This window comes from Martes martes (genome assembly GCF_963455335.1).
Source record: "Martes martes genome assembly, chromosome: 3".
NCBI classification, from domain to species: domain Eukaryota; kingdom Metazoa; phylum Chordata; class Mammalia; order Carnivora; family Mustelidae; genus Martes; species Martes martes.
The window spans coordinates 183790110-183902896 of record NC_137890.1 but is presented as its reverse complement, the minus strand read 5'-3'; the positions used below and the strand labels follow the sequence as shown (position 1 = coordinate 183902896).

The window sequence follows — 112787 nt, the reverse complement described above, 5'->3', positions numbered from 1 at the left end:
TGGAGGAAGAGTTCCAGGACTCTAGGGAAGGTATGCACGGGTTAGTGCTGTTTCCCTGACGGGCGGTGACAAGACTGGTCTGAGTGTGGAAATGCTGCAGACTGGAACCATCCGTTGCTCTGAAGTCCATTATTCCTGCCAGGGCGGTGAGCAATTTCCGTGATGATGCCGAACAAGAAGCAAACAGGAAGGAGCAAATTTCTTTTTCCTCCCCCATACTTGCAGTTTGCATCTATCTCCTCCTATTGCCAGAGACCGAAAGGGAGCCTGGCAAAGGAAAACATGGGCTTTTGCAAAGGCCTGGCCTTAACATAGTGCAGTGAGACGTGTGGATCTGAAGCTGAAACATAATAGCTTAATAGTCCGCACAAAGGGATATGATGATTCTCCTTAGAAGTATTAATATAACAAACTGTATTCCCTGATTTGTTGATATTGAAACATTCTTACTTTCACGGAATAAATTCCACCTTCTAGCACGTGCGGGCCATTCTCTCTCACCTCCAAGCCACAATTTGCTGTGTGATGCTGGAACCCTTCAAATCACGTGTTTTGTTTGTTTGTTTGTTTTTTGTTTTTCTTCTCTTTGCTAGCTGACTTTTAAAACTCCTGTCAACGGTGGGGGGGGGGGGGTGATAGAAAGAGACCAAATCAGGAAGAGGGACAAAGGACGTGCTCCTTCTTGTTCACGTGCTTTTTCTATCAGCGTCCCCTCAACGATGGTCATTTTCTGGGGCTCAGGAGCCGGTTTGTCACCAGCTGGGTTAGCATTCCTAGAACCGGCCTCATTACGCCCCCGTAGAGATACCAGCACTACTTGGGCTGGGCCCCTCGCAGGCCTCAGGCCTACCGCCTCTGGGAGCCTCCTTCAGGCTCCCGGGGAGGCCCAGCCACCTGTGCCACGAGCCATCTTTGAGATCTGAGTCCTGACTCCCAGAAGCCCTTCCCTGGCTGCTGAGGTATTAGGCAGTGGCTGAGCAGGACCCTCTCCTCAGTCACCGAGGTCCTAAGTTCTAATATCCCAGCCTCTTCCTTTTATTACCCAGCTGGTTCCTTGGGTACATTGGTGGAGGGAATGCAAAATGATGCAAACTTTATAGAAAAAAGATTTTGACAATATCCAGCAAAGTTACATAAGAATATACGGTCATACAACCCAGTAGTCTCACTTTTAGAAAACTATAGTGAAAGTTCTCTTGCAAAAAAACCCCAAAATTTTGGGGACGTGCCTGGATGGCTCAGTCGGGTGAGCGTCTGACTGTTGATTTTGGGTCAGGTCATGATCTCAGGGTCCTGGGATGAAGGCCCTTGTGAGGTTCCGTGTGTAGTGGGAAGTCTGCTTGGGAGTCTCTCTGCCACTACCTGTGCCCTCCTCCCATACTTTCTCTCTCTCTAAAATAAATCTTTTTTAAAAAATTTCACTGTGGTATGGTCTGTAACAGCAAAAATGGAAAAAGAACAACTTACGTAACATCAGTAGAGGACAGCTAACTTGAAAACCAACTGAAATGAATGAAAATAACTATCAAGTTGGTGACAGATACCAATCTTACAAAAGGTATTTTGAATTTGTATCTTTATTAGGGTATACTCTAAGGGTACAAAGAACTATGACAAAATCTTAAATTTTCATTTACTAGTCTTCTTATATATATATAATTGTATATATAATATCAATGCAGCTATTATGAAATAGATCTAATGACAGATTAAAGCAATTAGATTTCAGAAACTTCAGAATCTTTGGTTGCAGAATCAAACTCTGCAATCTTAAATTTTAATTTAGAAATATTAGTGTGGGGTCCCTGGGTGGCTCAGTTGTTTAAGCGACGGCCTTCAGCTCAGGTCATGATCCCGGAGTCCTGGGATCGAGTCCCACATCAGGCTCCCAGCAACATGGGAAGTCTGTTTCTCCCTCTGACCTCCCCTCTCATGCTCTCTCACTCTGTCTCTCTCTCTCTCTCTCAAATAATAAAATCTTAAAAAAATATTAGTGTGAACTCCTGCTTTTTGCACTTTTTAAAAAGTTATGTATTTTCTAGCTCTCTCCACTAAAAATGTCTAGAAACAATGATGACTGACTAGCAACGAGTACTTCTATCATCTAGACTGTGGTTTCTAAATACTATTTCCCATCACAGAAACCAGGGATCTTTGGAGAAATGGCTGATTCCAAGTTTGGGACAGGATATAAACTAGGTGAGGCTGGGTTGTCTTGTTCCAGAAAACAAGGACATTATTAAACATGAATGTGATTTTATCATTTTTTAAGCTCACTTTTTTAGTGCTGAATAATATTCCATTGTTTGGATGTACCACAGTTTATTTATCCATTCAACCACTGAGGGAAATCTTGGTTGTTTCCAAGTTTTGGCAATTATGAATAAAGCTACTATAAACATCCACATACAGGATTTTGTGTGGACATAAGTTTCCAACTCTTTTGGGTAAATACCAACAAGCATGATAGCTGGATCATATAGTAAGAGTATGTTTGGTTTTACAAGAAACTGCAAACTCTTCCAAAGCATTCTTCCAAACCATTTTGCGTTATCACCAACCATTCCCACCAGCTTCTGTGCATCTTCGTCAGCATTTGGTTTTGTCAAGATTCCAGATTTTGACCATTCTGATAGGTGTGTAGTGGTATCTCATTGTTTTAATTTTCATTTCCTTGATGACAAGCGTGGAGCATATTTTCATATGCTTATTTGCCATCTATGTCTTTGGTGAAGTGTGTGGTCTTTTGCCCATTTTTAAAAAAGATTTTGTTTGTTTGTTTGACAGAGAGGGAGTCAGAGAGAGAGGGAAAGAAAGCCCATGATCAGGGGGAGCTGCAGAGGGAGAGGGAGAAGCGGGCTCCCCACCGGTCAGGGGGCTGGATGTGAGCCTCGATCCCGGGACCTGGGATCATGACCTGAGACGAAGACAGACGCTTCACCAACTGAGCCACCCAGGTGCCCCTGCCCATTTTTTAAGTCAGTTGTTCATTTACTTATTGTTGAGTTTTAAGAGTTCTTTGTATATTTTGGATGATAGTCCTTTGCCAGGTACCTTTTTTGCAAATATTTTCTCCCAGTCTGTGGCTTGTCTTCCTTGGTCTATTTGTAATAACTCACTTTGAATTGAAAATATACTTCAGCATTGTATCTAAGCAATAAATGTTCTCACATCTAAAAAAATAATAATAAAATAAAAAAATAATAAAAATGAATGTGACCATATCTAAAGGACATGAGTTCTGATTTGAAGGTGTTTCCATTGGCCTAAGATGGGACAAACTCAACATTGGTATGAAAGATTGTAACATTAAAACATGTTCTACCAAAAAAAAAAAAATCACAAATTTATAATGATACTCCAAAAACAAAGAGAAACATTGGATGCTCTGAAAATTTCTTGAGAAACAAAATATTTGAGAAAAATTTTTGAGAACAACATTGGATGCTCTCAAATTTCTAAGAGGAAATAATAAAGATGTATTTTGCCTTTCTGATATGAATCCTATTTGCATGGTCAATAGCTCTAGTGAGTGGGGACAGTTCTGTTCAAAAGAATCCCAGTTGAAGTATGCAGAAGGAGTGTTTGAATTAGGAAAATTACCATTTTGCAACCTCCTAATAGAATAACTGCTTCAGATAGTGGTCAGCAACATATGGTGAAGCCATGAGGTGAGATGTTGATGGAGAAATTCATTATGAAGAGATAACCTGTTAAAGCCACTGATCAATCTTGGCAGCATTAAGAAGGAGATGACCAGACCTCATGAGCCTCCTGATGTGCTGCAATGTCAAGTGTATGGCATCACCCATGAAGCCTTCTCATGACCTCTCCCAACCCCAACACAACTGGAATTTAATCAAGGCTTTAGATCGATAGACATGATGTGATTTGAAGTTTGGGTCCAGTAGCAAATGACCAGGAAAGAATTCTGATGTACAAAAAGGTGATTTTATTATATCACAAGGACAGAGACCCGTGGGCAGAAAGAGCTGCATCTGCGTGTGAGGAGTGACTATGTTATTTCTAAGTTTGTGGAGGGAAGTGAGGTAACATTAAGTCTTTAAGGAATTTCTGTAGGTTGAAAGCAAGGTCCTACGAAATCTTGAAGATTCAGTTGCTTGCATTCTTTAATAAAACAGAAACATTGAGCCATTAAGGCCGCCATGATTCCTTGAGGAATGTTGGGCTCTGAGTGTCTTCCGGTATCCGTGTACTGCAAGTTGGAAGGAGATTTAACTTAAGCTCCATTTCTCTTGCCTTTGTTTTCCTCACCATTTCCCCCCTGAACAGTTTTGACCCTTCAGTCTTTAAGGTTGTTGAGGGTAGAAGGTCATACCTTCCGTAACTTCTTCCTGCTGAAGACGGGCATAGAGATGTCCCTACCTGTGGGTCAACATTGGTCGGTTGAGGAAGTAGGTGTTGTGAGCGGCAGAGGCAGTCAAATCCAAGGTAGACAGCGTATATACGACTCTCCCTGAGTAAAAAGGATTATCTGTCGACGTGCAGTTACCATAGTGATGGAGTCTCAGCACCAAGCAAAAAAACAAAAAACAAAAAACACTGAAGAACGAAATGTGTTAGAATTAAAATGGCTTTAACAAAGAGACAGCCTTAATAGTTGACCATAATCCCCCTCTAAACCAGGAACTTAACCAATCGTTGGAAGAGAGGGAAGGATTTTTGTAGAGCCTCAATTGAAATACTCGCATCTTCTAGTAGTCCTGTGACATTTTAATGATAATCTGGGGTGTATAAGCAGCATTCTGTTTTAGTAATGGCACATTACCTTCTTGTGCTGCTGTTAGGACATCTAAAGCCATTCTATTTTGTAGAACCGCTTTGAGCATTTGTGGGACCTCAGTATTAAGTAAGGAGATGCTGCTTTGTGAATCATTGAGAGCTTTTTGGTGTATTTATTAAGAGCTTCCATGTGCCAAATTACGCTTTCCAGCCCTACAGATGGAACAAAAGTGGATGCCAGATGGTCATACCAATGTAAAACAGATCATGTCCATCTCTGTTTTAAATTGGGAAGATAAGCTGGGGGTAGTGATGGTTTTGGTAACAAACCCATTAGTCCAGGCAAAACCCAAGGTGCAACGACCTGTCCACACTACAGGAAGCCAGGGGCATAGGTTAGTTCCACATAACCAGTGGGTTCTGTCTGGGACTCGCCATCTGATTCCAGGTCGCCTTATCCAATCAGCAAACCAGTTGGTAACCTGCAGTACAATGGCTTGAGGACAGGTTTCTAATGATAGCCATCCTGAATGGCATGTGCTATGTGCCCAGGTAGAATCTGTATGACTTTTTTGCCCCTAGAATAAAATTGTTTTTTGACTGAGCTGTCCAATGGTGGGTGTGAGCCATAAGCATGTATCCCAGATTTGGTATATACCATCCTCAGTATTGCGTAAGTAGGGTTTTGTAACTCAGGCACTCATTGGTGGGCATCAGTTTGTTGGCTTGTAAAGTCAGTTAATATTTTAGTAGTTTGAGGGTATGACATAGTCTGGGTACATCCTGGTACATTCCATGTCACATTGATCATGGGCCAAGAAGAAACCTTCTGATTAGTGATAGATTTATCACAAAATGGTATCATTATATATTATTTCTGAAGCGTAAATATATAGAGATTGCCAGTTGCCATGTCTTGTAAAGGAAAAAACCCACTAGGGAAACCCAAATGTACTTGACATGGACAAAACCCCACATATCCAATAAGCTGTTTGATTCTGTAGTTCAGCATAATGCTGTACTCATTGTAGAAAGGAATTATCCTTTAAGATAGGTGAACAGAGGGTCACCTGGTTGGCTCAAGTCAGTTAAGCATCTGCCTTCTGCTCAGATCATGATCCCGGGGTCCTGGGATCGAGTCCCGGATCAGGTTCCCTGCTTAGGGGGGAGCCTGCTTTTCCTTCTCCCTCTGCTGCTCCTCCTGCCTATACTCGCTCTCTCTGACAAATAATAAAATCTTTTTTTTTTTTTTTAAAGATAGGTGAACAGAAAACAGACAAAAAGCATAACAACCTTCATTGTTCCTTGAAGAAGAGTCTAAGATCTTTTACAGGTTTGCAGGAGTAAGAAAGCATGTGAGTTTGCTCATGGGTTTCCTGTGAAGGAGGTACAGGTTTTATTCTAGCTATGTGAGCCCAAGAAGAGTGTCCTACTAATTTTACTGCAGTGGCAATATATAATATGACCTGATGTGGACCTTTCTCTTTGGGATTTAAGTCCCCTGCCATATGTGACTTCCAGTCTTTTAAATAAACCATATCTCCAAGACTTACATGGGGTAGACTTCCAGTTCTAGTCAAATCAGGTTTGGGGAATATGCGATCAGGATATTCATTAAGTAACTCACAAATTAAACCAGCCTTGAGTGAATAATTTAATAGAGCATATAATCTTCATCTAATAACAGGTCCACTGTAAGAAATGGCTTTTCATATAATAAAAGAGCTAATTCTTACAGGTGGTTTAGGAGCTTCTCATTCTGAGAAGTCCTACTGGTAAGAGAGTAACCCAATGTTCCTGGGTCTCTGCACCAAGTTTAGTTAGGGGCCGTTTTAAAGGATGATTAGCTTTTCCTACCTCTCAGGATTGTGGATGCCAGGCTGAAGGTAAAAAATATTTAATTTTCAAAGCTTGTGCTAGTTGTTGGGTTATTTGTACAGGGAAAGAAGAGCCATTATCACTCTGAATGGACTGTGGAAAGCCAAATCTAGGAATAATTTCTCAGAACAAAACTTTGGTTACTTCCGTGGCCCTTCAGTTTTACAGAAAAAGGCCTTGACCTGTCCATTGAAAGTATTGACAAACACTAGTAGGATGTATAGCCTTTGCAAGGGAGCATTTGTGTGCAGTCAAGCTGCCCGTCCTCACTGGATGTTCCATGCCTCTGGACCGGTTTTAAAAGTAGTGGGGTGGGGAGGGGGGGAACCGCACCTTCCAGATTTACTTGTGCACAAACAATACAGAATGGGCAAACCTGTTTTGTTGTAGCTGTTAAGTTCATTCCAGCAAATGTTTTTTTAAATTAAATGTCCTAAAGCACTTTTACCCAGGGAGTTGCCTGGTATAAATTCTGTATCACCTTCCATTGGCTATTTTGGGGAATAAAGATGTTTCCCTCATCATGAATAAGCCAGTCCTGTGTATTTTTTGAATATCCTCATTCTTGGGCTATGTCAATTTCTTGGTCTGAATAGCCAGGAGTTATAGACTTTATTGAAGTTGAACCTGGTGTAGGACTGCATATTTGTTTAGTTTGTGCTGCCTGCTTGGCTACATGGTCGGCCAAATTATTTCCTTTAGATTCTAAAGTCATATCCTTTCAGTGTCCTCGGAGGAGAATGACAGCAGCCTCCTTAGGTAGGAGTACAGCTTCATTCTAGGCCCATATCTGGGGACTTGGGACTTGATAGTAACCCCCTTTCCTCCCAAATTGGGCAGGAGCACCAGGAAAGCGTATTTGGAGTCAGTATAAATATTAGTTCTTAGGCCTTTTGCCAGTTGAAGAGCACAGATAAGTGCTATTAATTCAGCCTTTTGAGCAGAAGTATTTGTTGGAAGGGCTTTTGCCTCAGTGGTCTTAATTAAGCTACCTTTCTCCCTTATCCAGGAAACTACCACCATCGGCAAACCAACTGTCGTCTGCATTTTCAATAGACGAATGTTTTTAAATCTGGTCTGCTAGAATGAACAAGATCGATAATCTCTGAGAAGTCGTGTTCTAACATAGAAGTGTGACCTATAACTCAGGTCCAGGCATACGAGTGGCTGGGGTTCAAGTTTCGCAGGTTTTAGCTATTATTTCGGGTCTAAAATACAGCCTGGTGTCTGGTAAGTTGGCCTCCCACCATCCATTCGTGGCCCTTGGGCTCTTTGGGCTGTGGACGACACTGTGGAGTCATCAGTGCCAAGGCCTGTCCCGGAGTAAGTTGGGAAACTACTTCCACCAGGAAGAAGGGCTGTTGCAGCCACCACCTGAGGACACGCCAGCCTTGTGTCATATCACCTAGTGACTTTGAACAATAGCCCACTGTTCTTGTTTTATTTTCTAATTTCCGGGTAAGAACTCCCAAAGCTTCTCCCTGTTTTATGGCAACAGATACAGTGAAAGGTTTTTCTAAATTTGGTAAAGCCAGTGCTGACGCCGACAAAAGTTTAGTTTTTAACGCACGAAGGGCTGTCTGGTGGGTCTTAGTCCCGAATAAAGTTTCCTCATCAGGGCCTTCGGCTGAATCATACAATGGTTTGGCTAAGAGCCCACATCCAGGAGAGGCAAACGCCTGCCATACCTAGGAAAGCATAGAGTTGTTGTTGTTGTTTTCAAAGATTTTATTTATTTATTTGACAGACAGAGGTCACAAGTAGTCAAAGAGGCAGGCGGGGGGCGGGGAAGCAGGCTCCCTGCTGAGCAGAGAGCCCGATGCAGGGCTCAATCCCAGGACCCTGAGACCATGACCTAAAGCCGAAGGCAGAGGCTTTAACCCACTGAGCCACCCAGGTGCCCCAGGAGTTGTTTTTTTTATAGCTGGGGGTCCAAAGCTTTTTTTTTTTTTTCCTGTCAATAGACAGGGTACGATGACCTGGTGTTAGCGCATATCCCAAATATTGTACTTTCTGTTTAGATATTTGCCCCTTTTTAGGGGAGACATGATACCCTCTGTCTGCCAAGAAATTGAGTAAAGTTATACAATTACTCTCAGACATTTCTTTTGCGGAACTACAGATAAAAATGTCGTCCACATGTTGGATTTTAGTCTCTTGAGGCGAGGAGAGCTCACAGAGGTCTTTACTAAGGGCAGCCCCAAGCAAGTGAGGACTGTCTCTAAATTCCTGCAGCAAGACTGTCCAAGTTCATTAGCAAGACTGTCCAAGTTCATTAGCAAGACTGTCCAAGTTCATTAAGCAGCAGGTGGGCTCAAAGGTGAGGCTCATTCAAAGGCAAATAGTGGTTGTGTTTCCTCACATAGAGGGAGGCAAAAGAAGGTGTCTTTTAAGTCAAGTACCGAAAACCAGTTGGCATCACCAGGGACCTGGGTGAGAACAGTGTACAGATTTGGCGCTGCGGGATGAATAGGCTTTACTGCCTCATTTACAGCTCTTCAGTCTTGTACCCTCTGATACTCCCCATTTGGTTTGTTTACTGGTAAAATTGGAGTGTTATAAGGAGATTGACAAGACTTTAAATAAAATGCCATGTTTGAGAAGCTTCTCAAGAAGTGGTTGTAACCCAGCTTTTGCCACAGGTTTTAAAGGATAATGGTTATTCTGAGAATAATGGCTCGGCCCTTCAAGGTCACTTTCACTGGCTGGGCTTTATGAGCCCGTCCTGGGACATCGCCATCCCACACTTGTGTGTTTACTTTCTTCCAGATATTAGGAGGGATATCAGGGATATCAGGAGGGATATCAGGGATATTAAGAGAGATATCAGGGATATTAGGAGGGATATCGTGGATACTAGGAGAGATACCAGGATGTCAGGGATATTAGGAGAGGTATCAGGGTAAAGTGTTAGTTCTCCAGGTGTTAAAAAAAAACAAGCCATCCCCTTCTTTGGTAAGAGCAAACCTGTTTCCCAGTTTATACATTACATCTCATCCAAGTAATGGAGTGGGACAAGACAGAAGGACCAGGAAAACACAAGTAACCAACTGACTTTTGTATTCGCAGGTTAAAACATGGCCTAGAGGCATGTTTTAGGTTCCCCTTCTATGCCAACAGTTTTATGGTTGGAACGACAAGTTGGGCCAGAGTGCTGAATGAGAACAGGCAGAGTCAGCGGCCCCTGTGGGGATAAGAAAGTGGACAGACTTACCTTCCACATCCAGGATAACCCGGGGCTCGGTCATCTTGATGTCACAGGGAGCTGGACCAGCCTCAAGGCCCCATCACGGTTCCTGCTCTCTGGTGGGGAAGTGAGTTCCTGTCTTCCTCTCTCTCTCTGGAGATGAGGTCAGTCTCTCTTCCAATCCCCCCACCTTTCTTTAACAGACAGGACATGGACCTGGGGGGAGAGCCTTTGTTCGGACATTCTTTGCTTCAGTGTCTGGTCTGGTCACATCCATAGCACAGGGTCCTACCTGGTCCTTTGCCTGATACCGGGTTCCCTTTGGCCCCTGGTTCCTCTGGTGTCGTGGGGGGTCTGCAAAGGCGCCGGCCGATATGTGGGCCTGCGTCTTACCCTGCAGTACAACTCTCTGGTCCTTTCCTTGCTTTAAGGCCCCATCTCTATTTTTTTTTTTTTTGAAGATTTTATTTATTTGACAGAGATCACAAGTAGGCGGAGAGGCAGGCAGAGAGAGAGAGGAAGGGGAGCAGGCGCCCTGCTGAGCAGAGAGCCCGATGCGGGGCTCAATCCCAGGACACTGAGATCATGACCTGAGCCGAAGGCAGAGGCTTTAACCCACTGAGCCACCCAGGTGCCCCACCCCCATCTCTCCCCCTAGTAGGCTCTGGGCGCGAGTTTGAGGGCCTAAAGCCATTCTAGTCAGTTTTCGGCAGGTGCCAGGTACTGACTGACTTATAAACTGCACGTTTAATATAGTTGTTCCCTCAGGGTCCAGATTCGTGTAGTTATGGATGGCTTCTATTAAATGACCCTGAAATAGAGCTGGGTTCTCACCAGCTCCTTGAGTCACTTCCTGAATTTGATCAAAGTTTACAGGCTTAGAGAACCCTTTTTTAAATTCCTTCTATTAATCAAGTTGATCATATGGTCTCTTCTCCCCTACCCAGTCTATCCTCTTGCTTGGAATCCAGATGAGAAGATGTGAGCCTCACACCGGGTGCCAGAATGCTGTGATTTGAAGCTTGGGTCCAATAGCAAATGACCAGGAAATAATTCTTGAGATGCTTTTAATACAAAAAAGGTGATTTTATTATAGCATGGGGACAGGACCCATGGACAGAGAGAGCTGGACCTGTGAGCGTGAGGAGTGACTGGCTATATACATTTTATGTTTGTGGAGGGAGGTGAGGTGACATTAAGTTTTTAAGGAATTTCTGTAGGCTGGAAGCAAGGTCCTACAGAACATTGAAGATTGAGCTAGCTTCAAGGTAAAGTTGCTTTTAGTCTTTAATAAAACAAACATTGAGGCATTGAGGCTGCCATGATTTCTTGAGGAAAGTCAGGCTCTGAGAGTTTTTAGGTACCTATCAGTGTGCTGCCAACTATAAGGAGAGATAATTGAGGCTACATTTCTCTTGCCTTTGTTTTCCTCATCGGGCACAGTGTAGGTAGTAAGTAGGATGGAAGAACAAAGAACACCAAAAGAAGCAATCAGCCATGATAAAATGTAGTGTGCTCTGGAGAACAACTGACCGGACATGTTAATAGCATTAAAAGGAGGATTGGGTGAGGGGACTGTTCTAGATTAAAACAGACTGAGGAGAAAAGTAACAAATATATTGAATAGCCTTTGTTTTATTCAAAGAAATCAAGTGTAAAGAACTATTTTGGATTCTGGGAAATTTGAGGATATTAAGAAAATATTTTGTGAGGTGTAAAAGCGACACTTTACATAAGGAAATGTCTTTTTGAAAAATGTATACTAAAGTACCTAAGGGTAAATTAATGTTTATGAGATTGGCTTCAAAATACTCTAGAAAAAGTTAAGTGAATATGGAAAAATATTGACCATTCTCAGAGCTCAATGAGGTATATGGCAATGCTAGTTTTACCCTCACTTTTATGTACACACTTTGGAAATTTTCACAAAATTTTGTGTTCACATAAACAAAACGACATGGGGAAGTGTTTTCGAAATATTATTTTTTATTTTTCTTTACTTATTTATTTATTTATTTTTTAAAGATTTTATTTATTTTCTTGACAGACAGAGATCACAAGTAGGCAGAGAGGCAGAGAGAGAGAGAGAGAGGGAAGCAGGGAGCAGAGAGCCTGATGTGGGGCTCGATCCCAAGACCCTGAGATCATGACCTGAGCCGAGGGCAGAGGCTTTAACCCACTGAGCCATCCAGGCGCCCCTAGAAATACATTTTTTAAAGATTTTTAAAATTATTTTTGAGAGAGAGAGCACGAGCAAGTGGGGGAGGGGCAGACAGAGAGGGACAAGCCGACTGTGATGAAGGCCAGAGATGAGGAGAGCTGAAATTAAGGTCTTGAGGCTTAACCAAATGAGCCGCCCAGGCGCCCCTGTGTTCTAGATTTGTTAAGTGAAAACAAATGTGGAAAATAACTAGTTCGGCTCTGAGTTTTTAAAAGGAGTTACAGGGACGCCTGGGTGGCTCAGTTGGTTAAGCAGCTGCCTTCGGCTCAGGTCATGATCCCAGCGTCCTGGGAGCGAGTCCCGCATCGGGCTCCTTGCTCCGCAGGGAGCCTGCTTCTCCCTCTGCCACTCTGTCTGCCTGTGCACGCTCTCTCTCTCTCTCTCTCTGACAAATAAATAAATAAAATCCTTTAAAAAAAAATAAAAAATAAAAGGAGTTACAGGCAGATTTCAAAAATATAAAGATAAATCCAAAAATTAATACTGGTAAATTCTAAGTCGTAGGCTTACAGATAATTTTTATATTAATGCTTTTCAGTGTTTTCCAAGTTGCTTTAAAAAAAAATTTCCAGGATGTTTGTATCTCTGTTCATATTTACCGGATAAACTGTTGTTATTTACCGGATAAACTGTGAATAATGATAAAGCTTTTTTAAAAAGTTTACATCAAGATAGCTCTTGATTTTAAAAATAAACTTGGATAGTTATTTCTAAAACTGTTAAGATTGAGTTGTAAAACCGCTGGTTGTTCTTAAGTTCCTCTCCTGCCAAGTTGGAACAAATGGGAATGTTTTGTTAGTTCTGCACCGGGTGTGGTGGGAACGTGGTGGGAGCAGCGGCGCCCAAACCGACTTGGTCCCGAGCTGCGCATCTGGCTGGAAACCCACTTAAAATATGCACCAAAGAGGGGCGCCTGGGTGACTCAGTGGGTTAAAGCCTCTGCCTCCGGCTCAGGTCATGATCCCAGGGTCCTGGGATCGAGCCCCGCATCGAGCTCTCTGCTCAGCAGGGAGCCTGCTTCCCCCTCTCTCTCTGCCTGCCTCTCTGCCTACTTGTGATCTGTCTGTCAAATAAATAAATAAAATCTTTAAAAAAATATATGCACCAAGGAAAGGCGACCAAAGAGACGCCCCGGGACCTGCGGCACCTGCCGGGGGCGGAGAGCCGGCGCGGACGCGGGGAGTGGGCGCGAGGAGGCGGAGGAGGGGGGGGGCGGTCCGGCCAATGATCTCGGAGCGGCCGGAGCGCTCGCGTGACGTCCTGGGATCCCGGCAAGTTCCCCCGCCAGGCGCGCGGCGTTTTGGGTCTGCCCCGGGACTCTCTGTCTTGGCGCTTGGCTGCCGGGGAGGATCGGCGGGCAGCGCAGTCGGCGACCCGGGGCGCGGTGCGGGGCTGTGCCGCCCCCCTCACCCCCCCCCCCCAGCATGGAGCGGGCGGCGGAGCTGCTCTTCTACGTAAACGGCCGCAAGGTGAGCGCTCCCGGGGCCGCTTCTGGGCTGGGGGCGCCTTTGCCCCCCGCGCGCACCTCCGCCCTCACCCGGCACGTGCGGCCGTGCTTTCCCGACCGCCCCGGAGCTCGGGGGCCCACTCGCCGGGGTTCCTTTTGCTTCTGCTTCCGAGACGCCCCGACTGACCCCCGACCACCCCGCCTCGCCCCGCAAACAGGAAAAGAAATGGCTATTCTTCCTCCTCGCATCTTCCCCTCAAACCCGCGGATAGCGGAACGTCCGCGTGGACGCGGAGCGAGCTATAGCCGGGGCTCGGGAGCGACTGGAGCGGAGGGCGGGTCACAGCGGAACGGCGGACGCGCTCGAACGGCCCCTATCGCTTCTCGGATGAGGCCGTTGTGACCCCCTCAAGTCACAGCAAGTTCCTGGCAGAGCTGAAGCCAGAAGCGGGTTCTGGGGTCTTGAAGGTCCTCCCGCCGTCCGCGGTGACGCGGCGTCTGTGCTCTCGGAAACCCGGCTGGGTCTGCAGAGCCTCGGCGAGAGGTCCCGGCGGTGCTCAACCCTGCGGGGCAGCAAAGCCCCTGGGCATCCCTGAAAACACCCCTCTCCCCCGACGGGGCCGTGAACCCCGTTCACTCAACGCTGTCCCAGCATATTGGCACTATTTTGCAAGGGGTAAACTGAGGCAGGAAAGTAAAAGGGCTTCCTTAAGAGATGACCAAGCGAGGGCCGTGCTACCCGCCTTTCCGCAGTGCCAGCCCCTTCAAAGCCAAGGGGGGTCCCTGCTCCTGGGTCCAGTTTCCCAAATGGCCTGAGGGACACACCAAGAGGCTGAGGTCAGGCATCACGGCCTCTCACTGGAGGCCTCTTCTAAGGGCCTGATCCTATTTTTATATTTGTCGTTTTGTAGTGTTTTTCTTAAAAGAAGACCCCTCCCCAAATTGTACAAGTTCTAGGTTCCATAAAACCTTCCTCTGACCCTGTTGCCTGAGTTCCGCACTAGATAACATGAGCTTGTTATTTCTGATCTGTAGTGGGGCTCTTGGGATCCCCTCAGAGGACTACTCTGAGGGTAAAAATTGGCAGTGGGGTGAAGGGTTCGCATTACATCTTTCTTTGCATGACTGAAGGGCAGAGCAAACGAATCTCTGCCCTTTTTACAAGCAAGGATTCAGTTCCAGCTCTCTTACTGGGATGCCCTAAACTTTGAGAGCCCCAGGTCCTCGTTTAAAAGGGGATACATGTGTGTTTAATCTGTTTGTTAAGGGTCTGCTCTAGAAGGCAGGGTTCCGGTGTTCTCAGGGGAGGCAACAGAGCACAGAAATGACAAAGTCCCTGCTTGCACGGAGTTTACAGTGTGCTAGGGAGGCAGGCGACAAGCCCATAGCAAAGTGGAAAGGTGGTTAAGTGTCAGGACAGAACCTAGAGCAAAGTGAAGGGACAGAGAGTGAACAGGGCTGATATTTTAAGTGGGATGGATGTTTAGGTCTCTCTGAAAGAGCGACATTTGGGCAGTGACAGGTGTGAAGTGAGGAGGGAACATCTGGGAGACGCATCCCAGAGGGAGGGAATGGGGCTGCAGAGATCCTCGGGCATGGGGATTTCTGCATGCTAAGGGATAGCAAGGAGGGTGGTGGGGCCGGGGATGTGGCCAGGGGCCAGGTTGCTGCGGCTTTGTGGGTGATGGTGAGGGTTCTGGGTGAATGAGGAAACTGGTTTTTGAGTCTAGCTTCTTCCTCATCCTCCCTTCCCTGCCCCTAAATGAACTCCAGTGGGATTTTTAACATAATGGCTAACAACAGTTTGTGCTCTATTGATTTTTTAAAAATAAATAAGCTGGTTCTTATCTAGGGGCTCATTTTTATCTGTGGGTCAAATGTCCTGTGATCATTTGGAAAGTACACTCTGAAGATACGGAGTACATTTTTCTTTGAAAAGTAATCATGCTGTCTCTCCCTTTCCTTCTCCTCCCTTCCAGATTGTTAGGTGTGTGTGTCATTCCTGGCAAGCAATCCTGATCACCCCATAGATAGAATAAAGTTTCTGGTTCAGAGGATGAGGAACTGTTGAGAAAAGTGAGAGAGAGAAATCACCAGGAAAGAGGGGTCTAAGGTCAAACACGACCTCTGGGATTAAAAACTTGCCTCCGAGGCCCTCTTAGTTGAATCTGAGTTCTTTTGGTGTTGAGTTGTATTAAGTTCTTCATATATTTTGGATATCGATCCCTTATCAGATATACCATTTACAAATATTTTCTCTCATTCACTCGGAGGCCTTTCTGTTTTGTTGATGGTTTCCTTTGCTGTAAAAAAGCTATTTTTTTTTTAAATTTTGGTATAGTCTCAGCAGTTTATTTTTGCTTTTATTTTCCTACTTGAGGAGACACACCTAGAAAAATGCTGCTGAGACAGATGTCCAAGAGATTACTGCCTATGTTTTCTTCTAGGAGTTTTATGGTTTCAGGTTTTGCATTTAGGTCTTTTATCCATTTTGAATTTATGTTTGTGTGTGGTGTAACAAGTGGCCCAGTTTCCCCAACCCCATTTACCGAAAAGACTGTCTTTTCCCCATTGCGTATTCTGGCCCACTTTCTCCTGGCTCCACTGATCATCTAAGCATGAGCTTATTTCTGGGCTCTCTATTCTGTTCTGCTGATCTGTGTGTATGTTTAGTGCCAGTTACCTGGTATTTTTATTGCTATACCTTTGTGGAATCTCTTGAAACCTCGGATTGTGATATCTCCAGCTTTGTTTTTTTCTTCTCAAGATTGCTTTGGCTATTTTGAAATAAGTCATATAGAGAAAGACAAATACCATGTGGAATCATAAAAAAAAAAAAAAGCAAACAGCAACAGAAACAGAATCATAAAGTAGAGAACAAACTGGGGGTTGCCAGACGGGAGGGGGTTGGAGGGACTGGCAAAATAGGTGAAGAAAATTAAGTATAAACTTACAGTTAATAAGTAAGTTACGGAGATGAAAAGTACGGCGTAGGCAATATGGTCAGTAATATTGTAATAACATTATATGGGGACAGATGGTGACCACACTTATTTGGTGAGCCCTGAGCAATGTATAGAATTGTATAGAAGCCGGTTAGGAGACTCTAGGTTATATGATTAGCCTCCAGTCTGTGCTTTTTTGCAAAATCCCCTCAGATCACCAAAAGTTGTCACCACACAGGGTCTGAGGCTATCGAGAGGGAAGGCCACTGCATATTGGTCAGACATACAGTTGCAGAGAGATGTCTGAATTTTTACGTGCTCCACAAGGAACCCCCAGAACGTGTGACCATCTTAGCCTAGAGTTTGAGGGGAGAAGCAGCCATAAATAAGTCATACCCGAGATGCAACTCTCTAACACAACTCAGGAACTAAAGCATGTTATTCTACAGGGCAGCGAGGCATAGTGAGTGAAGGTGTGAGCCTTTGGAACTAGTGAGTCATGGGTTTGAACCCTGTGCTCTCTGCTCTGCCACGTGGCCGCTCTGTGGCCTCAGGCAAGTTGCTTCATATCTCTGAGCCTCAGCTTTCGCCTCTGCAAAATGGGGCTAATAACAGTAACATCTCTCATGGAACTGAGGTAAAGACTAAATTCCACAGAGAGTGGTTAGCAAGGTACTTGGCACACAGCAAGTAGTCAGTATGTAGAAGTAATTATGAATACTTGCACCAGAAAATAATCTGCTTCATGTGCAGAGCCGGACCTGCCTGGAAGTGCCGGCGGGGGCTGAAAAGTAGTCATTGAGCTGCATTTGCTCCACAAAACGTAAGGTCTTGAGATCAGTATAGGAATCTGGAAAGAGCTGTCCGTTAGTGAGTCTTTCTTTGGGTCCCTGGTCTGCAGAGGTGAGAGAGGACATTTCTGGAATGGTTATAATGATTCAGAGAAAAGTGGAGGGGAGTAGATGTGGCTCGGGCAGGGAGAACCAACAATTAAAATGAATTTTAAAGCCACCAGAAGCTCAGGCAGAAGTGTCCTCACTGCCCGTCCCCTTGGCCTCCTCCTCTGTTGTAAGGACGCTGGCGGATTATTACTCTTCTCTACTGGGTCCCACAAACACATCTCTTCTTCCTTCTCCTTGTACTTCTCAGCCTTGTCCTTTCACACATATCCCTTCCCCTTTCTTAGTTTCCAGGCTTTCGCCACTTTCTCAGCCCCCCTCGTCTCCCTTTTCTTTCTGCCTTTGTCTTGGAGGTGGTGAAGATGCCTCAGGAATTAGTCACCGGCCGGACACAGAGGAAAGTGATTTCTCAATCTTGTGCAGTATGAACTTGAAATCTCACAGAGAGCTGGTGGAGATACAGAAGGACAGACTCTGTCCTTACAACACTCAAGGCTGTACTGAGCCAGGAACATGTCATGACCCTGATCCAAGAACTGGCATCATCTCCCAAAACCAGAGTCAGTGATAGTAACTCTGTTCCTCATTCCCTTCCCATCCCCCAGCCGCCAGCTTTGGCCCTGATCTCACTGTTTCACTCCAAGACCTACCAGGACAGGGTACATGCCATATCCCTTCTCCCTCTCTCCCCATTCCAAATAGGCCATCCACCAAATCAAGAAAAATAAACACATTTCAAGCCAGTGGCACTTTGAACCAGACTCCAGTCTCTTGAGACATCTCTTAGAACAAGTACCCAAACAAACAAGGCCTGCTTCTTCCATTAATTCCTTCCAAAAATACACAAATATCCCTCAAACTTAAATGCTCTTCTTTTGTTATCTAAGCTACTCAGGTCCTGTTTTGTCTTTAAAAACGGGCTTCTGTAAAATTTGCCATCGTATGTATTAACTAGGATTACTTTCAGCTGTGAATTGCACAGACTCAAAACTAACAGTGGTTCAAACGAGATACAAATCATTTTTACTTTACATAAAAAGATATTTTGGGCCTGGTCCAGACGCTTCATGATGTCATCTGAGACCCAGATTTCTTCTCTCGTTTTCCTTTCCTGTTGTTATATATAGTGCCTTATGGTCTAAGATAGCTGCTGGAGTTCTAGCCATTTCGTCCCTTTTCCAGGCAGCAGGAACAAAGAAAGGGAGAATGTGTGCTGAGAAACACAATAAGAGTTTCTGCCATCATTCCTGGCACTTCTCTGTTTTTCTTTCTTTTCTTCTGTTCAGATGCCCCAAGACTGAGAAATCCTTCTTCTCTCCTCAGTGTTCCCATAGCAAATTGTATACACCACGATCACTTATTAAAATCAGTTAACATTTATTATGTCCCTATGGTATATCCCCAGCACCTCGCTCAGTGTTTGACACAAAGAAGAATAACAGAAGGTGGTGTCTTCCAGGGTCAAGAGAGGCTTAGACACACACAGATAATTGTGATGCAGGGTACAGTGCTGTCACTCAGTTCCAACATGTGGGTGGTTTTTCCCCACACCACCAAGCAATCCCCTGACCCCTGAATGTTTTACAATTCAACTCAATTCTTACACTATCTCCCCAGAGATACCATCAGGTTCCATTAAGGGCTCAGTCCCACAAGAATGCCCCTCCCTGCCCTCAAATGCCAATCACAAGTCCGGGTTGTTACCTGTACTTCTCACGGACTGACTACAAATCAGATCCCACAACCCCCTCCTTAGGTTTGATTAATTTGCTAGAGGGGCTCACAGAACTCAGGTAACCAGTTACTCACTTGATTACTGGTTTATTACAAAGGGTATTAAAGGATATGAATCAACAGCCAGGTGAAGGTATAGGTTGAGTCCAAACAAAGGAGCTTCTGACCCCGTGGAATTGGGGTCTGGCACAGGTAGCATGTGGATGTGTTCTGGTTCACCAACCGGGAAGCTCTAAGCCTATCCTTTTGGGCTTTTACGGGCTTTTATTTTACACAGGCATGACTGATTGAATCACTGGCCATTGGCAACTGATTGAACTTGCAGTCTGTCCCTCTTCCCTGTCTGGAGATCAGGGGACAGGACTGAAAGTTCCATGGTTATTTTTTTCTGGCAACAAGCTCCCATTAGGTTAATTCCAAAAGGTACACCATTAACGTAACACAGGCCCCTTGATCACACTCAATACAGGAAATTCCAGGGATTTTAGGAGCTATGTGCCAGGAACAGTGACTGAAAACAAAATATGTAATCCTAATTATAAGTCACAATGTCACATGGAGTCCAAAGTTCTATGACAGATATGTGGACATTGGCCATGGGAGCGCGGGGAAGCCGGTTACCTGGAGCAGAGGAAAGGTATATTTAATGGCAGCACCCCCGCAGAGGAGAACACTTGAGCAGGGCTTTGAATGATGTCCAAAATTCTGCCAAGTAAAGAAGATAGGGGGGACTTTCTGAAGGAATCCTATATCCAAATGTAGTGAATGGTGAAAGTCCTGCTGGCCTAGCCCGTGCTCCCACGTGACCAGTGTTTAAGACGCATGGGTTGATGGCGGGAGATGGGCAGCCTTTCGAAAGGGCCTTGTAGGTTCTGCCGTGGAGTTTGAATTCCTTCTTGTATTCCAGGAACCTAGAATATAAATTTCCCAAAGACCCATTCAGTGTGCTCTTCCATGATGCACCTTTCCGTGTTCCTTCTCCCAGAAATTCGGATTCCAGAAGGATGTCACTTAACAGGCGCCCTGAATGTTTTAGGAATTCCCAGCACGGTGACTCGGCGGCCAGGAGGCAGTGTTGAATTAAAGCAGATGCAGATGATGATCAGACTTGGATTTTAGAGAGGTCATTCCAGCAGTGGTATGAAGAGTGGTGGTGTGGGTGCCAAGAATGGAGGCAGGAGACAACGTTAGGCAGCTCTGATCATTATTCCGGCAAGAGGGAGTAAGTGTTGATCCTGACGAGTGACAGGAGAAGTGAAGGTTGTTTAGAGAATCGTTTCGGAAGTGTGAGTGACAGGTCTTGGTGACACTGATTGCGGTGGATTGAAAGAAATAAAAAGTTGAAAGTAGCTCAAGTTTTTAAGCTAGGATGACTTAGCAGATGGTGAGGCTATTAAACAAGTTAGTGAAAAGAAGGGAAAGAGTAAGTTTGGGAAATAGAGAGTTTCATTTGAGGGCCTCTTAAATTGGGGATGCCTGGAGGGGCACTTCAATTTTTTTTTTTTTGGCATTACAATATGGGTACGCGTACCCCCCTGACACACACAGACAATCACACCTCTCACTATATTGCAGATTCCTCTAGGACACAGATCTGACCTTGGTAATTGGCATATGGTTCACCTTGCCTGGCATATGGTCACTTAGAACTGAGGGTGAGGAGACATCCATAGAGTAAGCATATGTCTCCTCCTCACCTACTTCCCAAAAGGGTAGCAGTATAACACGGTGAAAGATGAACTCTACTTCTGAGACTGTGAAGCGAAGCATAGTTCTCTTTGTTCTGTGACTCTAAAAGAAATCCAAAGTTTTATTCAAAAAAGAGAAAACATGGGGCACCTGGATGGCTCAGTGGGTTAAGCCTCTGCCTTCGGCTCGGGTCATGATCTCAGGGCCCTGGGATTGAGCCCCGTGTCGGGCTGTCTGCTCAGTGGGGAGCCTGCTTCCCTTCCTCTCTCTCTGCCTACTTGTGATCTCTGTCTGTCAAATAAATAAATAAAATCTTTTTTAAAAAAGAGAAAACATGATTACTTTGGAAAACACAACCATTCATGACATTTCAGTCCTGCCTTCTGTTGGTTGCTATTTCTGTGCTGCCAGGCTGCCCACACAAACTTGCTTCTTGAGTGTATCCTTTCTTGCATGTCTTTGTATTATTTGGCATATAACTTTTCTCTTTTATTTCTTTGATCTGGCAGTCACCCACGACTCTTTCTTCCGTATGCTGTTCTGCTAATATCTTTCCAGTGACCTGTATCAGACTTTCTAGGAGAAGCTGGACGGGAGTCCCTAGTGTTGCTACTGGTAGGAACAACCACGGCGGTAGAAAACAGTGGTGATTCAGGACCAAGGACAGCAGCAAACAGGTGTTGGGGTTCAAGATTTTGACTTTACACTTAGGAGAGATGATTTGTATATAACAGGTGTTCCATAAACATTAATCAAATTGAAGATATGAGTAGAAGATTTAATTAACGTGCATTGCCATCAAATTAGCATGAGCTTGCCAATGTAAATATCACACCAGCTCTCTCAATTTTATGTCTAATACTCTCCTTTTCCTTTTGGTACAGGTAATAGAAGAAAATGTTGATCCTGAAACAATGCTGTTACCGTATCTGAGGAAGAAGCGTATCCTTTGCTTTGCTTTGAGTGTGTGCGTGTGTGTGTGTGTGTGTTTGTATAGTGCTGATATCCTCATCAGGTGAGATTTCAAATATCTTTTTAGAGCCACAGTGAGTCATATTCCCTACCATTATGGTTTTATGTTCTTTTTAAAGAAAGTCCCACATTTCAGTTTTGTAGGCAGTGCACAGTTGTGGCTGTCAGAAGAACCAAATTCTTTCTAATCTCTGTTTTGGCACTAAATACGTAGTATAAAATGGAGAAACTAGCAGTGGGAATTAAAGCAAATCTTAAAAGGGCTTAATTAAGCATCCTTTAGAATTAAGAGTCACAATATTGACATTCTATCTTCAAGAACTAATCATCATGCCCATTAGGAAAAAAGAGCACAGAAATCTCCTGAAATGAAAATAAAAGAACCATGGAGAAATTAAACCTAAAAGTGTTACCTTAGAAAAACTTCCTAAATGAAATCATGTGAGGAATGGATTCTTATCCTGCAATGCATGAATTCCAGTGGGCTTCCTGATGTCTATAGACCCCCACTAAATTTTATGCAGAATTATGTGACAATGGGAATTTGTACATTTTTATTCCTTCTAGAGGGAGAGAGACACCCCAAAGAGTACACAACTCAAAAAACATCAATAACAATGTTCTGAAAGTCATTCAAGATCTTTGGACAGAAAAACAATGAACACTTACTTCCGGTTATCTGTGGTACTAATGTGTAATATTTAAGTTTTGGTTCACTTGTGAGTTACAGAAAATCCCAAATTGCAGTAAATAAGATAGAAGTTAAAAGTTTATTCCTTTTTCATTGTGTTAGTTTCAGTTCTCTTGGAAGAAGACATCAAAACTGGGATTAAATGTGCTAGGGTTGTATTAGGAAAATACCTGAGTATAAGGAAATAGGGAGCTAAAGAAGGCTCAGGGAGGCATTAGACCACAATGCAAGTGCTACCGTAAAGAGGAGTGGGTGAGGAGGCTGAGTGGGAGGGTCTAAGGTTGCTGGGCAGTCTAAGGCACGTACATCAAAGCCATTGAGGGGTGGCTGACAAGGACTCCCATGTCTCTCCATAGCACTGAGCCATTGGTGGGAAGCAACCCATAGGGGTCATGGTTGTCATGGGAGTCAGTGAAACCCATGGGAGTCATGGGAGTCAATGAAAACTGGGGTGAGAGAAAACAAAATGCAGCTGCTGGGTCATTTGGTCATTTACCCTCCATGTTGAAGGAGGTCTGTGAAACACGTCCGCATGGCTGTTGCGCTCAACGTAAAGGAATCCCAGAGGTAGGTGGATCAGGGCTAGTGAAGCAATGTCCCAACCACATTAGAGGGCCAAGCTCCTTGTGTCTTGCTGCCCCACCCTCCTCAGCAGGCAGCTTTCTCCTCATGGTCAGAGACGGCTAACTGAAGTGTAGCCATCATATCTGAACTCCAGAAAATAAGAAGCAGTAAGGGATGAAGAAGGCGGCACCCCTCTCCTTTTGAGGACATTTTGTTCCGGAAGTCATACACAGCATTATGCTTACGTCCCATTGGCCAGCATTGTCATTAACCCCACCCAGCTGCAGAAGAGGCTGAGAAAATGTATTTTTTTTGGGGGGGCAACCATGTGTGTGGCTAAAAATTGGAGTTTGTTTTACCAAAAAAGAATGAGAGAACAGATATGAATACACAAGTAGCAGTTTTTGCCACTGGGAAGCAGAGAAATATGGTCAACATGGATAATAACACACAAATATTCCAAGAATGATATACAGTTCAACATTTTACTTTGTATGTCATCAAAGATACAGATAAGGATATAGATAAATGTACAACATACTCATACTTTCAAATATTCAGGCCTTTATATGTACAGACTTTTTTTTTTTCAGTTTGGCCCTGTTTTGGTAAAATGATGTCCAATTGTTTTGAAAGGGAAGAGACTACATATAGTACACAAATGGAAATCAGGACTCTACAAGATTCTGAATAATAGCAGCTAAGACATCATTCGAACTTAACTGTATGTTCAAGAGATTTTTGATGATGTTGTCCTCTAAGGTCAGAGCTATCCTAGGAAGAGAATTTTGGAAGACACATTATCTTTAACCACGCTTTTTCCAGTTCGACTCACAGGAACGAAGTACGGCTGTGGAACAGGTGGCTGTGGTGCCTGCACAGTGATGATATCACGATACACCCCCACTACCAAGAGGATAAGGTACCTTACAGCAAAGTCCAGACATGGTTGTATTTTTGAAGTCTTGAACTTTGTTTTATTCCTTCACCTGATGAATATGTAGGAGCATTTACTATGCAACAAGAACTGTGGTCGGCACTGGGAGTACAGTGATGCACAAGAGAGACATGGTCCCCACAATGTGAATGGGTTAGGGGGAAAATGTACCATCAACGAGGATAACATATGGTCAGAGAATCCCTTGTTGAAAATGGAGAGGCTCTCTGACTCCCTGTGCTGTCTGGGAAGGAAGGAAGGACTGAAATTGCAGAGAAGAATGACGGCATCATCACACTTTTATATTACTATTACAGCCTACTGACCAATGTCCCTGCTCCCACCCTTGCCCCCACCATGATGATTCCATACATCAGTCAGAGAGATCACTTTCAGCATAAATCAGATCATCACACTCTCCTACTTTAAAAATCACCAGTGGTTTCCCATTACATTTAACATCTTCTCTTTGTGTTTGAATTTTATCCTTCTTTAAGTCTGCCAAGATTCTTGGATTTGTGGGTTGATGTCTTCTATCAGCTTTGGAAACTTCTCAAGCCATCATCTCTTCAAATATTTACTATCTTTCTTTCTCTCCCTTCCTCCCTTCCCCCTTCCTCCTCCCTCCCTCACTCTCCCTCCTTCTCCTCTTCTTTTTCCTCTCCCTTCCTTTCACTTTCCTCCTCTCTCTCCCCACTTCTCTCTTTTGGACTCCAGCCATGCATATCTTAAACCATTTTACATCATTCTGCAGATCTCAGATGAGGGCTAAGGATCTGAGCAGTGGTAAGATTTCGGAGATCTACCTGTATTCCACAGCCAGGTCACTTGCTTCCTGAACTCTGGGTGATCCCTCCCTGCTTTAGAGCCTGGCTGCCCATTTTCTGACTCACCAAGAAGTTCTCTTGCTCTACCATCTCACTTCCCTGCTTTGGGAGATCTCTTATAGCCATGCCTCGCTGTCTTCAGCCTCTGGAGGGTGGCAACTGCCCTACACTCTGCAAAGCCTGAGTGCTTACAGTTTCCTGTCGGTTCTCCTGTTTTCCCCCCCAACTTCCTCAAATAAGTCCGTGTGCATGGAGTGGTTTTATTGTTTTTGTTTTTGTTTTGGAGCACTCCTTCCCTACCCCTAGTTTTAGAGTATTACCCTCAGCACTCAGTGAAGTTTGGTGGGGAAGAGATTGGGGACAGTGTAGTCCATCTTTATATTTTAATTTGTTGCATCAGCCCACATTAAAAATATGTTGAAAATTGGCATGCTTTCTCCTTACTCCTGTCTAAGGCAGATTCTGTTCCCTCCATCCATGTCAGAGATGGGGACAGCTACATCTCATTTGTCTTACAAAGGGATTGTACTTAATGGAGTTTAGGTCCTTTAAGTTTCTTTACATACCCAGCATCTGATGAGTTTTTAAAAAACTATAATTATATAGTTTATACAGCTTGTTTTGTTTTTATAATGAGAGTGAAGGTCTCTTACAAGTTTCTAAATGAAGCCTTACAATTACCTAATTTGTGTGTCTCTCAATCAGGAATCCCACCATTTCTCCTGTATACACTGTGCTCCAACCTCACTGGCCTTCTTTCTGTTCCTAAACATCCCAAGCCCATTCCTGCCTCAGGGCCTTTGCATGTGTTGTCCCTCTACCTGGAATGTTTGCTCCCAAACCTTCATGTCTGCCTCCTTCAAATCACTCAGGTTCCAGCAAAAATGTTACACAGTCAGCCCTCTTTGATCAACTTATAAATAGCAGTGCCCACCTCACCTCTGCAACTCCTTATTCCCTTTACCTGTATCACTTTATTCATAGGACTTCTTCCTCTCTCAGTTTATGTGTGTACGTGTGGTCTACATATATATGTATTGTCTATCTTCCTTAATTAGAATATATACTCTACAAGGACAGGAGCTTTATATGTCTTATTGACCAATGAATCCTAGTGCCTCGAACTTTGCCTGGCACATAGTAGACACTCAATAAATATTTACATTTAATCATAAATGAATAATATTCTTCCAATCTTTCTTTTGTGTGTGTATATGTATGGATGCAGTACCGTTTAGGAACCTGTATATTTTGGTTCTAAAACCTGGGCATGAGCTGAGGATAGAAAGTATTTGCAATGCCTGAGACGTTGTACAAAACCTGCCATATTGGAGGTGCTGGGTGAATGCTCAGGCCTGTTTCCCACTGGGTACAATTTACTTTGCGTTTCCCTTTTGCATTCTGAAGCCATCATGCCGCCAATGCCTGTCTGATCCCCATCTGCTCCCTGTACGGGGCTGCTGTCACCACAATAGAAGGCATAGGAAGCACCAGGGCCAGGATTCATCCTGTTCAGGTAAGGCTGGGCTTCTTCCCCAGAAGAAAGTGCTTCAGAAAGTGCAGCAAGGCCCAGAGGTTAACGCGGTAGGACAGTCTGAGCCCCGCTGTTTGGTCACTGCCTCTACATGGAACCGAGCTCGAGGCCAGGAGTGACACCTGCTCTGTGTGTGTGTGTTTTACAACTGATTTCTTAGAAAGATGCTTCTGGAAGAATAGAGGCATTTTTCTTTTGGAAGAAAACCCCAACATTGCTGTGTTTGGTTTTCATGTTCTAACTGGATGGGACCTATCCATTTTACATCTTCCAAATTCAAAGAAATGAGGGCCGTATGTATTGAGGGTTATAATTTCATCCTTTCCCCCCTCCACAAAATGGAAAATAACCTGATTTTAAAGCTGGATGAAAATCTCATCTCCAAAAAAGATTTTTTAAATGTAGGTCTCGTTCAAAAGACAGATGTTGGGGTTTTAATAAATTTGGAGACTTTTCTCCTAAGGCAGCACCTTGTTGGAACTCCACCTCAAAGGAAGAGACACCTCAGACCTCTGGCCCTTTCAATTATTTATATGTTGCCCGTAAAAAGTAGCTGTTGCTACTTGTTTTTGTCTAGGTTACTGAAGGTCACTTACGAGGAGAGGACCGAAGAGGGGAAAGATAGGGGCAACATAGAGAATAACCACACCTCATGTTCCCTGGGCTTGAGGAATGTCGGGTCCTGTCTATGTCCTGTGAAACCTCATTACTTAGAGGGAGCAAGTCCTGCCTGGACGCTCCTGTGAGAGGAGACAGTTCACGGCTGTGAGACAACATTTCATCTAGTGCTGCTGAGCTCCTGGGGTTGCAATGGAGCCAGAAGACAGCTTCTACCATGGGGCAGCACCTTTGAACTTAGACTCCAAAGAGAAAATGCTGGGAGGGAAAAGGTTTGGTAGAGAAAGAGGCAGTGTTTCCTTCTTGACTGATTTGTGGATTAATGGCTGCACTTTGCCAACTCCTGTGTGCTGAAGCGATAGGGTAATCGTGGGCAGCTACAAGGCACTCGGGCATTTGGCTTGGTTCGGTTTTCTCAACGTGCGCGCAATCTGCTTCACTTCTCTGAGGGACTTAAAGGGGGTGAGCCTTATGTCCGTGATTCCCATTCTGGATTATGTATTAAAACCACGGGAGCATCTAAAAAATACAGGTCTGTGCTCTTGGTCTGGGCTGCTTCCTGGCCCTTGGAAATTTTAAATTCCCCTGGTGATTCCAAAGGCTGAGAGCCCTTAATGAAAGTCGAGGACCAGTAATCACGGCCACCCAGTCTGAGAAAAGGAGACACCTGGGATGAGGAGGATTTTCCAGGACCTCTTCTCCAGTTTTTTGTGCAGACAGGTTGCCCGGGGATCTTGTCAGCGTACAGGTTCTGATTTGGTAGGTCTGGGGTAGGGCCCACGATTCTGCATTTCTAATCTTGCTGTGCTTCCAGGAGAGGATAGCCAAGTGTCACGGCACGCAGTGTGGGTTCTGCACCCCTGGAATGGTGATGTCCATCTACACATTGCTGAGGAACCATCCAGAGCCTTCTCTGGAGCAGATAACGGAAGCCCTTGGTGGTAGGTTATATATACATGTGCTTTTGTTTTAATAATGACGATGGTCAGAGGTGACGGTAGACACTCACCGTGTGCCACGTGCTGTATTCATGCTGTACAAAGATTGTCTCATTTACTCTTCATGATACCAGTGCAAGGTAGGCATTGTTACTATCCCCACGTCTTATATGGAGAAACTGAGGTTTAGAGAGAAGAATTTATTTAAAGTTGTACCACCAATAACTGGAAGAATTGCTTTGTCTGAATCAGGTTTCAGACAAGATCCACGCATTTCCTTTGGCTGATATATTTCTTGTCTCTCTTGATTTATAAAAGTCTCCTCCCTGCCTGGGTGGCTCAGTCCGTCTTTCCTGTCCCCCTGCTCATACTCTCTCTGTCTCTCTCTCTTTCTTTCAAATAAATAAATAAAATCTTTTTTTTTAAAGTCTCCTCCCTCCCTTTTTTACTGTTCTCTTATTTTTTTAAGATTTTATTTATTTATTTGAGAGAGAGAGAAAGCACAAGCAGGGGGAGTGGCAGAAGGAGAGGGAGAAGCAGACAGAGGGAGAAGGGAGACACCCCGCTGAGCAGAGAGCCTGACGTGGGGCTCAATCCCAGGACCCTGAGGTCATGACCTGAGCTGAAGGCAGATGCTCAACCCACTGAGCCACCCAGGTGCCCCTATTTGCTTATTTTTACAAACATGACAAAGCCCGTTTATTCATTTACTCTTGGAAAGGGTCCAGCTTTCTCCACATGCCACTCTCCCATCACTCTCTCCCAGGGAGGGGGTGCTCTCAGGATCCCGTTAGCTATCAGAGGACTCTGATGAATACACCATGAGATCAAAGAGATTGAGATCTTTTGGTGATACATATTTCAAATAACTGTGTCCAGTCTAGAGTGATTTTACCAAGTCAGCAGCTCAGTGTGTGTAGATGCAGGAAGTCTTCATTTACAAGATTCTAAACAAATTTTTAAAATAATAGCCTCCCAGATCCCGGTGAAACTGTCCATGGATCTATCTGTCCATCTCCTGCCTCCCAAGGACCTTGTTTCCATTCCCTGCCAGAGAACACGAGGGTAGAGCTCGTGAGTGTAGCTCTTCCGCGCACACGGAGGACCAGAGCAAATGCAAGTAGGAAGGAGAGACGCAGCACGTGAACTGTCTCTTGCCTGATTTCCTTTAGATCCTGTTATGCATTTGATCTCGCGGCTATTTATAATGTGAACAAGGGGGTTTCAGGTTTTAGAGTGCTTAAGACTTCCATGGTGGAATTTGTAAAGAGTGAAGGTTCATGGGATTAAACCCCAGATAGCTTGCTTCACATTGGCTTTATTTTTTTAATAAGACTTCAGATTTGTGGGTGTGGGGGTGAATGTGGGCTATGGACCACTGTAAGAGAAATGCTGCCCTAATGATTTGTTATAAATGTGTGCCTGGTTGTTTCCGAAGTTTAATAATTGCCTTTGCTACTACAAAAAGTCTTTGACCTATCAGCTGAAGCTTAGCTCTTGAATGTGCTAATGGTCTTGTGTAGACCAAGTTTTTAGCTTGAAATCACTGTGTTCCTTGATCACCTATCGTAAGCAGAAGATATGAAACTGTTTACAGAGAGAAAACACAAATTACTGGGTTGTTCAGCTCTACTTCAGAACCCTCAACCTAATATCCCAAGTTGCTGATGAGAAAAATCAGACTTTGTACATTACATAGACTGAAATGTCCAGCGGGGCCTTCTTAGATGGGGGTTCTTACTTTCGTGATGCACTTGGCAGACTGTGCCGCTCTCTAGGTTAGTTGAGTAATACAGTTGAGTTTTTCTCCTTCAGGTAACCTATGCCGTTGCACTGGATATAGGCCCATAATTGATGCATGCAAGACTTTCTGTAAAGTAAGTAGAAAGAATTTTTTTTTTGAAGATTTTATTTATTTATTTATTTGAGAGAGAGAGAGATTGAGTGTGGCAGGAGGGAAGGACAAAGGGAAAGGCAGAGAGACTCTTTTTATTTATTTATTTATTTATTTATGTATTTATTATTAACATATAATGTATTATTTCCCCCAGGGGTACAGGTCTGTGAATCATCAAGCTTACACATTTCACAGCACTCACCATAGCACATATCCTCCCCAATGTCCATACCCAGGCACCTTATTCCTCCCACCCCCACCCCCCACCAACCCTCAGTTTGTTTCCTGAGATTAAGAGTCTCTTATGGTTTGCTCCCTCCCCAGTCCTATCTTGTTTCATTTTTTTTCCCTCTCTACCTCCCACAACACCTCGCCTTGCCTCTTAACTTCCTCATACCAGAGAGAGAATATGATAATTGCCTTTCTCTGATTGACTTATTTTGCTTAGCATAATACCATCTAGTTCTTTCCGTGTCATTGCAAATGGCAAGATTTCGATTTTTGATGGCTGCATAGTATTCCATGTATATATATACCACATCTTCTTTATCCATTCATCTGTCAATGGACATATAGGCTCTTTCCATAGTTTGGCTATTGTGGACATTGCTGCTGTAAACATTCGGGTGCACGTGCTCTTTCAGATCACTACAGTTGTATCTTTAGGGTAAATATCCGGTAGTGTGATTGCTGGGTCATAGGGTAGCTCTATTTTTAGCTTTTTGAGGAACCTCCATACTGTTTTCCAGAGTAGCTGTACCAGATTGCATTCCCACCAACAGTGCAAGAGGGTTCTCCTTTCTCCACATCCTCTCCAACATCTGTCATTTCCTGATTTGTTAATTTTAGCCATTCTGACTAGTGTGAGGTGTATCTCATTGAAGTTTTGGTTTGTATTTCCCTGATGCCGAGTGATAAGGAGCACTTTCTCATGAGTCTCTTGGCCATTTGGATATCTTCTTTGCAGAAATGTCTGTTCATGTCTTCTGTCCATTTCTTGATTGGATTATTTGTTCTTTGGGTGTTGAGTTTGCTAAGCTCTTTATAGATTTTGGATATGAGCCCTTTATCTGATATGTCGTTTGCAAATATCTTCTCCCATTCTGTCAGTTGTCTTTTGGTTTTGTTAACTGTTTCCTTTGCTGTGCAAAAGCTTTTGATCTTGATGAAGTCCCAAAAGTTCATTTTTGCCCTTGCTTCCCTTGCCTTTGGTGATGTTTCTAGGAAGAAGTTGCTATGGCTGAGGTCAAAGAGGTTGCTTGCCTGTGTTCTCCTCAAGGATTTTGATGGATTCCTGTCTCACCTTGAGGTCTTTCATCCATTTAGAATCAGTTTTTGTGTGTGGTGTAAGGATATGGTCCAGTTTCATTCTTCTGCATGTGGCTGTCCAATTTTCCGAACACCATTTGTTGAAGAGACTGTCTTTTTTCCATTGGACATTCTTTCCTGCTTTGTCGAAAATTAGTTGACCATAGAGTTGAGGGTCCATTTATGGCCTCTCTATTCTATTCCATTGATCTATGTGTCTGTTTTTGTGCCAGTGCCATACTGTCATGATGATTACAGCTTTGTAATAGAGCTTGAAGTCTGGAATTGTGATGCCACCAACTTTGGTTTTCTTTTTCAGTGTTCCTGTGGCTCTTCAGGGTCTTTTCTGGTTCCATATAAATTTTAGGATTATTTGTTCCATTTCTTTGAAAAAAATTGATGGTATTTTGATAGGGTTGCATTAAATGTATAGATTGCTTTAGGTAGTATAGACATTTTTACAATATTTGTTCTTCCAATTCATGAGCATGGAACATTTTTCCATTTCTTTATGTCTTCCTCAATTTCTTTCATGAGTACTTTACAGTTTTCTGAGTACAGATTCTTTGCCTCTTTGGTTAGGTTTATTCTAGGTATCTTACTGTTTTGGGTGCAATTATAAATGGGATCGACTCTTTAAGTTCTCTTTCTTCTGTCTTGCTGTTGGTGTATAGAAATGCAACTGAGGGCACCTGGGTGGCTCAGTGGGTTTAGCCTCTGCCTTTGGCTCAGGTCATGATCTCAAGGTCCTGAGATCAAGCCCCATATCGGGCTTTCTCCTCAGCGGGGAGTCTGCTCCCCCCTCCCCCACACCTGGCTCTCTACCTACTTGTGATCTCTCTCTCTGTCAAATAAATAAAATACTTAAAAAAAAAAAAAAGAAAAGGAAAGAAATGCAACTGATTTCCATGCACTGATTTTATGTCCTGGCACTTTACTGAATTCCTGTATGAGTTCTAGCAATTTTGGAGTGGAGTCTTTTGGGTTTTCCACACAAAGTATCATATCATCTGCAAAGAGTGAGATTTTGACTTCTTCTTTACTGATTCAGATGCCTTTTATTTCTTTTTGTTGTCTGATTGCTGAGGCTAGGACTTCTAGTACTATGTTGAATAACAGTGGTGATAGTGAATAGCCTTGCCATTTTCCTGATGTTAGGGGAAAAGTTCTCAGTTTCTCCCCACTGAGAATGATATTCGCTGTGGGTTTTTCATAGATGACTTTTATGATATTGAGGTATGTATCCTGTATCCCTACACTGTGAAGAGTTTTGATCAAGAAAGGATGTTGTACTTTGTCAAATGCCTTTTCAGCATCTATTGAGAGTATCATATGGTTCTTGTTCCTTCTTTTATTAATGAATTGTATCACATTGATTGATTTGCAGATGTTGAACTAACCTTGCAGCCTAGGAATAAATCCCACTTGGTCATGGTGAATAATCCTTTTGATGCACTGTTGAATCCTATTGGCTAGTGTTTTTTTTTTTTTTTTTAGTTTTTTAAAAAAAATTCTTATTTATTTATTTATTTTTAAATATTTTATTTATTTATTTGACAGACAGAGATCACAAGTAGGCAGAGAGGCAGGCAGAGAGAGAGGAAGGGAAGCAAGTTCCCCGCTGAGCAGAGAGCCTGATGCAGGACTCGATCCCAGGACCCTGGGATCATGACCTGAGCTGAAGGCAGAGGCTTTAACCCCCTGAGCCACCCAGGCACCTCTATTTTTTAAATTTATTTTCAGTGTTCCAGAATTCATTATTTATGCACCACACCCAGTGCTCCATGCAGTACATGCCCTCCATAATACCCACCACCAGGCTTACCCAACCTCCCGCCCCCTCGCCCCTCCAAAACCTCAGATTGTTTTTCAGAGTCCATAATCTCTCATGGTTTGTCTCCCCCTCCAATTTCCCCCAAAGTATTTTGATGAGAATTTTTGCATCCTTGTTCATCAAGGATATTGGTCTGTAATTCTCCTTTCTGATGGGGCCTTTGTCTGGTTTGGGGATCAAGGTAATGCTGGCTTCATAAAATGAGTTTGGAAGTTTTCCTTCCATTTCTATTTTTTCAAACAGTTTCAGGAGAATAGGTATTAATTCTTCTTTAAATGTTTGGTAGAATTCCCCTGTGAAGCTGTCAGGCCCTGGGCTCTTGTTTGTTGGGAGATTTTTGATGACTGCTTCAATCTCCCCTTACTGGTTATGGGTCTGTTCAGGTTTTCTGTTTCTTCCTGGTTCAGTTTTGGTAGTTTATATGTCTCTAGGAATGCAGCTATTTCTTCCAGAATGTCAAATTTGCTGGTGTATAGTTGCTCATAATATGTTCTTATAATTGTTTGTATTTCTTTGGTGTTGGTTGTGATCTCTCCTCTTTCATTCATGATTTTATTTATTTGGGTCCTTTCCCTTTTCTTTTTGATAATTCTGGCCAGGGGTTTATCATTCTTATTAATTCTTTCAATGAAACAGCTCCTAGTTTCATTGATTTGTTCTGCTATTCTTTTGGATTCTGTTTCATTGATTTCTGCTTTGATCTTTACAGTTTCTCTTCTCCTGCTGAGTTTCGGCTTTCTTTGTTTTTCTTTCTCCAGCTCCTTTAGGTATAGGGTTAGGATATGTACTTGAGACCTTTCTTGTTTCTTGAGAAAGGCTTGTATTGTTATGTACTTTCGTCTCAGGACCACATTTGCTGCATCATAAAGATTTTGAACAGTTGTGTTTTCATTTTCATTTGTTTCCATGAATTTTTAAAATTCTTTAACTTCCTGGTTGACCCATTCATTCTTTAGTAGGATGCCCTTTAGCCTCCATGCATTTGAGTTCTTTCCAACTTTCCTCTTGTGGTTGAGTTCTAGTTTCAGAGCACTGTGGTCTGAAAATATGCAGGGAATGATCCCAATATTTTGGTACCAGTTGAGACCTGATTTGTGACCTAGGAAGTGATCTATTCCAGAGAATGTTCCATGTGCACAAGAGAAGAATGTGTATTCTGTTGCTTTGGGTTGGAATGTTCTGAATATATCTGTGACGTCCTTCTGGTCCAGTGTGTCATTTAAAGTCTTTATTTCCTTGCTGATCTTTTGCTTAGGTGATCTGTCCATCTCAGTTGGGGGGGGCTGTTAAAGTCCCCTACTATTATTGTATTATTGTCAATGTGTTTCTTTGATTTTGTTATTAACTGGTTTATATAATAGGCTTCTCCCATGTTAGGGGCATAGATATTTAAAATTGTTAGATCTTCTTGTTGGACAGACTCTTTAAGTATGATATAATGTCCTTTCTCATCTCTTATTATAGTCTCCGGCTTAAAATCTAATTTATCTGATATAAGGATTGCCATTCCAGCTTTCTTTTGATGTCTATTAGCATGGTAAATTGTTTTCACCCTGTCACTTTAAATCTAGAGGTGTCTTTGGGTCTAAAATTAGTTTCTTGTAAACAGCATATCAATGGGTCTTGTTTTTTTACCCATTCTGATACCCCTGTGTCTTTTGATTGGGGCACTTAGCCCATTTACATTCAGGGTAACTATTGAAAGATATGGATTTAGTGCCATTGTATTGTCTGTAAGGTGACTGTTACTGTATATTGTCTCTGTTCCTTTCTGGTCTGTTACTTTTAGGCTCTCTCTTTGCTTAGAGGACCCCTTTCAAATACTTCCTATAGGACTGATTTGGTTTGCAAATTCCTTTCATTTTTGTTTGTTCTGGAATCTTTTTATTTCTCCTATTTTCAATGACAGCCTAGCTGGATATAGTATTCTTGGCTACATATTTTTCTCGTTTAGTGCTCTGAATATATCATGCCAGTCCTTTCTGTCCTGCCAGGTCTCTGTGGATAGATCTGCTGCCAGTCTAATATTTCTACTGTTGTAGGTTACAGACCTCTTGTCCCGAGCTGCTTTCAGGATTTTCTCTTTGTCACTTAGACTTGTAAGTTTTACTATTAGATGATGGGGTGTTGACCTATTTTTATTGATTTTGAGGGGGGTTCTCTGTGCCTCCTGAATTTTGATGCTTGTTCCCTTTGCCAAATTAGGGAAATTCTCTGCTATAATTTGCTCCAGCATACCTTCTTCCCATCTCTCCCTTTCTTCTTCTTAGACAGAGAGAATCTTAAGCAGACTTCCTACTGAGTGTGGAGCCCTTCGCAGGGGTTACCAGAAGTGACTAGGGGAACAGCCATTGTTACTAATACAAGGCCCCTTCTTATCTCAGGCTCTGTAATTGCTCTTTGTTATTTGATCTTGGGCAGGTGTTTGCTCTCATCCATTGAGCTTGCCTGGAGAGTCCCATAATGAGCACCTAAGCACTTTGATACTGGCTGTGGGTCATTGTTTTGAGGGGTTTTCCCTTATCTGTTTGTGTCAGGTGCCTGCCCACCCCCACACGCCTGTTGCTCCTGCAGCCCTCTGTACATACTCCTGGAACAGCAGTGGTCACACCCTGGTTTCACTCCTGTTTGCTTTCCCATATCTCCCATCAGACAATGGGCTGCTTGAGAGCAGGGTCTGTGTGTCTGCAGGGCTAGGCCCCATGCACCTATTGAATAGCCCACTTGTTCACTATCTGTTGCACGAATAAGTGAACAAACAACCTGGAAACGAGGGACAGAAGATTGCCCTTTGGACTCAACTATAAAATCAATATGTCATAAATAAGAACCGAGTGATAGCCATAATAATTGTTAATATCTATCATTAATAAAATATTAAATATTAATATTGTTAATATTTATTGTTGAGTGCCAGACCTTGTTATAAGATTTTTACATATTTTAGCTTGTTGAATAATCACTACTATTCAAATTTTCTCAAAACCTTAGACTTTTTTTTTATTAGAAGTTGGTATGGATATGTTTACATACACATGGTTCTTTTTTCATAGCATTTAGCAGTATTGATTCTGTATTATGTTTCAGCTGGTAGTCACCTGTTTTATTTAATTGTTAGTAGAGGGGACTTTGCTTCCTGCCTAGTGTTTGCATTTCATCTCCAGCTTCAGCAACTCACCCCAGAAGACCAGCTCCACCTGAGGCTGGACCAGCTGCTTTTCCATCTAGGTGAGGACCAGGTACCAAGCTTGAATCAAGATTTAGGCAATAGAGGAGTAACATCAGCAACACGGTGAAACAGGAGTTTTCTACTCTCTTGTTCCCAAAGAATACCAATTTTGACACTCACTCCTGGATAAGAGTGATTTAAGGATAAGTCCAGGAGTCCAGTGGAGAAATCCCATCACACCATTGGAACAACAACAATAAATCCAAGACTATATACATTGAAGAGAGTGAAAGAAACTGTTTCACTCTATCTACATCATCCTTCCTACAAGGTGGCATAGTTCAGTGCCAAGTCAGACCTTCTTGGCTCCTGATTTACCCTATAGGGGAACGTTCTTATGTTCTCATGTGAGTGGCTATCTGGCTTCCCCAGCTGTGTGGACACTGCCAGAGAGGCCCACTTCTTTCTCAGACCATCCAGAATACTGAGGAATGATGCACAATCTGGGGGCAGGAAAGGGTGGGAGGAGAGGAGCCAGGGCTCTGAGAGGGCATCAGTAGAACATAGATCCAACTAACCATGAGCAACAAGAAAACACAGAAAGATAATTCAGCAAGGTCAGGAAAACAACACATGAACTAAATGAGAAGTTTGACAGAGAGATAGAAATAATTACAGGCAAGCAGAAATTCTGGAGCTGAAGAATACAATGAACGGAATCAAGAACAAGACAAGGATACCCACTCTTGCCACTTCTGTTTAACATAGTACCAGAAGTCCTAGCCAAACAATTAGGCAAGAAAAAGAAATAAAAGGCATCCAAATTGGGAAGAAAGGAGTAAAATTTTCTGTGCACATGACATGACTTTGTATATAGAAAACCCTGAAGACTCCGCCAAAAAAATTGTTAGACATAATCAATGAATTCAGTAAAGTTGCAGGATATAAAATCAACATACAAAACTCAGTTGTGTTGCTATATACTAACAAGCTATCAGAAAGATTAAGAAAACAATCCTATTTATAATAGCACTGATAACAATAAAATACTTAAGAATAAATTTAACCAAGGGAGTGAAAGCTCTATACACTGAAAACTATAAGACATTGTTGAAAGAAATTAAGGAAGACAGAAATAAATGGAAAGATATCCCATGTTCATGGATTGGAAGAATGAATACTGTTAAAATGTCCATACTACCAAAGCAATCTACAGAGTCAATGCAATCCCTAAGAAAATTCCATTAGCATTTTTCACAGAAATAGAAAAAAAAAATCCTAATATTTGCATGTAACCAAAAAAGACCCTAAATTGGCAAGGTAATTTTGAGAAAAAACAAAACTGGATGCATCACAGATCCTGTTTTCAAACTATTTCACAAAGCTATAACGATTGAAACAATATGGCACTGACATAAAACAGACCCACAGGCCAGTGGAACAGATTTGAAAGCTCAGGTATAAACTCATGCCTACATGGTCAACTAATCTTTGACAGTGAAGCCAGAAACACAATGATGAAAGGATAGTTTCTTCAATAAATGGCTTGGGGAAACCTGAATGAATTGCACCTCTACTTTATACCACTCATAGATGAACTCAAAATGTATTAAAGACTTAACTGTAAGACCTGAAACCATAAAACTCCTAGAATAAAACAGGGGAAAAAACTCCTTGACATTGGTCTTGGCAATGATTTTTTGGATATGAAACCAAAAGCACAGGCAACAAAAGGAAAAATAAACAAGTGTTATTCTCTCAAACTGAAAATCTTCTGCACAGTGAAGGAAGCAATCAATTAAATGCAAAAGCAGCCTACACAATGGGAGAAGATATTTGCAAACCATTAACCATAGGGAGTTAATATCCAATTATATAAGGAACTAATGCATTCAGTAGCAAAAAAAGTAATTTGATTAAAAAATGGGCAAAAGATCTGAATAGACATCTTTTTTAAAAAGACATACAGATGGTCAACAGGTACCTGAAAAGTACCCAACATTACTAGTCAGCAGGAAAATGCAAATCAAAACCACAGTGAGATACATCATACATGTTAGGATGGCTGTTATCAAAACGTCAAAAGTTAAATGTTGGCAAGGATATGAAGAAAAGGGTATCCTTGTTCACTGTTCATGGGAAAGTAAATTGGTATAGGCACTATGGAAAACAATATGGAATTTCCTCAAAAAATTAAATATAGAACCACCATAGGATCCAACAATCCCACTTCTGGGTATATATCCAAAGGAAATGAAATTAGTACCTCAAAGAGATATCTGAACTTCCATATTCATTGCAGCATTATTCCCTAAATGGAAATAACCCAAGTGCCCATCAACAGATTAATGTACACACACACAAATATTATTCAGCCATGAGAAAGTGGGAAATCCTGCCATTTGCAAGAACATGGGTGAATCTAGAGGACATTACACTAAGTGAAATTAGCCAGATAGAGGAAGACAAATACTGTATGATCTCACATATATGCAGAAAGTAAAAAAGAAAAAAGTTGAACTCAGAGCAACAGAGCACAATTGTGGTTGCCAGGGGCAGGGACTGGGAGAATGAGAAATGCTAGTTAAAGGGCAAAAGCCTTCAGTTATAAGACGAGTAAGCTCTGGGAATCTAATTTACAGCACAGTGACTATAGTTAATAAAATTGTGTTGTGTACCTGAAATTTGCTAAGAAAGTTGACCTTAAGTATTCTTACAACACATGCACGCAAGACGGTAACTATGTGAGATGATGGTGTGTTTATCAAACTGATCGTGGTAATCATTTAACAAAGTATGCATATGTAAAGCAATCACATTATGTGCTTTATTTTTTTAGAGATTTTATTTATTTATTTATCAGAGAGAGAGAGAGAGAGTGCACAAGCAGGGGGAGTGGCAGGAGAGGGAGAAGCAGGCTCTCCATCGAGCAGGGATCCTGACATGGAAGTCGTTTCCAGGACCTGGGGGTCATGACCTGAGCCAAAGGCAGATGCTTAACCAACTGAGCCACCCAGGCATCCCCATATTGTGCACTTTAAATATACAATTTTATTTGTCAGTTTTATCTCAAGAAAGCTGAAAAAATACTTAGTAGGATCAGCAATAAATTCTTGATTTTTTTTTTTTTTTTTTTTTTTTTTTTTTTTTTTTTTTACCCTCTAGACTTCTGGCTGCTGTCAAAGTAAAGAAAATGGGGTTTGCTGTCTGGATCAAGGAATAAATGAATTAACAGAATTTGAAGAAGGAAATAAGGTCAGTGAATTGTAAATTTTTTATTAAAGTTTCCTCAGGACATGAACAGAAACCAACTTACAGAAAATAACAGAAACCAACCAAGAATAAATGGCTGCCTAAGTTGACTCATTTGAGGGATTTCAACATGGCCCCCCCTCCATTCTCCATCTTCATCCAAAAAAAAAAAAAAAAACCCAAAAAGCTGTCCTAAACTTCATTCTTCATTCCAGATATTATTCTGGTCCAAATACAACTATCCATAGGAGAAAAAAATGTATTGATCCCTTAATGTCTCTTAGTTTTTTAAAAACCTTTTTCAAGGACTAGCCAAGCAAAGTGAAGACATTAGGGAAATGGAAGAACTGGCAGAGGGAGAAGTGATGGGTGGGAATTTGGAGAAACACTCTTGTTCTCAGCTGCTGGTGCCTCCTCTGCTTTCCCAGACCACAAAGAGAACATGCAGGAAGTTGAGCTTCGGAGGACCATTGGCATCTGCACGGAGTTGCTAATAACTAGGTCTTTGTTAGAGCCCTTGACTTAGAACCCAGAGACTGTGGCTGGCCATTTGGCTTTGTTTCTGTCTGCTGTATGTCTTCTTCTCAGCTCATTCCACAAAGGATTTAAAGAGGTTAGAGTTGCCTGATGACAATAACTCCTGTTACTTTTTTTTCTTTTTTTAAGACAAGTACAAAACTCTTCTCAGAAGAGGAGTTTCTGCCATTGGATCCAACTCAAGAATTGATATTTCCTCCAGAGCTAATGGTAAGGCAAAGTTGAACTCATTCTAGAGGAATTCATGGTGAGATATTTAGGAAGGGTGTTTGCTTATGGATCCTCTTGGAAGCTGATTGGCAAATAGGTAACATCCATCTGCCGTTCTTAACCCAAGCTCTAAAGATAGTTGATGGCTAAAAGTAGCAGATTGTATCTATAAGAAAATGTCATCACAACTTCTATAAATGTAGACATGTTTTCTACTTCTAGCTTTGTTGAAGTTTATTCTTCCATAGAATGAAGGTTTGACATAATTAAGCATATTAAAATAGTTTTAAACATTGAAATGAATTCCTTGAAGATACACAAGCAGCAAAGTTAGATATAGGAGAACAGTCTCCAGAAGGAATAAAATACTTTTATATTTAATCTGAACTCTGAATGCTTAGTAGAGCTTTACTTTTAGGTCACTTTTATTTTCTTTTTTAAAAAATATCTCTATTTCCTTTCTCTGTTCCCTACCAAAATGGGGCAGAAACAGGTGGAAATGTTGTCATGTGATGATCTCGAATCCCTCTTGCTGTTTTAACAGATAATGGCTGAGAAACAACCACAAAGGACCAGGATTTTTGTTGGTGATAGAATGACATGGATTTCTCCAACGACCCTGACGGAACTTCTAGAAGCAAAATTCAACTACCCTCAGGCCCCTGTTGTCATGGGGAACACCTCTGTAGGTATGTAGAACCCCAGGGACCTCTTCTGAGGGAAGTGAGGAAAAGGACTTTGGAGGAAAGAACCTCATGTTCATGTTCTCAGGAAAAACAGTCTGAAAAAGCACTTTTAATAGTTTAGGCTTGACTCTTGGGATTGCTCAAGAGACTTTCCCAACTTCAATTACGCAAGTAAATTCCTATTGCCCGGAATCACAGCAGTGCATAGAGTTACACCCAGGAGATCGGCTTCATAACAGCACAGAAGTAGCAGTTCCGGTGACAGCTGTCCTTTCTTTCCATGTGGCGACTGATCTTGGGCTCATATTTGAAGTCACTCTTTGTTTCCTCTTTCGGTGGTATCCTGATAGATATGAAATGGTTTTCTTACACTGCAGTTACAGGGTCTTTCTATTGGGTCTGTCGTGAACTCAGTTTGACTGCATTCTTCTTTGAGGAGACTCCCAGAGTCCTCCCAAAGAGAATTTTGAGTGCGCCACAAGTCTTCTCCCACTAGTCAGCTGACACTTCAAGCTGACGAGTTCAAAGAGGCCTTTGAGTCCAGTGGAAGTCCATCTGGCCTGTCTCTGGGTGATTTGGCAATGAACAGACCAATGGAAAGATAATGTAATTTTTACATATTTAAAGATAATCACTTTTTTTTTTCTTTTGAGAGAGAGAGAGAGTGATAGTGTGTGAGCAGGGGAGGAGGGGCAGAGGGAGAGAGAGAATCTTAAGCAGGCTCCACGCCCAACGCAGAGTCCCACATGGGGCTCGATCTCACGACCCTGAGATCGTGACCTGAGCCAAAGCCAAGAGTCAGGCACTTAACTGACTGAGGCACCCAGGTACCCAAAGATAATCACTTTTAATCCCAATTTCAAAATTTGTTTTTTTCTAATCCTTTAGGGCCTGAAATGAAATTTAAGGGTGTCTTTCACCCAGTTATAATTTCTCCCGACAGAATTGAAGAACTGAATTTTGCAAACTGTTCACATAACGGTGAGTTCTTATGGTCCCTCTTTTCTTAGTTTGCATTCGGTAATTGATTTTTGTCCTTTGTCCAGTGGACAAGCAGAAAAAGAATTATTCCTAATTATAATATACAGAGATTCTCTCCTTATAAAAATGATAACATTCTGGAGGAGACCCAGGGAAGAATTCTCTATAGTTACAAGAAATACTAATTGTCTGCAGAGTCTACTGAAAAACTTTCTTCTGCCACATCAGAGACATGTAACAACTATTCAATGAAGAGTATTGTGCTTAGTGCTGGATAGAAGATAAATATGAGTAGAACCCAGTCTCTGCTCTCCAGAAGCACAGTAGGAAAGAGAGTAAGTTTATGTATTGAGCAGCTTACAGCCTGGCTCTTCTGATCCCACAAAGGAAATTGACTTAATGACAATGATGAGAGGTAATGTAAATGTGGGTTTGGAGTCTAGCCCTGGAGTCTAATTCTTGACTATTTCGCATATTAGTTCTGAGAACATAGTCAAGTTCTGAGTCTCAGTTTCTTCATCAGTGAAATGGGGCTATTCTCTTAAAGATTTCTTAGGAGTCAAGGAGACTCTATGAAGCATTCAGTGTAGTAGAAACATTTAGCCTACATCACCTTCATCACTACTACCACCTCTACCTTTGCCACCACCATCACCACCATTAGCACTCCCACTGCCACCATCACCAGTACACCTTCCTCACCACCTCCATCACCACCCCCACCATCACCTCCATTAACACACAAGCTCCATCACAACCATCGCCTCCACCACCACCACCACTTCCACCTCTATCACCACCACCACCCCCATCGGCTCCATCACCATCTCCATCACCTCCACCACCACCACCATCACCTCCCTGATCTCCACCACCACCTCCTTCACCACCACCACCACTACCATCAATATGCAGGGCAGCAAGTATTGGGAAAGAGAACCCCTGTCTGCAACTTTGGCCTAATGACATTTCCAGGTCAGCAGTGATCACAGTGCATTATTTATAAATGATTTCATTTCAGAGCTGACCTTAGGTGCTGGCCTCAGCCTGACTCAGGTCAAGTACATCTTGGGTGAAGTAATCCAGAACCTCCCAGAGGAGAAGACACGGATGTACCAAGCTCTCTTGAAGCATTTGCGAACTCTGGCTGGATCTCAGATCAGGAACATGGCTGTATGTATTTGATGATGGTAAACTCTGGCATACATGTCTCGGGTGACTGTCTCTGACAAATCATGACATTTTTTGTTCATTTAGAACAGACAAAAAATAGTACTTCTCCAAAACCTTGCTTACTCCTTACTTTATCACCTGTGTTTTTATAATTCTGTAACAGGTATTGAAAATAATTCCATTATTTTAAAAAGTCTTTAGGGGGCCATATCGTGAGCAGGCACCTAGATTCAGATCTGAATCCCCTCCTGGCCGTGGGCAACTGTACCCTCAGCTTGCTATCAAAAAGTAAGTGACAGCTCCTTCTTGGAAATTATTCATCCTGCTCCTCTTACCCGCTTTTCTGTCTGGGGAGACGGGAGGTCCAGTTTTGAAAATGACTATTCTTTGTAATATTAATAATTCTCCCCACCTTTCTGAATGCGGGAAATTTGGCCAGTCTGTTCCTAATTCCCTACACGTCCACTGTCTTCATCACTTTCTTTTTGAGGCTGTGTACTAGGTCTTTTCCTGTACTGGTCACCCGACATTAACCATGCTTGTGTTGGTTAGTGTCCCACTGTGGCCTGAGTAGTAGAGAGAACTATAGGTGGCTGAGAATTACTGAGCCCCTTTGTCGAAGACTTTCTCCAGGTGGTACAGGGGGGTTATGGAACCCCCTGTCATCTTGTGTGCTCATACTTCGTTGTTCATTGATGGAAGCCTACGGACCTTTTTTTGTTGAAAATGGCGGGGCTCCATTCTGTTTTATATGAGTTTTGTTTTTTGAAACAACTCCAGGGCTTTTAGTAGATTTCTCTTACTTCAACTTGGTTAATAGTTATTGCTAATTGGTCCCTTATAAGTCTGTTTTTATTTTCATTTAAAAATGTGGATTAGCCTTCTATTACCTGCATTATTAAATACCTACAAAATTATCTTAAGGAGGAAGGTTAGTATTCAGAGTTGTATGTTTAAGTAACATCCCTTTAAAACAATCAGATGATGAGAAACATATCTTGTGATGTGAATGTAAATATCAAAAGCTTCTTAGCTTCCATCCTAAAGTCCTATTACATTATAGCTTTAAGTGGTTCCTCCCCCAGTGTGTTGATTGAAGAATAGAAATTCCTTGGGTGCTGGAAAAAGAGATAAAAAAAAATAAGGCAGCACCTCACTAGCACACATTCATTAAAGGCAATTTATTTATTCGCTCCTGAACCTAGTAGTTTCCTGGTTATAAACAATACATGTTTGTTGAGTGACTTGATCAGAATACCAAGAGGGATATTAATATCTACAGCCTGCTTACAGAACTCAAAATGAATTTTGCTGTCTGGGAAGAAGACTGTTCATGTCCTGTTCTGTGTGGCCTCTGGGCTACTCTGCTAGATATTTTTATTTATAAGCAAGCAAACAAGCAAATGAAAATAACAACAACAAAACAGGTGGGACCTAGTCTGGAAGAAATACCACAAGATGCCATTGTAGGGGGAAAGATTTGCTAAGCGTAGAAAGAACACTTCCTTTCCCAAACAACCAGTTTCATCAGATTATTTGGTAGAATTATTTCCAAAGTTTAATTGTTTAACAGAACAGATTCCAGGGAAAGTGTCATTTCTTTCCACAGAAGGAAAACGACAGGTTCCTTTAAACGAAGAGTTTCTCAGAAGGTGCCCCGGTGCAGATCTGAAGCCTGAAGAGATCCTGATCTCCGTGAACATACCCCACTCAAGGAAGGTGAGAACCTTCTTTCAGTCTCCTGCTTTTACCATGAGTCTGCAGCTTGTTAATTCCAACATAGGTGAGCTAAAAAAAGGTGTTGACTATTTACAGGGGAGATTACAGTACTCGTGAGTCGTCACCTTTTACTTGTGTTATGTAGTCCCCGATCATTCCCAGAATCAGGAGACCTTTGTCTCTACCATTCTCTCTCTGTCTCTCTCTGTCTCTTTCTCCACCTAACCTAAACTCTAAAGTTACTCCCTGTAGATCTTTATCAATTCTTTGACCCATAAAGCTTTTCCCTAAAGACTTGAAAATACGCTCTACCTGTATCTTGGGGTTAAAAAGAGGCTAAAAAAAAAAAAAAATACATTGCCAACAGAACTTAGGAGAAAGAGGGACTTTGGACTCTAAGTGAATTCAGACTCATGGCTGAATCCTGGTTTCAGGACCTGTGACCTGAACTTATCACCGAATCAGGCTGAGGCTTAGATCTGTCATCTGTAAAATGGGAATAATCACGCCTGCCTTGAAGGGCGTACTAGTTTGCTAGGGCTGCCATCGTAAGGAAGCACAGGCTGAGTGGCTTAACCAATAGAACTTTATTTTCTCACAATTCTGAAGGCTAGAAGCCTGATATCAAGATGTCAGCAAGATTGGTTTCTTCAAAGGCTTCTCTGCCTGGCTCACAGATGACCGTCTTCTCCCTGTGGCTTCACATGGTTTTCCCTCTGTTTATGTCCAAATTAACTCTTACGAGGACACTGCCATGTTAGCTGAGAGCCCACGCTAATTAACCCATTTTAATCTGAATACCTCTTTAAAGACCGTATCTTCAAATACTGTCATATATGGAAGTCCTGGGGGTTAGGACTTTAATATATCAGTTTTGGGGGACACAGTGCAGCCCACAACAGAGTTTGACAAGGGCCTGCGAGGCGGCGCACGTAAACCATTTAGTGCGTTGTTATCACTCACGGTAGTTCTACATGTGCTGCTTACCTTTTGCCTTCAGTGGGAATTTGTGTCAGGCTTCCGACAAGCCCAGCGGCAACAGAATGCACTCGCCATAGTCAATTCCGGAATGAGAGTCTTTTTTGCAGAAGGAGATGGCATCATCAGAGAGTTACGCATCTCGTATGGAGGTGTTGGTCCAACCACTGTCTGTGCAAAGAATTCCTGCCAGAAACTCATCGGAAGGTATGGCATCCTGTCCTTATATCCCAGTAATGGAGCAGCTCTTTGCGTGGTGACACATGGTTATGAGAAGAAAAAGGCTTACTACCTTCCTATTTAGTGGCATGGAATTCCAGTAAGATTTCATGATTATTTCCGGTGTCTTGATTATAGTGCATTCTGAAGTGGGTATCATGTAGCCTGTGTGCGTGTGTGCATGTGTGCACGCACGGGTGTATGTGTGTGTGAGAGAGAGACAGGGGGCAGGGAGAGGGAGAAGGAAAGAAAGACCCATCTCCCAGTACTAAGACCAGTAAGCAAAATAAGAAAATACTCATTTTCTACCATGAGAGAATAATATACCATGATAAAAAAAAATAGACTCTTTGGAGTTTGTTTTAAAATAAATGGCTAAAGTCATTTGCTTACGTGACTTTTGTTTCTCTAGATAATACTGATAGCTGATATTTCTGGAGCATTTACTAGGTTATCAGTTTCCATTTCACAAAAGTAAAATGATTACCAACAAAGAAGAATGGTTAAAAGTATGAACTCAGTCAACCCCAATTAACTCTGTGATCTCAGTCAGCTTACTAAGCCTCAGGGTCTTTCCTTATCTGTCAAAGGGCGGTAATGATCCCCACCTCATAAGATTGAATGAGTGACTACAAACAAGGTGCTTACAACAGGACTAGGCATGCAGTGAACATTCTAGTGATATAGGGGTCGGTTACTGCGGGGCTAAGGACTTAACACAAGTTGTCATTTCTTTCTCATGACCCTTCCAGGAGGTGAGTTCTACTCTCATTCTCCTTTTACTGATGCAGAAAGGGTGGGCCTGGGCCAGACACCTTGAGAGTGAAGGACTGTGATTTGAATGTGGGTTGGCCAGCTGTGGAGCTTGTCCTCTTATTCCCGGCATTCCACCGTCCTTATTTGTCTCACACGCGAGCTGAGCCTGTGAGGTAGTGAGTGTTGTCAGCTAAGTGTCTTCTCTTTGGTTCCCATAGGCCCTGGAATGAAGAGATGTTGGATGCGGCTTGCAGGCTGGTTCTGGACGAAGTTACCCTTCCAGGGTCAGCTCCGGGCGGGAGGGTGGAGTTCAAGAGGACCCTCATCATCAGCTTCCTCTTCAAGTTCTACCTGGAAGTGTCGCAGTTTCTGAAGAGGATGGTAAATGGAACTGACCACGTTAGCTTTCCCAGCACTGAGGGCTGCTGTGATACCCACAGTAGAGGCAACAGCCCCATGGGGAACAGCTATGGAATAGGGGGACACAACCCAAATTAAAACACTTGGCCTTGCTGGGCATCCTCCAGGCTGGCCGTTGATGGCTGGTGCACTTGATTTGCAAGTAGAGCAGAGTTGTGCAGGATTGTGTTTAACACTACTCCGCCGTCATGTTTCTGACTTTTGTTGGTCTAGGAGGTGTGCAGAAAGCTCGTTCATGAGTCGAATGTATTTTCCCCTTAGCAGAGCATCTCTCCCACTTATTAAGGGTCACCTTCATGCATTCGACTCTCTTTTCTGGATTCAGCTTCATTTCTCTCACCTATAAGATGATGATAGCGGCCACTCCACAAGGTTATGGTGAAATGGGTCCTCACAGGAAAAGGGCTCAGTAGGACCCTAGTGCTTCTGAGGAACATGGGAAGACTGACTTGTAGTCGTCTTGGTGATAGCAGTGATCACCCAGGGCATTCTTTTGCTTGGTCTCCCTCGTGCCAAACAGTTACAAGGTTGTTGATTCGGGAGGACGCAACTAAAAGGATTTCCCCGAATAAATTTTCTAGACCCTAAAGGAACTTGAAGCATACTGGCCTCATTAATCCCATGCTATATCCAGCTGATCAAACTAGGCTAGAAGCCAAGAGCATTCTTCATGTGGTGTAGAACTTAGGATGATCACTTTAATAAGAGTCACAAAATTTTCTCTTAATACTGCTTCTGAGAGTATTTTTTCATTTTGGAAGGAGTCAACTAAGAACCAGAAGGTTATATTCAGTTTCTGAGAATGGAAGACTGACAATGTCTAAGTGACACACTCACCAGGCAAACAAAAGAAGAAAAATAAAGCCAACTGTAGACTCTTTCAGTTAATAGCGAGCTAATACAATTTCTTGGGTGAATCAAGTGATATCACTTAAAGCTTCTACCTTGTAGTCTCATGCTTTCCATTCAAACTCCTCGATCAATATTGCTCTATTATTAAAAATAGTGGCCTTTGTTGGCTTTGATTTTACATTAAAATTTTTTTAATTGTAAAAACTAACCATTAGGTGTCCTGTTTAAAGTCTCGTATAAGGACGCAGTGATCCGTTCCTCTCAGTTCTCAGAGGTGTCCCTCCTAGGGCTCTGGGCCCTTTGCTCCTGTGGGGCTGTGGCGGGCAGAGAGCCGGCTGTAGTTTCCTTCCTCCCCCGTTGGCGAGGTGGTGCAACACAGAGCTGACATTCCTTCGCTTTGGCTCTCACCTTTTCCCTGCTTGAGTATTCTCTTCCTTTCCATTTTATTTCCTTAGCTCCTGTCTTCCTGTTTTATTAGTTTGTAAGTCCTCAGATCATTTAGGCAAGCGTGTGAGAGGATCCTAAGAAACCTAAAGACGTTGGAGGTCAGTCGTCTGTATTCGGTTGGCGCTTCATGATGTGCAGTAGTATGTATGGGCCTTCCAGAACATGTGTCCTGGCGGTCAGGGAGCTGCAGCTACCCCCAGGGTTCTGCACAGAGCAAGCACTTGCGGAATGGTAGGCTTCCCAGTAGAGCTGCTTGTCAAGAACCATGGTAACCTCCCTTCCAAGACCGTTCCGGCCTATTTTAAATCTCTGCTATGGCTCTGCCCTTCAGGACCCTGTTCACTATCCTAGCCTTGCGGACAAGGACGTGAGTGCCTTAGAAGACCTTCATTCCAGACATCACTCCAGTACCTTAAAGTACCAGGTGGGTGACTTTTTTTTTTTTTTTTTTAAATTCAAAGGCCCTGGCCTGTAATTCCTTCACCTGGACATCCCACTTCCCTCACAGTGATTCTCAAGCTTTCTAAACTGTAGCTCCCCTTCTGGTGAACTCAGGCTTCTCCAGTGTTAATTGTAATTTCAAATTCAGTGACAAACTTTGACAAAAGATAGAACTAGCCATGGCAGTTTTCTAAAACATGTCTGTTTCGGTCTTGAAGTTTGTGTGTTTTGCTCTGTGGCCTTGAACCACTGACAGGCATGAGCTGTGGCTGGCTCGCCACACACTTTCTGCCCTTGGCGTTGTGGAAGCCGGAGCGCAGCCAAGGTCATATTCTGTGTCAAGGCCGCGGGCTGCTTTGATTTCATTTAGAGAGGAGCAGAAAACACAGCCCTTGGAGGTTGGTGAAAATGCATTCATGGTTTTTTTTTTACAAAGTTGCTGATTTACTTTGTTTTTGAATAAGCAATTCTATACACCACGGATACATTGTTGAACACGACATCTGAGACTAATGATGTACTACATGTTGGCTGATTGAATTTAAATTAAAAAAAAAGTTTGCTTCCCCAGTCTCTGTTCTTCAGGTATCTTTTCTATCTTTTCTATCTCTAAATGTATTTAGAGTTGAATCAAACTAAATTCTAAGAGCTATTCAAGCTCTCCTAATGAAAGCCGACTATTAGAACAGAATTCCTCACGACTTTCAAATGGAGTTTTCCACCACAACATCGTAAAAATACCGCCCCAAGTCACCCTGTTGGTAAACTGGATACGATTGGATGTGGTTTTCCTTGAAATTATTATCAAGAAACTTTACCTTGAGAGTTTCATTAAGTCAAGAACATGACGAGGCTTTTGAAAGCATCAGTTCATTGACTCTATTGTTGGATTTAGTCGTGAAAGCAGACAGTACATCATCAGGAGGGTTGCAGTTGCTCCCTGTCTCTTAAGGTTTTAGGTTCAGGATGTTCAAAAATTCAAGGACACCAAAACCCATGGAAAGTGATGATATTGGAAGTTTTAAAAAGCTGTCATCTTTCCTAATGTTCTGCAAAATATGGAAGCTGCAACCTTCAGCTTATAAATACCGTAATGTCACCTTGACAGTGGAATAAACCTCAGAAAGGAGCACCAGCACAGTAACGGGCATTCAGACCGTCCCAAGAGAGGTGACAGGCCTCACGCAGCGGACGGTCGTAAAAGGGAGCTCGTTATTCCAGATTGCAAGGCCAAGTTGTGGAAGTCGTTCATCTCCCACACAGATGAGTTTTCTTTTTGTTTTCCTGTGGTTTTTGATACACACACAGGTATTTGTCTTGCTCGAGCATCTCTGGCACTCGTGACAAACATCTTTCCCCAAATCAGTTCGTTTGCGCTTCAGGAGGTCACCAGTTTGAAGAGACAAATTCGTTCCCCGGTGGTCCCTTCAGCCACATAACAAGCAGAAGTAACGAGTCGGGTACAGTCTTTTTAACTGGTAGATTCGCCCAACTAACTACCAAAAAAAAAAAAAAGAGTGTTGTATCTTCAGCTAAAACTATCGACTGCATTTTTTATTATAGACTAGGAAAAAGATGTATTTGGGGATTTTTCTTCAGTCTTTTTTGCCGGCCTCACACAGCAGGGTTTCAAAAGGTTTTGTTGTTGTGGTTTTTTTCCCCCAGTACTTTCATGTGTTTCATTATTGACGAGAAAAAGTATTATGTCATAGAAAATAGAAAACTCTCAGAACCTCCACAGGTACTTGAGGATGTGTTTCCTTAATATTTAAGCTTATGAATTACCTGGAATTTTGCTCTTCATAATGGAAAAAAATCTGTTAAGATTTTTTAAAAGTGGGTGATTTTTCACTCAAATGTTCAAGTTGCAAGCCCCCCCCCCCAAGAATCCTAGTACAGCAAGTTGGGATATTTACAGAGTGAGTTGACCCTTATGATCTAGGACACAAAAAACCATACTTGAGGGAGAGTCCTCAGAACGTTTTTTTTTTTTTTCTCTTGATCATCTTCTCAGCTTCTCAAAGGAGAGAGACCAAAGGCCTGACGAGAGCACTTGGTCCTGAGGACAGAGCGATGAGCCGTGTCTCTGGGGCTGGTGTGTGGGAGCTGCCTCAGATCCCCTTCCATGCCTGAACCCCCACATGTAAAATTTCCTCTCAGTTTCCCTCTTTGCCTACATTCATGGCCTAATGACTATCTTTATTTAATGGTGCCTGGGTCAAGTCCTAAATTGTCTTTCTTCATAATCTTCTGCTTTCTAGTTGTGCATTATGTTCTAGTAACTACAAAATTGAAGTTTACATTTAAGTGAAACAAATATGGACACTAAAACAAAAAAATGCCTATCAGTAAGTGTACATTTTACTGTAAAACAGTAAATTTTGTGTGAGCCAGGAGTAAGTTCATAGCATCCTACACATGTGTCGTGTGCCAAGTCAATTTTAGAAATCACTCTACTTTCTGCATATAATTGTCAGTCAACATTTGCCTGACATTTTACTGTCTTTCATATTATGAAGAGAGTAAGTTTTTATTTTTTCCCTATAACCAATAGAAATGTTGAACATGTTTTCAAATTACACATGCCACTCTCCTTTACCCTCTCGTTATTCTAGGCCTGCCCCCTGCCTGGACAGCCTCCGATCTATCTCAGGCCAAAGGTTTAGTTTTTGGGTCCCTCAAGTAGGTTGACAGTGAACCAGGACCACTCTTCGTGAGTCCCATGAGCAGCAGAGAGCATCGGACGAGTGTACATTTCAGTATCCTCGTCCTGGAATTTCCACCACCCACACTCCCATCACCAGCCCCCTTAGCAGCCGTAGCCTTCCTGTGGGGCTCTAAGCTTAGTCTCTGTCCTGTCCCTTAACCCCTCTTTCTTCATATACCCAGTTCTTCTTCTCCCAATAACCAACCAATCAGGAAAGCTAACAACTCCCTCCTACTTGAAATACTGGGAAGACATCGTGTTTCTTAATGTCTGTTTGGTTAATGAAACATATTTAAGGTACTTAGAGAACCGGTAACAAGACGTTTTATTCCATGGGTCTCTAAGAAAGAGTAACATTAGTAAATCATTCTTCAAAATGCAGGTCCCTTTGTCTTCATTCTTTATCAGGATTGTCTAAGTTACAAATTTTAACAGTTATTTCTTAACTTCCTCATTTGGAATAGGACAAGAAGGGCTCTTCTTGTGGACAGCATGCCCTCAGTATGTTATGAAACATAGTCATGATACCATCATGCTCTTCTGAAAAACATATATGCTGTTGCTTAGATACAACAGTAAAATAATTTTTATAATAAAATTGAAAGAAATATGGGAGCATTAACAGGATGATATAATTTTACATTTTTAGAAAGAAATATTTACATTCATTTACTCACATAAATGGAATTTGCATTAGAAATAGTTGTGTTCTATATTCAGAAAAAGTAGGGAAAAAAATTAGAACAATTTCATGACGATGCATCCCAGTTTGCCTACTGTATTACTGAAACAGGCTTATTGTCTTTGTGTTATTATTATTTCAGTGTCAAAAGTGTTCTGGTTTGGATGTAAATTATATAGCTACCCTCTTACAGGAGATGTGCATAATATTATAAAAATTGTTATAAAAATGATATGTTGGGTTTTGATTAAACAGAGTGTAGACTCCAAGCAGCTTCCTCAAGACCCAATTGGCCATCCCATCATGCACCTGTCTGGTATTAAGCATGCCACGGGTGAAGCCATCTACTGTGACGACATGCCTACAGTGGACCAGGAACTTTTCTTGTCTTTTGTAACAAGTTCAAGAGCTCATGCTAAGATTGTGTAAGTGATAAAGTCCTAATTAGACATTATGATTGCCTTTTCGTCTAAGTCACGTAAGTGGTAAGTAATGGTGCAAAGAGGATAGGCTGTTTATTGTCAATATTCAGTGCAGTTTGGGAGGGAAATTAGATCAAAATGTAGGACTTACTACAATTTGTCCCTCCATATACAGTTGCCCCTTGAACAACACGAGTTTGAACTGCGCAGGTCCACTTACATGTGGGTTTTTTTTTTTTAATGCTAGTACTATGGAAACATTTTCTTTTCTCTAGCTTATCTTATTGTAAAAATACGGTATATAATATATATAACGTGCAAATATGTGTTCTTTCACTGTTGATGTTATTAACGAGGCTTCTGGTCAACAGTAGGCTATTAGTAGTTAAGTTTTGGAGGAATAAAGTTTATATGCAGATTTTCAACTGTGTAGGGGATCAGTACCCCCAACCCCTGCGTTGCTCAAGGCCAGCTTCATTCAAGTTCAAGTAATGGCTTCGTTGTCCGGGGAATTTGTTCCCGGTCATCTGAGAACTATTAGAGCTGGATGTACCTTACCACTCAGACGTCTTATTCTCCAATTAAGCTTGTTTGCCATGGTCTTCGGGCTGGGGCTTCTCTGAGGACCTGCTCTGTGTGCTCTCATCTAGGTCTATCGATCTGTCAGAAGCTCTCAGCCTGCCTGGTGTGGTGGACATTGTGACTGAGGAACATCTTTGTGGTGTAAACTCCTTCTCCATTTTAACCGAACCAGAGGAACTTCTGAGGACAAAGGAGGTATGGCATTTTTGCTTTCTGTTTCAAAAATAATTTCCTCAGTTAATGTTCTTAAAGATGGCATAAAATTTGGCACATCATAAAGGATTCTTTGATTCTTTAATTCCTTAAAACACCATATTCTAATGGTGAATGAATTCAAATAAATTCATTTTCCACATGAGAAGCTGACTAGTTCTATAAAAGATAACTTGGTGTTTTCCCATTTTCTTAGCAATCTTACTACTAGAAGGGGAGGGGCAGAGGGAGAGAGAAAAGAGAGGAATCCTAGGCAGACTCCACACCCAGCATGGAGCTGGATGTGGGACTAGATCTCATGACCCTGAGCTCATGACCTGAGCCAAAATCAAGAGTCGGACGCTTAACTGACCGGGCCACCCAGGTGCCCCTTTTCTTAGCTTTTAATACGAGAATTCTGTCCCCCTCTCTGAACTCAGTCCAATTCAGTCATGTATACAGCCCTGTGTTCTACCAGGGTCTTTTAAGTGAGCACCTAATGTGGCTGGCCGCATTGCCGAGTAAGACCCAAGTGGTCCTTACCCTCACAGAGCGTGAAGTCCAGAGGAGAAGGTGAAGTGGACCTTTAATGCACTTCCTACTTCGTATTAAGCTTACTTACCTGCTCCTTTGTCTTATGTGTCCCCCCTGCCTCGTAAAAGCCCCTGAGTGGGACCCTGAGTCTGAGTCATTGGCACGTTCCGCACGCGGCTTCCCACGCGGCAGGGCGGAGGAACCGGACGGCGGCTGTTGCCACTTAACGGTTTCAGATGATTCAGACTGATTGGGCTGTCGCATCTTAAGTTTCCAGAAAATGCAACGTGGGCGGCATTCAGCAAGTTTTCTGTCTAAGACGGACTTCTCAGTTCAGTGTCGACCCCAAAGCGCTTCCTCCTTCTAGAGTCCCGACTTCCAGCTCTCGCTGGCTGGTTTAGTGGCTACAAACGAAAGCTCGATGGCCGAGTGTTAAGTGGAGGTTGAAACTCTCCCAAGGCAGGGCTGTGTGGGGCTGGCAGAAGACAGTGAGGATTGTGGCCTTTGCCAGTGATTAAGTAAACAAGCAAAACCCTTCGGAGCTGCAGGACAGTGCTTCCTCCGGGAGGGGTGCACATGTTGATGACCAGCATCTCAGGGGCACTTGGGGGCGGCAAACCCAGGCACCCATGCAGAGCAGAGCGGGGAGCCATCGTGAGTGCCTTTGTTACTTTAATCCCTTTTTTAAGTTACCCCTTTAAAACAGTCTTTTCACTGTAGAACTTCTAAGCGTATATAAAAACAGAGAATAGTGCAATGAATCCCCATCGACCATGGCGCCAACAGTTGCCAGCATTTCACCATCGACCATATAACCGCCCGCTGTCCCCGCCCGCCCACACCCGACAGACATACTTCTGGGTGTGGCTGTGGGGGTGTGTGCACGCATGCATGCTAGATCTTTTTTATTACCTTTTTTTTTCTGATGACAACACAACTATGTGCTCATTGTAGAAAAGACTTAATAGTTTAAAGTCAATTTTTAAATGAGTGATTACCTTTGAATTGTGATCGTGGTATAAGGTGAGAGACAACGGAGCAGTCACGGTGACTTCTTCCAGTCTTATTTTACCTTTCTGGAGCCTTAGTTTTATTCCCATCAACTTTCTGCTCTGCTCCCTGTGTGTTTCCCTTGGACCACCTGCCCCACTTGCAGGCAGAACGATGGCGGGGACGCTCTGTGCTTGCCTGTGTCTTGGCCAGCACAGGCTCAGTCTCTGAGTGAAAAGTCTGTGCTCCACCAGGGTTTGGGATGCACAATTGCTCACTAGCAGGCTGTTTTCATTTCCTCCCTCTGTCTTCTCTGATCAGATGGGCTATGACCTTCTGGTCCTCCCTTTCTAGAAGCTTCCTCTCAGAATGGCCCTGATCATGGTGGCAGGCACAGGTCGAGCTATGTGACTGGCTCTCCTTGACCCCTCCACAGCCCCAGTGTGCTGACCTGGAGTTTTTATGTGACAGTCACTCTCGCCCCACCTCAGCCACTTCTGCCAGTGATGCCGCACAAAGACCCGAACTCCCCTAGTCCCTGGGTGTTGGTTCCTCTACACACAAGGCAAAAAGAAACCACTGAAAGAGGCAGAGCCCTCCAGATTGGTAGGTAGTGGTTTTAATAAGAAAGGGGACTTCTAGGGCGCCTGGGTGGCTCAGTCGTTAGGCGTCTGTCTTTGGCTCAGGTCATGATCCCAGGGTCCTGGGGTCGAGCCCTGCATCAGGCTCCCTACTTAGCAGGAAGCCTGCTTCTCCCTCTCCCGCTCCCCCTGCTTGTGTTCCCTCTCTCGCTGTGTGTCTCTCTCGGTAAAATAAATAAATAAAATCTTTAAAAAAAAAAGAAAGAAAGAAAGAAAGGGAACTTTCGAGTCTTATCTTGGGCAGCCACGAGACTGAGAGACATCTGCACCCACCTGCCAGAATCTTAAAAGTGCACACGTGTAGGGGCCTTAACTGGGTTCCGTCCTGTGTGCCATCCAGATGGTCTACACCACACCTTACTCTCTCAGGCCCCAGTTCCTAGTGGGGAGACTGTACATTCTAAAGACAGGGAAGGAGTGAGGAGCCTCCATGTGCCTCGGTCAAGCTCGAGGGTCCACCGGGATCCCGTCCTGTCAGTGACCTCCTCCAACAGTGGGGTCGCCAGGCCGGCTCTGACAACGGCGCTTTCTCACCAGAGCCCTTGTTACCAGCCGTGCTGCACACGTGAAGGGGTTAGTTACTGTGTGTCTAGCTCTGTGCTGGGGGCAGGACGAAAAGGAGTGAAAGGAGAGGGCCTGGGACCTGCGCTCCCTGCGGACAGAAGTCTCTCTGTGTCACAGGTGTCCTGTGTGGGCCAGCTTGTCTGTGCCGTGATCGCGGAGTCCGAGGTCCAGGCAAAGCGAGCAGCCAAGCGAGTGAAGGTTGTCTACGAAGATTTGCAGCCGCTGATCCTGACAATCGAGGTAACGAGTCCAAGGGTGGTGTCAGAAGAGCACATCTCACCGATGGATCCATTAAAATGCTTTTGGCTACAGTGACAGGAAAGAAAATCGGACCCCAAGTGGTGTCCCACACAGAGGGGCTTTGTTGGCCCTAGGCTGTCAGTGTCAGCAAAGAACCTGGTTCCATGTCTTGCCTCTCTGCTGCCCACAGCCCAGGCCTTAGCCCCTCCCCTGGAGTCGCAGGATGGCAGCAGGGGTTTCCGGTCCGTGTCCGGGGAGGGAGAGAGCAGCGTTGTCCCAGGATTCCCAGCAGGAGTCCTGAGGTCCAGCCGTATCAGGCCACTAAGGTCCCACACCCATCTCTGAACAAATGATTAGCCAGAGGCTTGGCGGACCTGTTGGTTACTGCTGAGGGGTTAGATTTCTTTGAAGTGTGTGGGCTACAGAGGGGTGGGAGGGGGGATGGAGATGTGAGCCGAAATCTGGTCCCTGAAGGGGGCAGGTGAGAGGAGGGCTGCGTGGGCAGCCAGTGGTGTCCCGGACCCTGACTTCACCAGCACCCTAACTCTCTCAGGGGTGTGCAGGGACCAGCAAGACGTTCTGTGAAGCAAATAGTGGAGACACTATTTTTAGATTCGTTAGAGCATATCTGATGAGTATGAGGAATGGAATCCTATGAAGCCTGTCGGTATTTTGGCCACTTAAACAAATTGGAGTATTGCATTCTCTATCCTGTTTTTTAGAAAGGAGTTAGAGATTTACAAAGATACAAGACTCATCTCCATGAAATGATAGGGTGTTCTGTATCCATTTCATTGGTTCCTGTAATTTACTGAATAATGAAAGCATGCAAGTTGGGAAAGCAGCATGAATAGATTAGATGCGGCACAGACAGGCTCCGTGGACTCCGGGAATACATTATCTTCAAATCGAAATGAATGACTTGTTCTCTAGGTGACTAGCGTGCCCTGTGGCGGAGAACGAGAAACTGACTTGGCTCAGATTAGTGTCTCCAGAAGAACTTGGCCTTGGTGTGTTTCTTATCATGCTGCTTTATTCCTTAGGGGCATAGCGTTTGTTTATGGACAGTGTCATCAGTGTTTTAAAAATGAAAATAAAATCACGTCAAGAAGACAAACATACAGAAGTTAAGCTGGAGTCAGGGAGTGACAAAGCTTCCCTAAATTTCCTGGCCAGTTTCAGATTCAAACATTCTCTTCCCTTCCTAGTCAGATGTTGCCTCTGCACTTGTCTACTTTATATGCTCATTCCCCAGCATTTTGTTTTCGAGGTACTTCTAAATAAGAAAGTATTCCTTAATGACTTCTTCATAAGAAATTATTTACATGCTACTTCATCAAAATTTTGTTGACAGTCCTTTGCCCAGTACTGGTGGCTGAATGTCTTCCCTTCCCCACCCCCCCCTTCCAGTCAAATAAATTTCTAAACAAGCAAATAGAGGCCACACTCTCCGCGCCCTCCCTCACTCCATCTGGCAGATCCCCCGTTGTTTGCGAGAGAATACCAGCATCAAACACCAAACTTTGACGTGTGGAGGAGAACTGACTCACATTTTTATCAGAGTTCAAGCTCTCCAAGGTCAACCAACTGGATCAGAGTGGATTTAATCAAAATTTTTAGCAGGAAAATATGCCCAGCTCCACACACATAACAATTTTTTTTAAATCACTTTTTTGGACCAAGAATTATTTGGGAAATTGTCTCAAAGTTACTCAAAAAGCAAGCAGCAAGTAAAGTGCAAAAAGATTACACTTTAAAAAAATAGGGTTTATAAAACTTCTGTTTTCAACCTGGAATATCTGAATTGTAGATTAATAAGAAAGACAGAAAAATTCATTCTAGAAGGAACTGTATTATCAATCTAAATAGCATAAAAAAATAAATGTATCTCTGCTACTAGCACTGAGGTTTAACCAAGCTAATGCTTTCTAGAGTGTTTAATAGTGTGAATGGCGAAACTCTTTCAAAACTCTTAGCTCAGGGGATCAGGCTGATGACCAACAGTGAGAAAAACGTGCCCCCCACTAGAATCTATCAGTCGTCATGGTCAACAACATGGTCAACAACACTTAGGTCAAAGCAGGTTTTATGCATTAACTCCCTAAAAGCTCACAACAGTCCTGTGCGGAAAAACCATTATTATCTTTATTCTGCTGAAGAAACAGGAAGACAGGCCACACAGTCACACAGCTTGTCAGAAACAGAAACAATGAACAAACCGTCTGTCAAGGAACCCGGCTCCCATGGTGGTAAAAACAAAGGAACCACTTTTTGAATGGAGGCAATGGCAGGTCACACTACAACAGCTCTGTAAGGTACCCTGATAGGTCTAAACATCTACTAGTGGCTGGAGGAAACCAGAGTTGGGATCATCCTAACTGCCTGGGGCTGGGATTTCATGGGTGACCAATAATCCCCAGGAGGTAATGCTGGCAGGAGCTGGCACATCACATTTTCCATGGGACACAGGGATTACAGCAAGAGAAATTCCTAGAAACGCTAAGAAAACCAGCCTAGATGATTGTAGCTGCATCCCTGATGATGTGTGCCCAGCGTTGTCTCCCTTCACTGGGCACCCAGGAGAAGCTAGTGGGACCCAGCACGTAAGTGGGTTTGTGGTACCCAGACTGGGCTTGTACTGGAATTTCACTTCCGGGGCCAGAGTCCCAGGTGCTCTGCTGCCTTGTGCAAATGCCGTGCTCGTCCTCCCTAAAAGAGGAGCATGAGCCCTCCAGGCCCACCATGATCCTTGTCACTGGAATGCCTTTAGCTAGCATTTATTGAGCATTTACTGTATGCCATGTAAGCTCTTTGTCGGTCTCATCTCATTTTATCTGCACAACTCCATCAGAGCTATGTGCCCAACTGTGTCTCCATCGTACAGATGAGGCTCAGAGAGAAGAGATAATAGACCCACAGCCCAACAGGTAGTCAGTGGAGAGAACGGACATGATTCTGACTGGGTCCAGAGTCCTGAGCTCTAAACCCATGTGCTATGTGGCCTTGGCTTTGTGCAGTGGGTTGTGGAACGAACAGTACAGTCTTCCTGGAAAATATTAGTTCCATTCCGGGACCACCTTCCGTGCTGGGGTTCTCACTGAGCATCCTCCGTTTTGACTCGATGGGCACATTTGTCCTGGCTCTGTGAGGGGTCTCTCTGAAGGCTGGTTCTTAGCTCGTCGCTGGGACTGTGCTGAGTGAAGGAGCAGGGGGTTCCAGAGCAGGAGACATGCTGCCCTGACTCCGATGATGCCGCGGTGAGGGTGGCTGGCCCAGAGCCTCACTTCTCTCTCCTTTCCAGGAAGCCATACAACACAGCTCCTTCTTCGAACCAGAGAGGAAACTGGAATATGGAAATGTCGATGAAGCATTTAAAGTGGTTGATCAAATTCTAGAAGGTAAAGCTCTTTGAAAAACGTGAGGAGAGGGGAAGCAGCCCAGAAGGCTTGTGAGCACGTCTAGTTTAATGCCATCTTTGCCTTTCAGAAGTCATCTAGGAATCAGCTGAGAGCCGTCACTTCATTCACACATGCATTTCCCTTTGTCTCTGGGCTGTGTGTGTGTGTGTGTGTAGAGTACGGCAGGGAAGCGAAGTGGGAGGCCCAGCCCCTATATGGTGCGCTGACCACCTGCCCCATCATGGCCCCAGTTTTTATCCGATGTCGTCTCGTCTCTTTTCCTGCTCATAACCACCCTGCAGATCAGGTAACTGAGGCTCGGAGTGTATGAACACAGTCGTAAAACAGCTACTAAGTGACAAAGCTGGTAATTGAATTGACAGCTTTTCTTAGGATTTCCAAAACCATGTTTCCTTTCCATCCTTTCTCTGACATCTCTCTCCCTTCCTTCCAGACTTCCTTCCATTGTGTATATGTCATTAAAATGAAATTTCTCTCTTAGAAAAGTTGATTACAATTTTCCAATAAAATTTTTATTAACTTTTTATTTTGAAATAATTTTAAATTTACAGAAAAGTTGCAATAATGTTAAAGAAACTCCCAGTTACTCTTTATTCAGATTCCCCAATTATTAACACTTTATTACACCGGCTTAATCATTCTCTCTTCCTGTACACACACACACATACACACACACACACACATTTTTTTCTTAGCCATTTGAGAGTAAGTTACATGCTCGTTTACCCCTAAATACTAGTGTGTGTTTCCTTACAGCCAGAACATCATCTTCCTTAAACAGTTATGAAAATCAGAATGAACACATTGACACAGTACTGTTCGTTAACAACAGACCTTATTCAGATTTTACCACTTGTCTCAGAAAAAAAAGAAAAATGTACCATGGGTCTTAAAGAACACAGACTTTCCCCGCTGTGCCCTGCCGTGGCCCCTGCTAGAGAGCCGTCCCTAACCCCTGCTGTGCAAGAGCTGATTGCCCCAGGTGTGTTGCTGGGCGGGCATGGGTTTTCTGAACCACATCTCAGGGCGGAGAGTATCTCATTTGGCATTGTCTGTCTTAAGTGAATTTCCGGGGTATTGGCGTCTAGTGCGTATTTGAAACCACCATCACCCTAATTTTTCTCTCCAGCCCCGAGCCCAAGCTCAGAAGGGGCCTAAGGCCTACCGTCCTCGAGTGCACAGCCAGAGGTCTGGCAGGTGTGTCAACCCAGCCACTTGAGGTCAAAGCCCATCGTGTTTCTTAACTCCACTGCTGTGTTAGACCAGAACGTGGTCACGCGCTGCCTGGATGACGTCATCTGGAAGCCGTAGCAAAGACACCTTGCGCCATCACCCTTCCAGTATTCCCTGGCATGCCGTCTTATCAGCTGTGGGACTTGGCAGGACCCATCCCCCTGCTTTAAAATTATATCAGTAAAATAATCCTGATCTCAGAGATCCATTGTGAGGGTTCTAAGAGATAACAGAAGTGTGCTTGGCATAGAGCTTGGCACATCCGTAATGATGAGCGATAATTACTCCTAGGCTTAGATGTTTCTGTTGTCCTCTGGACACTATTTCACTGTCTCCTGAGCTAACACACTGGTGGGCACTCATTTAGCACACCCAGTGTTTCCCGGTGCCTCCCAGTGGGAGCCACTTATGAGACCTGCCTGGAGACTCCCGTGCCCCCTTTCTGGAATTCTGGAATTCTGGAATTGGAGGATCCAGGATAGTGCACGAATGTGCTTTTGACAAATGTTCGCAGTGTCCCAGGCGATTCTTAGGACTAGTGAAATGTGGCAAACACTTGAAGGATGTGTCTGTTTTCTGGGAGAGAAGGAGGGAGCATTTTCAGCATGAAGAGATGATGGTGTGAGCATCTCGGAAATGCCCATTTTTAAGGGGGTCCTTCCATTTGGACCATCATATGTTCTTGCCGTCTGTGTTTTTGTGTGAATTCAGTTGTTATTCTTTCCTTTGACATCTTATTTTATCATCTAATTAAGGAATTGATTCAGACTGTCTCTGACTTGAATTTTAGTTTGTATCCTGCCCCTTACCCTCCTGATAAATGCAAAAGTGGTACAAGATGCTTTAAAAGGGACACTTATATTGATTTTAAATTTCCACCTTCTTGACTCACTAGTGTGAGGTATTTTTTTTTTCTTACAATGCAATTATCATTTGAATGAAGAATTTTTGGCCACTATTTCAGGGAGAGGTAACTGGAAGTGATGATAGTCATAACAGCACTTTGTCCCTTAGGAACATAGCTGCCGTAAGAAAATCAAATATTTAAAAGATAAACTATGTAGAACACTAACGACATCAAGTCTTAGACTGTGTTCTTGAAGGGACTGAGATCATGGTTTGTTTTTAATCCTCTGGAAATACATTCAGCCCCTTCCTAGCCCTGATGTCATAGCACTGAGAGGGCCTTAGAAACCCCCCAGCCGAGGCCCTGAGGTGAAGATCTTTCTCTACATGAAACCACTTCTCATTTCTCTCCTTAAAAATGGCTGGAGAGCACAGAAGGCAGTCTGTACAGCAGGATTTGCAAGGGATCTAGGAGCCCTGAAACGGAGATTATCTTGCCCTCATCCCATCCTACTGGGCACAATACAGGTAGCCTCCTGTGTAGCCTGATGGCTTTTCAGTCTTTAAGGGCTTCTTATTAAAATGGAAATGTGCCCGGAGGAATCACTCCTAAACCCACCGTGGAATAAGATTTTATCTCAGGGATTAGGTGATCAAATTAGTTGATCAAATTAGTTGAGAGCAACACCCGGAGAGGAAGAGAGGGAGGGCGCCGCCGTGGGCGAAGGGCGGCAGGGTGGACCGCACGATGTAACAGGGTTGGCTCGCTTTCCAGGTGTGAGCAAAACAGCTCTAATAGTTGGTAGCTTTTCATGTTTGAAGTGAAGTAGGTGTTGAACAAAATAAGTTCTGATTGGATCATGGGGACACTAATATGGTAAACCGTGAATTTGAGCCGACTGTCAGGTGGATTTTTAATGTGCAGTCTTTGATAAAACCTTACATTAAAATTGAGATTTGAGGGGTGCCTGGGTGGCTCAGTTTGTTAAGCATCTGCCTTCAGCCCAGGTGATGATCCCAGAGTCCCGGGACTGAGTCCCACGTCCGGCTTCCTGCTCTGCTCTCTTTCTGCCCCTCACCCACTCGTGCTCTCTCTCAACCTCGCTCTCTCCCTCTCTCAAATAAATAAAATCTTGGAAAAAAAATTGAGATTTGAGTTTTGACATTTTAATTTTTGTATTTTATAAATGAAACAATCTCATTTTTCTGTATTTTTTTCTTTATTCAGAGTTTGGATAAGAGAGGAAATCCAGACATCAATGCAAAAGATTTCCTTGGGAATCTCCCTTAAACCATCTGCGAATCCCTGTTATTGGATCCATTTTTAATTTTTTAAAGTTCTCCCTTTCACCTAACATGATGGTTGGTCATAATTGTATTCTGTTTTTTTTCTGTTTACTCTTTTTCCCCCATCTTTCAATGGCTTAGTTGAAGATTTTTCAGAACTCCGTGTTGATGAATATGTAGTGTTTCTCAGTGTATCTCTGGTTTTGTTTTTTTGGTGGTAGTTCTAGGTGTAAATCTTACACCTAGAACATACAATATGTGTAATATATGTGTAACATACATATTATAATATATCTTGTAGCAACATTTTCTCAGTTTGTACATAGAAATCTTACCTTTCTTCACATCCTTTTACTCTCTCTCATTTATTATAGTCCTAAAAAATTCCCTCTTTATACTCTGAGTACTTCATGAATCAATGTTATAATTTTGCTTTCAATGCAATTTGTAAAATTGAAGAGGAGGAGGAAAGCCTATTGTGTTTACCTGTATTTGGAGTCTTTCTGTTTTTCTATCTCCTTCCAAATGTTCTGAGAGTACATTTAAAAAAATCATTTTCTTGTCTGCTTCAAAACCGTCTTTAGCCATTATTTTAGAATAAGTCTGTTTAAGACAAATTCTTAGTTTCCTTCATCGAAGACTGTCTTGATTTCTTTTTCATTCTTGGAGAATATTTTTGCTGGATATAGATTTTTGAGTTTCCAGGTCCTTTAGAAGTTGAAGAAAGACTTGGACCTTTCCTCTGGTCTCCACGGTTTCTGATGAGAACCTGCCTTGTGAGGTATCCTCCCCCTATAGCAAGGTAGTGCTTCCAAGATATTTTCTTTTTTTACTTTTCAGAAGTTTGCTTCTGATGGGTCTTGGCATGGATTTCTATGGATTTATCATATTTTCAAGTATTCACTCAGCTTCTCGAATCTGTAGGTTCATGTCTTTTGCCAAGTTTAGGAAATTTTCAGCCGTTATCCCTTCAAGTATTTGATGTCAGTGACCCAGATGGTCAATCTTTTTATAGCCACACAGGGTCCCGAAGCTCTGGTCTTTTCAGTCTCTTCTTTCCGATGTTCAGGTTAGGCAGCTCTGTTGTTCTGTGTTCTTGATGACTGGTTATTTCCTCTGTTCTCTCCATTCTCTTGTTGAGCTTTTCCAATGAGCCTCTTAAATTTTGGTTGTTGTATTTCTTAGTTCTAAAATTTCCATTTGGCTCTTTTTGTATCTTCTGTTTCTTTGCCGCAATTTCCCACTTTTCCATGTGTTATAAGTGTTTATGTAAATGCTCGCTGAAGCATTTTTGTGATGGTTGCTTTAAAATCCTTGTTAGATAACTCTAACATCTGTGTCATCGCAGTGTTGGCATGTTGATTGTCTTTTCTCATTCAAGTTGAGTTCTTGGTATAATGAGTGATTTTCAATTGTATCCTGGTCATTTGACTATTATGTTTTAAGACTCTGGATCTTATTCACATTATCTATTTTACCAGAACTCCTCTGACCCCATGCTGGTGGGGAAATGGGGGCTGCTGCCTGGTTATTGCTGGGCGAAGGGTGGAAGCCCAGATTCCTCCTCATGTGGTTTCCAGTGATACCACCACAACACAGGGTTTGGGGCATCTCGTTATAGCCCGACAAGGGTGGAAGTCTAGATTTTTCTACTCACCTTTTGAAGATATGAATGGGGCCACAGTGTTTTCACTGGAGTAGAGTGGTCATTGTATAAAAGTTTTCTGGCTAGGCTTCCCATCTCTTGGTCCCTTAGATGGAGAAAATAGGTTTTTCTTGGGGATTTTCTTTCTGTGTTTTCCTGTTGGTATTTTGGGATTGCTGTCTTCTCTGGTACCAAGTCTGGGATATATGAAGCAAACAGCAACAACAAAGAACTTAACTCACTGAACTCACCATGTGTCTTTCGTTGGATCCCAAACTGCCTAGTTGGTCTGCCTTCTCTCTACCTTTCAGAGTCTTCTTATATTTCTTTTGCATATAAATAAATAAAGTTGTTTGCTGTACTTAGTAGAAGGAACCAAGAGAAGTGCACGTACTCCATCTCACCTTGGACCAGAAATCTCCTTGCCACAGTGTTTTGACTGGCTCTAGAACATCACACACCTTTTCCTAGACTCTGTGACCTACCATATCGGGAGACCTGACAGACACCCATACAGGACTGTTCTTCAAGTCTGCAGATATAATGAAATCTACGTGTTCATGGCCCTTAACTGTGTAGCCTGCTGTCCTAGCAATATCACAGTTGGTGGAATTTCTCCATAATGGGAGAACAGCTAGGGAATGCTACCTGTTCTTTCTAAAAGCCTCCTTGACTCTGATACTTTCCTATAACAGGTGAAATACGTATGGGAGGTCAAGAACATTTTTATATGGAAACCCAGAGCATGCTTGTTGTTCCCAAAGGAGAGGACCAAGAAATCGATGTCTATGTTTCTACACAGTATCCCAAATACGTACAGGTAACTGTGGGGCTGTTGCAGAGGGGAGGTGGCTAAGTTAAGTGGTTTCTGCTGGCAAAACATACCAAGAGCAATTAAAGACAAAAATTCACCGCAGGAACTGAAGGAATTTGGAGTACTAACAGCCCTATCCGTTTGGTTATTAATAGCTCAAAACTTTTAAGAGAATGTTATGAAAGTCGGCACCTTTTGTTTGTGGATTTATAACTTCAGAACCAGTTATGGAGTCAGCAGGCCTCTTTTACTATACTCTTGGCATTATTAAGAATGCGAAAGAAAAAAGAGGAAAGTCTGCCCTCCAAAGCTTTTAAGTACCTGACTCACATGAAGCAGTTAGGAAATGGTATTGGACAGAATGGAACCAAATACTTAATCAGCTAAGTCAGAATTTACACAGTTGGAAGAATTAATTTTGAGGTTTGTCTTGATGGTGAGAAGAGACACTACTTCTAAGCAATTCCACACCAAGATCAAATGCCATTCATTCATTCATTCATTCATCCACTCACTCCTTCTGTAAACACATATTGCCTCTGTCCTGTATACCAGGCAGCATGCATGTAAGAAAGGAGAAATGACACAGAGACTGCCCAGGTGGGCATCAGGGACACGTTTAGGAGAGGCTAGCTGAAGCATCAGGGTGAAAGCAAGAGGGGCAAAGCTAAGGGGTTGACTCAGTAGGTCATACAAGCCAGTGTTATTACCAGAGCAGGTGGGAATGTGGGAATGTGCAGGCTGAAGCCTTTTAGAAGCGGGAACGTTGAGAAGGGCCAGGCGAGTGCTGTTTCCGTCCGGTCTGCTCCTCATTCCCTGTGTGATGCTGGGCCCATCGCTTCATCCCTCTTGGGCTCCACATCTACAAACATGAGTGGGTAAGACTAAATGACCTCCCAACACTAGGACGGCAAGGAAGAGCAGGACCTGCATCCAGGGAGGGACCCACAGACCAACTCAGTAATAATCCACATGGTAGGCAAGAAACGTCTCTGGTAGAGACAGCAGAATGTGGGGAAAAGGTCAGGCTGAGAGAGGTTTGCAAGGCCTCAAAATCTCACTGCTTCAGGAAACCTATCCCAAGGGATTAGTATGGAAAGGACACTTTGGATATAGTTCATGGGGAAATTTTTCAAAAATTTATTAGCACAGGGGCACCTGGGTGGCTCAGTCAGCTAAGCATCCAACTCTCGGTTTCAGGTCAGGTCATGATCTCAGGGTCATGGGATTGAGCCTTGCACTGGGCTCCATGCTGGGCTTGGAGCCTGCTTAAGATTCTCTCTCTCCCTCTGCTCCTCCCACCCCCAGTCCCCACCCACCCCCTGCCATGCTTTCTCTCTCTCAAAAGAAATTATTAGCACAAAAATATTCCATTGATACTGAAAGGACTACTTAATATTAATGATAGTTCTTGCAATGTCATAATAGCTAAATGCCACTGACATCAGTTGTGGGTGTGCTTAGGTTATTGGAAGCTGTCCTGTTGTTTAGTGTAGCTGCACAGTTTTTGTATTGTGTGTAACATTTTGGAATCAAAAACGAGTAAGTCCTGCCCCACTCCCTTGCTGCAGATGGATCGGATTAATGGGAACTATTATCATTCACAGGACATCGTTGCTTCGACCCTGAAGCTCCCAGCCAACAAGGTCATGTGTCATGTCAAGCGTGTTGGTGGGGCTTTTGGGGGGAAGACTTTCAAAACCGGCATCATGGCAGCCATTACCGCATTTGCGGCCAACAAGTAAGTGGAGAAAATCTGCTCCATTAGATTAAAAATAAAATGAAGTCATGCTGTGTGTTCTCAATACTGAGGTCCAGAAGGAAGAATTTGGGTTAAGATTATTTAAAATCATATATGGTATACAAATACACAAAGCTGCCGTTTTATTACAACTTTTTAATCTTATATTGTCATACCAGATACTAAGAACCAAAATGAGACTCAAGTACCCAAAAGAATGAAAGCCACAGTAAAAATACCTGAAGAGCAGACAGAAACAAGTCCCAGATGGATGCTGGTTACTTGTCTTAGCACCTGTATGTGTATATAGGTCACTTCAACAATTTGAAAAAAGCTCAATCATATATATAATATATATAGATGACCATATATATTATATATAATATATATATGACCATATGTATATATTATATATATAATATATGTGATAAATATATATGTAAAATCCTTTATGTGTATTTATATATAGCATATTATATATGCTATATAATATATATTAAATGTATATAAATAAATATATGGGTTCCTACATATATTTTCTTGATTTAAATGGAAATTTTTGCTTTTGGGATGCTTACCTTTATTTACATTTATTTATTTATTTACATTATATATATTTACATTTTATATATAATATATAAATATATATGTAAATATTATATGTTATATATATTTACAGTTATTTACATTATATATATTTACATTATATATATATAATACTTGTATTATATATATAATATTTATATATTTACATTTATTTACATTACCATTTTCCTTTAAGGATCCCAAAACATTACCATAGGAAATGGTCTTTGGAGCAGACACATGCAGAAGGCTTAATTTCTTTGCTGAATGATATGAGTCTGTTCCTGTACCCCATGAAGCAAAATGACCTTGATTCTAGGTCTGTCCTTTCTGAGAGCACTTGGAAATCGGACACCACCTGAGTTCCTCCATTCGGAACCAGTCTATGATGTGGCCCTGGGACCATTTCCCTGTAGCAGAGGTTGTTATCACAGTGGGAAATACGCCCAAAGCAATACCCTAGGGCCCCTGACACCCGAGACCCTCCCTTGCAGAGGTAGCACCTGCCAGGCACTGTGCCCTGACCCAAGGCAAGGGGAGGCCACGGTGCACGCCTGAGATCAGAACAGCCCAGGAGCAGTAGTTCCGTCGTCCTGTGACGTGCACGGACGCCCCTCCAGCTCTCACCAAGAGTTAGTACCATCCCTGAGTGGCAGCTCCTCGGTCTACAGTTTACCGCTCTGCTCTAGACACGGCCGAGCCGTCCGCTGCGTTCTGGAGCGGGGAGAAGACATGTTAATCACTGGAGGCCGCCACCCTTACCTTGGAAAGTACAAAGTGAGTAGAAGAAGAGCGGGGATGGAAAGGCTTTATGTCACCGAGATGACATTGCCTGCTGGCAGCGGGCGGCGGCGCTGGGCTGCTCTTTCCTGGGAACTAACAATAGCAAATCAGCAAACCCGGCTTCTACTTATCTTTCTGTTCCTTGTGCTCACTGGCTACCGGCTGGTTCACACCTGCTTTACTTGAAGATGTCAGTTTGTGGAAAAGTACTAACTGGATTTGGCTGATAGAGTGAATGATTGGAAAGCCTGTGAGTATATATATATATATATACATCTGTGAAAGGAGATCTGATACCAGACGACTTCCACGTTTTCTAAAAATAGAATAATTCCCAATAGTGTTCTGTGAAATTACAATTATTTGCCAACAGCTTCCTCATCTTTCAGTATAGCAAAGGTATTTCTATAAACTCTGTCCCAGAAATTCCTAGAAAAATTTCTGTAGCAGAAAATAATTATTTTTTGGTTTTATAAGAAATAAAGTAACTTGTCAGAATAGATTAACTGCCATGATAAACAACTAAAAACTCTCAGGGCCTTTAAACCCGTATTGTGTTACTTCTTGCTCAAGTAACAGCTCAGTAGAATCAGCAGGGGTTAGGGGAAAGGACAGAGGAGAGGACGCTGCTCTGAAAAATTATTCAGGGATTTAAACTTTTTCCACCCAGTAGTGCCACCATCATCCCCTCAAATTGCATCATGTGCTATGGAAGTCACAAGGCTCAGATGGCTATTCACGGGTACATTTAAATTAACTAAATGAAATAAGAAAATTTAGGGGCGCCTGGGTGGCTCAGTCGGTTAAGCATCTGCCTTCGGTTCAGGTTGTAATCAAAGGGTCCTGGGATCAAGTCCCATGTAGGGCTCCTTGCTCAGCGGGAAGCCTGTTTCTTCCTCTGCCTGCTGCGCCCTCTGCTTGCACATGCTCTCTCTCTCTCTCTCTCTCTCTGACGAATAAATCTTTTTTAAAAATTTAAAAATAAATAAAACGGAAAATTCAGTTCCACAGTTGCGTTAGCTGTACTTTAAGTGCTCAGTACCTACGTGTAGCCAGTGGCTGCCATATTGGACATGTAGATACGGAACATTGCCATCACCTTGGAAAGTTCTATTGCAGAGCACCACCTTAGGGACTCTGAGTCCTCTGCTGGGTCTTCTGCGGAGGACAGAACCCAAGGAAGAGTGTTATGTGGAAGTGTTTTAGGACCAGGCGTGTTAAGTGCGGGCCTTCTATTCACGTGTCATGAGCCAGGACTTTGCCATCTGACTATGAAGGTAGCTGGGCAGCATAGCCTTCCACGTGCCCAGGATGGAAGACAGCAGCATTTGTTGAACACGGCGTCATCTCCATCACAACTGGTGTACTTGCCTCCATATTTTTAGGAGATAAGGGATGAGTTTATTTCATCTCACGTTCCATCGGATCCGTATTTAGAATTTGGTTTAGTTTAACAAAGATTTATTAGAGTGAACTTTGTTCTGAAAGAGAGTACATTTTAGGGGCTAAGGGGGAAATAAAACATACACATATGAAGTCATCATGAAAACATCATAATGTCGGGTTAAAAATGAGATGCGCGTGGTAAAGTATGAGTTGCAGTACGTACATGAGACATCTTCGAGAAGTTAAACGGCCTTCAAGGACAGATGAGCAGAAAGAAGGCGTGTGGGTGGTGGGAATGCAGAGGAGGGATAAACATGGCGTGTTTGATGGGGTGGTGGTAAGGGGAGGGGGGATTAGAACACATACTAATTACTGAGGGGGGGTGGGAAATAAGGTTGGTTAGGTTACATGATGCCAGATTGAGTGAGGTCTCGAGTTTCAGGATTGGGCTTGAAACTTGATCTTGTAAGAAAGAGTAGGACTGAGTAGATCCTTGATCAGTCAAGTGTCATAACCGAACACAGGTGCATTGGAGAAGGCCATATGATGGCACAGGGCAGAATGGCCTGGGGAGGAGAGAGGGAGCATTCAGACATGAAGTATTGGGGTCTGAGCTGTGATAGTAAGATGTTGAAGAAATGAGTCCAAGAGCCGTGGTAGTATAAAATAAAATAGGAGTCGGTGGCAAACTTGGCAAAGTCCAGGGGAGAATAAAACCACAAACATGACTTGGAGGTTTCTAGTAGAAAGCATGAAGTTGGAAGGAGGAACCAATCTGGAAGAACAGTGATGAGCTTGTTCCTTCACCGACAGGGTTCCTTGACCTTCACCGGTATGGAACCTTATTAAAAAAGGACTTGTTATAGTTACAGAAGCCTTAAGCACAGGGGTGATTATAATTATGGAAAAAAATTACGTCTTCCGATGTAGAGTGAAGACAAGAGATATTGATAACACTTGGAATACTAGTATTAATAATTTATATTTAGAACACTTACTGTGTTTCAGTCACCCACCTACAATTTCCTACACATTACCTTATTTATTGCCATTTCACAGATAGAGAGGTTATAGATTGCCTGAGATCACAGAACCAGTTAAGTGGGAGAGCCAGGACTCAAACTTCTGGAATTCACAGGCTGTGCCCTTGACACCGACTTTGGTTTGAATCTGGTTCCGTTCAGCAAAAATCACGAAGTGAACTCTAGTAAGTTCAGAGATACTGAAGCAGAGTGCAGATGGAAGCAGGGATATTGGATACATACGAAATACAAGGAAGATATTTCTGTAAAAGACCTCTAGCAGCACCCAATGGTGCTGAGAGTTTTCATCAAACTGGGCCCACTGAGAAAAACGTGCTGAGCCCATTGCGAGCCAGCCACCAGACTGGGAGATTAGAAGATGAGGTGGCCTCAGGGGAGAGAGTTCAGGTAGAAAGGTGGAGCCAGAATGCAAGGACTTGTTGCAAGAAAAGGAGGTGGAGAACGATGAGGTTGGTTTGCTTGAGGAGGCAAGAGCGGGGTTGGTTGAACAGTAGTAATGAATATTCCAGGAGGGGTTTTTGTTTGTTTTGCTGTTATATCTTTCTCTACCCTTTTTCCTTACCTTTTTACCCTTTTTTACACACAACAGAACATTTGCTGTCTCAGCCACATTCAAGTGTACAGTTTGCTGGCATTAAGTACATTCATATTGTTGTGCAACCATCATCACCATCCATCTCTGGGATTCTTTTCATCCTGGAAAACTGAAACTCGGCAACCACTAAGCAATATGTCCCCATTTCTTTCATCCCCAAAACCCCCTAGAAACCACCATTCTACTTGCTAGGAATCTGAGTACACCAGGTACCTGATATAAATGGGATCAAACAGTATTTATCCTTTTGTGACTGGCTTATTTCACTTAATATAATGTCCTCAGAGTCCATCCATGTTATAGTACGTGTCAGAATTTCCTGCCTTTTTAAGGCTGAATAATAATCTGTTGTATGTACCACATTTTGTTGATCCATTCACCCATTAATGGACACTTGGGTTTCTTCTAGCCCTTGGCTATTGTGAATAATGCTCCTGTGAACATGGATGTACAAATAGCTCTTCAGGACCCTGCTTTTAGTGCTTTCGGATAAATACCCCAAAATGGGCTTACTAGATTATATTATATTGCTATTTTTAATTTTTTTGAGGAACCGCCATACTGTTTTCCTCAGCATCTCCACCATTTCACATTTCCACCAACGGTGCACGGGGGCCCAGTTTTTCCACATGCTCACCTACACTGACTCTTTTCTGTTATTGGTTGGTTGGTTGGTTGTTTCTTTATAGTAGCCATTCTGATGGATGTGAGGTGGTCTCTTGTGATTTTGATTTGCATCTCCCTAATGACTAGACATGTTGAGCATCTTTCCCTGTGGTGACTGGACATTTGAATCTCGTCTTTGGAGAAATGTCTATTCAAATCCTTCATCCATGTTTTTAGTCACGTTGGGTTTTATTGTTGTTGTTGTTGAGTTATAAGAGTTCATAACACACTGGATATGAATCCCTTATGAGATTTATGATTTGAAAAATTTTCTCTGTCTTCTGGTTTGTCTTTTCACTCTGTTGATTGTGTCCTTTGGTATATGGAAGTTTTAAATTTTGCTGTAGTAGAGTTGGTCTATTTTTTTTTTCTTTTGTTCCTATGCTTTCGGTGTCCTATCCAAGAGATCATTGCCAAACCAATGTCGTGAAGCTTTTTTTCTGTGTGAGGAAGACTTCCAAGTGACAAAGTAAAATGTAGACAGACATGGTCCCCAGCCCCAGCATTCAAGGTCAGTTCTCTCTTCCTAGGCTGGGTTCATGAACGACGGCAGAATCGTGGCCCTGGACATGGAGCATTATACCAATGGGGGTGCCTCCCTGGACGAGTCGTTACTTGTAAGTGCTTTAAGAAGCAAGTTCACATTCTAGGAAATATGACATAAAATGATAAAATTCAGAGGAAGTTCAATAGCTAAATAACTTTTTAATAAATAAATAAATGAAGACCCACACTGCAGGGACAACCATGTGTCACTGGCGCCCCCAGAGTGAGCCCAGACATACTGGCTAAGTCTGTGTCTATATATTATGTCCATGTTTCCCGTACTGAGACTTCTTTTCCCAAGGGCAAGCATTTGACCTCAGCCACAGCTCTGCTGCTATTCTGGCCTGGATCATTCTTGGTTATGGTCATACTTTCTAGGCCTCTACTGACTAGATGTCAGTGGCCCAGCTATCCTCTGGTCTCAACAACCAAAAGTGTCTCCAGACATTCAGGGAAGACAGAGGACAAAATCACCCTTGGTTGAGAACCAGTGCATTAGACCAAACACCAAAATTTTTTTTTTCATGCTTTGCAGGATATTTTATTCTGTAGACCCATTACATTCTGTAGACCCCGTGTTTAGAGCCTCTGAATGTTTCGAAGTCTTTGCAGTTGTCTGAAACCTGGGGGGGTGGGGAATGCATTCATCCTGAAATATGAACATAAAAAATGATGATTTCAAAAGAAAAATTATTCAAATCCTTAAAAATTATAGCAGAAATTCTTTTAATTTAGGACACGGGTCTGTCTTAGCATGTTTGATGTGACGTTAGAGAGGGTTGGTCATTTCCAGCTTGGTTTTGGTCTTCAGTCTCAGGAGGACAAAATCTGATGAGAATCTGATCACACCAACTCTGGATCTCCCCAGGTGGTAGAAATGGGACTTCTGAAAATGGAAAATGCTTACAAGTTTCCAAACCTGCGCTGCCGGGCATGGGCGTGCAGAACCAACCTTCCATCCAACACAGCTCTGCGTGGCTTTGGCTTCCCTCAGGCGGGGCTCATCACCGAGTCCTGTATCACTGAAGTTGCAGCCAGGTGTGGTCTGGCCCCCGAGAAGGTAAGGCTAAACTAGTCTCTTGCACACAAGACATCAGGTTCCAGAGCAGGGAGGACCCCTGGGGGGGGGTCATTCAGGTTGAGGAATTTGGATCCAGAGGGGCTAAATGGAGTGCCCAGGGTAACCCAGCTCACTAGTTAAGACAGAGCCAGGACTCCAAAGTTCAGTGAGCCTTGTCTCACTCGGGCTCTTTGCCCAGAATCCTGGAGACAGAGGATCTTGAAGAGGGAGCTTCGGACTCTGGCTCATTCCGTGAGAAGTCTCCATCAGTTGGGGATATAAGTGCTCCCAACCAACGAGTTCTGTCAAGCCCTTTTTTCTCCTCCTTGAACATCTCAGGCAGCTGTCAGAAAGTTTCAGTCATTTCAGTTACTAAAATAGTTTCCTTTCTGTTCTTGTAGTCATTTCATTCATGATAAGCTCTGTCCCCCTCCCTGTGCCTCTTGCCCTCAGAATCCTGGAGCAGAGTTAGGTGGGGAGACACGGTGTCCATTCCTTTTCCCCCTTTTCCACTCTGGGCATCCTGCTGTGCTGTTGGGGCAGAGAGGGAAGGGGGGACCAGAGGAAGCAGCCTCTGCCCCGCGAGCTCTTGTCCCCTCCGTGCTTAGATGTAGCCACTTTTCAAGTATGTTTCTGTGGGCTCCATTTCTGCTAATTCTCTCTCAGAAATGGACAGTCCCCTGTGAGGGTGGGCTAGATTTCCAGCTGCCCTCAGTGGGCACCTCAGGTGGTGTTTCCCATTATTTCTTTGTCCCATGCTGCAGCAAACCTTAGAAAGCCCCAGGCCCCCGCTTCATCTGCCTGCTTTCTTGCTGTTCAATACTAGAATAGGTGGCCCTAGGCAGAAGTCATTTTCTTTATGTCTCTTGAACTTCTGGGGGCCTCTGCCCCTCCCTTCTCATCATAGCCTCCTTCCCAGATGTTCGGTGGCATTTGGTAGCATAGGGGAAATCAGATAATGACCTCCCTCCCCACCAGGGCAGTCGGAGGAGGGAACAGCCACCCTTAAAAACACTGCCTTCCCCAGGGCACCTGGATGGCTCAGTTGGTTAAGCATCCCACTCTTGATTTCAGCTCAGGCCATGACCTCAGGGTCGAGAGACCGAGCCCCAAGTCAGGCTCTGCACTCAGCATGGAGTCTGCTTGAGATTCTCTCTCCCTCTATCCCTCCTGTTCATGCTCACTTGCTCTCTCTCTCTCTCTCATAAATAAGCAAATCTTAAAAAAAAAAAAAAAAGAAGAAGAATCTTAATTTGTTCTTCATCCTAGTTACGAGTTATATTTTAACAAATATAAAAGTTTGTTGAAGGAAAAAATGAAACAAGATGGGACCAGGAGGGAGACAAACCATAAGAGACTCTTAAACTCACAAAACAAACTGAGGGTTGCCTGGGGGAGGGGGATAGGGTTAGGGGGGCTGGATTATGGATGTTGAGGAGGGCGTGTGCTATGGTGAATGCTGTGAAGTGTGTAAGCCTGATGATTCACAGACCTGTACCCATGGAGCAAATAATACATTATATGTTAATAAAAATAATTTTAAATATATATATATATATATATGCTTGTTTAAATATAACCAACAACTAGAGTGTGTCGTCTTCTCTTGCCATGACTTCTGAACAATCCAAATTGTGTAGATCATGTAGCTTGGAAGTTAAATTCAGGAATACCTCTCAACAGATGTTCACAAATGCAGCTAGAATTAGAGGAATCTACAATGTCCCAGGACTGTACTGAGTCATGTAAGAAATATAAGGAGAGGACACCTCCATTTGAACTACACCAGAGAAGCACAGAAAGTATATAAGTGCGAACTTATCTGATGGAGGCTCCAGGTAGAGAAGGCTTCAGGAAGGGCTTCAACAAGGAGTAAGTGGAACTCAGTTTGGGCCTGATGGGAAGAGCAGAACTTAACTAGGAGGACAGTGGATGGAAGAGACTACATCAGTTGCCTCTCCTCCATTTTGATGTCCTTTTCTTTTATAGGTCCGAATGATAAACATGTACAAGGAAATCGATCAAACACCCTACAAACAAGAGATTAACGCCGAGAACCTGATTCAGTGTTGGAAAGAATGTATGGCTAAGTCTTCCTATAACCTGAGGAAAGCGGCCGTGGAAAAATTCAATTCAAAGAGTTATTGGAAGAAAAAAGGGCTGGCTGTGGTCCCCCTGAAGTTTCCTGTTGGCCTTGGCTCAGTCGTTATTGGTCAGGTCAGTTCTCCAAACAAACCAATCAGAGGGGTTTGGGGAAACTTTCTGTGAAGGCGGATTAGCCATAGGGTTGCAATGCCTGTTTGTAAACCTTCCCCAAAGTTGTCCTCAGTCGAGCTAGCTTTTCTCCAGAGGAGATAAGAGCTCCTTTGCAGGAATCCCCACTGTTAGCTACAAGCATTCTTGCTGGGAAATCAGGAGACCTGGTATCTGCTTTTGGCCCTCGCATTAGTACCTTAGCACTGAGTCCACTTGCTCTGGGCCCAGATCACTCAAGTACGAGGCCAGATGGTGGGATGGTTGACGGCCAAGACTCCTCTTCCAGCTCCTCTGTGCTGCTGTGTCGCTGGACCGTGAAATAGAAACGGAAGCTGCATGGCATTTGGGGTTTTTTTTTGGGGGGGTGGGATAAACTAAACCCAGAAGAGTAAAATCATTTAAATAATTTTTTAAAAGCATTTTAGAAGTTTACTCCCTTCTTAGCTATTAAAAATGTGAAGGGAGGGATGAGAAATCTATTCTTATAGTTTCTTCAATTGATGAAGTAAATTCCCTGCTTGTTTCTGTTTGCTGCTTCTGGCCCCTCATTCCTGAATGAAACATACCTGAGCAGCTGGTGGTCTGCACTGCTCTAGCTCACTCCTGCCGCTGATGTGGGACTTGTTATCTATGTTCTTACACATGCGTTTGTGTATACATACATATATGTAGAGAAGGGGGCAGAGCCCTCAACACTGTTGTCACTCCCTTTGCAGAATTCACAGTTTCGGCTGAGCCATGAAGAAAGAACGGCAGGTGCTTTGAGTAAAGACAGGGTAGGGGTACGTGGGAGTGGCACTGTGAAGAGCACTAGTAAGTCAGCTGCGTGTGGAGGGAGCGGAGGAATCCAAAAAAAAAAAAAAAAAAGCAAGAAGGTTCTTCCTTCATTGCCATGCCGGTCCATTCACCTAACCCTCCTGGCTCAGCGTGGGTGTGATCTTGAGAGTGTCCCATGCTTGGTTAGCCCGGTGGTAGCTCGGAGGAGCAGTGTGACAATACAGGCGGTGATGGCGGTGATGTCTTCGGCAGCCGGCCCGTTCTGCGCCTGTTTGTGGTGGTAGAAACAACCCAGAAACATGGAGTCATCTGGACACAGTGTCCCCCGATGAGGGGGACAGTCAGGAGGCGGTGGTCGAGAAATAAAGGCAAAACCAAGATGATTCAGAAGGAGGGGAGAGGGGGAACCACCATCAGGAAAGGGTTAGGGAGCGGTGAATCTCAGTCCGCGGTTTGGGGGTTACACCGATGAGCGTGCGGCTAAGGAAGCCATCGGTCTGGTCCATCCGTTTCTGAGCAGACCAGCCAGCATCCCTGGGGAGAGCGGCCCGTGTTGTTTGCAGATCTGCCCGCAGCCCTGGGGCAGAACGGTGCTCCACGTGGTGGGCTGTCTCTACCCAACCGTTGCCCTTGCCTAACATCCGGTCTCCACTGCAGGCCAGACCTGGCCCATTTCCCAGATCAGAAATTTCTCAAAAATGTTTTATCTAAGAAATAGTGATAATTACTCAGTACCCCTTTTAGATTTTATTTCATTCAACCCTCAGGACAACCTGTAAGATTTGTAGGCCTCATTGAGTGGTGAGGCAACGGAGGCTTCAGGAGCTAAAACAACTTGTCTGAAGCCCCCCATCTGGGGAGAGGAGCTGGAGACTCGGGTCTGAGAGGCCGCGGGAGCCGTGTTTTCTCAGCCCCGTCGGCTGCCTCTCCCTGGCACCATCTGGTGGGAACCGAGGTGGCGTTCAGCTCAGCCGGGAGCAAACAGAGCACAGCCAGCAGTACGACTTCATTGTCAGACCCCCAGCCCTACCCATCTCCCCCTGGAGACCCGCTGCCATGCTGGAAACGTCGGCGTGGGACCCAGTCGAGGAGTCCGAGATCGGGCGAGCTGCTTCCTGGACGCCGCGTGCCGAGGGGTGATCCCGAAACAAATCAGATGGAGGAGGGAAGGAACGAGGAAGGACATGATAAGGCCCAAGGCTGGGGGATTCGTCACGGCCCACTTCACCGTCGCCGGGTAGGTGGGATTCTGTGTCGTAGAAGGAGAAACCACAGCCCGCAGGCCTTCGCTCTCTGGCCCAAGGACATCCAGCTGTCGCGTGACAGAAGGAGGAGTGGGCCTGGAGACGGTCGGGTCGGGTCGTGTGTCCCCATCACCCCGGGCATCCGCCTGAGCAGAGGCAACCCTGTGCCGCGACAGCCGAGGGGCTCACACCTACCTCCCGGCCGGTGTACTTGAGGACCAGCCTGTGGACACGCAGGAGCAGCCAGGACCCGGTGAGCGTCCGCGTCCCCAGTACCTTAGCACGGCGCCCGCCACTGCGCAGAAACTCCAGTGCTGCCCTGGCAGAGACATGTTGGGAATCCGCGGAACCACAAGAAGACCCTGCCTTCACAAATCCTAGATTTTTGCGCCACACTGCCCAGAAGCTTAGATACTAAGGAACTAGCTGACACAGTGTGAAGTCACCCGTCGCTGGCCCGGACCGCACCGGTGAGGTTGGCATCTCCCAGCGGAACGGCTACAGAGGTGTGTCTTGCAGGGCTTCCCAACCACAGTGGAACCACGGGAACCATTTTCCCTGGGACCACATGCTGCTACTAATGCTCTCACGCTAGAGACGCACGGTGAAAAGGCCATCCTTGTTTTCTGCAGCCTTCTGGGATAGCGCCATCCCCCTTAGTCGAGTGTGGACAAAATTGCAAGAAGGCACATTCATGTTGATTATAAAACATGTTTAGCTGAAGTCCTGGTGTTTCTGATTATAGCAGCCTTTAATTCTATGTTAGCAGTTTGGTTCTTTCTGGGTCCCCAAGGGGAGCTGTACGGTTAGCTAAGATTACTTGCAAGTTCCCTTCTAACAAAAGCCCTGTAATTCCGTGCCAGGATAATTTGGGGTAGGCTTGGCTCCTTTTGTAGCAAACAGTGTCTGTCTGTCCCATCTTATCTGGGTTTTTGTTTTTGCTTCTCTCTATCACACCTACAACTACGGGAATACATGTTCATGGAAACAATTCTCTCTGCCCCAACCTATCTGCACTCTACTTGGCATTTTACAACTGACCCCCCGCAAAAAACAAACCCCAAACCTAGACTGTTGTTCTCCTGTGGATTAGGGAGATCCTCAAATGTTCTCATGAAGAAACAGCAGCTTAAGGAGCATTGTCCTGCCCCAGCCTCAAAGCCGTCCCTGCCAGCCTGGCTTCTCGTGGAGCGATCCTGAGGCAGCTCCGGCCCCAGCCCTGGCCGTGCTCTGCTCATTGGTCTCCGGGCAGTGGGGAAAGTGTGCGTATTTCAGCAGGAAATGGAAAGGAGGCGATCATTTCCAGGGAAAATATTTTATTCTGTTTATTTATTTTCATGTGGTACTTTTTAATACCTTCTAAAATAGACTGATGTGAAGCACATATTTGGTTTTTGAGGACAATTTTTACGCTGACATCTGGTTATCATTTAACGTTAAACTACTAAATCTGGCAAGCGACAGAGTGGGTCGGGTTCTGCCCTGGAATGTTCTGTATGTCTTTGAACTGAGAACAGTTGAGCACATGTTTTTCATTTTAACTCCGGTATAGTTAACGCACAGTGTTGTGTTAGCTTCAGGTGTCCATATAGTGTCCAACACGTCTGTATGTTACTCTCCAGGGAGAGTGTCGTGATTGACGAGACATGTGATAATATCAGTCCAAAAGCTCATGGGAACTCTTGTCATCTTTTCTGGTTAGGCTGCTGCCTTGGTTCACATTTACCTGGACGGGTCTGTGCTGGTGACTCACGGTGGGATCGAAATGGGTCAGGGGGTCCACACTAAAATGATTCAGGTGAGTTTGCAGCTAGTTGGATTAAGCTAGCTGAGTGTATGAGAGAGAAACCATGCTTGTGTGTTTTCTGTTCCAAAATGAAGAAGATACGAGATTTTAGCTTTGACAGCTTAAACTGTTAAGCTGTTAACAGCAACTGGGTAAACCAGCCGGTTTTGTAACTGAGCGTCCTAAAAGAATGCACAGAAGCGTCTCAGATTGTCTTACTGCTGCAGGAGACTGTGTCTTTGTTGTTTTCCTTCAGGTGTATGGGTCTCTCCCACCACCTGAAAGCAGAGCATTCCTTGGAAACATTTTGTAAACCAAAATGCCACAAAGCAGAGATGTAATTACCGTTAATTTAGATGAAAATATTTTTGAGTCATTTCCAGACCCCCCCAAAATAACCTCCCTCAGTATTTTCTGACTTGCTGTTGGACACACAACACAAAGGGAGATAAAGCACATTGGCTGACAGATACAATCCAGAGCTGGGCAGCTCGCGAGACGCAGAGTGTGGCCCCAGGGAAGGACTTGGGGTTCTGCTCTCCCTGCTTGCGGTGAGCCCCGCCCCCACCGACACTCGCTGCCAAGCAAACACTGAATGCTCTTTTGGCTTTTCACCCTTTTTTCATAACAGTGAAAATCCTCTTCAGCAAAAGCAGGTAAAAGGTAGGTGCTCTGTGAAAGCCGAGAGGGGGACACCAGTGTTAGCAAGTGAGCTGTCTTTTTTGAACCTTTGCTGGCCAATCCAAAGATGGGTAGATTCTGATGTGTTGCATGATTTCTTGCCCTTTTTAAGACTTTGAACTATTGATAATATAAATCACATTTGATATTTCCGATCAAATTCTACCTGCTTTTTGACTCATTCACTTTAGCTGAATTTTTAGGTTCTGTTTCTATGTTGTGAATAAGAGTAATGTTAAGGATTATAAAACCTTTGGAAGGTGCAAAAACGTGTTTTAAAAAGCCTCTGAACAATTTCGCCAGTTAGCAATAAGCCCCGTTTGGAGGTCTTTCCACCGTTTCTTTTTTCTTTTTGATAAATTGCTAACATGCTGTTTATATAATTTCTCATATCCTAGCTTTTTGTATGTGTGTTTTAAATTTTTATTTAAATTCCAGTTACTTAACATACAGTTACATCAGTTTAACATACAGTGTTATGTTAGCCTCAGGGGTACAATACAGTGATTCATCAATTCCACACATCACCCGGTGCCCATCAGGACAAGTGCCCTCCTTAATCCCCATCACCCATTTCACCCATCCCCCTCCCTCTCCCCTCTGATAACCACCAGTGCTCTATAGTTAAGAGTTGCATGGAGCACTGGGTGTGGTGCATAAACAATGAATTTTGGAACACTGAAAATAAAATAAAATAAAATTTTAAAAGAAGGGAAAAAAAGGGTCTGCTTCTTGGTTTCTCTCTCTCTCTCTCTTTTTTTTCCCCATGCTTGTTTCTGTTTTTTCACCTATCCTGTTATAGAGTGAGTACTTCCTCCTGCGGTAAAGAATTCTTTGCAGTCACGATTTTAATGGCTGTTTGTGGATGTATGTATAATTTATTTAACCATCCCCAATTGTTGAATACTTCAATTAATATTTTTGTACATAAGCTTGTGGTCAAATCAATGATCATTTTCTTAAAATAGATTTCCAGAAATGAATTACCGGGTCACAGAGTGTATCTTCAGTCACCAACACTTACTACCAAATTGTTTTCCAGAAAGTATCCATTTCATTATACCACTAACAACTACGTTCCAGCTTTTTTAAAAACCTTAGATAATTTAATAGTTGTGAACAATAATATCTCATCATTGCCTTGATTTGCATTTTTCTGGTTATAGAGACTTTGCTAGAATTTTGCAGAGTGAGGTGGTAGGAAAGGCCTCAAGGCGTTGATTTCGTGATCATGAAGACATGAAGCCTCCCCTTCTGTGTCAGCTCAGGGGCTTTGCCGCCTCTTCCTGACGCTCTTGCATGTAAGAAAGTCAAGGCAACAAGGTGTACTCAGGATTTGGGGTCTAGGCTAGCTACAGGGTTTTCAGAAAAGAACTTTCCGTGGCTGGAGGAATTCGTGCTTCTCTCCCCCTGTCCCTGTTGCACATGGGGGTTTCACACATGTGAGCTACATGGGCTCCGTGTGGCTGCGCGCACAGGTCTGTGACGAACCGAAGTATTTGAAAAGAATCTCTCTTTTAACATGCAGGTGGTCAGTCGTGAACTAAGGATGCCGATGTCTAACATCCACCTGCGCGGAACGAGCACAGAGACCGTCCCTAACACGAACATCTCTGGAGGTTCCGTGGTGGCCGATCTCAACGGACTGGCCGTGAAGGTAAAAATCACTGCCGCGGCACCCAGACCCTCAGCCCCACCAGGCCAGACACACAGGCGGAGCTCAGAAGACACTGAGCTTTCATCCCACTCTTACCTCCTTCTCACACCCTCCTGGTAAAAACCTGCCTTCCCCCGGCGTAGGACGTCCTCATTCCGGGAATATGGCTGCGTGGATTTGGACATGAACCTCTTGCCAGGACCATTACAAGGCTCTGTCCCTCCCCCTGAGTTTCACTGCCTTTTACTCGGGCTTCAAGTCGACAGAGCGAGCTTTCCACAAATACATCTGACCTGCCATGCTTAAAAACAGCGGTCGGGGCTTTGCCAGCAGTCTGTCCCTTAAGTCCTGACCTCAGCATTGGATTGTAGACCTCCCACCCTAGAATGTCTGTCTTTAAAACCAGCTCACACCTCAACCCTGCCTGCTCCCCGCCCCCCGGGAAACCTTCCCCCTCACCTCTTAAAGGGTCAGTCTCCACCTTCTCTGTGTCCCGTGGGCCTCCTAAACAAACCTCTGCAGTGGCACATATCTTGTGGTTTTGAAATTAGTGTTTGCATGAAGTTATGATAATAATTTTGATTAAAAAATAATCCCTAGGATGCTTGTCAGACTCTACTAAAACGCCTTGAACCCATCATCAGCAAGAATCCTCAAGGCACTTGGAAGGATTGGGTGAGAATCACTGTCACTTTTGTGTTTTACATTGGGGGAAAAAGGAGGGAGGAGAAATGTGTGAATTAAATATCGCTTGCAATGGCACTTGGTTCCATAGTTCCATAAAGATACCATAGTTCCATAAAGGTAAGGTACCATAGTTCCATAAAGATAAGTAGAGGTCTTTTGGCTCTCCGCACATGGCAATGTTATCGTAATGTGATAGAGCAACTCTTGCATCTGGGAAAATCCTCCATTAGAGAAAAAGACTGTTTTTCCTACCTAAAACCCTTATTTTTAAGCCAGAGCTAATTAATGTTTCTTCTGATGGATCCCAGGTATTTTCTAGATAATAGCTGTACATCTATTTGTTCTCCTTCTTTGGGTTCCACTGTTCCTAAATGGAAAGACAACACTACAATCGTTCTATAAAAGTAAAACATCACATAAGCATTCATTTAGAAATAGGAAACCAAGCCACTGGGTATGTATTCAACCGGTGGTAGGCACTAAATGCAGTGGAAATTTCAGCGGCTTCCTTAGATGTACTTAGAACCTAGTTGAAAGGGAAAACGCACATTCTGAGTCAGCTAGTGCGGCTTTTAAGGTAACAGGTTATAAAGTACCAGATGGTGTGGAGTGGCTGTCAGTAAAAGCTGAGAGTATGTGTCACGCCGACTGCTCTGGGATGTCACATTAAAAGCATCGGTCCCGGGGGAAACAGCTTAGAAATCCTCCTTAGAAATGGTTCCTGCTCTTCTACAGAGTTAGGACTCATTCTATAATTCATATTTATGGGGGCTCTCAATCCTTCTGGGGCATCTTTATTTCTGCCCTCTGCCCTGTGCTCCCTGAGCCAGAGACAGGCAGAGAGAGCCTGACTGAAGAGAGATACGGGACAGCCAGCCCTCCGCCCTCGGGAGATGCCGCGCTTCTCACCTTTTTCTTTCTCAGACTTGGGGACTCGGACCTAACCCCCACTTTTCGGGATATTAATCAGCTGTGTGCCCTGCAGAGTCAGGAGAACTTTGGATGTCAGTGGTACAGTTTACCAAAATTAGGTCACTTTTCTCTTCTTTTTTTTTTTTTAAAGATTTTATTTATTTATTTGAGAGAGAGAGGGAGAGAGCTTGAGAAGGTCAGAGGGGAGAAGCAGACCCCCCATGGAGCTGGGAGCCCGATGTGGGACTCGATCCTGGGACTCCAGGATCATGACCTGAGCTGAAGGCAATCGCTTAACCAGCTGAGCCACCCAGGTGCCCCTAGGCCACTACCCTAAGACCGATGAATGTCTGGTATTAAAATTAACCCCCCAACCACCCATTATTTCCTGGAACATCCCCTGTGGATAGGCTGTCTTTTCAGAAGACCCAGTGAGGTTCTTCATCAGCAGAACACCTGTTAGCCGCGCTAGCCCAGACTATGGGGGTGACCTACCTCGGCGGTCACGGGAGACGGTCCCGGGCACCGGACACGCGTGGTTACTACCGGCAGCGACCGCGAGTGCTTGCGAAGTTGGAGAATGCAGAAAGGAAATACAGAAATCTTGGTTCTCCCTGGTTATTAGTACTGATAGCTGCCGTTCCCCTATAGTGGAACCAAGACTGAAGCCGCAAGTGAGTCTTTAAACATCATCATTGCATCATCTTTCCTCTTGTTTCCCAGGCACAAGCTGCTTTTGATGAAAGTATTAGCCTTTCAGCTACTGGATACTTCAGGTAAAGAGTCCTTTCGGTCACATGCTATGAATATTAACAGCTGTCGCTTGAGGAAGAGTTTTGAAAAAAAAAAATTTTTTGAAAAAAATTGATTTTGGTAACCTTCTATTAACCCACTGTTATGCACAACATTCAGCTGCTAATTCATCCAAATGCCCAGAGAGGCTTCTGTTGGGAAAAATAGTCACATAAAATAAAATACGGCGGAACTGATGATTTGAGTCCTTCTGAGTGGTACTGGAGGGTTCTCTGAGGTTAGTGCTTGGAACCCACCGCAGTGGCCGGTTTTTCGTTGAAAACTCAATGTATCCTTAAGAGACAAAGGTAAGGGAATGCAAACTAAACCCATAATCAGATAAACACCATTTCACACCTTCTAGATTGGCAAAAAAGAAGGAACGTGACGATAAGCACATGCTGTCAAGATGCAAACCATTGTCGCTCAGCTCATTTGGAAGTAATTATCAGATTACTTTACTGGAAAATGAAAGCCATCAGAAAACAGGTCGATACAGAAAGTCTTGCCTGATTTTGTCATGTTGCTAGTTCTCCTATGAGTCCCAGGGCCCTGGCTGGTTACCAGGAATAAGTATCAGAAGCATTTTTAACGGCCACCTCCAGGCTGGGAGAAGCGGAGGGGAGAAAGTGCCCGCCAGCTGCTGGCCTGTGCTCCTCTTCTACCATGACACCCAGCTGGTGTCCTTAAGGAGGAGTCAGAACGGAACAGGCATGGAGAGCAGAGAAGTAGCAAAGAGTGAGAGCCAGGCACCTGCTCCTGCAAACAGAAGGCTGAATCCTGGAGCCGGAAAGACAGACAGACAGGCAAATATGTGCCTTTGAAATAGTGTTTGGTCCAAAATGCAGGTGAAATTCCCCAAATCTGATTCAGCATTAATGAAAAGTGATAGGTTGGGGAACCAAAGAGTGAGCACCTGAATTCCGGGTACAAAGAGTCATTCATTGGTGAGGAGCAATTGAATGTTCTTATCAGACAAAAAAGTTTAATGAGAAAGAAGTATATATTTATTCAGCAGATTTATTGCGTGCGTTCCATGCTGACACATCATTGCACAAGCGTGTCCCTCTGGTTTGCTGTTCGAGCAAACTGAACCCAGCCTCCTGTCGGTCTGTTTAACCACCGGGGCCTGAGTTAGGGTGCGAAGTCACTTAACAGCGCTCCCCACGGATTCTCTTTCCTGCAGGGGCTATGAGTCCGACATGAACTGGGAGACAGGCGAAGGCCATCCTTTCCACTATTTTGTTTATGGAGCTGCCTGTTCCGAGGTGGAAATAGACTGCTTGACGGGCGCTCATAAGGTCAGTACCAGTGGGGAAGGTCTTCAGGTTGTACGTCAGATAGACCTAAACTGCACACATGACCCCTGTCTGGGCACCACGGAAGCACCGTGCATCTGGCTAAGGATGGTTTCCCTGTTACCAGAAAAAAATAGAAGCTCAGCCATTGCCTTGGTATTGTGGTCACTTCCATGGAAAACAAGTGGTGGCCTCCCTTCTTTCTTTTCCTGGCTCTTTTAAATGGAATCAGGAAAGAAACCACTTCAAGGAGGAAACACAGCTTAAAGAAAGCTTTCATGTAGACTGTGGGTCTAACCAGCAGTCCTGACCTCTCATGGGAAATGCCATCATATGACATTTTGGAAGGAATTCATGAGCACCCATAACGTGCTAACAAGCACCAAGGGCTGTCCTGGGGATGTTAGTGGCCAGCTTTTGATATCTTTTATCTAGCTGGATCCTTCTTTTTAGACAGTTTAAGGGCATCCTTATGCTTTTAAGGGATGCAGTGAGGAGATAAGCACACAGTTTGTCTCTCTCTCTCTCTCTCTCTCTTTCTCACACACTCACACACACACACACACAGACATACACATTTGTGTTTCAAGGAGAGTTTCTCCTCTTGTAGCTGGGTCCTTGTGGGTCAATGAAGCTACTTACTGGTCGCTGTTTATAATAATAAGTGATCATTAATACATTCAATGGGGCTGTGATACCCTCACAACTGTCGTGTGATAATCTGTCCCAAAATTTACCCAGAAGCAAGCTCTAGGTCTTGATATTTCCAAACTTACTTTGTGGCTATTATCTTGGATTATGGTAAGATGTAACTTTTCATTTAGTAGGACTCCAGCATCTATGTTTTTAAAACCAGAATCAACCGGATCTTTGAAATTGTATACACCTTTATTGAAGCTTCTGGGTAAAGTATCTGGTTTGTCTGGAATCTAACTCAGACCAGATCACTTTTTGGGTACCTTGGACTGAGACAAAACAATGATCATTCTAAGCATGGTTTTCATGCTAGAGTAGCTGTCCTCTTTTAGTTCACTAGAAAGTTCTCTTACGCTAACCGATTTCTGCATCACCTTCTCCCTCAAAGAAAAATTTGGTGAAATCTTAATCACTTGGGTTTTCTTTATCTGTATACGACTTGGCCTTGTTAAGAGCTGAGAATAAGGTAATAATTAGCTTCAGTATGAAATTCTAAGGTGTGTTCTTATAACTTAGTTGAACAATGTCAAGAGATGTACTAAATAGTCTTTTTATCAGATGCATTCAGAAACGCGAGCTCTGTGGCTCATGTTAGGTATACCCCTAGGTAAAGGGCTCTAATGCAACATGCCAGCAGGGGCCCTCCGTGGAGGCCTGTTTCTCAGTCATTCTCCTTGTGTTGTTAGAACTGTCCTTAGTCCTACAAAATTTCCCTCACTTCGAACCTACATCTCTATAGTACTTCTCTATTGCTGCGTAACAAATTTCCCTTAAATTTGGCAGCTGAAAATAACAAATATTTATTAACCGACCGCATTCTGAGGGCCAGAAATCCGGGAGTGGCTTCTCTGGGTGATTGAGGCTCAGGGTTTTCCACAAGGTTGCCATCAAGTTGTTAAGGAGGGCCGCGGTCATCCCAGAGCTCAATGGCGGCTGGAAAATCTGATTCCAAGTCCCATCACCTGCTTGTCGGCAGGAGGCCTCAGGTCCTCACTGGCTGTTGGCCAGAAGTTTCCATTCCTTATGACAAGGACCTCTCTATGGATTATCTCAGCGTCTTCAGGGCACACAAGCTGCCCCCCAAACCCAAAGGGACTGACGCAAAGGAACAAGAGAGTATGAGCTTATGAGAGCACCAGACAGCAGCCGCAGCCCTTTCTACCCAGCTCGGGGTGAGCTACCAGCACTTCCACATACCCTGTCGGCCGCAAACTAACCGTGGCAGAGTGTGGGAGAGGACTCCGTCAGGAGGTAAACCCAGCCTGTGGGGATCATCGCAGGCCATCCTGGAGGCCGGCTGCCACAACCTACGACCACGGTCTTCAGCCCTAACAGAACACAGTGACAAACAGGAAGCCTGTGGCTCTGGAAACAAGGCCTTTGCTAGCGCTGCAGACTTGAGAGCACCTCCCCTCGCCAGGAAGGGAGGCCACGGGGCTGCCGGCAGACCAGCCTCGCCAGTGCCGTCACAGAGAGCTTCACATCTCATCGTGTCCTTAAAGAACAGAGGTGTTTCAGTTTATTATAATGAAACGTTCTGGGTCCCTCTCTGATTTTCTTCAGAAAAACGTTAGATGAAAGTCCCAAATCAAATAAGAGAACTCTTGGGTTTCCGTTGTCCCATTAATAGCTGTAAGTAGCATCTGTTGGTCATGGCAGAGGTCACGACGTCCCATAAAAGAAGGTGCAGACTTGCTGGAGAGCAGAGATGTTCCCAGGAACCCGGCCGGGCCCGCTGTAGCCCTCATTCCTCGCTCCTCAGGAGCTTCTGGTGACCAAGTTGTGCTTTAGATCTACCTTCCCTCTGCTCCAGAATGAAACATCTACAACAGCAGATAACAGTGGAGACTTTGTTGGCTGATGCGTCGGTGTCACCCAGCCAGCTGGGCTCTGGGCGTTGGGTCGTGTGGTAGCCTCAGGGTTTTTCAACAAGGATCCTGAGGGCTGTAAACATTTTCTGTGTCGCAGATTATGTCTGCTGTGCAGGATTGAACTCAGTAAGTCACGTCACTCAGCCCTAACAGTCAAATCAATAATTTCCTCTCCTGTTGTTCTTGAAGAAAAAAAAAAATCCGTGCTTAAGCTGCTCGAGTACATTTCATGATGAGTACATCATGAAAGTTAAACATGATAGACTTTGTGACCCAATAAAATCTCTGTGGATTCTTTCTCCTGAAATATATTGTGGCCCCCCAGAAGGTTCTATGCCAATGGCATCCTGGCAAGAACTGTTTCTCAGCCTTCTCTCCTAAGCTGTGTTCATTAAAATAAAATATTTTGCTCTTTTTTATTACCAGAACATCAGAACAGACATTGTCATGGATGTCGGCTGCAGCATAAATCCAGCCCTTGACATAGGCCAGGTACGTGTACCTGCTTCGCGTCAACCCCCTTGGTGAAGGCCAGAACCACCGTGGGGGTCTGTGGGGAGAACATCCCATCCAGCTTGTTCGTCCTCTTAGCTTTCTGCCCCTGTGGTCAGAACCGGTCTATCCAGGCCAGCCGCAAAACTCAGATCTCTTTTTGTTTAAAAAAAGGGAAGGAGGGGCACCTGGGTGGCTCAGTGGGTTAAGCCTCTGCCTTCAGCTCAGGTCATGATCTTGGGGTCCTGGGATCAAGCCCCGCATCAGGCTCTCTGCTTAGCAGGGAGCCTGCTTCCCCCTCTCTCTCTGCCTGCCTCTCTGTCGACTTGTGGTCTCTGTCTGTCAAATAAATAAATAAAATCTTAAAAAAAAAAAAAAAGGGAAGGAAACAAAGATGTTGTGAGTAGTTTTAGAAGAGACAAGCGGTCTGTGACTGAGGAGCTTGAGGGAGGCAGAAGAGGCAAGCCTGGAGGGGTCAGAATGCGCCCCATACCCCTGGGATCAGAAGTAGACTGCAGGCGAAGCGTGACGTCTGGGGCCTACAATGGACTCCCCCTTTGAGGAGTTTAAAGTCGTGTTGGGATGACACCAGATAGTTACGGCACTCGCTGTTAATGACACATAGCCTCTTTGGCCCACAGTCACCTTTTATTTAAATTTGAAATAACTGACAAGATTAAGAGATCACCAGCTGCCTTACATAAGTATTCGGGCGGCTAGTGTTTCTTGGAAAGAGAAACTTTCTCAACACGGGCGCCGCATTTCCAGGAGGGAAAGTCGCGGCTGCCTTTTTAAGAGAAGCGCGCACTCTGGGATTTCCCGGACTTAGGATCACCCGGAAGCTTGACTCACTTTCTTTACGTTTCTCCTACCTGTGGGCAATCCAGCTTACTGCCACAGTTCACAACACAATCTGAGGTCCTCTCCCATCATGACTCGTGTCCCTGGAGAATGGGGAAGAACGTGTGGGTTGGGGAGATCAGCGCGGGCTTCAGGATGAAGTCGTCAAGGAACGGACGGGAAAAGGCATTCTGGGTGGGAGAAGCGTGGAGGACCCAAAGAAAGACAGGAAATCCAGCCAACTTTGTGTTCAGGGCTAGTGGCGGGCAGGGGGGCGGGGGGGGGCCGTGTCCGTGGAGTGGAAGGGGCAGCTTGGGCAGAGACTGGAAAGGGGCCAGCTTGGAGGAGGTGCCCCAAAGACAGGCGCCTGCCCTAGTGGGTGGAGGTGACGTGGCCTGGGGTGTAGTCTAGGCTTTTAGGAAGATTCATAGAACACTGCGTTTGAGAAGGTTCTCCCCACAAATAGGCACAAGGAAGGGCGGTGGGGGAGATGGAAACAATAGGGCCACAGCAAGGAGGGACACACAGAGGAGACCCAGAAGTCAGACGTGGGGGGAGCCAGTTTAGCCCACCTGCTGACATCTAAGAATTGGAGCGTCCTAAAGCTCTATGAAGCTTTGGGCGCACGCAGTTCACGTGACAAGCGAGGAAACAGAGTCCGGAAATGAGAAGCCAGACCCACTCACGGGCGAGGATGGTGAGATGGGATGAGGGGACTCTCAGAGCCCTGTCGGTGTGCTGGGGGCTACAGACAGATCAGGCAAGAGGGTTCCTTCTGGCTCACGGACAGAAAAAAGGAGGGCCTCTGGGCACAGGCTGTTTGAGGCCCCCTCCAGAGCCGTACTGTCACTGCCAGACTGAGATTCAAAGTCAAGTTCTTTGACTTCGTACTTCACACTGAATAAGACGCTTAGATATATTTTGAGGTAAACTTCTAAGTAAACCTTCAGAGACATCTTCCAGGACATGCCGAAAACGCCTCTTACACTGGATTTTAAAAATTCAAATAAACAGCATGAAGTTGAATTACTCCGGTTGATTGTATTTTCTCATAAATGGAAATTCCTTTCGTTCCCTCCCAGATTGAAGGCGCGTTTATTCAAGGCGTGGGGCTTTATACAATAGAGGAGCTGCAGTATTCTCCTCAGGGTGTCCTGCACACTCGCGGTCCAAACCAGTATAAAATCCCTGCCCTCTGCGACATCCCCACGGAGCTGCACATTTCTTTCTTGCCCCCGTCTCAAAGCTCAAACACCCTGTATTCCTCAAAGGTAAGCTGTGCTTGGCAGACAAGTCCAAGTTTATGTGACTTTGTGGTACCTGTGCAGGCGGCCGGGGCAGGTGCCCTCATTTCTTGGCGGTTTGGGGTTTTTACCAGACTTCTAGAAGAAAAGGCCCTGTTGAACATTTTAATTATAAATTAGTTTAACAATGTTACAATTCTTTTTAAATTTTGAAGCCTAACATGACTCCTGTTACCATCAGGTTGTATCTGATTTTTCGTTATGCAGTAATCACCTCGTACCTGTATCTCCTTTCTTCCTTTGGCATCATTTCCTTAGGCAGGAATCCTGAGAACGAGAATACTAGGTTAAAATATCAAATTACTTTCTTAAAAGAAAAACGTTACATACGTAATAATATCTCATAAGGACACCTGGGTGGCTCAGTAGGTTGGGCATCCAATACTTGGTTCTCAGGGTCGGGCCTGGTTAGTACTTGGATGGGAGTCCAATACTTGGTTCTGACTTAGGTCATGATCTCCTGGGTTATGGGGTTGAGCCCCCCACTGGGCTCTGCCCCCGGTGGAGAGACTGCTTGAGGATTCTCTCTCTCTGCCCCTCCCCCCTCACACAGGTGCACAGACTCCCTAAAATAGTATTTCACATGGGCATTCCTACACATGTTTACCTACAGATGCACATATATATATACATACAGATACGAAGAGAGAGTCATGATCTCGCTGACTTTTTCCCTTCAAGGGTCTAGGAGAGTCTGGCCTATTCCTGGGCTGTTCAGTGTTTTTTGCCATTCATGACGCGGTGAACGCAGCACGACGGGAGAGAGGCCTGTTTGGACCGTTAAAGCTCAACAGTCCGCTGACCCCAGAGAAGATTCGAATGGCCTGTGAGGATAAGTTCACAAAAATGGTACGATCTGCCCAGAAAATTCTGACTTTTTGTTCCCTGTCCTTTGAGTCAAGTTTTATTAACCCACCCTGGTGGCTTTCCATGGAAGAGAAGGTGGCAGGAATCCTGAGGGCACTTGGGCCTGGGAAGAGCCCACGGGCCCCGAGAAGGCAGGTTTTCCTCGGCCTGGTCCTGCCCGCCCCTCGGCGGGCTCAGCTCCACACGACTTACAAACAGAGGTTCGTTGCTCTTTCGTCAGCTTCGGGCTGCTCCTCTGTTCCCTTCCCAGGACATATCGGTCAGGAACGGGAGCTCCGGAATTCTTCCCTGAACCTGAGATACCCAGGCCAAGAATAGGGGCCACGCCAACAGTCTGTCCCACTCTAGCCGATCAGATACTTGAGAAAGTGCGTGTAATTCCCGATTTCAGCTGTAGAGTGGGAAGGGCCCTTTCTGGCCCAAGCCCAAGAGCAGAATCCGTCCTGCATGAACACCCCTGCTCTCTGCTCTCCTCGGTCACGTTCAGTGATGATATTTTAGCTGTGGACTAAAGTCATGCTATTGACAGTGACCCCCTGACTTACATTGAGGGGAGAGCTCCCTCCTCTTCCTCCTCTCAGTGCTGGCTCTGTGTGGTCCCCCTTACAGCTTGTCCTAAGCCCCATGAGTCACCTCTCCACTACAGAGGGACACGGAGACTAGTTCCACTTTTCATTTGTCCCTCTTCAAGGGTGAACGGACGACTCTTGTAGCTGCCTTGCCCTGACTCGTAGTCCTGTCCCAGAGTCTCCCACGCTTCTCATGCTGTCGCTCTGAGACCTTGCCTTGTCCTGGTCACTCTCTGGGTGGTTTTCATCGTTTTGTTTTATGGTATTTTTCACCCATCACAAAGGTTTTCCAAATTGCAAACATCCACATTTATTCTTTTATTCCAGATCCCAAGAGACAAACCTGGATCCTATGTTCCTTGGAATGTACCCATATGAATCCAGTACGAACTTCCGGGAAAATGGGACGCCTCTTCCAACATAGCAGTGTCTCCAGTCTTTATGCTTGAAGATGCTAGGTCAGAAAGATAAATGCTCACAGTTTAGAAATCATTTCACAGAGTACTGCTTTTATATGAGGCTGATTTTAAATGTTCCATTTGGATTTTTGATGGATATGCTTAAGCAATTTAGAAATCATATTTTAAATAGCACAAATACTAACTGGTTTCCTCTATAATGATATTCTCCATTACTCTGTTTCTTAAATCCATCCAGCTGAATGGAATAGAAGATGATGATTTGTATGTGATTCATATTTGGCTTGTATCCACCAACAGAAATTATACTGTCTAGTGAAAGGCAATTTTCTAAATAATTTTATTAGTAGTGTGAACTATAAAGTTGTCATTTTCTCACGTGTCCCCATCTGCTGTCAGCCTCCTTTTATTGTCAAAATGGATCTAGGCACTATATCCAAGCGTCTGTGGGACTAAAGAAAAAAAATGGATAAATTAGACTTCATCAAAGCTAAAAACTTTCTGCTTCCAAAGATTCTACAAGAAATTGAAAGACAAGCCACAGAATGGTAGAAAATATTTGCAAATCGTATATTTAATAAAAATGTATTATGCAGAATATATTTTTAAAAGTCTTACAACTCAGCAATAAAAAGATAAATAACACAATTTAAAAATGGACAAAGGAATTGTACAGACATTTCCCCAAAGCAGATATATAAATGGCCAATAAGCACATAAAAAGATGCTTGAAGTCAATAGTCATTAAGGAAATGCTAATGAAAACCAAAACGGAAAACATTTCATTCCCAATAGGATGGCTATAATAAAAATGACAGATAATACTAAGTGTTGGTAAGGATGTGGAGAAATTTGAACCCTTATCCATTGCCAGGAAGAATGAAAATGGTGCAGACACTGGAAAAAAAAAATTGGCAGTTCCTCAAAAAGTTAAGCGTGGAATTACCAAATGACTACTCCTAAGTATATACCCAAGAGAATTGAAAACATATGTACACACACAGACTTGTACACAAATGTTCATAGCATTATTCTTAACAACCAAAAGTGGAAACAACTCAACTGTATCAACTGATAACAAAATATGTTACACAATAGGTAGTACATCCATACAAAGGAATATTATTCAGCCATACAAAAGAATGAAATACTGACATATTCTACAACATGGTTGAAAGTAGCCAGTGAAAGTAGCCAGACACCAAAGGCTACATATTATATTATTCCCTCTACATGAAACTTTGAGAATAAGCAAATTCATAGGAACAGAAAGTCAATTAGTAGTTTCCAGGGTAGGGAGGTGATTGCTAATGGATACAGAAGGTTTCTTTTTGGGGTGATGAAAATGTTCTGGAATTAGAGAGTAGTGATAGTTGTACAAGCTGTGAAAATACTAAAAACCACTGAATTACACACATTAAAAGCATGTATTTTATCTCAATATTTTTAAAAAAGCGTATGTGGAGAGAAACAGAAAATGTGGGCAAGATTGAGAAGTTGTGACAATCTTAAGAAATTAATCCCAGTGGCCTTCAGTGACAATACCTCAAAGAGGGCTCAGCGGCAGGACAAAAATCACTGAAAAATTCCATTTGCATTCATGGCAGAAAAAAAAATATCTACACTGAAATATTAAATACTAGAGACTAACGGATGGCCACCATCTCCCTGTTACACTCTCAACTCAAGAACTTTTGGTGGATGTGTCTCAAAGACACCTCAGACTTGTCAGTACAGCACCCCCCCCGAGATGCTAAGCTGGAAATGAGGGAGTCGTCCCAGAGGCTCCATTGTCTGGGTGCACATACCTGCTCAGGTATGAAGTCCCGTCAGTCCACCTCAGAGAAAGCTACATCTGTGCCTCCCTCTCTTTATTCCCACGGCTACTGTGTTGTTCCAAGCCACCATTATTTCTAACCCATGTGGTAGTCTCCTTATTACTGTCCTACATTCATTTTGCTTCCCTTCCAAACTATTCTTCAGATTAAAGTGCAAGAAATAAGTTTATGGATACACACACACACACACACACACACTCACACACACACATACAATGAGATTATGTTCACCCTTACTTAAAACCCTTCAATGGCTTCCTATTCATTCCACCAGAAAGTATCCCAAGTCTCCAAGATGGCCTATGTTCCCTCTGTGATCTGGCCTCAGACCATCTCTTCAGTGTTGTCTCACGACCCCTGTTTTTATCATCAGAATTTCCCATTCTGTTTCTTACTCTGGAACCTTGGTCCTCTGCCTGAAAAGTGCTGTCACTTCCATCCTTCCTTTTGTCTGCAACAATGTAGTGCTTCTTAAAATTTAAAATGCACACAAATAACTTGAAGATGTTGCTAAAATGTAATCAAGGGATCCCAGAAGCAAGAAGGTATGATGGAAGTGGTCCATCTAGAATCAAGCACAAGTAGGATCAGAAGGAACCCAGTTATCCGCTGTTGTTGTATGACCCTCTCTCCTGCACTTTATATCCACGGCTACACAGTGGAGTGTGAGATCCCTTACGACAAGCTGAGGGAGAAGGAAAATGTCTGATCTTGGCTCACAAATGGGTTGGTTGGAGAAAGTCCAAGCTTCATTCACAAATCAGTATGTGCATACAAGCCAGATACGGGCAGTCACTGCACTACAGACCCACTCAAAGGTGGTTAGGGGATATTTTACCAATGGGCAGTGTTTTGTGTTTTGCACCTGATTATCCATTCTATGTAGAAAAGAGAGTGGCCCAAGGTTAGGGTATATATGCATGGCAGCAAATGGTTTGGGCAGCTGGGCAGGAACTGGAAGATGGGGTACAAGAGGCTCATGAATGGGTACATGGGAATGGGCACAACGTTCATATTGCACATTAGAAATGTTAACTGTTTGCTACATAAATTTAGAAAAAACAATGGGGAAAGCCTACCTTTCTTCCATTCACAAAACAAGTTCATCTGACTCCCCTGAAGGAGCCATCATGCCAAAATAACCGGCTGGGCATCACAAAGTTGTACCGAAAGCACTTGCTGCTGTCTCCACCTGAGACCGTGTTGGTGACGGCTGTAGAGAAACAGACTCTCCTGTGCATGACTCATTGGACTAGTACATACAATTTGGAAAGTGAGTTAGTTGGGCCTCTCAGCAATCCCACCCAGAAATCCCAGTTCCAGTTGAAATCTCCTACCATGAAAGAGACACTGAACACCAAGTACATACACAAAATGGCATTGATCTTAGCCCTCTCTGCCCTTGCTCCCCCCACTGCTTGACACAGCATGGGAAGAGTCATGATGGCAATGCTGGGTGTTGTCCCTCCATGTAGCTGCTGCATGTCCAACCTGCCCCCACCCAAACCAGAACTGGCCCTCCAAGATAGCACCATCCTTCCAGGAGACCAATCAGCCCGGGGGCACACTGACAACTCCACTGTGCAAGGAGCAGTGTTTTATCTTAACAGAAACAGATACACATTCTAGTTAAAGGTTTGCCTTGTCTGCCTGTATGGCCTGAGCCATCACCACCTAGGGGCCTGTGCGGTGCTAAGTGTACCCTCGTAAGGTCCCCCATGTAACACTGCATCAGACCAGTTTACAGCCAAGCAAAGGCATCTGCGCTCCAACAATGAGGTGAGAGTGTGACACGCGACCCACTGGTCCTATCACATCTGTACCACTGAGACGTGGCTCGTCTGATAGGGCAATGGAATGGCCTAGAGAAATGCCAGCTAGGAGGCTTGGGAGGTTGCACTTCCGTCCTCCAGGAAGCAGGATACTCAAAATCGAAGGGACAGGTAACAAGCTAGACATTTATAGTCAATATCCATTGTATATAATTAAGTTCTTTAAATTGATAAGTCAAAAACCTAATAGAAAATAGTCAAAGGACAGAAGAATAAATACAAATATTCACTAAATGTATAGCTAGTTGGAAAAACCTCAAAATAACAAGAAATGCCGGGGTGCCTGGGTGGCTCAGTGGGTTAAAGCCTCTGCCTTCACTCAGGCATGATCTCAGGGTCTTGGGATCGAGCCCTGCATCGGGCTCTCTGCTCAGGAGGGAGCCTGCTTCCTCTTCTCTCTCTCTGCTTCTCTGCCTACTTGTGATCTCTGTCTGTCAAATAAATAAATAAAATCTTAAAAAAAATAACAAGAAATGCCAATTATGGACTGTCCCCCCCATATTTGAAAATGGTAGTTTGGATAACACGCAGTGTTGGTGTAGGCTGTGGGGAGCAGACACTCCCTCGTCCGTGATTTGCCATGTTGGCACACACATTTTGGAAGGTGAGTGAGTTGGACCTCACCTCACAGCATGCTTACCCTTCAACCCAGAAATTAGAGTTCTCAGATTTTGTGCAACAGAAATACTTGCTTGGGCCGCATTAAAGCCTAAGTGTTTTCATCGCAGCATTGTTTGTAATAGTGAAAAATGGAAAACAAATGAATGTGAGCTAATAGAGGACCATTTACAGCAATAATGAAAAGGCCACCAGACACATGAAAAAATGCTCCACATCACTCGGCATCAGGGAAATACAAATCAAAACCACGATGAGATACCACCTCACGCCAGTCAGAATGGCTGAAATTAACAAGTCAGGAAACAACAGGTGTTGGCAGGGATGCGGAGAAAGGGGAACCCTCCTACACTGTTGGTGGGAATGCAAGCTGGTGCAGCCACTCTGGAAAACAGTATGGAGATTCCTCAGAGAGTTGAAAATAGAGCTACCCTGCGACCCAGCAATCGCACTACTGGGTATTTATTCAAAGATTACAAAAATACTGATTCAAAGGGACACCTGTATCCCAATGGTTATAGCAGCAATGTCCACAATAGCTAAACTATGGAAAGAGCCTAGATGTCCATTCACAAGTGAATGGATAAAGAAGATGTAGTATATACATACAGTGGAGTACTGTGCAGCCACCAAGAAAAAACAAAACCTTGCCATCTACAACGACGTGGATGGAACTAGAGGCTATTACGCTAAATAAAGTCAGTCAGTCAGAGAAAGACAAATACCATATGACTTCACTCATATGTGAAATTTAAGAAACAAAACAAATGAACAGATGAAGGGAAGGAAAAATAAGATAGAGGAAGGCAAACCATAAGAGTTTACTTTTTTAAAGATTTTGTTTATTTATTTGACAGGGAGAGAGCACAAGCAGGGGGAGCAGCAGAGGGAGAGGGAGAAGCAGGCTCGCCACCGAGCAGGGAGCCCCATGCGGGACTTGATCCCAGGACCCGGGGATCATGACCTAAGCCGAAGGCAGAGGCTTAACCATCTGAGCCACCCAGGCACCACCCCCAAAAGAGATTCTTAACTACGGGAACCAACTGAGAGTTGCTGGAGGGGAGAAAGGTGGGGGGATAGGGTAACTGGGTGATGGACTTAAGGAGGGCATGTGATGTGGTGGGCACTAGGTATTATATGCGACTGATAAATCACTAAATTTTCCCTCTGAAACTAGTAATACACTATATGTTAGCTAGCTTGAATTTAAGTTAAAAGTGTTTTTAAAAAGAGGGGAAAAAGGTAACATTTATTGAGAACTTACTACGTGCCAGGCACTATTCCAAGTACTTCACATGTATTAGCTGATTTAATCCTCACAACAACCCCAAGAGAGGTACTGCCTCTTTGTCCATTCCACAGGTGAGGAAATTGAGGCACAGAGAGTCTAAGTAACTTGGAAAAAAACAAAATTTGATATAGTATGAATAGTTGATTTCACTTTTAGAAATCAAAAACAATTCATGTATGTAAACATATGTGCATAGGGAAATTCTGTATACATATGGAGGTATCTGGTAATCGTTAACTTTGAAAGTGAAAATTGAGAAGGAGTATTTTCATTTTCTGCTTTATACACTTCCTTTTTTTAAATTATTTTTTAAAATAAGCATTAGTTTTAGAATCTAAAAACAAATACATTAACACCTAAAAATGCACCTGTATGCATTGTGTCTGCATGATTTAGTTCCATTTCACAGACTAAAGAAGATTTTGTTGCTGGCTATAAGAAACTTTATTCCAGGGAAGGAAAGAGTATGCACTGTTTAAGAACTACATTGAGATTGAAGTTCAACTTGGCTTAAGGGAGGAACAAAATGGGGGTAGCAGAGGAAAGTGGGGAAGTAAGGGGGTTGGGAGCAGAGAAGGACAGGGTTGGATCAGAGGAAAAACAGATCCTACCCAGAACACCCCTTAGGGCAGAAACAGAGCCCAGAAGAAGTCTAAAGGCCTGTTCTGCACCTTCCTTACAGTCCTCCTGCAGGCCACATTCAGGACACACTCAAGTTCTCTCATTCTCCCCTTGAGAGGCACAGTGAATTTCACATGCATTTGGCAACCTGACCCCTTGGAGGAATGCCTAATTATCCTCGTTCTTCCTCCCACCAGTATTTTTACACTTCCCTTGTCCTAGGCACTGGGAACCAGTTACTTGCCTTCATGGAGCTTACACTCAGGGGAAGTTATTGAATGACTTGCCTTCAAGGTGGTCTTCGTTGACTTTGCCTCACATCCTCCAGATCTTTATAAGACCGCAAGTAACCCTGAGATTGCTTGAAGGGTTAGAAGTTAATGATTTGACCAACCATAACAACCAGTAAACTGAAAAGGGCATAGGAATAGATAGAGATGATTTCAATTCCTGAAATACGTTTTAAACAAGATCGTTTGGAGGAGGAAATGGCTTTCTTAATTCCAAGTAATAAAAGATTTACTTTTAGGCAGCCAGACTCAAATTCAAAATCACTTATGTGCCGGTTCGGCTATAATATGTACTCAACTAGTTATATTCATGTCAAATTGCTGTTATAATCACCTAAACACATTTTTCTTTTTCCTTTTTTGGGGGGGAACTACTCTTCTAGTGAGAGCAACGCTCAGCTTCATTGTCCAAACTCTGAAGTCACTTCTCCGACCCCACCTGCCTGGTGTCCACCCGCTGCTCTACCTTTGGGGCTGCTGTCACGACCACACAAGGTAGAGGAAGCAGCAAAACCATGATTCGCCTGGTTCAAGTAAGAGTATATATTAACGAGTTCAGAATAACTATGGATTTAGGGGGCTTGGTTTTTGTCCCTTGTATAGGAACAAAAGTTACCCTTTTCTTAACTTCTCTTATTCGTCTCTGGATTTCTATATTATCACTTGAAGCTTGTTATGCTTCTGTAAAAATGTGAGAGGAGGTGGTCCTGAAGGAGTGACACTCCGTCTGTGTCTCCTTGAACCATCTCATTGCCTCAGGGAGGAATCCTCCCTTCAGGAAGGCTGTGGGTCCTATGCACACACAAAGGGGACAGATCACATTTGTCTTGGTTCCTGTAATAAAATGAGAGAAACAAGGAGGCATATTCTATGTTTGGTCTGTGTAAATAGCCATGCTCCGAATTCTACCAGAAAAAAAGAAATACTTGTGTGATTCAGATATTTGAATTTAGCATGTTATATAATAGTCTTTAATCGAGACTTTATTTGTTGAATGTCCCCTAAACTGAGTTATAAAGTCCTTTGGAGCAAGGATTATGTCTGTTCTAAAAATACCTTCCCAGACCATAAGGAATTGGTTGCCCTAAAAGTTGCTGGCAGACCACCGAGCCAGAGGCCAGAAGGAAGAATTATCTTAAGACTTTTTGTCCTTTTGCTTTCAAGAAACTCCTCTGATCATCAGAGGTACAGGTGCATTAATCTCAAGGTCAATTTTGTGTAGGATTTTTGAACTCATGTATTGAAGATGCATTAGTAAAAATGTCCAAAAGTGAACGGAACACCAGATAACCCTCCAGCATCAGAACAGGAAATGACAAAGTCGAAAAGTTGGGGCTCTCTAGGAACAGAAGCCTTTACAATAAATCCCTCCAATTCAAATTCTTTCTTTGCCCCAAACAGTAGCAGAATGAGAGAGGCAACAAGATAGACACAGATAATCTCTGAGTAGTCTTGGTTGAATCTGAACCGTGCTCTTGAAGTCATGCCCTGGATTGGCTTTTTTTTTTTTAAAGACTTTATTTATTTATTTGCGAGAGAGACAGAGTGAGAGAGCATGAGAGGGGAGGTCAGAGGGAGAAGCAGACTCCCCATGGAGCTGGGAGCCCGATGTGGGACTCCCTCCCAGGACTCCGGGATCATGACCTGAGCCAAAGGCAGTCATTTAACCAATTGAGCCACCCAGCCACCCCCCCCACCCCCCCCGCCGTGGATTGGCTTTGAGGGCTTCCTCTCCCAACTGCCTCCATGGAGTCTCTACCCAGAAGGCTTCTGTCAGCATCTTAAATGTGAGCGATCACAGCACTTCCAATGGATCCCTGACAGGTCTATGCCTACCTCTGCCTTTACTAATCAGAAGGCTCTGTTTCAGTTCTGAGCCCTTTCTACCCATCACTTGCAGCCTGGATCCCCTGTGTTCTTTGCTTTTAGGAAGTTTGCTAATGGCCGTGGCACCCAGTGTGTCTTCTGCACCCCAGACACGGTAAGGAGCATCTTCACTCCTAAGGAACCATCTGGAGCCCTCCACAAAGCAGTCCAGGGGAAGCTTGGGGGTGAGTAACAAATCCCTATACTGTAGAATGAATGGTGTCTTTAACAAGAGGAGCAAGATGATTGAACATTTCTCCTCCAAGGAAGTAGGCCAAAGGACTTGACATTTATTTGTCGATTTTTTTTAAGGATTTTATTTATTTATTTGACACAGAGATAGAGAGAGAACACAAACGGGCAGAGAGGCATGCAGAGAGAGAGAGGGGGAAGAAGGCTCCCCGCTGAGCATAGAGCCCTATGCAGGGCTAGATCCCAAGACCCTGAGATCATGACCTGAAGGCAGAGGCTTAACCCACTGAGCTACCCAGGCACCCCTATTTGTTGATCTTTATGATCCATGCCTCTCAAGCACTGTTGGCAAAGATTATCCAACCCTGTTTATCAGGAGGGGAAATTGAGGCAGACAACCAGAGAGGGAAGTGAATTTTCCACATGACTATTACATTCTTGGTGCCATATCAGTTGTTCCGATCATTTCAGTGTAACGTGTGTTCAAATAGCGTGTGCCTATTGAGTCCCTCTGCATGGGCGACTTCGATACAATTGCAGTGTCAATGGAAGGGTGTCCTGAAATATTGGACTTTAGAAATCTTTTAATTATGTACTTAGAGCTAGCTAAAAGAAATAATGACTTTTGGATTATATTTATTTTCATTTTATTATTTGGGTTATTTTAATTTAATTTTATTTTGTGGTGGCTATTGCTGCTACAGTTGTTATTAAGTATTATTAATGCTTAGGAAATCGTAGACTCAGGAATTAGGAAAAAATCAATTATGACTCACAAGCTTACATTCAGTTAAAATACCTTAAGACTTTTTTTTTTTTTAAGATTTTATTTATTTATCTGACAGAGAGAGACACAGCGAGAGAGGGAACACAAGCAGAGGGAGTGGGGGAAGGAGAAGCAGGCTTCCCGCTGAGCAGGGAGCCTGACGTGGGGCTTGATCCGAGGACTCTAGGATCATGACCTGAGCCAAAGGCAGCCACTTAATGACTGAACCACCCAGGCGCCCCTACCTTAAGACTTTTAGAGTAGTATTTCCCCCTTCTGCCTTTTAGAAACTTATAAATTCTAATTAAATTTCATATATGCATTCTGTTCTGTTAAGATACTTTTAAACTTTTATTCTATTATTTGAAAATCTGATGAACGTTGCCTTCGATCTGTATGTAAGTTGTTGATTAAAATATCGGACACAGCAAGGCAAGCAAAGAACTATGAGCAAAGTGACCAACACTGACCAACTGAGTTGTTGCTCAGTCAAGTACTGTGGTGTCCTGCATTTAGATTCCTCTGTCCCCCCCACAGAGGGAGCACAGACACTGTCACATGGCTCATGAGATCCCCATGCACGGTGTCGAGGGCACTGACCAGTTTCTCAGTCTAGAAACCTCACATCAGAAAGGAATGAGGCTAGTTTTCCTGAGTACCCAGTCTCTTCTTTGGAACCTAGGCCCTCTCATCAATACTCCATTCCAGAAGAGTCCAGAAAGCTGTCCAAGGGCAAAGTCAACCTCACCAAAATCCATCTTCTTGAAAAACCAAGATCCATGGCCACCTGTCTCCAGTGTTCTAGCCCTGCTCTGATTTTCTGTGATGTCTCCAAAAGATTCCTGACCCTGGTTTCACAATCTCATTTACGAATGGTTTTAAGGTCATGGGACGTTATTCGCCTTGACTGATCTGACCATTTGAACAAAAATGTGTTTTTCAAGGCACTTATTTATTTATTTATTATTTATTTTAAGGCTAAGCACTTTCTTTATAATCTCCACATATCCTGGGCTTCAAGTCTTTTTTTTTTTTAAAACCGTGCTTGTCTGATGCTTTTAGTTTACGAGGCATTCCTTTGGTGAGAAACATGGAAGCAAAACTAGGAACGAGAGAGTTCTGCCTTCTCTCTGACTCCTGTTAATGTTCCTCTGTCTTCACTGAGCAGTATATTGAGTCTCTGTCTGATACGTTTTAGGTTGACGGTATTTCCGCAAAATACATCCCTTAGACAACTGGACGTCGCGCCACGCTTTTGCCTGTGTTGTCAGTTTGCCCCATTACTTCCCTCACTTGTTCCCACCCTTTCTTTGTTTTTGCTGGTCAGAGAGTGGTCTGGTGGTCTTCTCGGGCGTGCGACTTGTATCCTGTTAGGGGTTTCCTCAGGCCTTTCCCTTCCTCGTCACTGATCTCCTGCTCTGCACACTCCCACGGACGGCACTCCAGAACTGAGGACACTAGTTCAATCTAGAAAAACTACCAGGATTCTGTATCTGATTTTGGAGGCTGGGGAGGAGAGTTCCGGTTGTGAGGAAGGGAGGCGCGCCGAGGGCAGAGACGCGGCCTTTGGGTTGAAAGATGGCGCATCTCCTTCTCCCTGGGTAATGTCTGCTGGGCTCCTACACAGAGACCCGTGGTGGAGAGTAGGGGAAGGTTCAGTCCTGGGGCTGTGAAACCCCGGAGAGCCGCTGAGCCAGCTCTGCCGAATTCAATAGCAAAGCCTCACACCCATTACGGGGAATTGGTTTTCAAGGAAAGCACGATATTGTGCGTTAGACACTCAGAGGTTTACCATTTGGCCCATCTCAGTGAGGGTAACCACCGATATTTTTCTCAGAAATGCAGACAGGTAGCACCTTAATGGCGTCTTCAAAAGCGAAGATTATAAAAATAACATCTTCTGACCGAAAACGGATTAGGCCATCTTCCTAATGGCTAGCTTTGTGACGAGGAGAAGCAGAGGAGAGTCTGTTCCTGACACGGCCGTTTCAGCAGCACATTTTATGGAATCACAGCCAAAGTAGAAAATTTGGGGGAAAGAAATGCCTGTCCTCTCTGAATCTGCTTCCATCTTTGATTAGTACTAATGGTCTGTGAGGAAGAGAGGAGAGGCCATTTCCATCTTTCATGTTGTACAGAATCAATAGCCACTGTGCCTGTGTAACATCCACAGAGCCCTAGCGTCAGACCCTCCTCTGCCCACTCCCTCCACACGCAGCCCCCCAAATCCTCTGAGAAGTAACTAAGAAAGACTCTATGGAATTATTAATTTTAAAAATATAATTTTCTTCTGTAGAAAGATACCTTATAAGCTGCGGAAACTAAAGAGCCGGAGATGTTTGGATTCCTAAACTGTTAAAAAGGGAGGGAAAAAAAATGATGTGGAAAAGTGAGAAATGAGTTAAGATGATGCCAACAGGGACATGCAAGGAAATATGTCCACAGAAAAGACTGCGGAATGGAGACTAGAGAGCTAGGTAAACAAAACTGACATGAATAATCCATGTAAAACTTTCATTGCGGTGTGTCGCAGCTATAAATATTAGTGCTACCATTTACCGGAGCGGGGAAGGGAGACAAATTGCGGTAAGATGCGTTTATATATTTGTTCATTCGTGTTTCAGGTCATTTATTCATTCATTATTTATTTGAGATTATGTGTTCTGGAATTTAGGTCCCTTCATCGTCACCTATATTTCATTTTGTTTTCTCATGAATTTGAAGATTACTTGAGTCAATTTAATTAGTCAGAACACTGTCCTCAGACAAACACAGACGAAGGACCTGTGCCAGATTCCCAGGCTGACAGAGACGCAGCGGTCATAGATTCAGCAGAAGGAAGATTCCTTCGGGGAAGCCAGCCCCTGGGTCTCCGTGGCAGCCGTCCGTCGGTCTTCTCTCGGGCAGCCTGACCGCCCCCCCCACCCCTGCCCCCACCCCTGTCTCCGAAGGGCTTGTTTTGAGCATTAGATGCCTTGATGCATGGGAGGTGCTGGACTGTGGTAGACAGCCAGGAAATTATAGTTGTTCCTAACAATTACAGGCAATACAGTTAGGTTTTACAAGCATGAACTTTGTCATCAAAATGCGTAGCTTCCAATTCTGCTATTCCTCAGCTGTATAATCTGACGCGTTACTTAACGTTCCTCAGTCTCTGTTTCCTTACTTGTAAAGGAAGATTACGATCATGAGGATTTAAATGATATCATGTCTGTAAAGACATATCAGGCTGGGCACAAAGCAAGTGCTAGGAAAAATGTCTACTACAATTAATACAGCCACGATTACCGCTGCTGCTACTGCCACCGCCACCACCGCCACCACCACCGCCACCGCCACCACCACCACCACCACCATCATCACCATCATCATTATCGTCATCATCATCACTCTAGGATTTCTGTTTTTCATCCTTGTTTTTCTGCAACAGAGTTCATCTTGCTGTCAAATGAATGGAGAAGGGAAATGTTGCTGGAGTCAAGAAGAAAAGAAGCCCCAGAACAAAGCTAGTGTGTCTTCCTCTCTTTTATCTACAACTTTCCATATTTGGTCTGTCAGGATGAACCCTGACCAACAGGCCTTGGGGTGCCGGTGGGGACCTGGGGAACATTCTAAAAGCACTTGTCCCCTTCCCTTCCATTGGGCCTCAACCACCACAAACCCATGGCTTCCAGGGAGGAAGGGATCCCTGGGCCAGGCCTGCAGGAAATGACAACTTGCCAAAGGTGGTTCCTGCGTGATGACACCAACATTGGGGAAGATGGGACCCTGCTCAAGTCCCAGCCCTGAAAACTTCCAGCTTGTATTTAACTTCCTCTGGTATACGAGGGCTAATACTTCAAGGAAGCTGTTGGGGAGACTAGAGGATACGCATGAGTGATGTACATGAAATCCCAAACACAGCCACAAGCACATCGCAGTTGCATTGTCAATGCCAGTTTTTCCTAATAACTGATGTCTGGAATTGTTCTTAGGACCAGTCTTGGCAAGAGATAGCTTTCTAGAAATTAGAAAGTATCATAGGGAATTAAAAATTTCTATGTACACACTTTCTGAACCAGCATTTCTACTGTCCAGGAATGTACCCCAGAGAAATAATGAGCGGCAGGTCAAAGACTTACTATATGCTTGTCATGATGTGATTTATAACAAAAATTACAAATAAATGTTCAACAGTGGGGGATCATTTAAAGAAATCATGGCATACCCGTATATGATTGGAACTAGAACTATCTTGAAAACCCTTTTTTTTTTAAATAATAAACGAATTTGAAAATAAAAATGATTTAGGTAAAAATAATTTTTAAATTGAGAACGCTGACATCAAATGTGTAAGGAAGAACTTGTCTCCAAATACAGGACGGTGACCAGCAGATATCCGTGCCTGGGCTGGCAAGACGGGGCATACCTGCCCCTCACATGTGTAAGAGCCAAAGCAAGGATCCAGACGGAAGGCTTCCGGTTCTCTCCTCTTCCTGCCCAGCTCTGTCCTGCACTGACGCCGTCACAGACTGGACACCCAGCTCACATGCCCAAGCTCCATCCATCCCCCAGACAGCCACCTCTGGGCCACCACACAGGCTCAGGGGTGAGCTCCTAGTTGTATTTCTGCCCTCTCTGGGGGGAAGGACGAGAGCAGAGGCCAACATGGGCCCTGAAAGTGGGTTTGGAGCCTTCGGGGCAGGGATTTCTGAGGTCGTGTGTCCCCACAGCTTGTGGCTAGAAGTCAGGGTGCTGGCTGAGCATGGACTTTCCCTTTGATGCCGAGGACTCCTTGCCCCTGGGTAGGGGTGTGGCAAAAGAGGGGCAGAGCAGGGTTCCAGGGACCTGAGGCCTAAGGACAAAGCGGGGAAGGGGCTCTTAGGAGCCACATTTGATGCTTCTGAAATCAATAGAAATATGAATAAGAATGAACTCCAGGGTGGCAGTCTATATGCCTAAAAAAATAACGTAACAGAAAATCTAATAAAGGGCTTAATCTAACCATTCCTCATGCTTCAGCTGTAATTTCCCCTACATCACCTTCCGGCAGCGCGACAACTAATCACGGTTAGTTCCTGTTAGAACAGAAACGTCTCGGTGGTGGACTTCCCCGGAGCGCCCCAGCCAGCAAACAGAGCCGCGGCCCACAGCTCCCCAGGCCGGCTCCGCCAGGGAAAGCCATCTCCTGTCCCCACGGAGCTCCGCTTGCCGGTCATTGCCGCGCACTGGCCGACGCTGGGCAAATCCGTGCCTCCTCTGTGTGTCTCACGGATGCAGCCCCCTCTGGTCCCCACGTCCCTTCTCCGCTCACCCTCCTTGTCCCCTTTCCAACTAAATTCCTCTCCTGCACTTTCTTCACTTAATGTGTCATCCAGTCCTGAGATTCCGGGCAACGTCTCCAAAAATAATTCCCAAAGCCGCAGCTCTCTCCACCCTCCCCTCACGTCCCTAATCCTGAGTTCATCATCACCTCCCTTCTTATTCTGCTCACCAGTCTCTCTCCGGACTCCCACGAACGGTACCACCAGTCCTTGTCTCTGCTTCCCCACAGCGAAGGCGTGATGGTTTCCCCGGGCACCCGCCCCCCCGTTCACGCTGCCCTGGTCAAGAACCTCTTCCTTTGCACTGAGATCATTGCAATGAGTTCTGTACCCGGTCACCTTCCCCCCAGCACCTCCCCCACACACCCCAACTCACGGCAGGATTCCCAAATTCCCCAGAATCCCTTAGGAAGCTTTTAAAAAATGTGATGGCCTGTGTTTTACTGGGTTGGAACTTTATGCGCTTTGGCCCACGGGCAGCTCTGAATTTTTATGAGGCTCCCCTGGTGACAAACACGGGCAGTCTGCAAGGCTCGTATTGGAAACCACTGCATATCACGGTCGAATTAATCTTCCGGAAATATTGGCTCAGAAATGCTGAGTGGCTCCCACTGGCCCCAAATACCATCACAAATCTGAAGCCTGCCTTTTTAAATGTTCTATAGCTGGATCTGAACTAGCCCCTCCCCTAGGGTCAAGGCCATCTACTTGATTTCTTCCTAAAACCTTGTGAACAGCCTCGCAGCCTCCCATCGGAATTCCCTCCTTGCCTCTTTACCCAGAAAGCTTCTCCTCACCTCCCCTAGCTCCCTGACCGCCTGGGGAGCGTGCTGTGTGTACCACTCTTTGGACACTCAGCTTCGGCTACCCCTGATTGCAGTTCATCTTTCTCCAACTGGGCCCAGAGCTGGGCAGGAGCAGGTATTAGCAGGTCTCCATTTTCCTCCCTCCCTGCCTCCCACACCCACCTTCTCCGGCCAGAGTAAAACCCCGGAGCTGGTCCTGTCTTGTACCACCTCATGTCCTCCCAGCCCCCCAGTCCACCATCTTTCAAACAGGACGAATTCAACACCTTCCTGTCAATGTCCACAACGCTTATCAACCTTTGACTTTGTTTTTACCAAAAGACTAAAACATTAATTGTTTCTTCTTAAGGCTTGTACGGAATTGTATGTAAAAGAAGGATTTCAGCCCTTAGACCCAACCCAGGAACGTATGTTTCCGCCTGAATGAATGGTATGTTCTTTTTCTCCTGATTTATTTCTCTTTTTATGCCAATGGTGAGGGAATAAACAGTCCCCTCTGTTCATCCCTAGTTGATATTTCCAGCGTCTTTTACTCAGGTATCTTTAACCTGAATGTCAAAAGGAAAATGTGAAATGTCTTCAAGGCAAAACACATTCATCCTTATAATTTGCTTCTTTAGTTTTCATCAATTAAAAATAAAGCCAGGGTGAAAAGGATTTAACATCTGTCATGGCAAATTTTACTTACTCAAAATGTTCATTGGCTTAGTATCAGTTTGTCCGCGTGGTCACCTTTGTACTACTGTCACTCTCAGGACCCTGTGGAAGGCATTTTTCCCCCTCGGATCTGCCCCTGGGTGGACCCACCCTGTCCCTGACCTCGTCTAGTACAACTCTCCTCTGTGACCGAAACAGGAAAGCTTATTCTGGTACACAGGCATCTTTATTCTCTATTAAAAATCCAAGGAAAATCCAGGATACAGGTGAGGGTGGTTATCACCTCTAGACCTCACTTTCCTGAGAGTCTGGCAGTGTTTAAAGTATCCAATTGCCTACTTATCTATATTTTTTAATTTATAAGAGTTTATTTTTATTATTCTTAAGTAATCTACACCTAACATGGGGCTCAAACTCATGACCCCAAGATCAAGAGCCATATGCACTGCTGACTGAGCCAGCCAGGTGCCCCTCTTTTATTTTTTCCCTTATTCCTCCAGACATCTACGGACCTACTTGTAATTATTTCACAAACTTCTGTTGAGAGCATGCCAAATGTCAGCACTGAGCGAGGCACTTGGGATGCAGAAATGACACACTGCCTGGCCCTCAGGAGCTCACAGTCAAAGGCGGGAGTCCGGTACACCAGTAACAGTTAACAACAGGGCATGCAGAACCTGGGAGTAGGCACGATAGGGAGAGAAGAGAGAGACTTCTCCAAAGAACCAACCGTGAGCTAAAACTTGAATTGTAAATAGACGTTTTCAGGAGGTGGGACAGGGGAATGAATGGGACACAGAAGAGGGAATTCTAGTAAAGTAAAAATCATGCACATTGACTTGTAGCTTTGAGGAACGTGTCACTTTCAGGAAAAACAGCAATTCCAAATGACTAGGCCATGGCACGTTGGAAGGTCTGCTGTCACCCCGCTCCTACCCCGCAGGGTGAAGCTGGGAAGGGAAGAGGAGGCCAGATCTTCATAGGCCTGTAACACAGACCTAAAGGATATGAAGTTTTTGTACATGTAATGGAGAGCCATTACAGGATTTGATAAAGGATATTTACAGTTTTGAAGGGTCATTCTTGCTGTTGTATGGAAAAGATTGGGTTATAAGTGAACGGAGGGTGACAAGAGGGTATGGCCACAGCCCAGGAGAGGGACAGTGATATCTCAGATTAGGGTGCTGGTAGTGAAGATGGAGAGAGAGGACGAATGGGAGAGATGGTTAAGAGGCAAAGTCAAGAGGGATATTGGTGGTGGATTGGGTATAAGTGGGTGAGAAAGGAGCAGGAGGGGTCAGCAGTGACTCCTAGGCTCTCAGTCCGCACAATGAGATACAAAATTAGAGATACTGGGGCAGAAGCTCCTTTGAGGGGACAGATCAGGAATTTGGGCTTTTCACATCCCTTTTTAAAAACCCAAAGGGGAGCGACAGCGAAGTAGTTGGAAGTTCGGAGAAGAGGTCATGATGGAGTGTTTCCATTTACCAGCCCTTTGGGCTCAAATCCAGGGGAATGGTGGGCACACAGCTGAGGAGAGGCCCTGGATCAAAGTCCTTCAGGGTATCTGATGGCTGATGAGGAGGTGGAAAGATGAGGAGACTCAAGAGACTGAGAACAAGAGGCCAGAGAGGACGCACCAGCCGGAAGACAGGAATTCCAGAGCACTGGAAGAGGATTCTCCTTCTCAAAATCTCAATGTTTTGAGAAGGAGAGAGCGATCAAATGCACCAAGTATTGGTCAACTGTCACAAAAGCAGGAAGGAGTGTGTTGCGGGAGGCAGGGGAAGGGAGGAAATGGAGTCAGGGAGGCCGGGATGCTTTACAGAACTAGCCAAGGGAGAGAAAACCGCACAGCACCTGGACGGGACCTGGGGTGGAAGAGTTTGAGTTTTGCCTCTTGCATGATGGAGGAGGGTTGACCGTTGATGGGAAGCGTGCAGGTAAAAGGGAGACACTGAGTACGTAAGCGACTAAAGGGGTGGTCCAAGGGATTGACTGAGAAGTGTCTTCTCCATGTCTTTCAGAAGCCGTTCACTGAAGCATTCCTGCCCAGTTTGGGGAAGAGCTCCACTGTGCCTCCTAGAACTTTGCCTTTTCCCATAAAGTATTTTCTGCCCGGTGGTGATTGTCTATTTACACACGAGGTTGTGAGCTCTCATCGGCTCTGGGAGGCAAGTATGGCGTTTGCCCTTGTGTCACCACCGTTGCTGGGCACGGTGACTCTCAAGTTTTTGGTCTCAGGGCTGCCTCTACCTTTAAAAATTACTGAAGACCCCAAAGAGATTTTGTTTATGTGGGTCAATTGAGGTTTGTAGTATTTGTAGTTAAAACTGGGAAATGGTTTAAATGTTTATTTATTTGAAAACAACATGGGTAAACCCATCATACATTAGCATAAACAACATGCTATTCAAGAAGAATAACTATTTTTCCAAAGAAAAATCACTGAGAAGAGTGGCATTGCTTCACAATTTTTGCTCATCTCTTTCATACTGGCTTAAAAGAAGACAGCTGGATTCACATGTCCGTGTCTGTGTTCAGCCAGACTTGTTACCACACATGGTCCAGACTTTGGGAAGCTCTGCTCTATACTTCTGAGAGAATGAAATGAAGAAAGCACGTCACATTTTGCATTATAAAGTAGTTTTGGCCTTGAGACCCCTGAAAGGGTTTTAGGGACTCTCAGGGATCCTCTGACTATACTCGGGGAACCACTGCCCTGACCTGTGGAGAGGAGCGTATGAATTATTTCATTAACCAGAGATTTTAATTCATTCCCAGGGACTTCCTTTCCAACAGAACACAAGACCGAAGGCCACAAGGACAGAATCCTTACGATAAAGAACTTCGCAGGTAGGCAGTCCGCCCTTCATTATTGTTCCCATTTCCATCCTTTTAGTCAGTTAAGCAGTTTCTACCATGATTTCTGTTCCGTGTTGAAATTCGTCGGAGTGGAACGGTGTATGAAAACACGGACTCTCACCAAAAAAATCTACCCGTTCGATGGCCCCTGCAGTGAACAAAATAGTTCTGTGTAAAATATTTTTACAAAAATATTATCAAATTGAACTCCAAGAACAGCAAACAGTTCAACCCACTTGAGAAATGGTTCCCTTGTTTATTACTAACCAGCGGAGATGGTTTAAATCGTGCTTCTTCTAGATGCATGGAACCGTTCACAGGGCAGGGAGCCTGACACCCTGGGGTTCATGGTCCCATTCACATTCACCCTCTGTGTCACCTTGACCGGGTCACTTCCCCTCACTGGCCCTCACTGTTACTTTCCCCTGTGACACTGGACCAGTGGTTCTAATACTCGTGTGAAGGAGCAGTGGGAAGTCGAGGGCTTGTCCTTGGGCACCACATTCTTTGCTGAACACCATAAGGTGGTGGCAAGTTTAGTCAGACCGAGTGGAGGAGGAAGTTTTAGACTTAGTAAATATGTATTATAGGATCTCTGTTCTGGATCAAGCCAGTGGGCACAGAAGTTCATTAAAAAGAAAAGAGAAAGGGGAAGAAAAGAAGAAGGTCGTGCAGTTAAGCACGGTCAACCTATCTGCACATTATCCTCACAAATAGTTATTCTCCGTTTGTTTTTTCCACCTTACTGTCAACAACCGCTTGTGCCACGGCTTTTAGAGAAACAGATG

General features: G+C 44.0%; 1 protein-coding gene across 1 annotated transcript; it reads left to right on the top strand.

The window, feature by feature from the left end:
• The first annotated feature begins 13243 nt into the window (after positions 1 to 13243).
• LOC308340373 (aldehyde oxidase) lies at positions 13244 to 93438 on the top strand. Its single transcript, XM_080799521.1, has 35 exons — positions 13244 to 13498; positions 21628 to 21685; positions 23796 to 23892; positions 26142 to 26250; positions 27701 to 27827; positions 29640 to 29701; positions 39198 to 39287; positions 39951 to 40031; positions 40576 to 40720; positions 41606 to 41698; positions 42720 to 42871; positions 43066 to 43159; positions 44481 to 44590; positions 45591 to 45775; positions 46762 to 46924; positions 48594 to 48686; positions 52348 to 52517; positions 53165 to 53291; positions 56135 to 56257; positions 59559 to 59655; positions 65383 to 65507; positions 67109 to 67242; positions 68517 to 68604; positions 72831 to 72917; positions 73715 to 73906; positions 75896 to 76123; positions 79886 to 79981; positions 82179 to 82307; positions 82908 to 82982; positions 84630 to 84682; positions 85885 to 85999; positions 88990 to 89055; positions 90978 to 91166; positions 91881 to 92048; positions 92963 to 93438. Exons 1-35 carry the CDS (start codon positions 13454 to 13456, stop codon positions 93011 to 93013), a joined length of 4017 nt encoding a protein of 1338 aa, XP_080655647.1. The 5' UTR covers positions 13244 to 13453; the 3' UTR covers positions 93014 to 93438.
• Positions 93439 to 112787: the final 19349 nt, after the last annotated feature.

Bases quoted from the DNA above. Each gene is read 5' to 3' on its own strand.
- LOC308340373 (XM_080799521.1), top strand. From the start codon at position 13,454: ATGGAGCGGGCGGCGGAGCTGCTCTTCTACGTAAACGGCCGCAAG. The intron at 65,508-67,108 runs GTAACTGTGGGG...TATCATTCACAG, and splicing joins AGTATCCCAAATACGTACAG to GACATCGTTGCTTCGACCCT. The intron at 89,056-90,977 runs GTACGTGTACCT...GTTCCCTCCCAG, and splicing joins CAGCCCTTGACATAGGCCAG to ATTGAAGGCGCGTTTATTCA.